The 121,896-nt window shown below is 42.2% G+C and overlaps 2 protein-coding genes across 4 annotated transcripts; one reads left to right on the top strand and one right to left on the bottom strand.

Annotated features, from left to right (window-relative positions):
* The first annotated feature begins 202 nt into the window (after positions 1-202).
* On the top strand, positions 203-71,432 carry ANKRD52 (ankyrin repeat domain 52). 3 transcript variants are annotated; one of them, XM_070740565.1, is made up of 29 exons: positions 604-728; positions 11,361-11,444; positions 16,026-16,104; positions 18,553-18,623; positions 21,122-21,322; positions 22,712-22,799; positions 29,377-29,519; positions 34,945-35,157; positions 35,299-35,377; positions 36,597-36,711; positions 37,304-37,386; positions 38,518-38,635; positions 39,519-39,587; positions 40,244-40,384; positions 41,366-41,443; positions 42,066-42,177; positions 43,489-43,560; positions 44,770-44,971; positions 45,113-45,200; positions 49,701-49,818; positions 52,765-52,984; positions 56,037-56,124; positions 59,268-59,351; positions 60,778-60,923; positions 62,612-62,694; positions 63,702-63,784; positions 66,478-66,569; positions 66,882-66,923; positions 68,740-70,424. In XM_070740565.1, exons 1-28 carry the CDS (start codon positions 702-704, stop codon positions 66,920-66,922), a joined length of 3,018 nt encoding a protein of 1,005 aa, XP_070596666.1. In that variant the 5' UTR covers positions 604-701; the 3' UTR covers position 66,923; positions 68,740-70,424. The 3 variants fall into 3 exon arrangements, with proteins under 3 accessions (XP_070596665.1, XP_070596667.1, XP_070596666.1); XM_070740564.1 differs by lacking the exon at positions 66,882-66,923 and having other exon boundaries at positions 203-728; positions 68,740-71,432; XM_070740566.1 differs by lacking the exon at positions 66,882-66,923 and having other exon boundaries at positions 430-728; positions 66,478-66,599; positions 68,740-71,432.
* Positions 71,433-87,913: 16,481 nt separating this feature from the next.
* Positions 87,914-107,030, bottom strand: SLC39A5 (solute carrier family 39 member 5). Its single transcript, XM_070740562.1, has 10 exons — positions 106,609-107,030; positions 101,855-102,077; positions 99,730-99,904; positions 98,078-98,247; positions 96,766-96,906; positions 94,856-94,928; positions 92,727-92,978; positions 91,745-91,825; positions 90,940-91,130; positions 87,914-88,341 (listed from the first exon to the last, which is right to left on the bottom strand). Exons 1-10 carry the CDS (start codon positions 107,028-107,030, stop codon positions 88,189-88,191), a joined length of 1,881 nt encoding a protein of 626 aa, XP_070596663.1. The 3' UTR covers positions 87,914-88,188.
* Between the last annotated feature and the right edge of the window lie 14,866 nt (positions 107,031-121,896).

The following is a 121,896-nucleotide window of genomic DNA, read 5'->3' as shown; positions in this document are numbered from 1 at the left end:
TCCTCACAAAGTAAACTCCAGATCTTCGCAGAAAACTGTAGTTGGGAGGGTTTTTTGGGGGGCAATATTCCGGTATGGTAATCGTTGCCACTGGCTTTTGCTTCGAATTGTTTTCAAACTTTTTCAAAACTTCCCACTCTAACCCCGGCCTCCCAATCCACAACCCTCCCGGGCTTTAACTTTTCGAGTCCCAAATCACCCCGACGTTAGCTGTTGCAGCGCCAGTTTCCCCGACGCGGCCTTTTTTATTCGCCCGGGTTGGGACCCGCAGCTGTTTGCACGAGACACGTGTGTGGCCATGCTTCCCGGAACCAGGCCTTGACTCGGCCCCGTCCCTTGGGCTTTCACGCTCCAGCCAGGAACCGCTGGTTAAGCACGCAGGCCCGGCGGGCGAAAAAAACGACCCGGGGAGCTAGAGGAGACGGGAGCAAAAGCTGCAAGAGAGAGCCCGGTTTCAGGGGCTCCCCGGCCTGGTTCCCCGGGGGCTGGGAGGAGCGGCTGGGCGGGCTTCCCCGGCAGGGGTCGCTACGTCGGCAGGGCCGGCCTGCTTTCCTTCCTCCGGTGGGCGGGCTGAGTTCCTCCCCGCCCGCCGCCCCACAAGCAGCCCGAGGGCGCCGCGGCAGCCGAAGCGCGATCGATGCCGGGAGCGCGGAGGAGAAGGCGGCGGCGCTGCTGAGACGGGGGGGCGGCCCCGCCCGGAGATGGGGATTCTCAGCATCACGGACCAGGTACGGCGGGCGCGGGGGAAGAAAGCGCCTCCGCCGGACCCTTTTCCCCGCTCCGGCCTCGTCCCTTCCCCCCTCCCTCTCTTCTGCCTCGCTTGCTGGGCCGCCGCGGCCGCTACGCCAGCCGGGGGATGCACGGCCTAGTTTGCAGAGCCGCCCACTTGGCTTTCAGCGGCAGCAAGCTTGGCTTCTTTCCTCGGCGTGCAGCGCGGGGGCCTCGAGATGGAGGGGGGGAGGGGGGGGGTTGCAAGCGAGAGTCGGCGGGGTTGGCCTGATCCCCGGCCAGATGCTACCAAGCCTCCGTATAGAAGGCCGGCGGCGGTGCCCGGGTGGAGAGCCCGGCTGTTTTCCCGCCTAAGAAGAAAAGAGTTCTTGCCGCCCTTTTCGCCGGCGCGCTTGAGCTGCGCCTGTTTTTCCCGTCCCCCCAGGCAGCCCTTTCCCACCGGCTGCCTCTTGTTTCGGGCCCTCTGTTTCTGCCCGCGGGCTCTCCCCCTCCCTGCACCCCCCTCTCTCCGCTTTCTGCAGCGCGGGGGCTTCTACCCAACCTAGGCAGGTCTTCGTCCTTAGCAGCGGCCTCCCACGAAAAGGGAAATTATTTTGCAAGCCTTGTTTAGTTAATTTCTCCTAGCATCACATTGGAGAGGAAAAAGAGGATTTGGGCCTAGTGGAGCTTTAAAGTGTATTTTGCATTACTGTAGTTCTTAAAGATACAGAATCCTTCTCAGCTCATGTATTTTGTGCCTTGCCTTTCCCTCAGGAGCTAGAGGACCGATGGTGGCATAATAAGAGGACTCTCTCCTCCAGTTTTTCCCCCTTAGCAATAACCCTCTTGTGTGTTTGTGCGTGCCCTCGTGTATCTGGCATATCCAGCAAATTTGCCTTTTTAATCCTTATTCTCCATAGCTGCATCCCTTTCCGCTTTATCCTCTGACTGCCACATTTTTTTTGAGGGGGGGGAGAGGTACTCTTAGTACTTGGTTCACATGGGGCAAGATAACCAGTAGGAGATTCAAGCATTTTTACTTGTCCTGAAATACATGTTTAAATCAGTGGATGAGGCCAAATAATTTATTTCTGGCTAAGTATCTAGTCACACTTTGGGTGAAGCTGTATTTTGATAGGTTCAGCCTCAGAGAAATCTGTTTTCCTGGCTGTTTTGGAACACTTTGGAAGATAGAACTTAACTCCTGTGGGGGGTTTTCCCCAATATGCCGCTGCCATGTTTGTGATTTTCTTGGTCCATTTCTTGTAGAATTTCCTGTCCTTTGCATCTCTCATAATCTGCATTTATTTTCATTTGAATTTTTCCTGGGAATTTATTCACATTGTTTCTTGTGCAATATCCATATATCTATAGCACTTTGGGCTGTGGTAGTAGCTGAATGTTGACCATTTACTTTCATGGTATCCTAAATGGAATTATTTGGCTTTGTTTTGTGGGTTCCTTTGAAAGTTGTAACTTGTCTATTTTTAATCTTAGTCTTAATTGTATGTAGCACAGTGTTCAGTTGCTCATCTTGCAGGGTTTAAATGAAACTTCCAAGTAGTATGATTGCATATTCACATCATATACTACTTCTCTTTCTTAATGCAGAAGACTATGATTTGATTTTAGCTTAACATGTTATATGAAGGCAGCCATTTATCCACTAAACTAAAAGTCATGTTCATCATTTACAGTGTTCTGATACTTTGTGCATAATAGAAACATTTTAATAACCAACCTAGTTTCAGGGTCTTTTTCTTTTTATTGGATGGACATTTTTGCTACAAAGTGGTTTTACTATAGTCTACTGAGTTTTAAGATATGCATTTATTAGGATTGTGATGAAGGGATTTCTTGTCCTGGTTACCAGTTGGTATAAGGTTGTTCAGAGGCAGCTCTGACTTGTTTTCCTACATTGTAATGCAAAATATTGAAATGGAATTTTAACAGAAATACACGTAGACCTCTTCATCTAGATAAAAGAAGTTCGATGTTCCAAAAAATATAGTCGAAGATACTTGTTTTGAAGTGAAATATAAATAACAATATGTGACAAATATGAGTCAGCAGTGTGGTACAAAAGAGTCATAATTTTCAGCTGCATCAGTAGAAATATAATTTGCAAAACACAGAAAATAATTTAATGCGCTCTGCACTTGTCAGGCCCAATACTGTGCTTCTGGGAATTACACTAAGAAGGATCAGAGAAGGGTAAACAACATGGTAATGAAGCACGAAACTTAAATCTGACAAAAAGAATTTGAAGGAAATAAGCATGAATTGGATTGTTGCACCGGAAGTGTCTTGCTCTGTGTTGTCATCCCAATGTGCAGGATGCAAAGTAATTGTAATAAAGCTATAACAGATTCAAGTTGAATATAATAAAACAACAGTAAAAAAAATGTTCAGGCAATATTGAGCAACATTTTCGTGAATGTATCTAAATAGAGGCTGCATCTATTGAGGTTGCTTTATATCTGCTGGACTCCTACGTATGGATGGATTCAATGGTATAAATGGTCCCTTTGAACTTTCTGATTTTAATTCTTTGGATCCTATGGCCCCAGCAGATGGAATCAATGTCTTAGTTTATATCTACCTTGTATGAGTATTGATACTATTTGTATCCTGCTTTTCCTGCCCCCAAAATCTGGAAGGCAGCAGGTTATCTATCCTACATGTAGAGTTTTAAGTATTTCCCTTACATCAGTTAGGTATAGCTCGCCCTTGACTTACAACTACAATTGAGACTAACCTTTTTGTTGCTGACAACTATGGAACAAGGCAGTTGTGAGCTGTGTCTCATTTTATGGAGGGTTTTTTTTGCCACAGTTGTTAAATGAATCACTGCAATTGTTACGGGAATCTGGCTTCCTCCATTGGCTTTTTTTGTTGGTAGCTGACTGGGAAGATTTACAAATTGGTGATCATGTGATTCCCAGACAGTGCAATTGTCTCATATGCATGCCAGGTGCCAAGCCCCAGAATTTTGATCATATGACCATGGGGATGCAACAGTCATAAGTATGAAATGTGGCTGTGACTTTTTCAGTTCTTTTGTAAGTGGTCTCTAAATGATTGGTTGTGACGAATAGTTGTATACAGAATATTTGTATATAGTATAGCGTTCCTAGGAGGCTTGTACACACAAACAGAAATATTGCTTCATCCATTTCTTTGAGCTGGAAGTCAGCAAGTGTCTCTTTAAAATATAGACTGCATTAGCCAATTAGAATTACAATAATTCTAATTTAAAGCTACATGCCAATTTTGTGAGTTAATTTTTAATTCTCAGAAAAATCCTAGGTTTCTAAATTATAATGTCATTAGATTCTCCACCCCCACCCACATGCCCTTTCTGGCTGAATGGCTTAAAACATCAGTCTAGAATTTAAAATATTTTATTCCATTAACCTGATTTATATAGATGGAGAGTTAATGTGAAGTTTTCAAGGTTCAGCATATCTGATAAAAGTTATGCATTTAATTTAGATTTTTTTTGTGTGGCCAGCACAGCCTTTACCTTAAGGACAGTGGGTATTATATCATACCAGTTGCTCCAGGAACTACATAGCCCAAGATTGTAGGGCATGATGGGATCTATTTTTTTTTTAAAAAGTGCATTCCATATGGATGACTCATCTTTCCCCTTTTATCCTCCCTCCTTTTGCCATTGTGTCTAAGGTCTTGGAGGGAAGTAAACCCGGGTTAAATGCTCCGGGTTTGCTAGTACCTTTCAGTCTTGGGAGAGCCTATTGTGAAGGAGCATGGGGCTCCACCACCAGATGCTGCCATTTGGGTTCTTTTACCTTCTGTGCATGCACAAAGTGTTCTGTGTATGCGCAGAGGGTAAAAGAAGCCAAATGGTGGTGTTTGGTTGGGTGGGCAACGCTCCCTTAGCAACCGGCTCTCCGACGACTGAAAGGCACGAGCGAACCGGGAGTATTTCACCCTTAAGTAAATCTGAGCGAATTGAAAGACTTTTCTGAAAAGAGATGCAGTAGCTGAAGGTTTTCCTCTGGAAGATGAGAGGAACAGATGGGATTAGATCTGCCTTGTACTAGGCTGTGCTGAGCGTGTAGGAGGACCAGGAGGGTATTCAGTACAGTTCTCTGTTGTATATATATATTTTCTTTTCTTTTATCTCTCTCTCTCTCTTTTGTGGAGGATTGCAGTTAGAGTAATGTCAGGAATATAAGGGAGTTATCTTGTTTGTATTCTTTGATTACATTTCTCTTTGGTGTAGGACTTGCATACAGCAAAGTATTTCTTTGTTGTTGTTGTTGTTGTTGTTGTTGTTGTTGATTTCTAAACCACCACAGTATCCTAATACAATCCTTACCAGTAATAGTGTATAAAGATAATCCATATCTATGCATAACACCGTAATGTAACAGTTTCAAAAATTAGAAATAATCTTTCCCTCTCTCCCTCTACACACACACACTGCCATTCCCCAATAAATTGTGTTTTAAAGCCACCAATTACAACTACACCTTACTTCTTGGAGGAGACTGTTTCATTAAGCCATTAGTAAAAAAAAAAAAAAAAAAAAAGCTTTTCCTGGCATATAACCCCCCCCCCCCAATCAATTATGGCCAAATGCCAAGCCATATAAGACTTTATGAGTTAAAAGCAGCTATTTAAACTGCACCCAGAAATATATTGGCAAGCAAAGTATTGTTTGTAGCATAGGTGTAATGTACTTAGGGCATCTAGTGCTACTTAATCCACATGTTGTTTTATTTTGTACCAGCTGCATTTTGAATGATCTTTAGAGGCCTCTTCATACAGTATTGCACCTTGTAGTAGTCTAAGCAGATGATAATTGGGAACATTGTATCACTGAAAGAGGGTCCTCCTATTCCATATGGGGCTACAGTTGGTACATTAACCAGAGCCAGGTGCAAATGCCCCCTTGGTCAGTACTTCCACTTCCCTTTCCATGTACTTTTGCAATAAAATATGAAGATATGTATGCTAAAAAACCCTCCTTCATAAGTCAGGAGCGGTATGGATCTAGCCCATGATAGACAAATGTTTATGATTGTTATCCAAATATAAAATTATAGACTTCCCTTTTATTTCTTAAGGATAAGCCTCAACATGTTGTAAAAGTCTTTGATCTTCTGTCCATTTATCACTGCATTCCATACTTGCAGAGATTCAAGTTAAAAAATACTGAGGTGCTGTCTTTATTAAACTTTAATAACATTAGAAACATGCTATGTAGACATATAATCTTCTATCTCTCTATATATACAAGGTTGTATGTATGTATGCTTCAGACTTATTCTGGAATGCCTTTCAACCAGACTTGGTACACATGTTACTATCTGGCGAAAAATACTGTGGGGGTAAGGCACCCTACCACCGTGGGAATGGCCTTTTGGAACAATGGTCGTGTTCTGTACACTGGCCTTTGATTGAGCGTATCATGACCTAAGTCCCACCTCGGTCTGCAATGCCCACAGACTTGCAAGGAACATCTTTGGCCTGTGTTCCCAGGTTCATCCTTCACCCCAACTGAGGCCTAGGTTCCCTCACACAGTAAGCCTATGAAGCAAAGGGAGCCTGATTAGGCCAGTAGAGAGGCCTTTGATTAAGCGCGCCATGGCCTAAGTGGACCGCCTACCTCCACCTCATGCGGTGGCCCAATCTCACAGGGAACAGCTTCGGCCTGTATTCTCAAGATTGTCCTTTGCCCCAACTGAGGCCTAGGTTCCCTCACACAGTAGGCCTATGAAGCGAAGGGAGCCTGATTAGGCCAGTACAGAGGCCTTTGATTGAGCGTGCCATGGCCTAAGCGGATCATCCACCCCCACCTCATAGCTTCGGCCTAGGTTCCCAGGATTGTCCTTATTCCCAACTCATTTTATGAAGGACAGGACCATCCCAGCCAAGGTGAAACAGGTATGGAGGCCAGAGAGGAGACCCAGCCTATGGAAGAGGCGCAACATGGGCCAACTCAGAGATTATTATTATTATTATTTATTATTTATTAGATTTGTATGCCGCCCCTCTCTGAAGACTCGGGGGGGGGGGGCTCACAACAGTAATAAAAACAAAATAGTAGTGGAACAAATCTAATTTTAAAAAAACATATAAAACCCTATCATTATTTAAAAAACCAAACAGCACATTCATACCAAACATAAAACAAAGTATAAAAAAGCCTGGGGGAAAGGTGTCTCAACTCCCCCATTCCTGGTGGTATAAGTGAGTCTTGAGTAGTTTACGAAAGACAAGGAGGGTGGGGGCAGTTCTAATCTCCGGGGAGAGTTGGTTCCAGAGGGCTGGGACCGCCACAGAGAAGGCTCTTCCCCTGGGGCCCGCCAAACGACATTGTTTAGTCAATGGGACCCGGAGAAGGCCAACTCTGTGGGACCTTATCGGTTGCTGGGATTCGTGCGGTAGCAGGCGGTTCCGAAGGTACTCTGGTCCACTGCCATGTAGGGCTTTAAAGGTCATGACCAACACTTTGAATTGTGACTGGAAACCTATCGGCAGCCAATGCAAGCCACGGAGTGTTGAAGAAACGTGGGTGAATTTTGGAAGCCCCACAATGGCTCTCGCAGCTGCGTTCTGCATGATCTGAAGTTTCCGAACACTTTTCAAAGGTAGCCCCATGTAGAGAGCGTTGCAGTAATCGAACCTCGAGGTGATGAGGGCATGAGCGACTGTGAGCAATGACTCCCTGTCCAAATAGGGCCGCAACTGGTGCACCAGGCAGATCTGGGACAATTTATGTTCCAGTCCCAGTCCCAGTTTGAGAAAATGGTAAAATGAGTGGTGGCAGAGGCAGGGGGAAGTGCTTTTAAATCCCCCAGCTATCCACACTATGATTTGACACTATAGATAATGATTGGGATAAATAAATAAACAAACAGGCAACGCTGGGTCATCAGCTAGTGAAATAAGAAAGCAGCAACATTCTGTCTGAGATGGCAATAGTATAAAAAGATGTTAAACACATTTTTAAATCTGTATGCTTCACGACAATTGAGTAATGTCTTTAGGTCAGTTTTGGGCCATTTCTGAAAATGTTGGCATTTGTTGAGATTATTTAGAAGAAGCAACTAGAATAGAATGTTTCAATACCCCAAACTAATGCATGAGATCTAGGCTGGTGATATCTCAACCACAAAATTTATAATGCTGTAAGCAGATATAATGTAACTATTCAGCTACCTTTCTGCAGTTTTTGACTATAAAACATAATAACTTTCCTTAATTGTCATTGAACAAAAAGCTTATTACCTTGCCTACATTTATTTTGAGAAAGATGTTGAATCCTCCTGGACAGAGTCTATGATGTCAATTAGATTGATGGCTCTCAACCTTTCTTCACCACCAACCCCCTTTAAATACCTTTTGTGGCCATGGAACACCAAGACTTAACTTTTAGCTTGCCATCTCCACTTTGAATTGTCCCAACTTATTTAGGGTAGGAAGAAAATTGCCACACTTCTGTATTTCCAAGAAGCAAGGGGGGAATGGAAGATAAGAGATGCTACTTTGGAACAGCCTCCCAACAGAGATCAGGCTGGCCCTTTCCTTAAATTCCTTTCAGAAGCAAGTTAAAGATTGGTTTTTATTGTTGTCCATCAGTCAGTAAATGTTGCCATCTTTTAATTTTTATCGTTCTCATTCACAGTTTTTATTTGGTTTGGTGGTGTGATGTACATTTATTTTACTCACTGTGGTGATTTTCATGTTTTTCATATGGTGTTAGCCACTGTATGGTGAGATGTAAATTAATTAAATTAATATAATAACTATTATATTAATAACTATTATATTAATAACTATTATATTAATAGTTTTAGTAGTAAACACACTGTCATACATTTCTTTGATATGCAAATATACTCATTGTGGCATAGCATTGTGTGCAATTGTTTGCTCTTTGTGTGTGAATGTAGCCATTCATTTTGTCTGTCCAACATTTCCCAGGATCAAGAATGCAGAATGGGACCTTGGAGTGACATGTCCCCAAAGTTTAGGATGAGACTACAGTTGTTGCTGAACTGTAGTTTTTAAAGTGACTGAAGAATGATGATACACAAGAATAATCATGTTAACTACAATGCAATGAGTACATATGATTTATTAATAAATTATGTATTAGTCTGTATTTGTTTAATACTTCTTCCATCACATAGTTACACTGAGACTTGTCCAGATCTTTTCCACTTGGTGTATAACCTGTTTGTATAACCAAGTGCAATTTATCAGGAAAAAAAGGGCTGGGCATCATTAGGTCAGTTTGTACCTAGGAAGAAAATGAAGTATATAGTCAGGCTGCTGCAGGCTTCCTTTTCCATCATGGAGAAAAGCCAACAATCACATGGAAGATATGGTTGTGGACATAAAACACTAATTATTCTACTGCATTTGTTCAAGTTCAGTAGCCTATAGACTGCATAGGTGTTGCGTGTGGGCTGTTGTATAGGATGGAAGACTTTGTGTTCACTGCTCACATAAGTATTCATATTCCTGGAAGGAGGCAAGTAAGCAGGTGCAAGAGGATAGAATTTGAAACTGTTGAATCTCCACTATGTTTTGCATCAGAGGTATTAAAAAGAGCTTTGAGGCATGTTATGTTACGCCACAATATTTGTTAATTTTTTTACTTAGAGTGTTGTGTAAACATCAATGTGGTGATTTAGAAACCGTGATATAACTTTATGTAATTATTTAAAATATGTCATGGAAAGTTAACAATCCATAAAAAAAAAAACCTTAAATTACAGTACATTTAAACAAACAAACAAACTGATTTGCAGGTTCATGTATCGTGGAATTGATAGGAAGTGTCCATTTTTGGATAGAAATTGGTGAAAGGAAGTCTCCATTTTTAACTAAAAGGTTTTACTGACAATTTGATCCTTTTGGCTTTCTGATTCATAAACGGGGTGGGGGAATAAGTGACCAAGTAAGGTTGGTTTGAGACCAAAATTCCTGTTGCTAAATGAGGTAGTTGTGAGTTTTGCCCCATTTTACAAACTTTCTTGACACATTTAAGTGAATCATTGCAGTTAAGTTAGTAACATGTTCGTCAAGTGAATTTGGCTTTCCTATTGACTTTGCTTGTCAGAAGGTCGCGAAGGGGAATCACATGACCCCGGGACACTGCAGCCATCATAAATACAAGTCAGTTGCCAAGCACCTAAATTTTGATCATGTGACCATGGGGATGCTACAATGGTTGTAAGTGTGAAAAAGGGTCATAAGTCAAATTTTGTCAGTGACGCTGTTTAAGCATTCACTAAACAAATGGTTATAAGTTGAGGACTACAGGACAAGAAGTACAACCAGGAGTACCGGTTCTATTTTTTTATTTTTATAATAAGGTTACATTAATAGAATCTTGCAAGACTGAAATTATTTCTCCTTTCCCTTTCTGGGATACTAGGGAGGGTTTCTTTTGAAACATTTCCCATGCTATTCCCTCTTCTATGGCTGGGACATCTTTTACCTAGAGTTGTCTAGTCTGTGGCTCTCCTTCCTGTCTCCAGCTTCATTCCTGCATACCATTATAGATCTTGATGATGCAGATCAACAGATGTAAAATCCTACCTTACATCCCATGGTCTTGGCAAGTGGCACAGGAAAGTCTATGCCAAAATGTCTGTCTGCTTCAAAGATCACCATATGACGTACAGCTTCCGTTTTCTTTTTCTTTTCTCTTTTGGCTTGAAGCAAAGATTTATTGCAGCATAATCAGCGGTGTGTTGTTTTTTGTGTGCTACAACACATTTATTCCTTCTGTACTCTTTGCAGGCAGGTATTAGAAAAGAGCAGAATACATAGTTGCCACAAATAATGGGATTGCCAAAATGATCATGAACCCTTATGTCTATAGTGGAGAGGAAAGGCCAAAAAGATCTACAATAGTTTTTTTCTTCTGCCATCATCTTAAAGAAATTTGTGCATATGCTACCACGGTCATTTTGTCTACTGTATCCTCTTCATCAAATGGTGGTACAGGTTATTGTGTGACTAGAGAATTACAAGCCGAGATGATCAGAAAAAAACTAGCAGGTTTGTTTTCCAGTTCATTTGGAAGTGGAATTTTGGTTGTAAGTTGTGATGCTATAAGTCGAGGCACCCATTTTAATGGACTCAATTTTTACAATGGTTTCTATGGCAGTTGCAAATCACACTGTTGTAAGTGCGAAGGCATTCTCCTGAATGGATAACTTTTGTGGAAACCGATCATATGAACACAGGATGCTGCAATCAGTCATAAAATGTGAGCTGGTCATAAAATGTGAGCCGGAGGCCAAGTGCCTGAAGTATGGTCATGTGACTGAAGGGGGTCAGACATTTTAGGATAACCGGAAGTGGTTTGCAGAAGGTAGAGCATCTTTTCTGAGGCTATCGTAACTCCAAATAGTCTTTAAACAATCATTCATAAGGAGTGTAGCCAGAATTCCAGTTATTTTCTGTGAGCAGCTATGACATTAAAAGTCAAAAGCTAAGGATTAAATCACATCACCCCTTCTGCCTAGGGACTTAGGATACAGTGGATTTTTTTTTTTTAAAAAAAAATCTTTGCTCAGATTTGTGGGTTTCTGCTATTAATGCTTTGGGTTTTTTTCTTCACCATTCTCAATTTAATCACTATTTTCTGTCTTTTTCAGCCTCCTCTGGTCCAAGCCATTTTTAACCGTGATATAGAGGAGGTACGGTCATTACTGAGTCAGAAGGAGAATATCAATGTGTTGGTAAGTCTTGGAATAACTTGTGGTATTTCTGCTTCTCTTGGCTGTGCATACACAATGTCGGGCTTCCAAGTAACACCCCAAATGAAAGAAAGCTCAGAATCTTGAGTTTCCTCAAAGTTCCATTTTATTGGAGATGTCATATTGGCACATCTGGGAAAAACTGAATCTGAAAGCTTCTGGTTTTCCACACCCAAAAGAAAGTTCAAGTCCCTTCCCCAATACACACATGTCCATCATATTGCTCACTCAATGCACTGTCCCAACTGGAGATACCTCCCAGGAACACCCCTCCAGGTGCAGGGTAGAGTGACCTTGACTCTCAGGAGAAAGGAATGTTATTTTGACTATCCGAGTCTACGGAGAGGGGCGGCATACAAATCCAATAAAAAAAATAAAAATAAATAATAATAATAATAATAATAATAATAATAATAATAATAATAATAATAATAATAATCTTCCCACTCACACAATTCCCCACTCCCAGTTTCCCACAGCACTAAATGTGGCAGGCCTGAAGAGCCAATGCCCAAGATGATTTCCAGGCCTGACACACAGTATATTTCCCCAAAATTGTCTTTTCCTTCTAGCTGGATATTTTATGTTGCCTTTATCCCCTAAACATCACATATTAGACATTAGATATGACATGCCCACATCTTAGAGTCTGGGTTTGGCTGGGTTTTCAGTGGGCCTTTTTCAAACTGTTTTTCATATCTTGGCATTGGTTCCAGATTTGTAAAACAATTACAATCACAAAATAATTCTAAGGTTGTTGTAGTTATAAATAGAAAAGATAGCAAAGTACTTTGTATATTCAGAATTAGTGCATAGCAGAAGGGATTGTTCATTATTGGTAAATAGCGACTTTGTTGGGAATTGGCTGCACAGTACCAGATGTATTGGTCTAGTTGTACTGAGCAGTGGGTGGTACCGGAATTAGCAGTTGTGTTTGGCATGAAGCGTGTTCTGGATTAGTCTTGTGGTCTCTGAGTGAGAACAGCTTGTGTTATAGGTTTTTAAAATTTTATTCTTGTTCATCCCTTTTCGCTTTTCATTTCATTCTGGCTCATTTAGTAGAGGCACGTATACAATACATGCCTATTCAATACATAAATCTTGCCAGACAATTTGTGCTACTTATCAGCTGCTTTGACCTCGGGACCAGAGAGTGGGCTGGAGAGTGATATTTGGAGTGCCAAAATCCATCTGTATTGCATTCACTTTGAGTAAGATTATTCTTTTAATTGGCGCTGAGTTTTCAAAACTTTTTGCATCTGTTTCTAGGGGCCCAGGTAATCCTTGATTTATGACCACAGTTGGGATTAGAATATTGGTTGCTGAGCAAAGCATAATTAAGCAAGATTCCATGTGATAAGCTTCATTCAACAACTACAACCCCAGCAATTTCCTGGTTTCTTAAGTGGGCAGAAAGGGATGCAGTGGCTCAGTGGCTAAGATGCTGAGTTTGTCAATCAGAAAGGTCGGCAGTTCAGCAGTTCAAATCCCTAGCACCGCATAACAGGGTGAGCTCCCGTTACTTGTCCCAGCTTCTGCCAACCTAGCAGTTTGAAAGAATGTAAAAAATGCAAGTAGAAAAATAGGGACCACCCTTGGTGGGAAGGTAACAGTGTTCTGTGCACCTTTGGCATTTAGTCATATTGGCCACATGGCCATGGAGACGTCTTTGGACAGCAGATTTGGGAATAGCTAGCAGATATGTGCGAGGGGAACCTTTACCTTTAAGTGGACAGAGTGAAAGAGTCACCTACCAAAGAATTTCAGCTCAAAAGCCTGCAGGGAGAATTCCAATTCTGTTACTGCAGCCTGCCAAAGGATCCCCCCCCACCCTTTTCCATGGACAAAGCAGAAATCCTTCCTGGGGCTAAAAGGGACGGAGACTTCAGTCTTCCTTCAACCCCTTCCTTTGCAGTCTTTCTTGCCTGCAAATTCCTAACAGAATTTCTGGGGAAGTCTGCAGAGAGGATTGCAAGTGGTTGTGGGGCCCTTGGCAGTCAGGCCACTCTGGTTGGCAGTCTGGTTGTCAAGCAGTAAATCTGGCTGGCAGTCTGGTTGCCAAGCACTTGTAATGCGGTCATGTAATTGTGGAGGGGACTGCAGTGAGGCTTTAAGATGGCCAGAAGTGCTTTGTGGTCCGTAAAGCAGCCTTTACAGCTGTCGTAATTTGGAATGGCCTTTAAATGACCCGTGGCAAGTTGAGGACTTTCTGTAATGAAAGCTACAGTTACTGAAGTAACTGCCAGTTGCAGACAGTCCTCTATTGGCAACCACGTTTGAGCCCAACATTCCTGTTGCTAAGCAAGGCAGTCGTTAAGTGAGTCATGCCCCATTTTATGGCTTTTTACCACCGTTATTAAGCAAATCACTACAGCTATTAAGTGAATCATGCAGTATTTAGGCAAATCTGCCTTGCCCCATTGACTTAAATTGTTAGAAGTTCCCTAGAAAGGTTGCTAATGACAACCTCAGAACCCTGGGAGACCGCAACCCTTGTAAATACATGCCAGTTGCCAAGCACTTGGAGTTTGATCACATGACATGGGATGCTACACTGGTCATAACTGTAAGAACATCCTATAAGTCATTTTTTTCAGTGCCATTGTTACATAACAGTCTTTAAGTGACTGGTTGTAAGTCAAGGACTACCTTTGGAGCATCTGTCACAAGTTCAGACAGTTAATAAGCAGCCACACGTTAATTTGAGGCCTGCCTGTACACATTTGTAATATTGCATGCTGTACAGTTGCATTCTTATTTAATGTAGTGGGATTGACTCTGATTTTCACCACTCGACTGGCTAGTTAGATGTCGATTTATATGTCAGAAAGCAGAGACTTGAGTAGAAATATTTTCTGCAGGAGGTTTTCCAGAGCTAAAGTTTCCCACTGAAAGCATTCTAATTCAGGTGAATTTGGGTCTGGAGAGTTGTATGAGATTTTGTTATTTTCTTGTCTATTGCTCAATGTTCTTTCCAATATTGCAGTAAAGGTATTTTAGAGCGTTTTAAAACTATGGTTGCATTGTTAGTTGCCTTATATTTAGTTGCCTTTGCTATGCTGAAGTGGCCAAACTGAGATTAACCATCTTGCTATTAGTACACTTGCATACATGTTTTATACTATGTGCTATTCTGATTTCTGGGAAATTTGTGTATATAGTATATAATCCAGGCACATTGACAGAATGTCACTGTGTTGCTAAGGATTTAAAAGTATACACTTGAGTAATGTGAGGCATTGTTCATTCATTCGGCTTACTCTTATTTTCTTTGAATAACACAATTAAATTTAAAGCATGATTGTGCAAAAATGTCAGTAGTTGTAGACTAATTGGCTTTTTCCAAGAAACATGTTCACAGTTACTGAGTTTTATTCACCGATGAGCTGTTGGTAAGTGTTAAGAAACCCTAGAATTTGCAGAAACAATTTGAAAACACTTTGAGACATCTACTCAATTCTCTATAGTTAATTTTTCCTTGAAATTCATCAGGAAGAAAGCATCCAAGTAAAAGGTAAGATTCATGACAAAACATCTTCTAATTAAGCTCATTGAACTTGGCTAACTTAAAATGAATAACTGGATTCAAAAGAGCCAACTATATGAATTGAAAGAAGAGGTCATGATGAACTAGAGAGGGCAGTAGAATTAATTTGTACTTTATGTCTTCACAGGAGAAAAACAAGAATAGTTGGGTATACATACAAGTAGGCCTCGACTTACAGCCATTCCGTTTAGTGACTGTTCAAAGTTACTACAGTGGAATCCATTCTGGAATGTTGATCATTAGCAGAAATGTTCAGTATTCGAAACAATTTTCCCCATAAGAAATAAAGGAAATGGATTTAATTGGTTCCCAGCCTTTATTTCTTATGAGGAAAATTGATCCCTCATTTATCACAGGTGTTCCGTTCCAGGACTACCCGCAATAAAGGATTTTTTTCTCCCCCCACCCAAGACTCCAGGAAGGATGTCTTTGTGACGTCAAAGCTCCGCCCCTGGAATTACCTATTCGGTTTCCCCACCTCTGTTGGAGCCTCCCGACCAGCCGACAGCTCCAAGGCTCTTCTGCGAAGGTGACAGCCAGGTGGTGGCGCTTCTCGGCGCTCTCCCGAACTTTTGCCAAACTTCTGGGTTCGGCGTTCGGGAGAATGCCGAGAAGTGCCCGGCTGTTTCAGAAGGTGACAGACGGGCGGCAGCACCCAGCGGAGCGTCGTTTTTGCAAATTTTTTGGGGCTTGCACGCATTAATCGGTTTTACATTGTTTCCTATGGGAAACATTGTTTCGTCTTACGAACTTTTCACCTTATGAACCGTAAGACAAGGTGTCACTCTATTTAGCTAATCAAACATTGCTGCCTTTTGGCAGATAGAGTCTATATGGAAGATAGGTTTACTTGCAAGCTATTTTTGTTACCTAGTATCTGGCATGTTAGATAAAAATAAGTTTTAAAAAAACCTCATAAAAATTGTGGAAATATACAGGTAGTCCTTGACTTAAGGCTGCAATTGGAACTGGAATATATATTTAGTAACATTGATTATTTTGTTTCCCCAAATCAGGACCAAGAGAGACGAACCCCTTTGCACGCAGCTGCATACTTAGGGGACACCTCTATCGTTGAACTCCTAATACTGTCAGGTAAGGACATGCTTATTTTATCATTGGCCAAACTGTCAGGGATTTAGTATTGGGGTGGTAATCAAGTTTCTATAGAGTCCTTTCGTTGGCTTTTAATAGGAGAGATCCAGATGTAGACTTCAGCAAAGCCTCTGGCAATCTTTTTAAAACAGGAAATATAATGCTCTGTGACTTAGATGGTCACAAAGAATGAACGAGAGAGCTCATAAAGCATTATCATGCCTTCCACCTTAAAAATGCTGTAGCTAGCAGATTGCTGTTAGTAATATTCTTATTGCTAGTCATGATTCTCAAGAAGCGGAGATTTATGGAAATGTTCTCATTCTGTTCAGTGAAGCTATTTTAAAACTTGACAGCCCTGTATACTCTTAACTCTTCCTGTGTAGGTTGCAAGGCTGAATTAGCCTTCTGGGCAGCAGAATCAACACAGATGGTTTTTGATCCATGTGCTAAATCTTTCCAAATTAACAGCCATAAAAAACACTGGCTCGTGATAACCTAAAGCAAGCGATAGTCTTTGAAGACTGCCAGCAACATTACCCACATAGGGTATTTTTCTTTAAAAAAAAATCTACATGAAAATTAGAATGAGCATTTATACTTTCAGTTTTAGACTGATTTTCTAGTTATTGATGCTTACGAGTGCAGAAAAGAGCAACAAAGATAATTAGCGGGCTGGAGGCTAAAACATTTGAAGAACGTTGCTGGAATTGTAGTTGTCTAGTCTAGAAAAAAAAAGCTAGAGGTGACATGATAGCAGTGTCCTAATGTTTGAGGGGCTGCCACAAAGAAGAGGGGGTCAACTTATTTCCCAAGGATTCAGAAGGCAAGACAATGGAGAGAAGCAACCTGGAACCAAAAGAAATTTCCTGTCAGTGAGAACAGTTAAGCAGTGGAACCTCTTGCCTTCTGAAGTTGTGAATGCTTAATCACTGGAGACTTTTAAGAAGAGGCTGCACAGACACTTGTCTGGAATTGGCTAGGGCCATAATGGCGAACCTGCTAGACCCTCTGTAGGCATATGAGCCATAGCTCCAGCTCAGTTCCACCACGCATTCATGCGCATCTGCTGCCGGACAGCTGACATTGGGGTCTCTGCTATGCATATTGGGGGGAGGGTGGCAGGGTGAATGCAGGAGATATGCACAAGGCTCGTGCTGGAGGGGTATGTGTGCCCCCGTGGCCTGCTTTTTGTCCCATGAGGCTGCAGAGAGGCCTGCTAGGCCCAAAATGGAGTGCTGGAGTGGTGGTGTGGTGTGATCCCGCCCGCGGTCTGCTTTTTGTCCCATGAGGCTGCAGAGAGGCCTGCTAGGCCCAAAATGGAGTGCTGGAGTGGTGGTGTGGTGTGATCCCGCCCGCGGTCTGCTTTTTGTCCCATGAGGCTGCAGGGAGGCCTGCTAGGCCCAAAATGGAGTGCTGGAGTGGTGGTGTAGTGTGATCCCACCCGCAATCTGCTTTTTGTCCCATGAGGCTGCAGAGAGGCCTGCTAGGCCCAAAATGGAGTGGTGGTGTGGTATGACCCTGGCCGTGGCCTGTTTTTTGTTCTGGGAGGCTTCAGGGAGGCCTGGTAGGCCCAAAATGGAGTGCTGGAGTGGTGGTGTGGTGTGACCCTGCCCGCGGCCTGCTTTTTATCCCCGGAGGCTTCAGGGAGGACTGCTAGACCCAAAATGGGGGATGGGACACACCCCTCACGGCCTGCTTTTGGTCCCAGGCAGCTGTAGGGAGGCCTGTTAGGTTCAAAACAGGGTTTGTGGGGTGCAGTGCTATCCCCTACAGTGGCCCATTTTTGGTCCCAGGAGGCTGCAGGGAGGTCTGCTAGGCCCAAAATGGAACATTGGGATGCATCACCCTACATATGGCCCTTTCTTGGTCCCAGGAGGCTTCAGAGGGCGGGGGCAGTGGGAGCAAGTGTGGTTGTGTGTGCGTGCAGGGGTTAGGGCTGGTCTTGCGTACATGCCTGGAGGTTGGGGCACGTTGGGGGGATGTTGCATGTGCATTGCATTAGCTATCACTGGAATAAAGTCTGTTCCAACTTTATTAGTCTGTAAGAGGAATTGTGTGGAAATCTATGGAAGTTAGATTCTGGAGATTACATCATTCTCATATATCATTATCTTTGAAATAAATGGTGCCAATTTAGCATAGAGAATGTTTGGCAGGTAATGGGGCAACTGTTTCAATTTTCAACCACATTTTTTAAAAGACAGGGATGCCTCTTAAATGCAGTACTCATGTTCTTTCCTTATTAATCAGTTGGCAGTTTCCTTGGGAAACAGCTGTTTGGTAAATAAGCACTGGGATTAAAAATTTAAAAATGGTCTTATTGTTAACATGAAAGTCTAAGGAATGCCTTGCTATTCAATTCGGTTGAATATAAGGTTTGTTTTCTTTTCTTAATCAATCATGCTTGAGAGAACTTGCTTCATCCCTTTTCTTTTCTTTGGATAGGTGCTAACGTCAATGGAAAGGACACTCTTTGGCTAACCCCGTTACACCGTGCTGCAGCTTCTCGTAATGAGGTAAATGTCAGACCTTTCACAGGGTGCTATAGTAGTGTTCCTCGTAAAGTGACAAAATAAATTCCAGGCACCTAACATAATAAACTGCCATGTTTAGGGCCAAATTCATTTCCCCCCGTTGTCTTTTTATTTTCCGTTGTACTAAATATTTTGAGAATCGTGTAGAACAGTAGAATTTCCTTGGACACATTGGGTAGCAACACCTTTTCCGATGGTAGAGTTGAAAGAACTGCAAAAAGGCTTGCAGGGTGTTACTAAACAGTACATTTTCCCAAGGGATAAATATGTGAGACAGGAGTATAATGGTGATTGCCTTGTAGTGGCTCGTTCCTGAGCCTTCTTGTTTACTGAGGAAACCTTGTGTCTGCATTGTCACTATATGAAGGGTAAAAGAAAATCTACTTGTTTGTTGTATATACTATTTATATATTATTTAACAAATGCATTTATGTATTGCCCAATCGCAAATTTTATGTGGCTTATACAGTTAAAAAAACAAAAAAAACCCCAAATATTAGCAATACAGTAGAACCCCCGACTTACGAGACTAATTGGTTCCGGAAGGAGGCTCGTAAGTCGGAACGCTCGTATGACGAAACATTGTTTCCCATAGGAAACAATGTAAAGTCAATTAATCCGTGCAACAACACCCGCGCCGCTTCGCAGCTGTCTCCTGAAGTCGAACGCGGAAGTTAGCGTTTGGCTTCAGGAGACAGCTGCGAAGTGGCGCGCATGTTTTAAAACGTCACAGCCGGCCTGGGGGGCTCGGGGGGAAGCCCCCGAGCCCCCCAGGCCGGCTTCGACGTTTTAAAACACCCGCGCCGCTTCGCAGCTGTCTCCTGAAGCCGAACGCGGAAGTTAGCGTTCGGCTTCAGGAGACAGCTGCGAAGCGGCACGCGTGTTTTAAAAGGTTGCAGCCGGCCTGGGGGGCTTGCCAGCACCCCAGCGAGCCCCCCAGGCCGGCTGCAACCTTTTAAAACACGCGGGATACGAGCGCCAAGGAGCTGTCTCCTGAAGCCGAACGCGGAAGTTAGCGTTGGGCTTCAGGAGACAGCTCCTTGGCGCTCGTATCCCGAATGTGAGCTCGGGAGGCGAACAAAAATGTTGCTCCCCTCCCAGCTCTTATCTCGAGTAGCTCGTAAGTAGAGCTGCTCGTATGTCGAGGTTCCACTGTACTGTGATTAAAAAAAATCATACCTTTCAAATACCCTAAAATATATTTATATATGCCGTGCTTCCCCGAAAATATGACATGTCCTGAAAATAAGGCCAAGCTTGATTTTTGGGGTGGGTGTAAATACATGCCCTCCCACAAAAATAGGCCCTAGTGAAGGGGTGTGCGTGGACAGCACAGGAGCCATCCCTTCCATTCCCTGGTCAGCTAATGGCAGCTGGGCCCCTTAATTACGATCCGTGAATCAGCTGAGCTGATCCCACGCTGCCTCTCTGTTACATTTCCTTGGAGGGCGCTCCGACTAGGTAAAGTAGGGAAGGGTATAAGAGAAGGCAGCAGCTGTCCATGGTAGTCATTTTGGGTACTATGCGTTTGGAGACTGGAAATGCAATGCACAGAGCTGAAAAACATAAGCCATTGTCAGTGGCAATCACTGCAGGCAGGAAGAGAACGCACGGAGGCCAAAGGGCAGGGTCCGGCGAGTGGGCGGGGCTATATTTGGAGTATAAGATGCACCCAAATTTTCGGCCTCTTTTAGGAGAGAAAAAAGTGTCTTATATTCCGAAAAATATGGTAACTTAGTGCAAACCTAGCTGTCAGCAACTTAATCTGAAGGTTTTGTTAATTGAGGTTTCACCCATGCCTCCAAATATGGGACTTGCATCAATTATTCTTGGAGACCCTGCCCAAATTTCAGGTTATCAGAGACTTTAGGGAGAGGTACTCTTAAGATAATTGAGTCTGTTTAAGGCTACTGTATTGCCCTAGATCAGTGGTTCTCAACCTGGGTGTCGGGGCTCCTTTGGGGGCCAAATGACCGTTTCACAGGGGTCACTTAGGACCATGGGAAAAGACAAATTTCCCATGATGTTAGGAACTAAAGCTTTTATTCTGGTGCCTTGGAACATATTTTTACAATCCGACCAATCAGGCGTTTACAGTGAGGGTGTCCCTCTGACCTTCCTGCCAATCAGCTTAAAGCTCTGTTGGCAGAATTGGCGCTACACTTATGGTTGGGGTTCACCACAACATGAGGAACTATATTAAGGGGCCGCGGCATTAGAAAGGTTGAGAACCACTGCCCTAGATGAAGTTGCTCACTGTCCTTATTTTGGAATAGTTAGATCACTCTAAATTGTAGCATATTAATCTCTTCTCAGTACCTTCCATGCTACATTCCCTATTCTCTCAGGTTCTCCAGACTTTCTTTATATTAAACTCCTGTTCATAACACAGTGCTATCTCCTCACTTGTTAGTGCCTGCTTCTTTTGTGATAGTATTTCATCCAGGCTTAAAAGCTGTCTTATGTTCTTTCCCTGGCAGAAAGCACTTAACCTCCTCCTAAAGCACTCGGCAGACATCAATGCCCGTGACAAGTATTGGCAAACACCACTGCATGTTGCTGCTGCCAACAGAGCTACCAAGTGTGCTGAGACCATCATCCCGCTTCTTAGTAATGTTAATGTGGCAGACCGCACCGGCCGCACAGCACTGCACCATGCTGTACATAGTGGGCACCTTGAGGTAAGGGATGCATTCGTCCTTCCAGAGACGTTTACGCATGACTTCTCCATGGAGTAGAAATGAGGTATAATGAAGCGATGATGGACATTTGTTTTGTTGTAAATAATATTTCCCCATAAAAAAACCAATCAGTCTTTTTTTAGCCAAACAAAGAGTTACATGCTCAAACACACATAGCAGTCTCCAGCTACTATGGTTAATGAGGGGTCCTTGGCATTCTCTGAGTTTTGTTGTTTTCTTGCAGATTTTTCATTACCCAAAATAGGTAACAGCATCAGTGCTAGGAGTAGCACTGATGATGTTACCTAGTTTGGGTAAAGAAATGTTTTCAAGCTATGGTCAGTGCAAAGCACTTAGGAGCAGTCCTTCATGGCAGTAGATTTGAAGCAAGGAAAGAAGATGAGAAGATACATATCTCTTTTTAAACTGGGTTTCAACTTTATTGCAATATTTTTATTTTATTTTACTTAATTTTATTTTAAAAATGCCCATCTCCCTCATAGAGTAACTGTGGACAGTATGTAAATAGTTCTTCCTGCCGCCTTTCTACTGCTTTTCCATGTTAGAAACGTGGATACATTGCATATGATGTGAATGAAACTTTGGCTTTTGGGATAATGTAATAGTTGAAAAGACGTCTTTGTTCTTCTAGCAGTAAAATATACTGCTCAAAAAGATAAGGGGAACACAACACATCCTAGATCTGAGAATGAAATATTCTCATTGAATGCTTTGTTCTGTACAAAGTTGAATGTATACGACAGCATGTGAAATCAATTGTCAATCAGTGTTGCTTCCTAAGTGGACAGTTTGATTTCGCAGAAGTTTGATTTACTTGGAGTTATATTGTGTTGTTTAAGTGTTCCCTTTATTTTTTTGAGCAGTGTATTTCTTCTGTCCTCGACTTTTAAGCTATATAAAATTATTGGAGAATCACAGCTTGGAAGGTTAAGTTTCTTTTTGGGTAAAGAACACATAGTGTGAAACAAACCATTGGATGCATGTGAACTTTTTCAGAATGTGCCTCAGAATGTAACTAATATACAAATAACAAACTGATGCATGATTCCTTAATTAATATGAATAATAACATAATCCATCAGCCATAGGCTATTTGTCTTCCATAGCAAAGTTTAATACAGAAATAGGTAACATCTGATTTGCAGACAAGGCAAAAGGTTTTGTTATATAAGAAGAATTGACTTCCAGGTTAGCCATATCTGGATCTCATCGTTCCATTTTCTTGTGAAGTATAGATCCTGCATTTACATAAATAAAGTGAGCTATAGCATCCAGAAGGGAAGTGGCAGGAAACACCAAGTTGGTTGCCATGTGTTTTTATTTTAGATTATTTTAGATTATTTAATGCAATGTCTATCTTCTTTCTAGATGGTAAACTTGCTCTTAAATAGAGGGGCCAATCTGAGCACATGTGACAAGAAAGAGAGACAGCCAATCCATTGGGCAGCCTTTCTGGGTAAGTCCCCCTTCCACCTTTTGCATATCTCCTCTACACCCAGGATATTTGCTTAGTAAGAACAAAGGATACCCAATAGTATTGAGCAGGAGGTAGTATGTTGCTGTTGGCATACAGCTATTTCCCCACCCATTTTGTTTATTAACATTTTTATATATTGCTATACCTCAAACAGTTAATTAACAACATTAATAAAATCCAGAAACCAGTCAAGAATCTGTAAATAATGGTGACAAGTCAAAATCTTTATGAAATGTTTCCATCTTGACAGCCTTCTTAAATGGGAGGGTGCTATCTGAATGTCTGGGGTGATGCTGTTTCAAAGGAGCTTGGCACCTGTAGACAAGTGAGTAAGGAAGTATTGTTCCATCTCCTAATTCACCTACCACAACTGGCACACCAGCTGAAGCTGGGCAAAAGCTTCTCAACTTGTGAGTCCAGAAGAATCCCCGCTCTGTTCCTTTAGGGACAGTGGAACCCCATCTAGAATTAGAACTGGACCTGGCAGAGAACAAGAATTTTAAGACCACATTTTGTCAAGACTTACACTACATCCCTGGTTTGGCCAATGAGGAGGCATATATCTAATGAATCCTAATGATACCTCACTCAAACTGATGATTTCACCCAAGGATTTCATGTAGAATCCATAAATACTAGTGCAGGGATTCTCAATCCCTGGGCTGCAACCTGGTAGCAGGCAGTGGCCCATTGGGAACAAGGCCACACGAATTTCATTTGTGCAAGCAGTGGGCATTTATTTATTTATTTATTATTTGGATTTGTATGCCGCCCCTCTCCGAAGACTCGGGGCGGCTCACAACAAGTGAAACAAATCATAAATAATCCGACTAAATTTAAAATATTTGAAAATTTAAAAAAACCCATATACTAACAGACACGCACACAAGCATACCATGTATAAATTAAACATGCCCAGGGGGAGATGTTTCAGTTCCCCCATGCCTGACGACAAAGGTGGGTTTTAAGGAGTTTACGGAAGGCAGGAAGAGTAGGGGCAGTTCTAATCTCCAGGGGGAGTTGGTTCCAGAGGGCCACAGAGAAGGCTCTTCCCCTGGGGCCCGCCAACCGACATTGTTTAGTTGACGGGACCCGGAGAAGGCCCACTCTGTGGGACCTAATCGGTCGCTGGGATTCGTGCGGCAGGAGGCGGTCTCGGAGATATTCTGGTCCAATGCCATGAAGGGCTTTAAAGGTCATAACCAACAATCAGCTCCATTTGCATGTGAGCCTGCCCACTTGCGTGAAACCATCCCTCTTTCCCCCTCCGCCGCTATCATCACCATTACCAATCCACAGAGCCGGAAAGGTTGGGGACCATTGCACTAGTGCAGGTGTCGTCAAGTGGCGGCTCCAGAGTTGCATGTGGCTCTTTCATCTCTGTCGCGACAAATGGATGAAAGAGCTGCTGCCCTGTCGCGGTGGTGGTGATGGCTGAAGCCTTAGTGTTTTCTGTGGGAAACTGGTCCAAATGGCTCTTTCAGTGTTTAAGGTTGCGGACCCCTGCACAAGTGGAGAAAGAACCAAAGACTCTGAAAACACCCAGCAGTAACCATAGGGCAGTTCTTCCTCCTCCCACATGTGTGCTGGTAGTATACAAAACTTTTTCCCCAGAAAAGGTTAATGGGAGATACATTGGTAGGAACAGAGATCTAAGGCAGAACCAAGGTATCCCACATAGACAGGAGCCCAGTGAATCTGTCTCATATCAGAACAATAGTCCCAGTTAAGTAATTCTGACTGCCACTTTGTATCTGGCACCAGAGATATAATTTATTTATTTATTTTATTTATTAATTAGATTTGTATGCCACCCCTCTCCGAAGACTCGGGGCGGCTCACAACAGTAATAAAAACAATATAGTAGTGGAACAAATCTAATATTAAAAAACATATAAAACCCTATCATTATTTAAAAAACCAAACAGCACATTCATACCAAATATAAAACAAAGTATAAAAAAGCCTGGGGGAAAGGTGTCTCAACTCCCCCATGCCTGGCTGTATAAGTGAGTCTTGGGTAGTTTACGAAATTACCTCAAAAGATTCTGTTTTACCTTTACCAAGGTGTAGAATGTCATACTAAGGTAAGAGGCAGCTGTTACTGCTATTAGATCTGCTGCTTTTTACCACATTCATCTTTTAATTCTTATCCTATTCCTAACCTTAACCCTAACCCTCAGCCCTGAAATGTTGCTTTCATTACTCTTGCCATATTCTTCTCCAATCAGTAATGAATTACATAATCCCCTCCAATTTAATTATACACAGGCATCAAGATAACATAGCAGCTGTTAAACTGCTATTTGGATCTATTAACTCCCCAGTAATATCTTTTTATACTTCAGCTGAGAAGCAAAACTTTGGGACAGGAAAAATTGTCCTTTTAAATTCTCTTTCTTCTTGTAATTTCTTATTAAAAGCAAATGCTCATGGAATTTCATATAAGCTGAAAGTGGGGCATCAAATTAAAGTATCTTTCCCTCATGAGCATATCTCCCTCTTGGGACCTTTGCTTCGTGTGCATATGTTAATGGGAAATATAGTGTGTAATACCTGTTCATCTCCTATTACTGGTTTTCTATGCTTATTCAATGAAATTATTTCGTTCTGCAGCAGTAATAGGTGGCATTAATCTTGCTCTGTTTAGCAAGATATTTATTCGATTCGTATGCCACCCATTCATCTAGAGGTGACGGTTACAGCAAGTACTATATGCTATAGAGATGCTATACTATCACAGACCTCAGCCTTTTTTTCCAGAGGTTGTTACCATAAATGTATTGCAGAAATTTGTGCTACTTGGTGTTTTCACTCTTTATGACATTCTTTTAGAATTTTGCTTTATTTAGTTCTATCTTGTTTTTTTTTTTACTATTTTATTACAGTTGGAACTATATCACATTTCCCCGAAAATAGGACATCTCCTGAAAATAAGGCCAAGCCTGATTTTTGGGGTGGATGTAAATATACGCCCTCTGCCGAAAACAAGCCTAGTGAAGGGATAGGCGTGGCTAGACCAGGAGTCAGCCTTCCCTTCCCTGGTCACCTCAAGGCTGTTAGGCGTCTTAACCAAGACCCGCTGATCAAGCAAGGGCCAGGAATTCTCTCTCACTGGATGTCTGGAGATATTTCCATTGCGCTGTTGCTAGCCCAGCTGTGCCCATAGTGCTAGGCATGAGGACAAATGAGGACCCGGATTGTGGGGGCAATAGGCTGGCTCTGTTAAAAAGTGCTATTGCTAACATGTTGTAAGCTGCCCTGAGTCTAAGGAGAAGGGCGGCATAAAAATTGAATGAATGAATGAATGAATGAATAAATAAATAAATAAAACCTTGCATCTGAGGGCCCCTCTGTTCTGCAGCTCACTTTGTGGCTATGGAGCAAGCAGCAATCATGGTTTGCGCTCCACGGATATTGCTTAGGCTCCTCCTACAATGAGGCAGAAAGTTCTGTGGCTTAGGACAGGCAATTATGGGAAGCACAAGCAAAGCACAGCTTGTCCCTTTCAAACAATCAAATGTCTGAGAGAGAAAGGGAGAAATGACAGAGGGAAGTAACAAGAATTATGGGCAACACTGTTTGAAAGAGTTTCCTCTCCTTCCTTCCTTCCTTCCTTCCTTCCTTCCTTCCTTCCTTCCTTCCTTCCTTCCTTCCTTCCTTCCTTCCTCTCTCTTTCTCTCTCTCTCTCTCTCTCACACACACATACACACACACACACACTGAAAACGGCAGGCAAATGGGTAAGGAGACTGACCCTCCCCTGTCTCCTGCTCAGTGCCAGCTCAGGGTGGTGCCCCAAGGCCTAACCCCTGCACGTTCAATGTGAGAAATGGGCTCCCTCGCAGCACCTCCTCTCTGGGCCTCACCTGCCTCGGAAGCCAGGGATCTTGCAGGCATCCCTGCTACATAAATGCTCCCCAAATGCCCTCAACTCGAGCGAGCCACGCAGCTACTCCACCCGCCTGCCCATCCATAGCACCCATGTCTGCCAAGCACCATTCGGTTCAAACCAAGTGGTGGGGAAGCTTTGGGACAATGCCCTTTAGGTGCCCGCTTGACCTGCCACTCCAAAATTGCACCCCACCACGGGACACGCATCTTACCGGAGTCTGGCAGCTCCGTTGCATCTCTTGGCTGGTCTGTGCAGGGAATCCCCTTGAACAGTAAATAAAAACTTGGGAAGCGAGAAATTAACAACTTCTTGCACTCACGAAAAGTTTTTCTTTACCGTGCAAGGTGTTTCCCTGCCAAGATAATCTGAGAGATGCAACGAAGCTACCAGACTGTGGTAAGATGTATGTTGCCTGTTCCATCCCCCGCCCACCTAGCCACCCCTATATTGTGCCCCACTACAAGAAGCACATCTTACCGGATTCTGGCAGCTCTGTTGCGTCTCTCGGCTGGTCTGTGAAGGGAGACATCTTGCACGGTAAAGAAAAAGTTTTCATGAGTGTGAGAAGTTGTTAATTGTTTGCACTCATGAGATGTTTTTCTTCACTGTGCAAGGTGTTTCCCTGAGACACAACAGAGCTGCCAGACTCCAGTAAGTTGCACGTGTTGTGGCCCACTCCACCCCATCCCCAATAATAAGGCCACAGCCATATTTCTGGGTTCAAAAGAAAATAAGATCCTGTTTTATTTTCGGGAAAACGTATAGAGACATCCCTAATAGAAAATATGTGATGATTCTCCCTATCTATTACACATACGTTGTACCTTTCTAAGACTTAAATCAAATATTTACCTTTTATAGTCTAGTTATCTTATACATAGCTTTGGTTACTAAATACATTAACAATGCAATTTGGAGGTCAATTAAAAATGTGCTTTTGAAACTCAGTGGATGAATCAACTGGTTACACAATGAAGTGTATTATTTAAAAATATTCTTTAAACAAGGATATTCTTTTTTCAGCTGTGCATTTATTTCATATATGATGAGGCTGTCAATAGCTTCTGAGTTGAGCAGTTTTCAACAATCTAAGACAGAGTAAAACCAGCACAGTTACTTCTGAAATATTACACTTACAATTCTTTGATCAAGACACCTTTTGAACTTTCACCTACCAGTATTTTGGATGGAAGTGACAGTCAGAAAGCAAGGAAACAGTAACGAAGACTGTAACAGATGTGTGTATACTTCTTGCAACAGACAAAATCTAATTTCCATGATGAATGCAGCGGACTGGAGCTAAATTAATCCTCTTGACCTTCCGGAAAACTACATTTTCTAGTTACTCAGTCTGAGTGGGAGTAGCTCTACTGACTTTGTGCAAAGTAACATTGAACTTAATAAGTATTCCTCTCTCTCTCTCTCTCTCTCTCTCTCTCTCTCACACACACACACACCTTCACATTTACACACACACACAAATGTACATACACCATATACAACTTTTAAAACAATAAAACACCAGAACTGTTAAAAAATAATAATTATAGATTATTTGAAGCTAACCTATATCTTATGTGGAATAAATGAATATATGAGGTCTCCAGCCTCATGTAGCCCAGCGACCGGTCAGAGCCCACAGAGTCAGCGTTCTCCAGTTCTCATCAGCCAAGCAATGCTGTCTGACGGGCCCTAGGGGAAGGGCCTTCTCTGTGACAGCTCCGGCCCTCTGGAATCAACTCCCTCCAGAGATTTGCACTGCCCCCACTCTCCTGGCCTTCTGGAAAGCCTTAAAAAACTCTGCCAGCACGCTGGGGCCGTTGAGCATTAACACTCTGCTCTGGCCGTTGCTATGATTGTGATGTGAATGAGTGTGGTTGAATTGTTTTAAAACTTGGGTTTTTTAGATTGTTTTATAATTGGGCTTTAGAATTGTTTTTGTATTGTTTTTTATATGCTGTGAGCCACCCTGAGTCTTCGGAGAAGGGCGGCATATAAACCCAATCAATCAATAAATAATAAATCAATCAATCAAAAGAAGATGAAATATGGATGCTGTGAACATATTAAATGCAGGATGCTAAAGTTGGACTATAATGTAAGGTTATTTCCAGAAAGGCCAATGCTGCTTAAATTCTTGTTTTGGTTAAAAGAGAGGCATTGGACTGCTGGAAAATATGTTGCTACTTTTTGGGGGGAATCTGACTCCTTCCACCATTAAATAATTTGAATATTGGTGCCATTAACACTAATTAGGTTGTAACTCCAAGTATTATTGATACTCGTTTAATGTTGATTAATAGGGTAGCAGGAATTCATGGTAAATCCGAATAGAAGGGTAGCCTGAATGCTATCTCCTATTCTATACTGCTTGAATAATTTTATAAATACTGTACTTGGCATTCAAAATTTGAACCTGGCTTCTGTTGCATTTTGTATCATGCTCCACATAAGACAAATGGGGGGAAAAGTCCTTCTTACCTAGAATCTTTCATGATAAAATAAACTCCCCGAATCTTGCAAAAAACATTATGTGATCATTTATTCATAAGATCTGAGTAACCTTTTCAGACTCTTTCTTTTTTTAGACTATCTGAAGCCCATTTGTTATAGTGTGGAAGCATTTGAATGGTTTCAGTCTTCTGCATTGTCTTTTCTTAGGGCATTTGGAAGTCTTGAAGCTACTGGTAGCCCGCGGAGCTGACATCACGTGCAAAGACAAGAAAGGTTACACACTGCTGCACACAGCAGCAGCCAGCGGCCAGATTGAAGTTGTGAAACATCTGCTGAGGCTTGGAGTTGAGGCAAGTGTGACGACAGTACTAGCTTTAGTGCACGCTGGGTGGCTTTGTACTGTGCCTATCCTCTTTTCAGGCCTGTTTTCTTCAGATGTACACGCATATAATTTCTGGCAAATTAGGCTTACTGTAATGTTATCTATATGAGTTTATATTAACCCCATGAGTCAATTTTGTATGGTGCTTGTTTTAAGTAACATTTGGTTCTTGGGTTACTACAGCTCGTTCAGTGACTAGCAATCATGCAGAACGAGGGGTGCTTATAAAGTGTCTTGGGGAATTCTGGCTGTCACGCTATCATGTGAGCATCATTTCTGGCGTTCCCTTCTAGTCTTCCGTGAACAAAAGTCAATAAGAAAGGTGGCAGGAAGTTGGAAGTTGCAGTCACATGAGCTCATGCCTGAACTATTGCAACTCAGACTCTTGTCACTAGGTAACACGGTCATATGATGATGTGCTTTGCAACTGCATCTCTTACCAGTAGCATTTTTAAAAAATTGATTTTATTTTTCTACTACAGTGGTACCTCATGATACGAACTTAATTGGTTCCAGGAGGAGGTTCGTAAGGTGAAAAGTTCGTAAGATGAAACAATGTTTCCCATAGGAATCAATGTAAAAGCCAATACAGTGGAACCTCGACATACGAGCAGCTCTACTTACGAGCTACTCGAGATAAGAGCTGGGAGGGGAGCGACATTTTTGTTCGCCTCCCGAGCTCACATTCGGGATACGAGCGCCAAGGAGCTGTCTCCTGAAGCCGAACACTAACTTCCGCTTTCGGCTTCAGGAGACAGCTCCTTGGCGCTCGTATCCCGCGTGTTTTAAAAGGTTGCAGCCGGCCTGGGGGGCTCGGGGGGGGGTGCTGGCAAGCCCCCCAGGCCGGCTGCAACCTTTTAAAACACGCGCGCCGCTTCGCAGCTGTCTCCTGAAGCCGGAACGCTAACTTCCGCGTTCGGATTCAGAAGAGAGCTGCGAAGCTGCGCGCGTGTTTTAAAACGTCACAGCCGGCCTGGGGGGCTCGGGGGGAAGCCCCCGAGCCCCCCAGGCCGGCTGCCACATTTTAAAACACCCGCGCCGCTTCGCAGCTCTCTGCTGAATCCGGAACGCTAACTTCCGCGTTCGGATTCAGCGGAGAGCTGCAGAGAGCTGCGAAGCGGCGTGGGTGTTTTAAAACGTGGCAGCCGGCCTGGGGGGCTCGGGGGCTTCAGGAGACAGCTCCTTGGCGCTCGTATCCCGCGTGTTTTAAAAGGTTGCAGCCGGCCTGGGGGGCTCGGGGGGGGTGCTGGCAAGCCCCCCAGGCCGGCTGCAACCTTTTAAAACACGCGCGCCGCTTCGCAGCTGTCTCCTGAAGCCGGAACGCTAACTTCCGCGTTCCGGATTCAGCAGAGAGCTGCGAAGCGGCGCGGGTGTTTTAAAACGTGGCAGCCGGCCTGGGGGGCTCGGGGGCTTCCCCCCGAGCCCCCCAGGCCGGCTGCCACGTTTTAAAACACGCGCGCCGCTTCGCAGCTGTCTCTGAACGCTAACTTCCGCGTTCGGCGGCAGCGGTTTTTTTTTGTTGTTGCACGGATTAATTGACTTTACATTGTTTCCTATGGGAAACAATGTTTTGTCATACGAGCGTTCCGACTTACGAGCCTCCTTCCGGAACCAATTAGTCTCGTAAGTCGGGGTTCTACTGTAATGCGTGCAAATCCTTCAGGAAAATCCCAAACTTTAGAAGGGAGGCGAACAGAGGGCAGGGAGGAGCAGCTAAAGGGGGCGGGTGGAAGAAGCAAGGCTAGGCTAAAGGGTGAGTGGGAAGGAAGAAGGGCAAGGGGGGCGCCCCTCCCTTTCCTTTCTTCAAAAGATACTCCCTTCAGTGCTTGCAAAAACGCCGTCCTCCTAGTTAATTAAGTGGAGTCTTTTTCCCCCTCCAAGCCACCCCTCCCTTTTCTTTCTTAAAAAAAAGGGGGGAAAATAGAAACCCCTTCTTCTTAGCAGCGGCGGCTTGGGTTCGTAAGGTGAAAATAGTTCGGAAGAAGAGGCAAAAAAATCTTAAACACCGGGTTCATATCTTGAAAAGTTCGTTAGAAGAGGCGTTCGTAAGATGAGGTACCACTGTATTGGATTTGTAATGCATTGTATCACTGTTATGTTGTGAGCCGCCCCGAGTCTTCGGAGAGGGGTAGCATACAAATCTAATAAATTATTATTATTATTAATTTCCAGTCTCAAATGCTGTCCTGTAGAGTTTAAAAATTGAGGATAGCTGGCAAGAGCAAATATTTTGATTTAAGTTAAGATGCAGTATACAGATTTTTATAAGTATTACGCTTTTCAGATACAGTAATGCAAATCAAGGGAGTTTTATAGTATAATCCTATATAGAACTTTGAAGCAAGATGTTATGAATTCAGCGGAACTTTCTAAAAACGAGATTTTACTTGATTTAAGCAAAACATTATCTGAAGCTTGAAGATTAAGACAGGGTTTTTTTAATGGCAGTGTTGAAGATGTAGGTTGCAGGATTAGCCATTAATGGCTCTCGGTTGTATGCAGAGTCTCTACCCAGTTCCTCCCTATGAGGGAGATTTAAAAAAATACTTGGTTCTTTTAAAATCAAGGGGGACATTGGGCAACAACCAGAAACAGTTGAATCCATCAAAGAGCTAGGTGACCACCTGACCAACTTCCTCAAGATTAGAGCACCAAAATCTGGAATGGCAGAATATTTTTTTGACAAGCATGCTCTGGGAGAAAGTGACAATGAGAACTAAAACCCACCCATGAATAGCAGCCTCTCAATGATTATTTTTGAATCCCAAAGAAACTGGAGAATTCTAGGAAGTTAAGTACCTTGTTACTTCCATAGAAATAGATAATATATCTAGCCAGGAAATTGTGCTAAATCTTGATCTCTGCATAATAACCAATTCTCTATATTATTTTATATAAGTTAGAGAAATAAGGGCAATAGTGTCTATTCATTCTTCAGACAATATACAAGAAGGGTTTTTTTTTCCATTTAGGATCCCCTTGTAATAAGAATAAAAAAGAGGAATGCTATGAAACATCTCTTGCCTCTGTGTGGATAAAGAGCTCTCCGTTTGTAGCTGAACAGCTGCTATGTCTTGGGATCATTGTATTTTCTTGTAAATCATGATCCAGACAGTTCTGTAATTTAATCTTTGACATAACTTTTGACATTTTTTTTTTAAAAATAGTAGGTTGGCTTATTGCTAAGGTAAGATGGCCTATCTTATCAACTTATCTCCCAAAAGGAGGGAAGGAAAGGTTGAATTCGCTAATCTCCATACCTGTATGCAACCTGGGCAGGAAACAATACTATGTAAATTATTTCACTTTGCACTGTGACCTTTTAATTCTCAAAAAGATAGAATAGGGTGTGAGCAGACTACTAGTTGTACCACCCAAGTAGCAGCAAGAGTGCAGTAGCACTGCTAAACTGCCAATTTAAACCAGGAAGCAAAGCTGGGATTTTAAATCCCATAAATCACATTTTTCAGTGTAGTTGTAACATTAAATGATCACTGAATGAACTGTTTTAGGTCAAGGACTACCTGTAATAGTAAAGTAAATAAGTACAGCATTTATATAGTACAGTGGTACCTTGGTTCTCAAACGCCTCGGTTTTCATACATTTTGGATTTCAAACAAAATTTTCTGTAAAAATTTGCTTCGGTATCCAAACAAAAATTCGGATACTGAACAGAAAATTTTGTTTACTATCCGAAATGTAAGATCTGAGGGGACGAGGTCAGAGGGAATGGGAGTCGGAATCCCGACACACCCCTCCTGGCCGCCCTCTTAACAGCCTCCCAGTCTCTACCTTGTAACTGCTCCAAGCTGCAGGAAGGGTAGGGCTGGCTGCAATACCGGCAGCTTCGGGGGGCTCCTTTCCTCAGCGGTTCAGTTCGGTACCTCCAGGCAGATGCACCAACTTTTTCCTTCCCGGCGGTGGCGGCTCCGGCGGCTTCCCTATGAGGAGGAGCAGCGTCAGGAACGTCATGTGATGAAGGTAAGCCGCCGGAGCTATCGCTGCCGGGAAGGAAAAAGTTGGTGCAGCTGCCTGGAGGTACCGAACTGAACCGCTGAGGAAAGGAGCCCCCCAAAACTGCCGGTATTGCAGCCAGCCCTACCCTTCCTGCAGCTTGGAGCAGTTACAAGGTAGAGACTGGGAGGCTGTTAAGAGGGCGGCCAGGAGGGGCGTGTCGGGATTCCGACTCCCATTCCCTCTCACCCCGTCCCCTCAGATCCTTATCCCATAGGAAATAGAGGAAATACTGTAGATTTAATTGGTTCCCAGCAAGTCAATGGGCTGGGAACCAATTAAATCCATTTCCATTATTTCCTATGGGATAAATTAATTCGGTTCTCAACCAAATCGGTTCTCAACCACACTTCTGGAACGGATTGTGGTCGAGAACCGAGGTACCACTGTATATATAGCCTTATAAAGCCCTATAAAGTAAGGCCGAGGTGGCGCAGCAGGTAGAGTGCTGTACTGCAGGCCACTAAAGCTGACTGTAGATCTGCAGGTCAGCGATTCAAATCTTATCAACGGCTCAAGGTTGACTCAGCCTTCCATCCTTCCGAAGTGGGTAAAATGAGGACCTGGACTGTGGGGGCAATATGCTGGCTCTGTTAAAAAGTGCTATTGCTAACATGTTGTGAGCCGCCCTGAGTCCAAGGAGAAGGGCGGCAAAATAAAGAAAGAAAGAAAGAAAGAAAGAAAGAAAGAAAGAAAGAAAGAAAGAAAGAAAGAAAGAAAGAAAGCCACCCCTAGAATACTGCATCCAGTTTTATTCACTACATTACAAAAAAGATGTTGAGACTCTAGAAAGAGTGCAGAGAAGAACAACAAAGACAATTAAGGGACTGGAGACTAAAACATGAAGCACAGTTACAGGAACTGGGCATGGCTCGTCTAGTGAAGAAAAGGATTAGGGGATTCATGATTGCTGTGTTCCAATATTTGAGGGGCTACCACACAGGGCCAAGCTATTTTCCAAAGCACCTGAAGGTCAGACAAGGAATAATCGATGGAAACTGAACAAGGAGAGATTCAACCTGGAAATAAAGAGAATTTTTCTGACAGTGAGAACAATCAACCAATGGGACAGTTGCATTCAGAAGTTGTGGGAGCTTTATCACTGGAACCTTTTAGGAAGAGATTGGACTGCCATTTGTCAGAAATGGTGTAAGGTTTCCTGCTTGAGCAGGGGGTTGGACTAGATGACCTACAAGGTCCCTTCCAACTCTGTTAATCTGTTAAGATTTCTTGGAGAGAAGACAAGCTTAAGTATAACCAGTTGGGCTGTCAGACAGCAACAGCATATGAACTCCCCCTCCCTCCTTTTTGGCCAAACCCTCTGCCCAACACGAAGTATCAGCCTATTCAAATGCTATCTTCCTGTGTTTTCTTTCAGATTGATGAACCAAATTCCTTTGGCAACACTGCACTTCACATTGCCTGTTACATGGGCCAGGATGCCGTGGCGAATGAACTGGTCAACTATGGCGCCAATGTCAATCAGCCCAATGAAAAGGGCTTTACCCCCCTGCACTTTGCTGCCGTCTCCACCAACGGAGCCCTGTGCCTGGAACTTCTTGTCAATAATGGAGCTGATGTGAACTTTCAGGTATGGCCAGATGTGCTGCACTGAATAAATAGGGCCACGGGGAACACAAACATAGTTTAAGCAAAATTCCTGGGGACTGCAGTGTAGGATTGAAAGCAAATGGACCCCCTTGTGGGCTGACTAAAGCTTTGATATTTTCAGAGTAAAGAAGGGAAGAGCCCTTTGCACATGGCTGCCATTCATGGACGGTTTACACGCTCTCAGATTCTCATACAAAATGGTAAGTTGTCAGCTATTTCCTGTTAAGGGAACCATCCTATATTTTACAGTATTGTTTTCTCAGGCTGAGATCTTACAAGATTGACACATGTAAGTTTTGGGGAGCCTGTTCAAGATTGTTTATTTGTTGACACTCATTGCCTCAAAAAAAGTTACCAGTTCCTGCAGGTATTCAAACGTAACTTGTATCTGTTACTTTCAGTATTTTTTGTTGTTGTCATTTTGAATTACAGCAACATTGATTTCCTCCAAATTAATTTTTATTGTTCTGTAAGCTAGGCACAAGGGGACATGTATGTAAAGTTATTAAACATTCACTCTCACTGGATCCTGCACTGAGCAGAGGGTTGGATTAGGTGACTTTTGTGATCACTTCCAACTCTTATGACTCAGTCAGTAGTTTTGAATTAGACCTGGGCATTTTATGGGCTGTGCACCACATCCGGCCTATGGGTAGTCCAGTCCAGCCTGTGGCGATGCGGTATTTTGTGAGAGGCGTTGACAGCATTGCGGGCAGGGCGGTGGGGGAAGGACAGCGACGGGACGGCAGCCCTCCACAGTGGATCCAGTTTCTCATGTCACCCCATGTAAAAAATAAATTGCCTAACTAACCCTTTTCTATATGGTACATTCTGATCACATGCCTTCCATTGAGGACCTGTATATTGCACAAGTCAAAAAGAGGGCTGTGAAAATATTTATTCACCCCCTAGCATTCTGGACATAAATTGTTTCAACTTCTATCTCAAAATGACGCTATACAGCACTGCACACCAGGACAACCAGACACAAGAACAGTTTTCCCCCCGAAAGCCATCACTCTGCTAAACAAATAATTCCCTCACCACTGTCAAACTACTCACTAAGGCTGCATTACTGTTACTATTAGTCTTCTCATTGTTCCTATCACCCATCTCCTCCCACTTATGACTGTATGACTAACTTGCTGCTTGTATCCTTACGATTTATATTAATATTGATTATTCCCTGATTATTTGTACCCTATGACAATCATTAAGTGTTGTACCTCATGCTTCTTGACAAATGTATCTTTTCTTTTATATACCTGAGAGCATATGCACAAAGATAAATTCCTTGTGTGTCCAATCACACTTGGCCAATAAAGAATTCCATTCCATTCCATTGCACTCTAGAGGAGTCGCCGTAGCCTTTGAACGAATTGAAGAAAAAATAATTGATGCAATCTGTTTGTTTCTCAGGCAGTGAGATTGACTGCGCTGACAAATATGGCAATACCCCCCTCCACGTTGCTGCTAGATATGGCCACGAGCTACTAATTAGTACTTTGATGACGAATGGTGCTGACACTGCAAGGTGAGGACATATTTCCTATCCAAATTAATGTTAAGGTCATAGATCTAGAATTCTGACTTGTTTCCTTCCTAACCAATTAGAATCATCAGGGCAAAATAAACCAGTTAAAATTGGCTTAAAGTAATGCTCAGCCAAATGTATATTCTGCTAGTTAGACACAACTCATTGGACTCTAGTAGAGCAGTGAGTGATTGATAGTAGAGTATACCAGCACATAGTTGAGAATGATGGTAGTTTAGAATTGATGGTATGCAAGGTATAAATAGCAATAGCACTTACTCATATATGCTGCTTCACAGGGCTTTACAACCCTCTCTAAGCAGTTTGCAGAGTCAGGATATGGTCCCTAACAATCTGGATCCTCATTTTACGAACCTTGGAAAAATGGAGAGCTGAGTCAACCTTGAGCTGGTCAGGGTCGAACTGCTGGCAGCTGGTAGAATTAGCCTATAATACTGCACTCTAAGCACTGTGCCACTACGGCTCTAAATGAAATCAATGTGCCCATGTGGGGGTGGAGATCACTTTGTTCTTGCTCTGTTTTCAACCTTGACCTTGTGTACTATCATGTTTTGATCTTTTATTCTTTCAGGCGTGGGATCCATGATATGTTCCCTCTGCACTTAGCTGTTCTCTTTGGATTCTCAGACTGTTGTCGTAAGCTACTTTCCTCAGGTAAGTTTTCTATTGGACTGGGGCTGTTGGTTCATAAGGAGATGGTTGCTTTTGTACATGTGGCTGAATTCAAAGCAAGCCAACTGTGAATGCTTAAAAAAATAGAGGAATTGTCTGATTGTTTTACCTGCTGGTTGGCAAATGTGAAGCATTTTTAGCAAGAATCTAAATTCAAAGTGTAAGCCTATGACTTCAAGGCTGCCACAGGGACTCTAACTTTGGCAAATGACCAGCAAAATCCCGAGTCAAAATTTCAACCAAATTTACAGTGTTTCATGTGATGGAAGGGATAAGTCAGTAAGCACATAGTTAATTGCATTTATTAAAATTAATAATTAAAATTAAGTATAAAGAGGCATTCAATAATATTTACTCTTTTTATCCTAGCCCGATACTATTTAACAGTCCAGCATATAATTTAAGGCCAAACATAATCCTCAGTGTAAAAAAAAAAGTTGTGTTGATTTTAATCAGTGCCAAAATAGTTTAAAGTGATTTGGTTATGTGGAGAAAATAAATGAGTATTGAATAAAAAAACCATAAACAAATAGATTGAGAGGAAGAGGAATGATGGGAAAAAATCTAGTTGGATGGAATTGATGAGATCATCATAAAAAGAGTGGTGGAAAATATAACGAACACAAGGCAACGTATGAAGTAGCCTACAAGGAGAAAGTGAGAATGGTTTGCAAGGCTAGAAAGTTATGGAGAGAGATTGGTAACAAGGTTGTGGAAGGTAGAACATTTATATTTCCTTTTCTTATCTCCTGCATATTTTCTTTAGTTTATTATACCTTTCTTTGTTTTCTGTTACATCTTTTTGTCCCCAAAGGGATTATCCCGTTTCTTCCAAAATAAAACATCCCGTGATAATAAACCCAATCGGTCTTTTGAGTGCATGGCAATAAGGCCAAGTACTTATTTCAGAGTTCAAAAAAAAATAAGACAGGGTCTTATTTTCCAGGAAACATAGTAGCATAATACATACCTATGAAGTGTGGTTTTCCTCTATAGAGAAGAGATTGGTTGATAATTTCAGTAAATTCCCGGATCATAATTTCCATGGTATCTGTGATAGATAATAAACTAATCCTATTTCCCAGTCACCCTTCACTTTCTTCCGATTCTCAGGTCAGTTGTACAGCATTGTCTCCTCACTCAGCAATGAGCATGTGCTGTCTGCGGGCTTTGATATCAATACGCCAGATAACCTCGGGAGGACCTGCCTCCATGCTGCTGCTTCCGGAGGGTGAGCAATTAATTTACTGTTGATATGGCAAGACATTCCTTGGGATTCTGAAAGAAAGATTCCCAATCTTATTCTCTTTAGATGAAGAGAAAGAACGGTTAAATTTCAAATAGTCCTTGACTTAACGGCTGGTCGCTTAGCCACTATTCAAGAGTTATGATGAACCTCCCCGGGGGTACTTATGACCCAGTTTCAAAGTTCTGGCCGCTGCACTCTCCCTCACAAATTACATGACCTCACTTCAGCCACTTGAGCACTGGCTCACATTTATGGTTGTTTGCAGCATCTCACAGAAACGTTACCAATTTTACAACATTTTCTGCAAAACCAATTTGCAGCGGACATTTGGTTCGCTCAATGACTGCTGGAAAAAAAAGGTTGTAAAATTGGGTCAATGCCATTAGGTGACCATTTTTATGACCATCAAGTAGTATCTGTAGAAGAGCATCTGTATGCGGTTGACCACTTCTGTCCAGTTGGAGAAAAAAAGTCTTGGAGAATAACCAATTCTTGGAATACTACTGTAGTCAGGTGGAGACAGTTCTCTGTGATCAAAGCAAATATTAGGCTAATCTTTATTGGCATAGAATAATATTGATTAGTACAGCATTGCCTTTTGCAGAGATAGATTGATTTTCCCATGCCACCTCATCTTCCGCTGTTACTGCATCTTGCAGTGAAAGACTAAGAAATAAGGCTGGCATCTTTCTCCATCCCCACCTTTCCCTTCTAGTTTGGACATGACTGGTACATGGAGGGCTCCTGTTGGGTTAACATTCTACGTTTGGAACTGAGACAAATTCTCAGCCTGTTATTTCATCTAGAAAAAAACCCCTACAATGTAACTCAGCGATAACTTCTTTATCCTTTGGTTTCTCTGCAGGAATGTTGAATGTCTTAACTTGCTGTTGAGCAGCGGAGCTGACTTGAGGAGGAGAGATAAGTTTGGAAGGTAAATATAGAACATAGTGTCTTTGAGACACTGGGTGAGAAAGAAATGTCTGAGCCATGTGCTGTGCCTCCTTAAGAATGAATTTAGAGGCATAAGTGGCTCTGTTAAAATGCTGCTGAGATCGAGGTGCTCACTTGCATATATTTTTCTACCTGGCTGACCCTCAATGCTGTGCTTTTGGAAGTTGAATAGTTGAATTTGGGGCAGTACTTCATTGTACATCACTTTTTAGTTTGCTGATGTAACTCAGTGGTAGCAGTTCTCGGATGCAATATCTGCTTTAAAGGTGCCAGGACTGGAATTTAATTCCCTCTTGTCTCATAGACTGAATTATGCATCTGTTAAAATGGCATTGGTAGAACGATCTTTAAAAGGTTGCTCTGAGAATAAAACTCTACAACTGCGCAGTGCTTTTTGGTATCGGCGCAGTTTTAAAAATAATGAAGAGGATTCAGACTTCTCATTCCTTCAATATATTACTTGACTAGACTTGGTTGTGTAGCTGCTTCAATCTGGCCTTGTTGTCTTCTAATCCGGGTCAGTTTGCTCCATGAACTTGCCATTGAGTGGATGAATTGATGTAACCTCCTTATATGTCACATTGTAATATTATCTGAAATTCCCTTTCTTGCTTTTTTAATATTTTTTTTATCCAGGACTCCTTTGCACTATGCAGCCGCGAATGGCAGCTATCAGTGTACGGTGACACTAGTCACTGCCGGAGCCAGTATTAATGAAGCTGACTGTAAAGGCTGCACCCCCTTACATTATGCTGCTGCTTCAGACACTTACAGGAGGTAGGAAGGGGGTGGGGAAGGAATGAGTATGCTTTAGCTGGGTATAATTCGTTTCAAATTTCTCATTGAAGAATCCTTCCATGGAATTATCTTATTTGGCTTCCTGGCATCTAAAAATAAGATTTTTTTGGGTGTGTGTGTGTGTGTGTGTGTGTTCAGCACAAAAGCTCTTTCTAAGAAACACTGAATCAAGGAATCAGAGTCTACATTCTAACTGAATTATTTAGGGTAAAGTAGGTCTTCAGTTTTCTATCTGTTGAAAGTATAATGCCTTTAGTTTCACTTGTTCATATGTCTAGAAATCTATAAGATCTAAATCAAGCTCTAAATTACTGCTGCTTAAATATACAATAAGCTTGAGGCTGTTGTGATTGGGCTTCCTGCTTTTTTGATACACTGATTCAAAGAAAGATCAGCTTTGATTTTCACAGTGTTTCTTAATGTCTATAATGTCATTTCCTTAATGCCTTTTCCCCTGTATTGCAAGGAAGGCAGAAGCCGATGATAAGCTTCTGTCTCATTGCCTGGGATTTAGTTTAATCTCATTTGGGTAACTGTTAATTTTTGGTGAGATTCATTTATGTGAAGTGTGCAGTTTAATAATCCATTAAGCTTTCTTGCCATCATAGTATATATTCTTTTTTTAACAAATTCTCATGTGATTATTATAAAATATTTTTTGTAAATAGATTCTAAAATGCAGAATTTTACTGGATAATATAGACCTGGACATTTAAGATCCATGAACCACATCCAGCCTGCAGGCAGCTGTAATCCAGCCTGCTATGGCTGGGGCAGGGCATGGGTGCAGTGGAGGGGTTGGCAGGGCGGGCCAGTGGCAGGGTGTTGACCCTCCACAACAGTCCCCATTTCTCACGAGGCCTCTTGAGACAATGAGTTGTCCATCAGTGGGATAATATGTACACACGTTCTGTGTCTGCTGTATATTGGCAAAACTAATCTGGTTTTATGCTCTTGCAGAGCTGAGACTCATTCAGGAAACAGCCATGACACTGACGAAGAGCCACTGAAAGAGTCACGACTGAAGGAGGCCATCTTGTGAGTAGCTTATCCGAACTCTCTCTGCTATCCCTTGAATAAACTTGGCCATCTCTTTTCTCCACACTACTTTTAATGCAACACAGTTGATGTTTTAAAGAACATTCATATTCCCGAGATTCCATTAAAGTAACTCGCATTGTTCAGCATTCAGCTTGTGTTAAACAGGGATAGAAAACGAACTCTTCAGATGTTCTTTTGCTTTGCCTTGCCCTAGCTTACAAAACATCCCTAAACAGATTTCTTCTCTTTTTAAAATAAATGCGTGATGGGTGCATGTACAAGCTTAATTTTTTCTTGAATGGATTTTTATTAAATTGCCCAAGTATTTGCTAAAAAACTGGAAATCATTTGCGTTTTATATATGGTGTGGTAATGATACAATAGAAAATATAGAAGTTTCTTTCCTTGAAACTTCCTATGGACTAAAGCTACTTTGTTGTTGTTGTTGTTTGTTAAGCTGTATGTTTCCCTATTACATGGCAGGAGCTACTGTATCTTCTTTACTGTGGTTTATGCGAACTGGTTTTATGAGTTACTGATTGTAACTGGATTTCCACAGAATGTTTAGAGGTTTTATATGCATCTGATGCTTGGGTACATTGAATTATATTTATTCCAGTTGTTTAGAGTTCCTACTGGATAATGGTGCTGACCCCTCTCTCCGAGACAAACAGGGATATACTGCTGTCCATTACGCAGCTGCCTATGGCAACCGACAGAACCTTGAATTGGTAAGTCTGAACTAAAGCTTGGACAATTTGACTTTAAAAATGAGAGGAAATTTCTGTGGACACTTGAGAGGGTCATAGTTTTCTCTGTTGATAACTATTATATGGTTGATTCCTTGTAGGGCATTGGGAAATGGCCAGGTTAGAAACAAGTCAGGTTGAGATACAGAAATTGGGTAGCTAAATAAACTCTCATGAGTTATACAGTAATCTCCAAAATTGTAGATAGACTCCTTTTTCTCCAGTTCTCAGGTGAAGCATTATATCTGTGCTTTAATACACACTGCTGAATATACACTACTGTGTATCTCAGTATTTAACAAAATACAATCATAAACTTAAATACACACAAAGCTGTAGAAATGGTGTTAGATTTTAGGAGAAAACCTCCTTTACTACCAGTTCTGAACAACACAGTGTATCAACAGTAGAGTCCTTCAAGTTTCTAGGTTCTATCATATCTCAAGACTTAAAATGGATACCTAACATCAAAAACATAATTAAAAAAGCACAATGAGGAATATTCTTTCTGCTCCAACTCAGAAAGCTCAAAGTGCCCAAGGAGCTGCTTATTCAGTTCTACAGAGGAATCATTGAGTCTGTCATCTGCACCTCTATAACTGTCTGGTTTGGCTCTGCAACCAAACATGACAGACACAGACTTCAACAGATACCGTGTTTTCCAAAAATAAGACCCTGTCTTATAATTTTTTTGAACCTTGAAATAAGCATTTGGCCTTATTGCCATACAGTCAAAGGCCCGATTGGGCTTATCAGGGGATGTCTTATTTGGGGGAAAACATAGTAGTTAGAACTGCAGAAAAAACAATTGCTACCAACTTGCCTTCCATTGTGGATCTGTATACTGCTATAGTCAAAAAGAGGGCTGTGAAAATATCTACAGACCCCTCACATCCTGGACATAAATTGTTTAAACTTTTACCCTAAAAATGACGCTATAGGATTCTGCACACCAGAACAAGAAGACACAAGGACACAAGGGAGAATGCTTTCATAATCAGGAATTAAACTTTAGGCACTTAGAAGCAAATTTATTGTTGTCAGAAGCTTTGTGACTTGTTCCTAAATTAAAAACATATCTCATCATTGTCTTTAATACATATTATTTTAATAATAATTAAATTTTGAGGAACATATACTGTATAATTCCTGCAGTAGGTGAAATGATATACGTTCTCTAGTCATCACAGAGGTTCTTCCTGTATGCTAAATAAATAAATGTCAGGGGTTCCAAGAGCTAGGTTGTTGAAGCATTTGTACGATTAGAATTATTCCAAATCTTTTTCATTTCAGCTCCTGGAAATGTCGTTTAACTGCCTGGACGATGTGGAAAGCACCATTCCAGTCAGCCCTTTGCACTTAGCTGTAAGTCTCATTATTATAAAGCCATATTGGGTGCAGTTGGGTCAAATGTAACTATAGTAATTAGCATGTCCAGTCAATGAAGCAGTGGAAGTGATGTGCCGGTGCCTGGAGGCTGTTGGGGCCTGGATGGGTGTCAACAAACTCAAACTCAACCCAGACAAGACGGAGTGGCTGTGGGTTTTGCCTCCCAAGGACAATTCCATCTGTCCGTCCATTACCCTGGGGGGGAAATCATTGACCCCCTCAGAGAGGGTTCCCAACTTGGGCGTCCTCCTCGATCCACAGCTCACATTAGAGAAACATCTTTCAGCTGTGGCAAGGGGGGCGTTTGCCCAGGTTCGCCTGGTGCACCAGTTGCGACCCTATTTGGACTGGGATTCACTGCTCACAGTCACTCATGCCCTCATCACCTCGAGGCTCGACTACTGTAACGCTCTCTACATGGGGCTACCTTTGAAAAGTGTTCGGAAACTTCAGATCGTGCAGAATGCAGCTGCGAGAGCAATCATGGGCTTTCCCAAATATGCCCATGTTACACCAACACTCCGCAGTCTGCATTGGTTGCCGATCAGTTTCCGGTCACAATTCAAAGTGTTGGTTATGATCTATAAAGCCCTTCATGGCACCGGACCAGATTATCTCAGGGACCACCTTCTGCTGCACGAATCCCAGCGACCAATTAGGTCCCACAGAGTGGGTCTTCTCCAGGTCCCGTCAACTAAACAATGCCGCTTGGCGGGACCCAGGGGAAGAGCCTTCTCTGTGTCGGCCCCGGCCCTCTGGAACCAGCTCTCCCCAGAGATTAGAATTGCCCCCACCCTCCTTGCCTTTCGTAAGCTAATTAAAACCCACCTCTGCCTCCAGGCATGGGGGAATTGAGATACCCTTTCCCACTAGGCCTTTACAATTTTATGCATGGTATGTCTGTATGTATGTTTGTTTTTTTATTATAATGGGTTTTAATTGTTTTTAGTATTGAATTATTATTGTACGCTGTCTTATTATTGCTGTTAACCGCCCCGAGTCTTCGGAGAGGGGCGGCATACAAATCCAATAAATAAATAAATAAATAAAATAAATTTGAAGGCCAGCGTTATATTTGCTTCCGTGAGGAAAGTGGATCTAAAGTTGTAAGTCTGCACCATTACATTACATCCCTCTTGATTTATAGCCTCCCTAAATCAGTCTGTCTGTTGATTGTGCTTTCAGGCCTACAATGGTCACTGTGAAGCCCTGAAGACGCTTGCCGAAACCCTGGTGAACCTGGATGTGCGGGACCACAAAGGGCGGACGGCTTTGTACCTTGCCACAGAGAGGGGCTCTACGGAGTGTGTGGAGGTGCTCACCAGCCATGGTGCTTCTGCTCTTGTGAAGGAGAAAAAGAAAAAGTGGACACCCCTCCATGCTGCTGGTATGAGCACGTCTTGTTTCCTGTGGAGATGCTGGGATTCTTTCAAGACAGACTCTGGGCGTCCACTGGGTCTTTAAAGAAACGACAGTTACTAAGAAGCAGGAAATCCCGTTCATTGTATTCTCGTTTTATTTCTTACAGCTGCCTATGGGAACACAGATTCCTTGCATCTTCTCATTGATAGTGGGGAGAGAGTCGACATCGCTGATGTCATGGACATCCATGGACAGTAAGTCTTCAGCTATTTTTATATACATACATACATACATACACACACACGCACATGCACACACACACATTGTATTTTTGGAGTATAAAACGCACTTTAGTTTTGGGGGAGGAAAATAGGGGAAAAAGTCCACCTACGAGGTATTCATCTGGCTAGCATCCTTAGTCTGGTCAGCTTCAGCACATTATTTTATCCCCTGGTTAGGGCACAAAAAACCCTTACATTTAAAAACCATTACGAGTAGTAATTAAAAAAGGCCTTGAAAGATTTAGGGCTGGAAAAAACATTCTTCGGAGGGAGTAGCAATGAAAAAGACTGCAAGCCGGTAATATTAATAGTGTCTTGTTAGGGCTGGGAGGGGGGGAAGCTTTGAAAATAGCTACATTCAGAGGATAAGACATACCTAAATTTTAGGGTGTGTGTGTGAAAGGTGTATCTTATACTCTGAAAAATATGGTATGCAGTGGTACCTCATGATACGAACCCCTCGTCATACGAACTTTTCAAGATACGAACCCAGGGTTCGGAATTTTTTTGCCTCTTCTTACGAACTTTTTTCACCTTACGAACCTGCCGCCGGCCGCTGGGATGCCCCACCTCCAGACTTGAGTTCCTCCCAGTTTTTCCCCACCCTGTCCTGCCCCATTCTCCCCTCTGGATCTCCATGGGTTTCCTCCGTTTTTCTGCACTCTTTCCTGCCCCATTCTCCCCTCTGGATCTCCATGGGTTTCCTCCGTTTTTCTCCACTCTTTCCTGCCCCATTCTCCCCTCTGGATCTCCATGAGTTTCCTCCGTTTTTCTCCACTCTTTCCTGCCCCATTCTCCCCTCTGGATCTCCATGAGTTTCCTCCGTTTTTCTCCACTCTTTCCTGCCCCATTCTCCCCTCTGGATCTCCATGGGTTTCCTCCGTTTTTCTCCACTCTTTCCTGCCCCATTCTCCCCTCTGGATCTCCATGAGTTTCCTCCGTTTTTCTCCACTCTTTCCTGCCCCATTCTCCCCTCTGGATCTCCATGGGTTTCCTCCGTTTTTCTGCACTCTTTCCTGCCCCATTCTCCCCTCTGGATCTCCATGGGTTTCCTCCGTTTTTCTCCACTCTTTCCTGCCCCATTCTCCCCTCTGGATCTCCATGGGTTTCCTCCGTTTTTCTCCACTCTTTCCTGCCCCATTCTCCCCTCTGGATCTCCATGAGTTTCCTCCGTTTTTCTGCACTCTTTCCTGCCCCATTCTCCCCTCTGGATCTCCATGGGTTTCCTCCGTTTTTCTCCACTCTTTCCTGCCCCATTCTCCCCTCTGGATCTCCATGGGTTTCCTCCGTTTTTCTCCACTCTTTCCTGCCCCATTCTCCCCTCTGGATCTCCATGGGTTTCCTCCGTTTTTCTGCACTCTTTCCTGCCCCATTCTCCCCTCTGGATCTCCATGGGTTTCCTCCGTTTTTCTCCACTCTTTCCTGCCCCATTCTCCCCTCTGGATCTCCATGGGTTTCCTCCGTTTTTCTCCACTCTTTCCTGCCCCATTCTCCCCTCTGGATCTCCATGAGTTTCCTCCGTTTTTCTGCACTCTTTCCTGCCCCATTCTCCCCTCTGGATCTCCATGGGTTTCCTCCGTTTTTCTCCACTCTTTCCTGCCCCATTCTCCCCTCTGGATCTCCATGGGTTTCCTCCGTTTTTCTCCACTCTTTCCTGCCCCATTCTCCCCTCTGGATCTCCATGAGTTTCCTCCGTTTTTCTGCACTCTTTCCTGCCCCATTCTCCCCTCTGGATCTCCATGGGTTTCCTCCGTTTTTCTCCACTCTTTCCTGCCCCATTCTCCCCTCTGGATCTCCATGAGTTTCCTCCGTTTTTCTGCACTCTTTCCTGCCCCATTCTCCCCTCTGGATCTCCATGAGTTTCCTCCATTTTTCTCCACTCTTTCCTGCCCCATTCTCCCCTCTGGATCTCCATGGGTTTCCTCCGTTTTTCTCCACTCTTTCCTGCCCCATTCTCCCCTCTGGATCTCCATGGGTTTCCTCCGTTTTTCTCCACTCTTTCCTGCCCCATTCTCCCCTCTGGATCTCCATGAGTTTCCTCCGTTTTTCTGCACTCTTTCCTGCCCCATTCTCCCCTCTGGATCTCCATGGGTTTCCTCCGTTTTTCTCCACTCTTTCCTGCCCCATTCTCCCCTCTGGATCTCCATGGGTTTCCTCCGTTTTTCTCCACTCTTTCCTGCCCCATTCTCCCCTCTGGATCTCCATGGGTTTCCTCCGTTTTTCTGCACTCTTTCCTGCCCCATTCTCCCCTCTGGATCTCCATGGGTTTCCTCCGTTTTTCTCCACTCTTTCCTGCCCCATTCTCCCCTCTGGATCTCCATGAGTTTCCTCCGTTTTTCTCCACTCTTTCCTGCCCCATTCTCCCCTCTGGATCTCCATGGGTTTCCTCCGTTTTTCTGCACTCTTTCCTGCCCCATTCTCCCCTCTGGATCTCCATGGGTTTCCTCCGTTTTTCTCCACTCTTTCCTGCCCCATTCTCCCCTCTGGATCTCCATGGGTTTCCTCCGTTTTTCTCCACTCTTTCCTGCCCCATTCTCCCCTCTGGATCTCCATGAGTTTCCTCCGTTTTTCTGCACTCTTTCCTGCCCCATTCTCCCCTCTGGATCTCCATGGGTTTCCTCCGTTTTTCTCCACTCTTTCCTGCCCCATTCTCCCCTCTGGATCTCCATGGGTTTCCTCCGTTTTTCTCCACTCTTTCCTGCCCCATTCTCCCCTCTGGATCTCCATGGGTTTCCTCCGTTTTTCTGCACTCTTTCCTGCCCCATTCTCCCCTCTGGATCTCCATGGGTTTCCTCCGTTTTTCTCCACTCTTTCCTGCCCCATTCTCCCCTCTGGATCTCCATGGGTTTCCTCCGTTTTTCTGCACTCTTTCCTGCCCCATTCTCCCCTCTGGATCTCCATGGGTTTCCTCCGTTTTTCTCCACTCTTTCCTGCCCCATTCTCCCCTCTGGATCTCCATGGGTTTCCCTCCCCCCACTCCGTTCGCCTCAGCTTCGTCTGCCGGCAGCTTTTTTTTTTAAAGCCTTAATGTTTTGGATTTTCCTAATCGGCTTGCACGCATTATTGGCTTTTCCATTGATTCCTATGGGAAACATTGTTTCATCTTACGAACTTTTCACCTTACGAACCTCGTCCTGGAACCAATTAAGTTCGTAAGATGAGGTATTACTGTATATATTTGGTCTATTAATCATTCCAGTGGCAAACAGGAATGGGTTTGTTTCTTACAAATTCCAGTTTACTGTTCAGATCCAAGCAGGGCTGCATGTACTGTCAGCTGGGCTCTGAATATGTCTGGGCAATAAAGGGCCGGAGAGCTATCTGAATCCCACTACAGACAAGAGAGAGTTCTTACTCATTTGGAAGTGAGCTTCTACATTAAGGAGAAGCACCTGAAATACATTTCCCCTGAAAGATTTGTTTTGCAGTTGGCAAATCTTTCTAGATCCAGCATTGAAGTTGGGGAGTCAGGAAGCATCAGTGAAAAAGTGAAGATTTTTAAAATCTGCTAGTAAATTCCCTTTCTTAGAGGGGAGACAGATGGCTTTGGTGATTTATGTGCTTATGTAACCCCAATTGTTCATTATTATGATATGCTTTTTATGGAGCAACCCTTCAAGCTATTCAAGAAATTTCATCTGGCCCAGGATACAGAGCACAGGTAGTGAGTCATGCCTCCATATTCAAACAATTTCACGATTTTCAATAATTAATTCAAAGTTTCTGAAAAGGTGTTAGACCAAAAAACTGATACAGCCTGCTCAACGCTCTGTGATCACCACCAGGCAGCTTTTGTGCATCCTCCCACGTGGACATCGGATCTCTAGAACAGTATTTCCCAACCTTGCCAACTTGAAGATATTTGGACTTCAACTCCCAGCGGATGCTGGCTGGGGAATTCTGGGAGTTGAAGTCCAAATACCTTCAAGTTGCCAAGGTTGGGAAACACTGCTCTAGAATATATTTTTCTATGTCCATGATGGGAGATTAGCAGAATTGAAGACATTAATTTATTATTAATTTATTATTAAATGTATTTGCTTAAATGAAGCTTACATTTGTTTATTTGGCTCTTTTAATAATAATAGTTTTAGTGAGTTTTCTAATTATTTTTAAATGTCCTATTTTGTTGTTTTAATCATTTTTGCAAAATCTATCTTAAACTGCATTTCTTTAAGGAGCAGATGGCAGACAAAACATTCTGAACAAATTAAAATATTTCTTTGTGACTTGGTAAAAACACTCTGTTTCCCTGGCATGATGTTTGCCAGTCCGCGGATTGATTTATTTTTTAAATATGTCTGTAATCTCATTTTTCATCCCTCAAAAGTAATCAAAGCAGATTAATGAAACAGTAATTGTCCTGTAGAAACTTCTTGGAATAAAATATTTTTTATTTTTCCTCTTATTTTAACATCTAGGGTACTCTCGGTCCATTCTGCCTTCATAAAGATAATGCTTATTTTCTCACAGGACCCCATTGATGTTGGCAATCATGAATGGCCATGTAGATTGTGTCCATCTCTTACTAGAGAAGGGATCCACAGTGGATGCAGCAGACAGAAGAGGCAGGACTGCACTGCACCGAGGGGTAAGTGGAGGGATCGCTTTATATCAAATTGATTGAACAAGATCCTGAAATAGTCTTGTAGTTTTGGATGTGGAAAATCAAGCATTTAATTGTTCCACACTTTAAACCAATTGGAGCATATTGAGTAGATCTTTGTCTATTCCTCATCTTTGAATTGTAGCACTTGCCTTTGATTCCAGAGAGTATGCTTTGAATTTGGTGTACTTTAAGGTATTTCTCATTTCCCAGCCATTTGTTCTGTGACCAAAGGTACAACATTGCTTGAAAAAACAAACTTCACAGACCATTTGTAACCTTTGCAACATCCTTCAGTCATGCAATTGCCATTATAGTCAGTGTAGCTTGTCCTGTGCCTGACCTGTAGGTTTTTCCCCCTTTATTCCCTTCTTGCAGGGTAGAAAGATTGGAGGCGTATCTCTTCTTAAAACAGATTTAAAGAGAATAAACCTCTAACCATCAAAAGAAGTGCAATCACACTGGCAGCAAAAAAAAAGGGTCAGGCAAAGGAGAAATGTGGATGGCTTTTGCCTCCCCTTTCTCTTGTAACAAAGTGAAGAGATTGGAGCAAAAGGGATTTCAAGAACATGAGTGGGTTGTATACTGCATCCATGGCTCCCAGCCTCTGCTGTGGCACAATCACATTGCTTTTGATTTGTGCAAGATTGGAAGCAGGCATTCCAAAGGGAGGGGTGGAGGTGGTTAGAAGCAAACAAGAATCAAATGTGTGAAATAACAAGAGTAATCTTGACTCCTTCCTGCCAGAAAGCATGGTTGTGATCATATGGTTTCCTACTTAGCTATTGCTTTGTTTAGTGGTGGGGTTTTCAATCCCAGTTAAGGTTGTTAGACAAGGACTATCTGTATGAGTACAGTGGTACCTCAAGATACGAACCCCTCGTCTTACGAACAACTCAAGATACGAACACGGGGTTCAGAAAAAATTTGCCTCTTCTTACGAACTTTTTTCGTGATATGAATGCCAAACCCGAACTTCCGGGTTTGGTGTTCGGAGACTGCTGGGAAGCCCCCCAGCCCGGCTGTCACCTTTTAAAACAGCCGCACGGCTTTCCAGCAGCCTCCGAACGCCAAACCCGGAAGTTCGGGTTTGGCGTTCGTATCACGAAAAAAGTTCGTAAGAAGAGGCAAATTTTTTCTGAACCGTTCGGAGGCTGCTGGGAAGCCGCGCGGCTGTTTTAAAAGGTGACAGCCGGGTGGCGGGGCTTTCCAGCAGCCTCCGAACGCCAAACGCGGAAGTTTGGGTTTGGCGTTCGGCTTCAGGAGACGGCTGGGAAGCCGCGCGGCTGTTTTAAAAGGTCACAGCCGGGCGGCAGCGGTTTTTTTGCGGGGTTTTTTTTTTGGTTGCACGGATTAATTGACTTTACATTGTTTCCTATGGGAAACAATGTTTCGTCTTACGAACCTTTCGTCTTACGAACCTCTCCCTGGAACCAATTAGGTTCGTAAGACGAGGTATGACTGTACTATAAACATGCTTGTGCTGGAAAGGAATATTTAGGACAAAAACAATTGCTATGAAGGTCGCCCAGAAAGTAATGCACCACATTTTTTTCTTCTAAAATTATTTATTGAACACAGTGAAACTCACACAAAAGAAAGAATGATATTTCTTCTATACTCCCTAATTTTCCACGCAATCTCCATCCCATTCTATCGCCTTCCTCCAGCGAGACACAAGGGCGTGTATGCCCTGTTGGTACCACTCCTTATTCTGGTCACGAAGCCATTTCGGTCTTCTAATGGCCTCACCCTCTGTGCCCAGTAACTAACCGTATTTCTGTCGACTGCAGATTGTCCATAAAATGTACAGAAACGTTTGTGAATGTTCCCAACAGTTTCTTTCTCTGCAGTGAGAAATTCCATGACGACATGCTGCTTGTAACGTACATCACTTACAGACGCCATCTGTCTGAAGAAACGCAAAATTTACACACGCACTCCTGATAATTCAAATAATGTACAGTGGTACCTCATCTTACGAACGCCTCTTCTAACGAACTTTTCAAGATACGAACCCAGTGTTTAAGATTTTTTTGCCTCTTCTTCCGAACTATTTTCACCTTAGGAACCCAAGCCGCCGCTGCTGGGATGAAGGGGTTTCTTTTCCCCCCCTTTTTTGAAGAAAGAAAAGGGAGGGGCGGCTTGGAGGGGGAAAGACTTTGCAGAGAACAGCGTGCTTGCAGAGGCACTGAAAGGGTGTCTTTTGAAGAAAGAAAAGGGAGGGGCGCCCCCCTTGCCTTCCTTCCTTCCCACTCACCCTTTAGCCTAGCCTTGCTTCTTCCACCCGCCCCCTTTAGCTGCTCCTCCCTGCCCTCTGTTCGCCTCCCTTCTAAAGTTTGGGATTTTCCTGAAGGATTTGCACGGAACCAATTAAGTTTGTATCATGAGGTACCACTGTATATCTAAAGTTTCACATTCATACCATTACTGTAGGCTGAGGAAAAAAAAATGTGGTGCATTACTTTCTGGGCGACCCCCGTAGTTTGAGCAGCATCAGTTTTAGTGTGAAAATAAAAGGTTTTATTGTTTATAGTGCAAGATTTATTGTTGTTATGACATTTTGCTTGGATTACATGACTGATTTACTTTGACCGTGTCACGAGTGCAAATTCATTGGAGAAATTAATGATGCCAAAAATGGTTAGTAAAACAAGAAGAAGGGACTAGCAAAGAGCATGCTGGCTTGATAACATCAACACTGATACAAAGATGAATTCCCCACAACTGAAAGAAGCCGTATTTGACCGGGTAGCATAGACAGCACTTACCTATAACGTCACCAAGAGCCAGATAGAGCCGAATGATTAAAACAACAACTTGGAATTATTATTGAATAAAGAGAATACTTCGAGTGCCTGCTTTGCAAGACTTATTTCCATCTGTGAGAGATACTTTTTTAAATTCATTGCTCACTGTTCTTCTTTCTAGGCTGTTACTGGCTGTGAAGACTGCCTTGCAGCACTGCTGGACCATGATGCCTTTGTATTGTGTCGGGATTTCAAGGGCCGGACCCCGATCCATTTTGCCTCGGTGTGTGGGCATTCTGAAATCCTGAGGACCTTGCTGCAGGCAGCGCTCTCTACTGACCCTCTGGACTCTGTAGTGGACTATAGTGGCTATTCACCAATGCACTGGGCTTCATACAGTGGTAAGAATGTAGAGATTCGGGCATACATTCCTTCGTTATTTGCTTATGCCAGGGAGAGACTACTATAAGATCTGTCCAGTTAAATCACCTGCTACAACACTGAGCAAAGTTTATTGCTATAATATGACGTGACAGTTGCAGCAGAAGACTGGGATGGCTAAAACTATGTAATGTCCAACAATTTTATGCGGCTGATTTACCTGAAAAGTGATTACATCTCCTGCAGATTCAGTGGGTCAATAGATTGTAGGACAGACTTTCCCTTCTCCAAGTTACCTGTCAAGATCATTTAAGTCAGTGTTTTTCAACCAGTGTGCCATGGCACACTAGTGTGCCGCGAGACATGATCAGGTGTGCCGTGAAGAAGGAAGCTCAGGTTCCGGTCTCGCAACTTTTTGCTGAGAGAGTGAGAGTGAGAAAGAAAGAAAGAGAGAGAAAGAGAGAAAGAGTGAGAGAGAGAAAGCAAGAGAGAAAGCAAGCGTGAGAGAGAAAGAAGGCAAGAGAGAGAGAGTAAAGGAGAGGAAGGGAGAGAGAGCAAGAGAGAAATGAGCAAAAAGGGGAGGAAAAAAAGAGAAATGAGAAAATGATTGAGACAGAGAATGAGAGGAAAGAGAGAGAAATAAAAGAGAGAGAGAAGTGACTCCTGATTTAAAGCATATGATAAAAAGCACCCAAAGAATAAGAGAGAAAACCCCCCAGCCCTCACCTGTTTTTGGAAATGGTTCAAGAGTGTGTATACACACACACATACAAGGGTGGGGAGGAGACAGGGATGGAAAAAGAGAGGAGAGTGTCTTAGGGTGTCATTTTGTGTCATTTTGGTTGGTGGTGTGCCCCAGGATTTTGTAAATGTAAAAAATGTGCCGCGGCTCAAAAAAGGTTGAAAATCACTGATTTAAGTTACTCGTGGCAAATGTCTTATGGCTGGAAGGTGCAGTTTCATTGAATTCCCAGCTGCTGTGTGTGTTGTATAGGGGGGTTGCCAGCAGAGTTCGTGCCCTTTTCTACCTACAGGGGGGATTTTGGTGGGCAAAATAAAGAATTGCAAAACACTCCAAAGCCTTCCAAAAATCCTACTTAAAATTTGCTCTCAGGCCCCAAAGGAATCCTGTGGGTCACATAGAGCTGATGGAATAGTGTGTCCACTCTTGTTCTAGATTGTATCTTGTTCATGCTGGCTTTAGTAGGTGAAAACTGAAGAGCCCTCCTCTTCAGCATCCTGATATTTTCAGCTGTTTTATTGCAGGAGAATTCAATGGCGGTGGATAATTGTCTTTCTGGCAAGCAGATCTGCTATCATTGATTTCTCATTGTGGATCATCTGATAAATATCTCCGGAAACTCTGGGTTCTTTGAAAACACAACATTCTTGGGAGGGAATAATATTGCTTTATTATTAGGGTCAGGAGCTTTATTTTTTGCATTAAATCATGGGATTCATGTACTGATTTTGATTAATTTGTATTTCCTTAATTCAGTTTGGGGGGGGAGATTCTTGCTCTGGAGTAATGTTCTGAAAGGTATCTTACCTTTTCTTTGATTTTTTTCTTTGTCCGGATTTGTATATCATGTTAAAGCAGAAATCATCCCTTAATATAGAAAGTGAAAAAAAGGTATACAGATGACTCCCATTCTACCCTATGTGAACAAACCCAGCAATTTTTTGGAATATGTTTTATTGCTACATTTTTAAAAATTAAAAAGAAAACCCATGCCTATCTGAACAGGCTGTTGTCTGAGCATAATGAATTTTGGGTAAAGATACAATAATAGCCACAATCATACTAGTAATCTTAATAAACATATCAATATTAATCATACAATAATAAAACAATTACTTTGTCCATCTTGTAATATTTACAATACACATTTTTATTATCTCTGAATTATTTTTAAATTCTAACCTCTGTTTTTGTTAGTTAACCATTGGTAAAATATACCCCATGTTAAAAAGTATTCTATTTCTTCTTTTTATTTTATCTTAAATGTCAGTCTATCCATCTCAGCACTTTCTAATTTTTTTTAATTACACTTTCATCTGTCAGAGTCTCACCTTTTTTCAACTGTTGTGCAAACGCTATTCTTGCTGCCCGTTACTACATGCAGAATTAAATATTTATTCCCTTTGTTATACTGTTCTGGTAGTTTCCCCAGCAGAAATATTTCTGGAACAAACCCAACAATATTGATTTCTGTATTTCAGTGTAGTTTAAATAAACCACTGGTATGGCTAAATGCTTGCAAAGAAGCCAGGACTCCCAATCAACACTAAATTTCAATTAAAATCAATTAAAATCTGAATTAGAAGCACTTCACTATAATTCTGAATTGAATAGTGTTGAATTGTGAAATTCCTGATTATTGTAATGCTTAGGTGGGAGAAGGAACAGTGCTTCATGAAAGAGTCTGTATGTTTGCGTGCATGTCTTGCATTCAAACTTTAATTCATTAAGCTGTTATTATACGCAAACACTGCCTTTGCTACAGACTGGCTCAATCAAGACTCAAAAAAAGTGTGGCTATTAACTTCCAATTTCAGCCTATGTTAAAGCTGCCTAAACATCTGAAAAGTTTAAAAACAGTTCATGGGTTTGCCTATAAAAATGCTGTAGGATTAGAAGGAAAGACTTAATGAACTCAATCTGTATAGTCTGGAGGACAGAAGGAAAAGGGGGGACATGATCGAAACATTTAAATATATTAAAGGGTTAAATAAGGTTCAGGAGGGAAGTGTTTTTAATAGGAAAGTGAACACAAGAACAAGGGGACACAATCTGAAGTTAGTTGGGGGAAAGATCAAAAGCAACATGAGAAAATATTATTTTACTGAAAGAGTAGTAGATCCTTGGAACAAACTTCCAGCAGACGTGGTAGATAAATCCACAGTAACTGAATTTAAACATGCCTGGGATAAACATATATCCATCCTAAGATAAAATACAGAAAATAGTGTAGGGGCAGACTAGATGGACCATGAGGTCTTTTTCTGCCGTCAGACTTCTATGTTTCTATGTTTCTAAGGTAATCTAATAAATTCTCTCTCTCTTTCCAGGGCATGAAGATTGTCTTGAATTGTTACTTGAACACAATCCATTTGCATACCTAGAAGGAAACCCCTTTACTCCATTGCACTGTGCAGTGTAAGTCATGGTGGACCCTGGAGATGAAGTGTGTGTTTGTGCAAATACATTGGATAATCTGGTCCAAGGAAAACGAGATGTAGATTTTGCTTTTTAAGTACAGTTTGAAACTGTCACACAAAACAGCATTTCTGCTTTGGATAACCCATATGCCAGTATATACTTCTCTTGGTACCTCACCCAATTTTTTTAATTTTTAAGGTTTTATAAAATTACAGATAACAGAATGAATTCTGCAAAGTAAAATACCAGCTTTGAATATTAGTTCTCTTTTTTATGAGTACCCCTGGGCCTCAAGTGAACTACACTGGAAGTCTTTGAAAAATAAAATAAAATACCCTATATACTCGAGTATAAGCCGAGTTTTTCAGCCCAAAAAATGGGCTGAAAAACACAACCTCGGCTTATACTCGGGTCATTGACAAAGTCACCACACGAGGGCGCCATTGCTTGAGCTAGAGCGAGGAGGCACCAGCTTTTGTCCCCTCTCGCACGCCGTAGTTCCTCTCCCTGGCTCAAGCAAAAGAGGCAGCCATTTGCTCCAACCGAGAGGGGGAAAAAGCAATGGTGAGTAACTATTCCTTGCTCTCTCTGCATTGCCCTTAGTCGGATTAAAAAGGCCCCCTGCTGTCAGATTCTCCTCCCCCTCCTTTGAAAGGATTTAAACTGTTTAAAAAATGGTATTTTGTGATAGTTGCTGTCCTTGCTTGGATAGGATCTAATAATGTGTTATGAGGCAGAGCTAGACAGGAATTCTTTTTCTATCTGTCTATCTTTCTATCTATCTATTTTTCTATCTATCTATTTTTCTATCTATCTATCTGTATCTATTTCTATCTATCTATCTATCTATCTATCATCTATCTGTATCTATTTCTATCTATCTATTTTTCTATCTTTCTATCTATCTATTTTTCTATCTATCTATTTTTCTATCTATCTATCTATCTATCTATCTATCTGTATCTATTTCTATCTATCTATCTATCTATCTATCTATCTATCTATCTATCTATCTATCTATCTATTTTTCTATCTGTCTGTCTGTCTATCTATCTTTCTATCTATATCTATCTATCTATCTATCTATCTGTATCTATTTCTATCTATCTATTTTTCTATCTTTCTTTCTATCTATCTATCTATCTATCTATCTATCTGTATCTATTTCTATCTATCTATCTATCTATCTATCTATCTATCTATCTATCTATCTATCTATCTATCTATCTATCTATTTGGTTTTCTATGCTGATAACCTCACAGCAGCTAATGCTGAAGCTCTTCTTTGGATACACTTATTAATTTGTTTGTTTGTTTGTTTATTTATTTAATTGGATTTGTATGCAATCCCTCTCCAAGGACTCAGGGTGGCTCACAGCATATATAAAAACAGAACAATAATGTAAATCCAATTAATGATGAGAAGGAATCCAGTTTTGAAGGATTTTAACTCTTAGGTTTTAGCTTTGTTCCTGATCGAGCTACTTTTTTTACTTTTTAATTTATTGTTAATATTGTTAATTTGTTTACCCTCTTTTAAATTTACAGAGCTAGTTTACTGGTTTTCTTTAAAATAAATATTCTAAAACATGTCTCAATTAATGTAATTTTATTGTTTTCCATTTTTATAAGTTACCAGTAGCCACTGCATTTTCTAACCTCGGCTTATACTCGGGTCAATACGTTTTCCCAGTTTTTGTGGCAAAAATTGGTGCCTCGGCTTATACTCGGGTCGGCTTATACTCGAGTATATACGGTAGCTATTACATGCAGCCCAGACCTGTTTCAAAAAATGCACTTGCCCCAAAAAGAAGGCAAAAGACAAGAAAACAATTTACCTCTTTTGTTTTCTAGGAAATAAGTGATTTCTTGCCTGTTAATGATAGCTCTATTGTATTTTCTGTAATTTTATATTCCGTGGAAATGCTGTCTGCATTTCCTAACCTGGGTCTCTATATGCTATTGGCTACAGGTCCAAATCTATTCCAGAAGCTAGAAATTTTAGTCCAACCACATATGGAGACTCCATATTAGGAAAAAATACAGACATTACATGTTTGTTGCTAAGTTAGAGAGTTGTTAAGTGGATTTTGGCCCATTTTACAACCTTTCCTGACACAATTGTTAAGTGAATCACTACCATTCTTAAGTGAATTTGGCATCCACATTGACTTTGCTTGTCAGAAGGTGGCAAAGGGATCACCTGATCCATGGGACACTGCAAATGTCATAAATATGAACCAATTGCCACGCATCTGAATTTTGATCACATGACCATGATGTTGAAAGAGTTGTAAGTGTGAAAAGTGAACATAAATCACTTTTTTCAGTGCTGTTGTAACTTTAGTCACCAAATGAAATGCTGTAAGTTGAGAACTACCTTGACTTCCAACCATTCTTTTAGTGATTGCTGCGCCAAAAATAGTGACACAACTAGTCCTCACACTTATGACCATTGAAGCATCCTCATAGTCACACGATCAAAATTTGGGCACTTGTTGGCATATTTTTTTTACAGTGATTGTGGCATCCCTGGGTCATGTAATTGCCATTTGCAACCTTCCCAGGTAGCTTCCCCATAAGATATGCAGTTGGGGGAAGCCAGGTTCCCTTAACAATTGCATGATTCACTTAGTAATTGCAGTGATAACAACCATGGCAGAAAATAAGATTGTAAAATGACTCAGAGCAACTGCCTTCAATAACAGTGGAAATTCTGATCCCAAATGAGGTAATTAGTTGAGGTCTACCTATATTTTGGAACCTTATTATTTTGGAATGTTTATCACTAACAAAACATTGGCATTGTTTTCTTCCCAAAACCTACAAGTTCATCAAGGAGTTGCTGAGCAGGACGGAATAGCAGATCCCTCTGGTGGATTACTCCTTAGCTTTTACTTACTTTTTTTCCACCCAAAAAGAAAGAAAACAAGTCATTAAAGTTGGTAGGGATTTTACTTGAAGGAATTGTCCAAAATTTGGAGCATCTTGACTGGTGGGAATTTTCCCTATCTATTTTGGACCTTTGAAACCCAGATTTAATAGAGAGGTGCTTAAATGCTGTTGTACTCGTTTGTCACCCTGAAATTAAATCAACTGATGCTTGCTTGCTTGATTCTCACACTTCCTTTCTTTTCCAGAATTAACAACCAGGATGGCACCGCTGAGATGCTTGTTGAAGCATTGGGTGCCAAGATTGTTAATAGCAGAGATGCCAAAGGAAGGTAAGCGATTGTTCTTCCTGTTCTTGGTGAGATTGCTCGGTATCATTGATCAGACCATCATTTGAATGAGAAATATCCCTTCAAGATATACCAAAGAGACTAAAGAAATTCAGCAGCATGAATTTTGGTGTCTTACCTCCTATAATTGATATGCTCTAGTGTCCTTATATGTGAGTGGCAGGAATTGCTAACTTTTTCCAGGCTTGGACTTGCTCACAGAATCCTGTGTGGTTGCCTTTATATACTCCCTTAATTTATTGAAATCTCACAAGTTGGAAGTCAGGGAATCATTGGGAATCCTCCAGGCATTTCATTTGCCAACCCTGGCCTTGCACTTTCAAATAGTTCTAAAAAAAACAACCCCTAATTGTTATACAAGGGACCTACATTCAAGTTTATGATCAGTTTCTTTAACATGTGTCTGTGAAGTGTATTTATTATAGGAAATACAGTGATACCTTGTCTTACAAACTTAATTGGTTCCGGGATGAGGTTCTTAAGGTGAAAAGTTTGTAAGACGAAACAATGTTTCCCATAGGAATCAATGGAAAAGCGATTAATACGTGCAAGCCCAAAATTCACCCCTTTTGCCCACACGAAGCGCCTATTTTTGCGCTGCTGGGATTCCCCTGAGGTTCCCCTCCATAGGAAACCCCACCTCCCGACTTCTGTGTTTTTGCGATGCTGCAGGGGAATCCCAGCAGGGGAATCCCAGCATCGCAAAAACAAGCGCTTCACTAGCAACAGAAGTCCGGAGGTGGGGTTTCCCATGGAGGGGAGCCTCAGGGGAATCCCAGCAGCACAAAAACGGGTGCTTCGCTGGCAATGGGAGTCCGGAGGCGGGGCATCCCAGCGGCGTTGGTGGTTTTGTAAGGTGAAAATAGTTCGTAAAAAGAGGCAAAAAAATCTTAAACCCCGGGTTTGTATCTCGAAAAGTTTGTATGATAAGGCATTTGTAAGATGAGGTATCACTGTACATGTTTACTCTCAATAGCAATGTGGTAATGTATAGTAAACAAAGTTATGTCCTGCCATTTATTCTGATTCATGTTTTTCTACCTCTTTAATCACTATTCAATTAAGTTTCCTTAAGGTGTGGCAATTGAGAGTGAGTTTTAATTTGGGTTTTGCTCTGTACTACTGGGCAAGAGTTAGAAGAGACATAGAATAATTGCTTTCAGTGGGTACTACGTGCCTTCTAAAAATAGAGTTGAGAGATCATCCAGTAAGAAACTACCGAGCTTCTAAAGAAACTGAATGATATCAAAACACATCATAGGAGTGTGTGTGTCTTTAAAATACCAAAATAAAATAAAATATGTAGAATGAAATTTTAAAAAATGAAAAAAATGCTATATAATTCACCTTTATGCATCTAAAGTTCTTTTTGAAAGCATGTCAAGTCCATCTTTCTTCTTCTTCCAAGGACCCCCCTTCACGCTGCTGCCTTTGCAGACAACATCCATGGTTTACAATTGCTTTTGCAACACCAGGCTGAGGTAGATGGAACTGACCAATTGGGGAGGACCCCTCTTATGATGGCTGTTGAAAATGGCCAGACAGCAGCAGTTGGTAAGTGGTGCAGTTCCTGTATTTATGTTTTTCTCTTTTCCCCACTCCTTCAACCATCCTATCATATCAGCTTAAGAGAACCCATAAAAATACTAGGTACATATCTCTTAAGTCTTCTCTTGGTCCAGCATGGATCCATTACTGTTTGGTTCAGTTTCCTACTAAGCTCATTTCTGATAATACATTTTGACTAATTGATTGATTGATTGATTGATTGATTGATTGATTGATTTGAATTGATTTGATTTGATTTGTATGCCGCCCCTTTCCGTAGACTCGGGGCGGCTCACAACATAATAAAACAATTCATAACAAATCTAATAATTTACAATTTAAAATTTAAAGTAGTTAAGAAAACCCCATTTTTAAGCAGACATACCTACAAACATACCATACATAAATTATATAGGCCCGGGGGAGATATCTCAATTCCCCCATGCCTGACGACAAAGGTGGGTTTTGAGGAATTTACGAAAGGCAAGGAGGGTAGGGGCAATTCTAATCTCTGGGGGGAGCTGGTTCCAGAGAGTCGGGGCCGCCACAGAGAAGGCTCTTCCCCTGGGGCCCGCCAACCGACATTGTTTAGTTGACGGGACCCGGAGAAGGCCGACTCTGTGGGACCTAACCGGTCGCTGGGATTCGTGCAGCAGAAGGCGGTCTCGGAGATATTCTGGTCCGATGCCATGAAGGGCATTATATATAGGTCATAACCAACACTTTGAATTGTGACCGGAAATTGATCGGCAACTAATGCAGACTGCGGAGTGTTGGTGTAACATGGGCATTTTTGGGAAAGCCCATGACTGCTCTCACAGCTGCATTTTGCACGATCTGAAGTTTCCGAACACTTTTCAAAGGTAGCCCCATGTACATAGCGTTACAGTAGTCGAGCCTCAAGTTGATGAGGACATGAGTGACTGTGAGCAATGAGTCCCGGTCCAAATAGGGCCGCAACTGGTGCACCAGGTGAACCTGGGCAAACGCCCCCCTCGCCACAGCTGAAAGATGTGAGCTCTATTGTGAGCTGTGGATCGAGGACGACGCCCAAGTTGCGGACCCTCTCTGAGGGGGTCAATAATATCCCCCCCAGGGTGATGGATGGACAGATGGAATTGTCCTTGGGAGGCAAAACCCACAGCCACTCCGTCTTATCCGGGTTGAGTTTGCGTCTGTTGACACCCATCCAGGCCCCAACAGCCTCCAGGCACCGGCACATCACTTAATTGTCCCAAAGGCGCTTTTTCAAGAGGCATCTGGACTGTCTGGTTTTTCTTTGACGATGTTTTCGCTTCTCATCCAGCTCATACTGTCCCATAAAAAAGATAAAAACAAAAAGAAATGTCACAAGCCAGTGCATTGGCTTTCTGTATCCTGAGTTTAACTTCAGTTACTTTGCTTTCTGGTTGATCTTTCTGCCTTGATGCTGGAATTTTGAAATGCCTTCAGTGGAGGTTGCTGATTCCTTCTGCCAAAACCCACATTATTATTTCTGAAGAGGACGGGGACATCAACCTAGTGGTATAGAAGTTACCTGCCTTGCTTTTTGGATTAAGCTGCCGTTTTCATTTTTCTCATTTGTCATTTTAATGTTGGAAGTTGGCTTCTATGACTTTGGGGTGAATGTCTTATGAGAATCTTTTAAATAAGTATAAGCACAATTTTTCATGTTGCATTTCCATAATTTTCAGAGTTCCTGCTGTACAGAGCAAAAGCGGATCTAACTGTGCTAGATGTCAACAAGAACACAGCTCTTCACCTGGCCTGCAGTAAGGTACAATATCCAAAAATTGAGACCTATAAAATTGATTTTTCTTTTGGAGTTGGGGGTGAGGTGGACTAATTTTTGTAGAATTTTAATATGTAAAATTGGAAGGTTATGATGAAAGTGATGCCAGATGTGAATAAATGACTTTATTTCCAAATAATTAGTTTATGCAATTTGATTTTTATGAAAAATTATCCAGTAGAATTAAAAATAAAAAAAAGGTTTATTAAGAATTTACAGAGTAAAAGATGTGGGAAATCTACTCACTGGCTCTTCACTCATTGCTGTGGTTATGAGCTCCGGATTTTTGCAAAGCCATGTGTAGACTTAACTTTTCTACAGAATGAATGAATATATGAATGCATTAATTAAAAAAAGAAAGAAACTACCGAAAATTATGACTTCTGATGTTTTCAGTATATAATTTACAATCTTAGATCTTATCTCATGCAAGTCTCCTCTCCCCCTCATTTAATTCATATTTTTAAAAACCTTCAAACCCATAAATCATTTTGTTTTTTCTTTCAGTAAAAATTCCATATAAGTTTTCCATTCTTTCAGAAAAGTTGCCAGAAATTTGCCCAATGAATCGTAAATTCTCAAGAAAACCCTTTTGGTGATAGATCGACTGTATTGTTGGTTTCCTGTTTTATTGCTGAACTCACACTAATAATAGAGCAAATGTAATCTTCATTTTCTCCCACTAGGAGACAGTGCAGCCTAATTTCAAATAGAAACAATCCATCAGCATACAATATTTTCCAGCTCCTATGTCATACTTTAACCCCCTCTCCCCAAACCATTGCTTGAAGTTTAGAATTTTCCTACTGGGGCTTACGTATTCCTGTTCTATGTTAATTCTGTCCTTTATATACCCAGTGTAGCCATTGTGGCAAAGCACATGCACTTGCATGAAAAGGCCATGATTAAAAAAAAAAGTGTCATATTCCTTATCAGAATTAAACTGCAGAGCTGAGTGCAATTTCAGGCTTTCTTTTATCTGTTCTTTCCAGGGTCATGAAAAGTGTGCCTTGTTGATTCTGGGGGAAACCCAAGACCTTGGCCTTATCAATGCAACAAACAGTGCTCTACAGATGTAAGTACTCACACAGCCTATGGAAACTAGCCATTATTTTCCTTCACTTTGTTTCCCATCAAATATTACTTAAAATGAGTCAACAGGAGCATGTTCTTAGTTGACTCTAATGTGGGAAGAAAACCTTTCTTTTTGCATTTGGGAAGACATTTTGACTGTCTAGCTTAAAGATCTTAATTTATTAGAGGTTGATTTGACAGGTTAGTGTCCCAAAAACATGTCCTCTTAGAAACTTCTCCTTGGCAGAGACATAGGATACTTTTGATTCTGAGACTTAACATTTGGAAAAGTAACTCTGAGATAATCAGTCATATTGAAAATTCTGTTTAATAGACTTAATCAAGTGCAGAGTCTTGCTGCTTATTGCAGGATAATGAAGGGAAATACTGTGTTTCCCTGAAAATAAACCTTAGCTTGATTTTTTTTACACATTTGCCCAATATAAGCCCTATTCCCAAAATAAGCCCTAGTTAAGACCCGCCCACTGTTGCATCTGGTTGCACTGGGTGGGGCAAGGTGCACGGGTTACCTTCAGACAGTTGCAGCCAGACCTCGCACACTCTGACACCTGCTCACCTTCCCGACCCACTTGCGTGTGCCACCCCGGGCCTCTGTTTCGCTGTCAGGAGGCCTTCAGGAAAGGCCTCTGCAGCCAAGAAACGAGCTCCAAATTGATGTGCGTAGTGCCCCCTAGCCTCCGTTTTGGCATCAGAGGCCTTCAGGAAAGGCCTCCACAGCTGATAAATGAGCTCTGGATTGATAAGTGTGGGGCTGTTGGCATCACCGCTATGAGGTGAGTAAGTGGAAGACATCGCCCCCAGAATAAGACCTGGTGCCTTTTTGGGTGGCAAATATATATAAGACTGGGTCTTATTTTTGGAGAAATACAAGTACTTCTGGATGAAATTGCAGAATTGGATTATGCCACGGAGAATTAAATGAGAATGGAGGCGTAGGGTAAATTATTTTCACCTTTGTCAACTTCATATCTCTGCAATAACAGACAAGACTTAGTGAAAGGACAAAATGTTGCTATCCCTTATTAAATGTCAGTTGTACCATCTGTAGTAGGGATGTTGGACCCACAGCTACAGGATACATGTGGTCCTCCAGCATACAAGTAATCCTTGACTTGTAACTTTTCATTCAGCAACTATTTGAAATCATCAAATTTAATCATTGCTCATCTCACTTTTCAAATGAATCTGGGCAGTTTACAGATACAAGTCATAAAACCTTATTTATAAAACCATAAAACCATACAAGTCATAAAACCATATAAAAGAGACATTGTTAAAAACAAAAACATTGAAGAACAGAATAAGAACAAATTTAAAAACAAATTAAAAGATGTAGGGAACACCCAGTGGCACTCCGCAGCAGCAAGACTGGGAGTGAAGTACAGGCCTGGGGCTTTCAGCGATCTCAGCCAGCTGCCCCCACCCCCCAGCCTCTACTTCAGCCCCAGCCCTGCTACCGCCACTAAGAAATGCCAGCTCAAGCCCCACCCCACTAGCCTTTGCTGCCTCACATTATTCTCCAAGCTATGCTTTCCATTCTTGCAATCCTTCAGAAACCTTGCTTTCCTCTTGTCTTCCAGGAACAGGAAGTGTTCCCCAACTCATGTGTCCCATTCGTTTGCATTCTCACACCACCCCCATAAATAACAGAATGGGAATAAGTTAGAAACTTATTTACTTGTTTCTATTTATTTTTTAAAAAATTATGTGGCCACCTCTTAAACAATTCTGGATGGCTCACACCTCGATCTTTAGGCTGACAAGAGTTGCAGCACAACTCCATTTATTTATTTATTATTTATGAATGGGATTTCTATGCTGCCCCTCTCTGAGGACTCGGGGCGGCATATATGTAGAGCAGTCTGAGGGCAACTGTAGATTGAGCCCCAAAGTTCACTTAGTTGTTCTGAGCCATTTTCCCCCTTCACAAATCCTTCCAGTGGCAATTTTTCTAGTTGCTACATGGTATATATAGACTTAAAACAAGATGGATTGATAATACCAGCAAGTATTGCAAGCCCTATTGGCAAAAGAAAGCTCAGGGTCATATAGGTTGGAAACTTGCAGAAGAAGCCTTCATCCTGCAGTGGATAGACAATAGCTAAGATGATGATGATAATAGGTGATGTATGGTATACAGTGGCACTTCTACTTACGAACTTAATTTGTTTTGTGACCAGGTTCTTAAGTAGAAAAGTTTGTAAGAAGATGCAATTTTTCCCATATGAATCAATGTAAAAGCAAATAATGCGTGCAATTGGGGAAACCATAGGGAGGGTGGAGGCCCTGTTTCCTCCTAGGAGATTCCTAGAGAGGCCCCATGGAGGCTTCTCCCTGCCTTTTCTGGTTACAGTTTTGGAGGCTCGGGTTTCTAAGTGGAAAATGGTTCTTGAGAAGAGGCAGAAAAATCTTGAACACCTGGTTCTTATCTAGAAATGTTCGTAAGTAGAGGCGTTCTTAGGTAGAGGTACCACTGTATTTTTTAAGGCACACAAAAGTGAGCTGGGGAGAAGGTCCTGTTAGTGCAATGGCAGTGGAGTTTGAGAATCCAAGTAAATATTAAACGTTCCTCTTTGCAAGGAGGAGAGGAGTGAAGTGAGATTGGGGTGCAGGAGTCCCCCTCTTGAATTTGGTCGATAGCATAACCATCCTTTCTCTTCCCACTGCACACAGGCCACTCCATATTGCAGCTCGAAACGGATTGGCCTCTGTTGTCCAGGCTCTGCTGAGCAGAGGTGCCACTGTGCTTGCTGTGGATGAAGAAGGTATGCATCATTCACATCTGGAAGCTCAAGGCAAGAGTTTGTTTAGTATGGGCGGGGCGGGGGTGGGGGGCAGACAGCAAAGTTTGATGCAGTAAAGATACCTGTCAAGGCGGGTAATCAAGAGTCCAGGCAGTTCAAATGAATGCATAGGTTATTATATGCTAAAACTCCACAAGAATCTTAACTATTAACAATCAAAGCAGATTGTTGGTGGCAGATAAGAGTCAATAGAATTCAAGATGGGTTGGGCGTAGATCTCTTGTGGACATGAAGGGACTCGAGACTGATAACACGTTTGACTCCCTCCCTCAGACTCACACTGGTCAACTCCTGCAATACCTATCTTAGTCTAAGGTAACTTTCCAATCTGGCACTCTGGGTGTGTTGTAACTATCACAGAAATTCCAGCCTTCACAGCCAGTGGAATTACGAGAGTTCCAGTTGTAAAGGTGGAAGTTTGGGGTAGTGATTCTTTTGTCTCAAGACAGAATACAACATTGTGAACTATTGTGTACAAGGATTCACATTCCTCAGAAATAATATTGTAGAAGTTGCCTTCTCTTCCAGCTCTTTGATTAAGGTGGATTGTGGCCCCCAGGGTGAAATATTTGTGTAATAGAGGACTATTTTGCTAATGCGTTGTACACTTGTTATTTTTTCCACTGGTGGTGGTTCTTATCTATTTTTAGTATTGTATGCCTCCCAGAATCAATATGAAGCCAGGTGGCTCAATAAAGACCTGCATATTATAAAAATGTGGATATAGAAATACAGTGATACCTCGTCTTACAAACGCCTCGTCATACAAACTTTTCAAGATACAAACCCGGGGCTTAAGATTTTTTTGCCTCTTCTTACAAACTATTTTCACCTTACAAACTCACCGCCGCTGCTGGGATGCCCCGTCTCCGTTGCCAGCAAAGCACCCGTTATTGTGCTGCTGGGATTTCCCTGAGGCTCCCCTCCATGGGAAACCCCACCTCCAGACTTCCATGTTTTTGTGATGCTGCAGGGGAATCCCAGCAGGAGAATCCCAGCAGCACAAAAACGGGTGGTTCGCTCGCAACGGAAGTCCGGAGGTGGGGTTTCCCAGCAAGGGGAGCGTCAGTGAAATTGCAGCATCACAAAAACAGAGGTCTGGAGGTGGGGTTTCGAGGACTTCGGTATTTTTGCAATACTGTACTGCGATTTCACTGATGCTCCCTTTGCTGGGAAACCCCACCTCCAGACTTCCGTTGCCAGCGAAGTGCTCGTGGTTTCCCATGGAGGGGAGCCTCTGGAGAATCCCAGCAGTGCAAAAACGGGCGCTTCGGTTGGCAAAAGAGGTGAATTTTGGGCTTGCACGCATTAATCGCTTTTCCATTGATTCCTATGGGAAACATTGTTTCATCTTACAAACTTTTCACCTTAAGAACCTCGTCCCGGAACCAATTAAGTTTGTAAGACAAGGTATCACTGTATTTTCTTACATACCCCACAAAAATGAAACTCAGTGACTGGTGTTAAGGACCAGAAGATTCCTGAGACGTTAAAAATAATTTGCACAGCACTTGATTAAACTGTGGTGTTTGTTGCCATCAGTTAGCTTGCAGATGCTCCACTTTGATTGTTTGAAAAGAGGGTGAAGCTTTAAAACTTCCAGTGTTGGACCATTCGCAACTTCTGGTGGCAAGTTGTTCCACTGATTGATTGTTCTAACTGGCAGGAAATTTCTCCTTAGTTCTGAATTGCTTCTCTCCCTGAGTAGTTTCCACCCATTGCTTCTTGTTCTACCCTCAGTTGGTTTTGGAGAACAGTTTGACTCCCTATTGTTTGTGGCAGCCCCCAAGATATTGGAACACCCAGTAAATGGATTGAATGTGATAGCATGGATGTGATTGTTCGTTTTTAATATGACTAGTTTTAAGATCATTTTTAAAGTAAGGAGAGGGGCGGCACACAAATTTAATTAATTAATTAATAATAATAATAATAATAATAATAATAATAATAATAATAATAGGCTTAGAAATGTTTTATATTGTATCTTTTTGTTTGTTGTGAGCCGCCCCGAGTCCACGAGGAAGGGCGGCATATAAGTCCAATTAATAAATAAATAAACACTGCGGTCAGTATTGTAACAACAGCATTGTTGTTGTTCTGTGAAGCTGAATTTGCTTGTCTTTTCCAGGCCATACCCCAGCCTTGGCTTGTGCCCCCAACAAAGACGTTGCTGACTGCCTGGCACTTATCCTTTCCACCATGAAGCCTTTTCCACCTAAAGACGCCATCAGCCCTTTCAGCTTCAACCTCCTCAAGAACTGCGGCATTGCTGCCAAGACAGCCGCCTGCAGCTCCCTGCCCAACGGGAACAGCTGCCCCTACACCAAGGATAGGCACAATGCCATTGGCTTAGATGGCTGTTATTCAGAATAGCTTAAACAAATGATGATGGGTGATCTAGTATCTCTTCTATTTATTTAGGAATTCTATCAATATAGGACACTTTAAAGGAGAACAAGACTGGGAATGGGCCTTCCAAAAGTTCCTAGGAACCAAAAAAAAAAGGAAGGAAAGTAAAAGGAAAAAAAACCCCTAGAGAAAGTGATCTCAGCTTCTGCATCCTACCTAAGTACTTGCTTTGACCACTAGCATTTCTTTCACTATCAAAATTAACAAAAAGAAGTGTGGGTTTTCAAACAGATTCATCCTTTTTCGTTTAAAATTACTCTGTGAAGCTTTAAAAAAAAATCTGCTTGTATTCTTCTTCCCCTTGCTGTTTGCCAAAGGGTATTGCCCGGTTCTTCTGAGTTCAATGTTTTTTTTAAGCAACCCACCTTTTTTCAGTCCCAATTCCTCAAGGCTTGATGCTTTGAGTGAAGAGCCAATTAAATTTGTTTCATGCATGGGGTTGTGGCAGCAGTCTGAAGGACCTGAATTTGATCACCTGGATCACCTTAACCGTGTCTCCCACACTTCCCCTCTGTCAGGATCGTTTTCTGGGTCCCCTCGGAGTAAAAATAATCCCGAGGGACCCAGCAGCGTAGGCAGGGAGCAGAAGCCTGAATTGCTGCTGCTGCTGTTTTTCATTTTGAATTTTGAAATGAGGACAGGGAGGTTGATCAATGAGGGACCACCAAGAAGGGCAGCAGCAGCAGCTGCTGGCGAAGTGCCACTATCATTGCTTCTTCCTGTAGGGTAACTTTTGTTTGTTTGTTGAAGTTTGTTGTGCTCGCCCTTTTTGACCCCAGTGAAAAACACTTGAACTGAGAACTACTGTACCTGGATACTCTGATACTTTTAGGCAGCTCATAGTCCCCTTGTGTGCGCCATGGATGCTGTTGCCCAGCCAATGCAGTTCCTCTTTTTTAAAAAAACCCCTTACGTATGCGCTGCCAGAATTATCCCAACCACATCAGGCACTTTAGGGATTTTTTGTTTTGGGAGGCTGTTTTTTGTTTTGTTTTTCTTGGGGGCGGGGGGGGGGTGTTGGTTATTGGGGTTGCAAAATGTTGGATCCCCAAAGAACATTTCTTTTGTGGTCCCCACTGACCCCCTCCTGTCTCTATGTTGTGCAGTGTTTCCCATTAGACAAGTCAGTGTTGCCTAAAAAAGTTATTTATAAATGAAGCAAGCATTTTATCTTTTGAAAAATAGCAAAAAGTAGGAAAAAAAGCTTTCTGCAAGGAGAACAATGCACTTCAGAATCTTACAATCCTACATTTGTATTTATAATTTTTCCAACTAGAATAACATCCAGCAGATTTCATTAGGGTGTGTATGTAGGTGTGTGTTCGTGTGTATTTGCCCATCCATCCACGGGTGGGGGGTAGTATGAGAGTGTATTTTTTTATTTTAAAATTCCTATTTATTACACATTTGAGAGTGTGCACTATTTTTCTTTTTGTACTGTAAACTCTTATCATGTGTAGAAATTAACAAAAAAAAAAGATTACCATATCACAAAGTATGTTCAAAGCCAAAGATTGAGATGTAGCAATCAGATGAAAGCTGCTGGGGCAAAACTTTATGACCTAATAATTTTTTCCATCGCTTTCCCAGTCCTGCAGAACTATGGTAGGCTTAGGACTGCGTTTAGCAGAACATGTGATTTTTCAGATTGAATTATTCCAAGGCATAGTGTGTTTGGCCCAGCAAGCTTTAAAACTAGTAACCCTGGGAAAAAACTGGTTTTTATTTTATTTCCCCCCAGGGTATCTTCTTATAGACTCTCTTTGATTGTTAAGGAGAATATATGAGCCAGCTGTAGACTTGAATTCTTTTGCATCATGGTGCATTTTACGCTTTGAATAATGTATAGGAATTTAAAACCCAGAATTTAAATGGACAGGCAAACTATACTTTCTCTTCCCTGGCCTTTTCATTATAAGATTTATGATGCAGAGTAGACACCAATGCAATTGCTAGAGTTTTATTTATTTGCATTGACTAGTTTCCCCCCAAAAATACAATAAAATAAAATAGAAGAATCAGGAAACAGCCAATTTAGAGACAGTGGCTGATGGCTAACTCTTTCAAAGAGGAAAGTTGAATCCGGAAGTGAGAAAAGATTATAAAATAATAGTGAAGACGACATACGTCCCTTCCTTTTGGCACTGTTTAAATTTACCAAAGCCAAATTCCTATAGCCAAATGATGCAGCCACTATCTTGCCCTTTGCCAACCAGTGCATTTTTAAAAGGATAATGATCACTATAGTTTTTCTTCTCTTTTTGTGAGCCTTCCTCTGCCTCCATCCCCTCACACCCAGCCTCCCTCCCCCTATGGGCCTTGTCACTTGGGTTCAATTCTTCTAAGCATTCGCTGAAATTGTTTTGTTTGTTTCCTGCATAGGGATGGATTGCAAAAAAATAAAAAATAAAATGGGGGCCTTAAAGGTAGTGAATTCTAGTCTTCAAACAAACCTAACAATGTCCTTTGACTAAGCCTTCTACAGAGACTAGGGCACTACTAGCTTAGCTGTTTCTTCTTTCTTTGATGCCCAAGGAATTTTAAGAAATCTTTTCATTTTGTAGCTGCCAGGTAATGAGCGTATTAAAAATCTCAATGCACTTGCCAAAAAAAGCACAGCGGACAGCCTGATGCAGATTGGCCATTAACATTTTCACTGCACTACGGTTGGGTTTCTTCCCTCTGCCCTCAATTACTCCACATTCTCTACCTTGAAAGAAAGTGTTAACCTTTCTACACCAAATACCTCACTGTTTGAAATAGAAATGAACAAAACTTGAATTAAAGATTCCTCTTCTCCCCTGTCCCCTCTTTTTGATGAGAAAGGTTCTTTTTGATGAGAAAGGTTCTTTTCAGCCTCCTGTCCATGGAGAGCTGAAAACCACCACCATAACAAAAAACACTTGTTTACATGTTATTAGGTACTAGCAATTTACTCCTTTCAAACTGCCTAATTTTTTTTAGCCTTCCAAGCGCAATCCTTTTCCCTCCACCCCCAGAAGAGCAAAGAGGACCTAAGTTGGGAGGGACAAAGTGAATCTGAAGCCATTCTTGATTCATTGTTTGATTTCTTTCCAAGGGCTAAATGAATAATCTTCTAAAGGCAGAAACTAAACTGAGACATTTGTAGGAAAACGGGTAGGGGAGATCCAGTGTCCCTTGCGGTGCTGAGAATGAGGAGGCCTTCAGGTATTCTGTCTCTTCCCACAGGTGCAATGGTTTAAACCGGGGTGAGGGGCCGGGGTGCTGTCCAACCTTCGCAACTTTTAAAACTTGTGGACTTCAACTCACAGAATTCCTCAGCCAATTCTGGGAGTTAAAGTCCACAGGTCTCTATTCACCCCCAGCCATGTCTTTGTGGCCTGGAAGAATGTGGATTTCTTATTGAGAAATCCCAACACAGTTTATAATAGAAAAGAGAGAGAACCCCATTTTCCTCCCCTTTACTCCTGTGTAGCTGCTTCTGTAGCAGTTTTGGGGACTGAATACAGCTTTCAGTGGTTTACAATTTCTACAAGAGGTTTTGAAGCAAGGAGGTGAAGCTTCCATGGACCACAGACCTTAGAGTGCAGAGATGCTCACTTCTAAGTTTTTATGTGGGTTCCCCCCCAAAAAAAAAGCAGGAATGAAGTTTGAAGTAAAGGAGGCAGAAGCTGAGAGACGCTCGGCTTTCTGAGATAAGTTTTAGAATAAGGGAATTTCCTAACCTAAGGGGTCCCCAGACTTGACAACTTTAAGACGTGTGGACTTCAACTCCCAGAATTCTCTGGCTGTAGAATTCTGGGAGTTGAAGTCCACACATCTTAAAGTTGCTAAGTTTGAAGACCTCTAACCTAATCCTACCGCCAGATGATTTGGGCTGACATCAATTTTATTATGTTACCTCCTCATATTAGAACTGTCATGGGCTTGCGCAGGACTTCTTTTGCTGAACTGATGAAAAATAATCAAGCAGATCGTTTTTTTCATTGCATTCTTTGCTCCCCTCCCACCAAGAAAAAGTCATTCCCTTTCTTACATTTCACCCTAAAAATGGAAGATATGACAATCAATGATCTTTTAAAGGGCTTCACCGTACTTAGCTCTAGCATCGCATATTATTATATTTCCAATATTCCATTTAACTTTTTCCTTTTCCTCTAAAAAAAATGATGACGAAGAAAAAATAAATGGAGTGGGAAACAATTCCAGCAGCGCATATCTAAATTAATATATATTTTGTTGCTTTAAAAAAACACACAAAGAAATGGAGGCAGCAGTTGGGTTGGGTGTGAAGAAATGTGGCCATCTCTATTTTACTTGCCAGTCTTGTTCTCCTTTAATGCTGTAACGTGTACATTTTGACAGCACAGCTTGACAGTTTTAAGTAATAATCCAAACGTCTGGTGGTAATAACTTGCATTATTGTGCTAAGATGAGAGTTGGTTTTCTCTGGTGCATTGTAAAAGAGGGCTGGAGGCAAACTTCCTTTTTTACTTCCTCTCTTTTCTCCCACCACTCCTTCCCTCCAGTATTCTTGCAAGCACATTTGACTTCCTGGTGTGCGGTATTTTACACAGGGTTGGGAGAAAACGGAGTTGGGGGAAGAAGAGGATCTTGGCTTACAGCTTCTTCTTCTTGTTGCCATCTTCTTGAGAAATGGCATCAGATCTATTTTAACCATGCATCCTTCTTTGCATCTTAGAAGATCCCTTTTCCTTTTCACTTGTCTCAAAGCAATCATGGGGCTTCCCTTCTTAACCAATCGAAATAAGGAAGTTTTTCTCCAACCACCTTTCTCCGAAAGCACTTGCTTTACAAAGTTTTTTTTTTCTAAAAAAAGCACTTTTGTTTAAAAGCATGAGGGTCTGATTCCCCCTTTTATAAGGATCCTATAGGAGAAAGGCCAGCAAGGGAATACGGGAACAGGAAAAGCCTATTTTCCTTTTCGTCCCTCCCCCCACTTAAAAAAAAAAATTTGTTTTTGTTTTTTGGTGTATGTTGGGTGGGAGGTGGGTGGAGAATTCTTTTTAATTTACTTCAGGGCTCTAGAGTCATGGTTCTAGGGTTCAGAGAATTAGAACAAAGGGAAGTTGTGTTTTAAAAAATAAACAGCACAAATACATTTCAGCTTGACAAGTGTATTTGCACTGCCATTATTAGATAAATGGGCCTTCCTCTGGGAGCCCAGCTGAGCCATATAACTATTGACAAACACTGAATGTAAATGTCCTTTTGGGCAAGTACTGAGAAGCGATAAATTGATCATATGATCCTAAGTGGGCACTTCAGCGAATTTAAAATAATTGATCCTGATAAAACGATGCTGTTCCTTTTTTCTAAAAATGACTTTTATTTTGTTTACTTTTCCCCAAAGGTTGCTGGAGCTTAAGAAAACTCATTTGTAGCATTGTTATTGTTCATTACCTCTCTGTTTTCTTTGTCCTCTTTCCCCCACCCTGCCCAAGGACTTCAGAATCATGGGATATAGACACCCCCCTCTAATATTTCTAAAGAGCTGTAATGTAAAAAACGAACTTACAGGATTGGAATCTGTGTCCCTGAAAGCAATTTGTAGATTAGCCCCCACAACCCTTGTATATGATCTAGTCTGGTTTCTTGGTTCGGTACAGTGGATTACCAAAGGGGCCTGATTCTGGCCAGCTTCTGAACAGACTAAATGTGCAAGAGACTTTGAATCTCCTTTAGGGCTAATGCTCACTTCTGTATTGAGAGCTAGATCCAAACATTTTGGCTTCCTTCTGATAGGAATGTGATAGTTGATCTAAGGACATGCTGGAATACCTTGCAGGTAGTCAAATTGGGATGGAAAGATTCCTCTAATGACAGGAGTTTTTAAACTCCAGCCAGTATAAGGTATTCTGGCATAGCTATGAAGCTTAATGTGAGCAATCTTTTTCTTTAAAAAAAAACAACAGTTATTAAAACAAATATCTAAGCAAGTAACCTTCCCTCCTCTCCTTGCTGAGTCTTGGAAAGTATATTTATATATCCCACATTTAACTCCCCTCTTCTCATTACTCCACATATTTTTCTCAAAAACATTTCCATGTCCAGTTGTTGTGTAATTCTGTTCTGATTAGCTATTCGCCCAATAGTGCCAAAGAGATGACAAGATTAGGAAGGTGGTGGAGAGATCTTTCATAGCATACTTGGCTTTTTCTAAATAAATTAACTTGTAAGCTCAGTTCAGCTTGGCCTTGAGCACATTTTTTATGTGCAGGGAAATGGTGGATGTGAGGGGGGGGGGGGAGAACCACCATCCGTATTGGAAATCTAAATCTGAAAACCTTGAATTATTTCATTAAAAACTTCTCTTGGTGGATATTTTTTTAATGGGTGCTTCAGTATCAAGCATGTAGCATTTGAGAAAAAAATGTGACGTCAGCATCGCTTAACTCCTACAAAGTCAATGTTAACGAAGAGATGGGAATATATAGATTATTTTTCCCCACTGAAGCAAGGAGGAATGTTAATTGCAGTTGGGATTCTGTGAACTTTGAAGCAATGATTTCATTCGAATCATGAATTTGGGGGGGGGGGGGAGCTGTTAATGTTACAAATAGGTAGAAAATATTTTGGGCTGGGTTGGGAGGGAGATAGATCTCTAAAGTCTCCGGTAAGGCATCTGTAGCAAGTTCTTAGTGTCTTTCTTTCAGTGATCTATGTGTAAATGCTGCACCGATGTATATTATGCACATAAAAACATTTCTTTGAATAAGATAGGACAGACCTCATCTCCAGTCAGGTATAAACTATTCTTCCTCTTTTGTCTGTTGGTTTTTCTCTCTGTGTTTGTGTGTGCGTGTGCGTGTGTGTGTATACCTGTATGCGATGAGCATCTTTTCAAATTCACTTTTGGTGCAAAAACAAAAGGGATGAAAAAGAAAAGAAAGAAAAATAGCCTTACTTTTAACTCCAAACCTATCGTAGTTTGTCAACTTGAATATAATAAAGCAGAATTGCATGAAAGTCTTTGAAACTAGCTGAGCCTCGTGTGCACGGTGAGTGGCAGTAAAACTTTTTTTCTAAAAAAAATCTAGTATGCAATTTCAGCCACACAGCTTTTAGAAAAATCCCTGCATTTTGGTTTTTTTTTTAAAGAATGGCGCGCGGGGTGGGGGGGTTGATTATACCAGCTTGTGCCTGCTTTGCCTTCTGAAAAACTTGGGAATATGTTCCCACTCACTCACCCTTCATACTGACCAGAAGAGAGATTTCATAAAGAACCTTACATTGCATTTTTTTTTCATGAAACCAGTTTTCCAGATGATAGTTAGACCTTAGATCGGGGGTCTCCAACCTTAGCAACTCTAAGACTTGTGGACTTTAACTCCCAGAATTCCTCAGCCGGCTTTCCTGGCTGAGGAATTCTGGGAGTTGAAGTCCACAAGTCTTAAAGTTGCCAATGTTGGAGATCCCTTCCTTAGATAACTTCTTTGGACATCAAGTGTACTGACAGTATAGATTTAACAGCATGTTTAGATAATATCATGGTGGGGAGGGGGGTCAGGGAGGAAAATAAGGACAGATATATCAGCAAGTGATTCAGATTATCTGCTTTCCAGGGAAATGTCCTAGGGTTGCATTCTGTTTGGCTTGCATAAATGATTACTACATTTTAGAGACACCTGCATTTTGCACTTCTATCAGCAGTAGGGAAAAGACCAAAAAATGACTGGAAGTGCGGAAATTACTCTAGTTCAGGGCTGTCAAACTCATAGCCCCTAGGTCAGATGTTTCACAAGTTTGACAGCCCTGCTCTAGTTGGTCTTTTGACCTGCATGGTGGATGTATAAATCTATTGTATAATTTTTGTCCCAGGCATTTGGTTGCAGCATTGTAAATCTGAGATCCCTTCTGTCAGCTTGATTATGAAGCTAAAGAGAAAGGTTAGTTTCAAGTCTTGCCTCTTTGTGGTGATATATTTGGGCTTTGTCAATGTACAGCTGTCCCCTCTAAATTTATTATTCTTAACATGCAATTGTTCATCTTTAATTTAGGAAATGCAAGTAGCCTGAATATTTGGGAGAGGGAAGGAAATAAATGGAACAAATGTTTCAGATTTGAGAAGCCTAAGTTCTTACATTCTGATAATTTATTTAGTATCTGAAATTTGCACTAATAAATTGAAGATCTCTTAGGTAAAATTGGAAATAGAGGCATTAACCAGCAGAGCACGCTTAGAGAGATGAGAAGTTGGAGATAAAAGATAAAAACCAAAGGGAAATTGGTACTGTGGGTTCTTGGAGTTTGACACAGAGATGACCTCCATATTTTATTGGGCATCTTGTAGACAACATTGAGTGGTTTGGGCTCACTTTTTAGAATCCCGCAGTGTACCAAAGTAAGCTCTTTATACTGACAAAAACGGACGCCAGTGAAGGAATTAGCTTTCAAAATGAGAAAACCAGAAAAGATCATTGTTGAAGGTAAGATTTGGAAACATAGCTTTATGGACTAAAAGTGACTAGGGCATTATTGGATTGTGTTAGTTGCCAGTTATTAATATTTTGAAAGGCATTTTTCATTGGTCCACTTGAAGATATTTATTGAAATGGCTGCTGATAATTTTGTATGCATGTCCTTACTTGAATGTTTTGGAAAAAATATTAGTGAAAGGAAGTTCCTGGAATACAGTTGCAGTTAACCTAGGTATTATGTCAGCATCTGTGGTTTGCTGACATCATAGTAGGGAATGAGTAAGACTGAGGGAAATGCATTTAAAGGCAGCCTGCCTGCATTTCTCCCAATTTCTTTCCCTGCTTCTCCTCTATCTTAAGATTACTATCAAGCTGACTTTTGATTCTTTTAGAAAGGGAGAATGTTAACCCAGGCAGCTAGATTTCAAAGTAGAAATTGAAACACATTGTATTGAAAGAATACTCTTAAAAATGTTAACCATTCCAGACGCCTTAGCTACCTGACATGAATGTAGCTTGTTTACCTTACGAGAAGAAGCACCTTACAATGTTCTTCTATCTTCCTTGTAGTGAAAAGTCTAATTTAACATTGATAGGTTACATACAAGGCCTATTTTGATAGGAAGGATTTGCACTGAATAAGGGGAAGTATGATGGTAGTTGGGTCAGGTCCTTCTCAAGTATGAACTCTAAATTGGCTCCCCCGTCTCATTTATTGTTTTGCCAAACTTCAACTTAAATCCTGTCCTTCATCTCATAAAGAAAAGCAGGCAGGCGATTTAGGAATTATTTTTATTTCCCCTTCTTTCAATTTTCTCTTGTATATCAAGATGACGGATCTTTAGAGGTTTTATTTCCTAAAGTGAGCAATGCTTGGTCATAAAGCCTTATGAAGTATGCCAGCTTAGTCCTTGTGAAAGTTGGAGGATATTGGATTTCAGATGGAGTGGGATGATGTAAGGCGTTAATTTAGCTTCTTCAAACCTAACATTGCCTTCTTTCTGTTTCTGCAATCCATACATATTACTCTAGTACCTTAAAAATTAGTTGCGGGTATGGTGATTCCATTCTTTGTATGTTTGGTTTTGAGATTTTTAATCCCACTTTTCTGGGATGAGAAAAAGCAGCTTTGGGAAAGCTGAACTAAAACAAAATAGGTGTTAATTCGTGCTAGAGTGGTTTTCTTTCTGCCCTGCTGTAACTTGATGCTATGTTGTATAGTTTCAGAGCTTTTAAAAATTGCACTAAATATGTATGTGGCAATTTCTGATTTTTCATTTAACCCCCCCCCAATCATTTCTTTTGTTATTGGAAAATGGCATAAATTATTTACTATATCTGTTATTCTTTTTGGCGTTCTAACGGATCTCGCTTCTTTTCCCACTAAAGCAGCAGTGTATCAAACCAAATGCTGAGTTATTTTTTAATCCTTGTGTTATTTTATTTTACAAATCAATCTTTCTGCCCCCCATATTAATACATTTTATTAACTGCTGTTAATCTGTTTTCATTTCTAATATTTGCAAGTGGTTTCAATGTATAGGAATTGGGCTGCAATGCAAGAATTCAGTCCTAGAGCTTTGGGCCCTCCAAGCTTCTACCAAAACGCAGATGGAGGTTTATATTTACAAGCAGAAATTGAGAAGTTGACTTTTTGTCCACCAGCCCTTGCCCACATGTTAGCTTTTTACGTGGGAAAACAGGATACAAGCAATAGCTGAGATTTTACCCTCTCCTTTTCTGGCACTAAGTTTAGACCTTCCACAAGTCCAAGAGGAACGTGTGTGTTTTTTTTCAGAAATAATGGCTAGGTAGAACCCAATTTTGTGCTGAAGAATTGTAGAAAAGTGGGAATTACCGGTCATATACCTCTGGCTAAAGGGCTTGGCCCTTCTCCCCTCAGCACTTGGGCCTTTGAGGCTGAGCTAATTTGGGCTGAGAATAGGACCACCTTCTGCTTTTCTTAAATATCCATGTTCATAGAATAAAGCACAAACAGGGTAGTGTTTTCTGTAGTAGATTAATTAGCAAAAGAAATTGGCAATAAAACTAGGCAAGTGCCCAAGCGCTTGCTTAATAAAGAAAGGAGAATTATAACCAGCCATGCAACTTTCTAGATATAAATCCTATAAATTACTACTATCCTTATAGTAGCAGTCTAAAAAAGTGATGATAAGAGCTACTATCCTCATAGTAGCAGCTCTTATCTTTTGAAACCTACGTTGCAGTGATAGTACACGTGGAAAAAGAACACCCACTTTGATGATTAGTTAAGAATGTGTTGAGGCCAATATGCCCAACTATAAATGGGGGTGGCTTGAACTCTTAGATTTTTGCACACATTTCATTCTTAGTTCTTTTCAAAGAATCTCAAAAGCAGTTGCATTCATATGTGAGAGGCAATTGTGTTATACACCCACCTTTAGACTGTTTACCTTCCAAATTAAGAAAAGACAGGGAAAATATTGTGCTGGTGCTGGCTAAGATGTGCTTAAGTATTGTTATGTTAAGAATGCAAATGCACCTCTCGAAAAAATAGCTTCATAACATTATTTTTTCCACTACTACTTATCCAAGTCCCATCTTAGCATCCGCCTGATATTCTGGATATCAGTATTCATCATCCTCACCCAGAAATTAGAGAGTTGGCGCCAGAAATTTAGGGGCACCAACATAGAGAAAAGACTATATCATCTTGTGTAAATTTCAGATCTAAGCCTCTACTTTAATTGATGTTATGATGAGGAATGTATAGAGTAGCTTGTATTTCCCGCCTCTCCCAAAAAGTTAGGGGACTCCCACATTCACAACTTCCTAAAATGTAATGCAGGGGCCCTCAAACATGGCAGCTTTAAAACGTGTGGACTTCAACTCCCAGAATTCTCCAGCCAGTTCTGGGATTTGAAGTCCACAAGTCTTAAAGTTGCCAAGTTTGAAGACGTCTGCTCTAACATGAATGTTAGAATTTTCAAACCCACTCAGGTGTGAGAAAACAGTATGTCCTGCATGTTGCTCAGAGGGAATAAGTTATATCAATGAGACCTGCAGATTGCCCTTAATTCCCCCCATCCCCCAGCAGTCTATTTTGAATCTAGGATTGGGAGATCATGTTGACAATCTAACTAGAGCGTGCCTGCCTTTGTTTTCTTGAAGTAGAACTGTGGACTGTATTATTACTGTTAGCATTCCTGTTGCATGTTTGTTTTGAATTACTTCGTTATGCCTTCTCTGCAATTTGGAAGTCATGAACTGGGGTGTAATTGGAAGCTCGGGGCGGTTTTCCTTTGAAGACCTGCAAGAGTTGCTTTCTTTTCCTCCCGTTGGGTTCATGACAGACACAACGTACGCCCCTGTAACAGCCAACCTGCTGTTTTGGGTTTTTTTACACTAGTTGTGGGCTTGTCTTATAGCAATACTTGTTGGCTGTGAGCTTGCGGGCAACTTTAAAAAGTTTACCTGTGCTTGAAATAGATTTCTTCTTTGGGAGCAGCAATAAAGGGGATAGAAGAAGGGGAGGGAGGATAAAACTGATTGCTGTGTTGAGGGTTTGTAGTCCATTCTTATAGTTTGTACTATTGGGTGTTTCGTGTTCTGTTTTATTTTTACAAAAATCGGGGGGAGGGAGGGTGCATTATAATGCTAAATAGAAGGATTTTTAAGTATTGTGATAAGATTCTTTATAAGCACTGATTTTCAGCCCCAATGGGAGCTTTCTGCTTGAAAGCTTCAATGACCTTTGATCTCTCATGTACTGTACCTTCCCCATAGTTGTCCTTGTTGCTTTTACCAGTTGTTTCCTTCTCCCTTGGTTTCTACACCCCGAGATGCACAAATGGTATGTACCTTTTAAGGGGGCGCCCTAAATGTGTTTTTTTGTTGTCTGTGTAAGATAGATGCAGCCAATATTTTGTGACAGTGTTTGTTAGGGGTGACTTAGACGATATATTCTGTCTGCATGAGCCACAAACTGTGCTCCCTGCCCCCCTTATTCTCTCTTCTCTTCCCAGCCATAGCTACAAGCAGTATGCAAGTCGGGGAGGAAAGTGTGAGGGCATTGCACACATGGTACACTTTCCTTGTTTTAGCTGGGGAGGGCAGTCTAATTTACACGTGTATTTTCCAGCCTGTCTTCTAAAGGGTTGACAAAAATACCTTAACTGTTGATGCTAGCTTTTAGCAGATTGTGGAAATAATGGTGCAATTGTTTCAGGGTGGCTTTAATCAGCAGCAGATTAGGTCAGGCATATGTGTATATATATATATATATATATATTGGTCCTTGTATAAATAATATAGAATCTTAAAATATGAATTCATTCAAACACCCCCTTTGCCTAGCTCCTTCTCGGCCGCTGAGCACTTCTCAGTTTCTTGCCTTTTCAGTCTGGGACCAAAAAACTCTTATAACGTAGCCCGTAAAAGCTGGGAGAAACACAATATGCCATCAGAGGAAATGTTGTCACATCCACTGAAAATGGGAGACGGAGCATTAAAGCAGCCTTTTCCAACTGCTGCTGGCTAGATATGCTGGATTTTAACTAGCCCATCCTTTCTGCCTGTGCTGGCTTGGGCACAGTAGAAGTTGAAGTCCGACCAGCTGAAGGCCAAAGGTGGGAAGAGGGGGTGCACTGCAGTATTTTTTGTTTTCCTGCTTAACCTGTAACTGCTGCTTATAAGTGGAAGGCTTTCGGTCTTCCATGTTGAATCATTTGGTCCAAAGGCATTCAGAGAAGAGTGTATATTCTGACATCAGGTCAGTTTAAGCATTCTGTTAGCTTTATCTGCACATTTAGGGCAAGGTTTTTAACCCTTAGTTAGCATTACCATAGTATTTTCCCTTAATTGCATGGAGGCCGGTGGGCTTCTCATTTTGGCTTCAGCGTCAGTTCTTAAGGGAACCCAGAGGGAAATTGCACCAGTTTAGAAGTTGTTTTACTAGACTTTTTTCTTCTCCTTTTTGTCTGCTACAGAAATGCAGGATGCTTGAGGAGCCCTTGGCTCTACAATAAGGATAGTTCTCTTCCTTTGATTAAGCTCTCTGTATCTGGTGTCAGAGCCATAGATTCTGACTAGAGCAGGTCAAGCATTTCCACTCAATCAGTTTGTGTGGGAAAATGGATTTGGAGAAGAGGAATGGATTTTAGCATTTCCCTTTAAAGTTGCCTGCCCTTCGTGCAAACACTTCACATTGTGTGCATGGGTATTTGCATGCCGAGTCTTAATATGTATTCATGACAGGTGGTATTAAGATTGACTAAAGTGGTAAGGTCAAATCTTACTTTATTTCTTTCCTATTTTAAATTAAGAGTTTTAGGGTCCCTCTGATAAATAAAACCAAACGTTTAATTCTGGAAAGAACTCTGGGAAGTGAGCTTCCACGACAAGAGTTTTCTGAAACAAAATCACCCTTTGTTACCTTTACCACTTTAGGTGCAGTCTGAATTAATTTAATCTGCACAGGTTTTATATTTGGGATATTTTATCTCCTACTCCTTCTCCTGCCAGGGTGGAAAAGCTCTCTAGGATGATAGAGATGCCTGTACTATATTAAAAGGAGGATGGGTGTCTTGATATGGAAGTCAGTCTATATTTCAACAGTTTGGTTGGCATATGGAGGAAGAATGGATCTACTACTTATCTAATTCTTACAGTAAAAACCTGAGCAAATCAGGGCACACAAAAACCCCTTCTTTGCTCTTTAGATGCTTCACATCTTAAAACACCAGGCAAGGATGGAAAATCTATAGCAGGGAAAACCTGTGTTTCCCACAAATCCTTTGGTAGTGAGCATTCATGTGGGAGGGGGAACGAAAGGCAGTTCTTAAACCAACACCTCATATTTACTTACTGTACCTGTTTTGTATTTGGTCTTTTGTATTTAATAGGGTAGAATGGGATTGGGAAATAATATTGTGTTTTCACCTTCAGAGCACTGAATCTACAACCTGCTGATCAAGACCAGCATGCAACCATGTTGACCTCCTCTGAGGCAGGGGCCTTAATTGGGATGGTTTAGTTAAACAGATTAGGGGTGCGTGTGTGTGTGTATGTGTGCGCGCGCGGGCATACGTACGTACGTGTGAGTGCGTGCATATGTTGTGAATGAAGATTGGATTGTTCGAATGGTAACATTTTGGGTTTGGGGGGTGAACGATGGGTGATTGGAGCAAGAATGGAAGTGCTGCCTTTGAAGCATCGCCCTTCCCCCATTGCTTGTACCTTTGGAACCATAATGATTGTGGGGAACTTTAACTTTGCCCCCTTATCTTACTAGTTTTGGAAAGCTTGGACCAATGTTTAGAAGAGATTATTTAAAAAAAGGAAAAATAGCATTCAAATCAGCTCACAGGCCTGCCTTCTTACTTGCAGACACATGATCTTCCTTCAAACACTGGTTTAAAGCACAAACTATATTTATACATACATATATATATATATACAGGTATATGCCCAAATGCTCACTCTGGGGGTTGTTCGCTTACAGGGCAGGAGTTGCCAAGGTCAGTTCACATTCCCCCAAGTCTGCTTTTAAGCCCAATTCAAACAAAGTTCTTTTGAGACTGATTGGCAATCTCCCTTTCTTATAGATCTTCTTGCCCTCACTCCCCACCACCACCACTGGAAGCAGTCCCTTCGAGTGTGTTTTTTTAAAAAACATAGTTATTCTATTTCCCTTAAAGAGTTTTATTCTTAGAAAGGCAGATCTGTCAAACCAACCATCCACTGTTCTTCCTTTTCTTCCCCACTCCGACCCCAGCCTGGTTGTTCCATGAAATGAAAACATTATGTTAAACGAGATCTTATGTAAAATCATATTGAAATAACAATGCAGTGAGGTATCACAAGCCATCCATCTCCCCCCCCCCTCTTTCTACACATCTCAGTCTTGCGCACGGTGTGGAAGCCACCTTGTATAAGCCCTTGACATGAATTCAGTGAATGGTTAACCATTTGGGGGTTTTTTTTGTCTCAGATGATATATATGCATTTTCAAAATTTCTGCATTACCTTGGGGGGGGGGGGAGGTTGGGGTAAAGGGGTTAACAGGAACTTAAAATTAAAATTAAAAAAAAAACACAAAGCATTCAGACTTGATCTATTTTCTACAAATGTATGCTGCGACCAGGTCCTGTTATTCATATTGTGGCTTTGAATCAATTACGTTGATTAAAATGCTGTTGCTTCTATTTGCCTTGGATGGTTTTTTTTCCTGTCTCCAGATAACAATATAGGTCAAAATACAAGAGGTAACAGGTGAGAATTCTTGATGACATGACTAATTATGTAATCTGAGCCAACAATACATTTCCAAACCACATATAAGTTTATAATCCTGTACAGCACTTCCCTCCTTCCACATCAATGTCCTTTTATACCAGTTGGATTGTGGCCAGACGGGGCAATTCTATTTAATCAACCTTGAGGTGCAGAAATATATATATTTAAAAATCCATCCGATGCAGTAGCTTGGTTTTGACTGTATGAAATCAAGATATTTCTATAGAAGCACAGTACCTTTGGGCTAAAAGATACCTTGAATAGGGCAAAAAGGGTTGTGAGTGGAATTTTTGCTACATGAGAAATGAATTCAATTGAAGTGATACCATATCTCAGAAAGTAATATACCAGCAAACTACTCTAACTTAAATTAACTAGAGAGCAAACACATGAGGAAATTATATGACAATCTAATGTGGCTACTGCATGCCCTTGTAGAAACAAGTCTGCGGAGAGGGGCAGCATTCAAATCAAATAAATAAATAAACAAACAAACAAACAACCTACTTGGCATTCAAATGACTGGTCAGTGTTCTGCCGGCGTATCCCAACCGTCTGTAATTACAGGGTAATTAGTCCAGAAAGACACACACCACACGATAGAAGGAAAACCAAAAGTATCAACAGAAAAGCAGAAAAAAACTCCCTTTTTAAATGTCAAAGGGATTTTCTGGTACACACAAGGCACAGGTTAAATGCAATCCAATTTCTCACCCAGTAACTGGGAAATTGAGTCCAAAGTCCAGAAAGTCCCCACACAGTCTTGAACAGGGAAACAGCAAAACCACGATCTTGACAAACTATGAATCAGATAAACTTCCACAAGGCTAAATCAGCAGGCTGCTCTTTATCTGTAGCACTAATTACAGCAGCCCCACCCAACCACAGGTGGCCTCACTTATCTCCTGTAATAATCCTTCAGTTGTTCTCTTCTATGCATCACTCAACGCATGCATGGGTCTGTCATAAGTTCTTGTTCAGAATCCAGGGATGATAAGGAAGATTGATCTCCTCGGCTGTCTGCCAAACTCCCCTCTTCCCTGTCACTCACGCTTCCTTGGTCAGAGGAGACTTCGTCGGCAGATTCTATCGGGAGCAAAAGGCCTGTGGCATGTGGATGTTTCCCTCACATCCACATTCCTTGGGGCAGGAGCTGGGCCAGAGCTAACCAAAACAGTCAGTAAAGCTGAAGTTGATGGCAGCTCAGTTTCTCAACCCCACTCTCCCAAAGGCACCAAAAGATAAACAGAGTTTGATCACTGTGTTTTAACAATTGCCTATTTCCACAGCAGTTATGGATTCCCCCCCCAAAAAAGACTACTAGCCCAGAAAGCAATCCTGCACAAATGCTGAGAGTGCCTGTTTCAGTATCCTGGGTATAACTCCAGAGCCTTTCTCTTTAGATTTACAAGGGTGGAGAATGCTGGCCCTTTTATGACTTGTGGACTTCAACCCCAGAATTCTTGAGCCACCCATGCAACTCCCAGAATTCTGGGAGTTGAAGGCCACAAACATAAAAGGGCCAGCGTTCCCCACCTCTGCTTTATAATATCACCTCCTCCCAAACTGAAGACCATTAAGAATGTTCTGGCTGTGGCTATCAGAAAAGCTCCCCCTCTCTAAAATAGGCCACTTGGATAGTCCCCCACTTGTACCTCAGCTGCTTTTCTCCATGTATTATCTTCCTGCCTTTTGCAGTTGTTTATTCCGATACTGCTGGCCCCTCCCTTGACATCTTGGAAATCTGTTTCTTTACAATTTGAGCTTTGGAAGTTTCCTGATTTAAGAGATTGAAAATCTGCTCCGTTGCCTCCAGCAACCTTGCACAGCATATTATGAAGTGTCCCCAGCAGAAACATTTTTCAGATATTAAAAATATTTAAAAGATATTTAAATAAAATTTTAAAACAGGTTTCACTTGTCCTTTTAGCAAGTGCTTTTATTGGTTGTCCTACTGGGGATTTCTTGGATTCCTTCAGAGGAGACATCAACGCAAGGTTGGTGTCTTGAGTGTCTTCTGTTTCTGCCTTTTGTAGCTGGAAAAAGTTGGCCCTTATCTAGCTTCTCTGTTCTATTTGTCCTATGCACACCCCTGCAGGAGTCCTCTCTTCCCATCACAGAAAACAAATCTCAAGCTCCTCTTGGATGCTGTCTTTGGTTGAAGTGGGTATTTGTGACTTTGAAGACCCCAATTTCTAACCTGGGATAACTGCTGCTATTGAAACTATTATTAAACCAAAATGCAATAGGATAGGAACCATGAGTACCTATTGTTGTGAGTGGTCCACAACCGGGTCAGTCACAGATTCTGAGGATGAACCGTCTTGGTACCCTAGGCCAATGTTCTTGACAGGAGTCAGAGAGTGGGAGTGAGGGAGAGTTGGAACCTGAGGAACCTCCAAAGACTGCAGAAACTTCAAGGATGGTAATGTCTGAGGAAGAGGGAGGCATTGGAGATCAGGAGCCCCTATTAGATACCCGGGTCAGAAGGTCAAGAAGCAGAGAGGAATATCTTTATGGAAAAAAGTTCAGAAAGCGAGTATGAAAGAAAGTCTAGTCAGTATAGCTCTATGAAACAGTTGATCACACCTAGTCTGTATATAAGGGAGGGTTCCTGGATAAAGAGGGCTGGAGTTTTCATCATGGTGGAGGACTCTGATCTGGAGTTCCAGAACTGCTGTGCTGAGAAACTGTTGTGGCTCCTTTAAGAGTCATGCAGAGATGCCAATGAATAAGAAAGAAAAGAAACCTGGAGATCTGTAAGGGTATGTGTAATTTACAGAACCTATCTCAAGGAAGAATGATAACTATTTCTGCCTCTCCGCTGCCAGCCGTTTGTTACCACTTACCCAATTTGAGCAGGGCCTCTGCCAACATGAACTATAAAATCTGCTCCTGTCTATATAAACCATCCTTAACTATATAAAAAAATGTTTGAATTGAATCTTTTGCTCACGGGGGCTTCTTTGTTCCGATCTGGTAGACTCAAAGCAGAACACCTGGTATCGTACAAGAACCAACGGGTTACCTAGCATAGGTACAGTTTCTTAAAATCATTTTACCTTACGTTAAAACTATACATTTAAATTACGGTAGGTCCACTCTCTCCTAAGACAACTTTGCCCCTTTTCCATTTAACAAAGTATCATGGGTTTTTTCCAACATGCTAATTTTAGTGTCAACCTGCTTTATTTTATTATGTCAAGCAGGCTGAATTAAGACAACTTTCTTGACACAAAGTTTTGACTGCCACCGTATCCATCAACACAAGGCCGGGGCAGTTGGCAAAAGAGTTTGTCACTCTTCCAAACTCTCTTTTGTTCTCCTCTCCAACTTCCTTGCATTACCCAATTACAGTAAAGGAGTTTAACAGCTGCCCTTTCAGCTACAGGAAGAAGACAGTCATAACTGACAACGGAGCCAGGAGTGCATTTCGCCTTGCAGCTGGGAATTCCTTTTGCAATGCCCTACTCATTCATGCGGACACTGATGTGTTCTTCGAAGAGAGCAATGCAGAGCATAAGGCTGCCACCACTGAGAAAGCCCAGATTCTGAAGGACGAAGTGTCTGAAGGATCTTTTTTTGCTGCTGGTAGAATGCCGCTGCAACATTTCGGGTAGCTAGAAAAAAACAACCAGCTGTTATCACCTTGGCAGCATATATACTATACAGTGTTCCCTCGATTTTCGCAGGTTCGAACTTCGCGAAAAGTCTATACCACGGTTTTTCAAAAATATTAATTAAAAAATACTTCACGGTTCCCCCCCCTATACCACGGTTTTTCCCGCCTGATGACGTCATATGTCACTGCCAAACATTCGTCCGCCTTTAATAATTTTTTTAAAATAAACTTGAAACATGGTGAGTAATATTCTAAATGGTTGCTAAGGGAATGGGAAATCGCAATTTAGGGGTTTAAAGTGTTAAGGGAAGGCTTGGGATACTGTTCATAGCCAAAAATAGTGTATTTACTTCTGCATCTCTACTTCGTGGAAATTCGACTTTCGCGGGCGGCCTCGGAACGCATCCCCCGCGAAAAGTGAGGGAAGACTGTATTACAAACTGACTGATGGGATCTTTGCCCGTAAGAAGTCAGCAACAGCAAATGTATAGTCCTATGTTAATCACATTGAAATTTTCAGCTACTTGAGTCCTTAAGCAATTCAGCACCTGATGTTTTTCCCCATGATTTTTTAATTGGAGTTTTTGAAAACAAAAACACCAAAACACCAAAACAAAAATCAATGTGCAACAAAAGCATTAAATGTAAAATATATATTTACAATTACAGTTCCATATCTTTGGCTTCAATTTTTTTCTTCGTCAATCCAGTTATAGAATTTACCCCACAGTATGGTATTATTTATCCTGTTTGTTCTGTAACTCTAAGGTAAGTTTACTCCATTTCGTGCATTCCAATATTTTCCTAATTAGTAGGTCCTCTGATGGTACATTTTCATTCTTCCAGTTTTGAGCAAAAACAAATAATAATTGGCCTTTTCATATTGACCTCTAATTATTCCCAATCGATAAGTCTCAAGTTTTAGTTCTGGTATCTCTTTTATTATTTTTTGAGTCATGATCCATTTTTTTTTTTTGTTACTGGGCATGTCCACTACATATGGTAGTATGTTCCAGGTAGTGATTTCCCCATGGAAAGTTTTCATAGGGCCACTCATGCACCAGGAACGTTTCAAGATGTTTTCTAAGGAAAACATGTAGGATAGGAGAAGGGGTGAACTTCAGGTTCTGACAGGTTCTGGAGAACTGGTGATGGAAAATTTTGTAGTTTGGAGAGCCGGCAAATACCACCTCTGGGTGGACCCAGAGTGGGGTGAGACTGGGGATTTGCAGTATGGACTGGGGTGAGAATGGGGATTTTGCAATATCTTTCCCCTGCCACACCCACCAAGACACACCATGCCCACTAAGCCGCACCCACAACTGGTAGTAAAAAAAAAATTGGATTTCACCACTGGCTTGGAGGCATGTTTCTGAAATTTATCTGCAGTTTGGATTTTAAAATCACAAGACCTAATTCCTCACAAGTGTCCTACATATCTTTTATTCTCATTTCCCATAGTCTATAAAGGGAGGAACAATAAGAAGCAAAGTGTAGGTTCTGTTAGGACAAGCACCAGATTCTCTTTTCCACCCAAAAACTTTGGTATTCCACTTCTATAGTATTTGGGAGATAGGAAGAAACATTAGTATTCCAAATAAATGGTTTAAAATCTCAGAGACAAGATGCTGAATCCAGAGGTAAACTTCAGCTCATATTTCTACTTGAATCTCCCTTGATCTAGAATAGCTACAGCAGATGGAACTAGGCAGGAATTGGAGCCAGATGTACCAAGGATTTTAAAAAATCAAATTTTGCATGTTCCCTTCCCATTGCTTGGTTGAGGCTAAAGCTTTGAAAAACATTTGAACCACCCTGAAATTTGGACATCATTTTCTCTCTCAATTTAAGTAGAGGATTGTTAGACTAAAACACCGATTTGTGCTTTCCATAAAGAAGGGTGAGGAAGGACGTCAATAAGTAAGAAGGAACATTTAACATTCTGTGGTCTCCCAAATATCATTGTGATGGTTGGATTAGACCTGTGATGGCGAACCTTTTTTGGTTTGCATGCCAAAAAGGAGATGGGGAGGGAGTGTGTGCGGGCCTACACCCATAATTCCATGCATCCCCCCATACATGTGGACATGACCTGATCCCGGCAAGTGATGGCACGCCTGTTTTTTGCTCTCCGCAGGCTTCAGAGTCTTTCTAGGAGCCTGGGGAGGGCGAAAACGGCCTTCCTCACACACACTCTGGAGGTCCTCTGAAGGTAGAAAATTTGTCAACTTCCAGTTAAAATGGAAGGCCTGGGGAGGGTGAAAGCGGCCTTCCCCACCCCTCCTGGAGGTCCTCCGGTGGCCAGAAATGGCCCATTTCAAGTTGGGACCTGAGCTTGTTGCCCACCAATATGGCTCCATGTGCCACTTGTGGCACATGTTCCTTGGGTACACCATGATACGCCATTGATTCAAGGTTCCAGATGCCCACAAAGTTCAGTGTTTGAGTTTAGGCCCTCTGGTGTCAGCCACTCTTAATTCATTGATAACATGAAGATGAACTTAGAGAAGACTCCCACATGTGCCACCACTCAAGAAAAGGTCTGGTAGAAATAAAGACTTGTACCATACAGAGAGAAATGAAACATAGTCCTTACCATATCGACCAGAGCTACGTAAAGAAAAACACCAGCTGTGGTGGCGAAGATCCAGGGAGTGACTTGGGAAGTGTTCTGACTGACAATTGTCCCTAACACCATGCCCCAGTAAGCCAGGAAAGCAGACAGCAGGTTAAACAACAGCACCCATCGGAGTGGCATGCCCGCCCGGATTAAGACAGCACAGTCTCCTGCCAAAGAGAGAGAAAGTTAAGTCTACCTCAACCCTTTTGGAAGCCAGCAATGTCTAGGCATGAACTTCCTGTGGCAGGGATGGCTACTTTTGCTTCCATGATGCTTTGGGCCAGCTTGAAAACATGCAAAAAGATCAGATGGACCTGAAGCAGGATTATCCCCTAGTATCAGGGATGGACTGCTCTACTTTCAGCCTGTTTTGGGCGATCCTCTAGCGAAGACTCTGGTCCAATGAACCGCCAAATCCTACTCCTGGCTGGCCCCACCCACCCCTCCCCTCCCAGGAGTCTCCATGCGACCCGTTTTGGATGCAAGGTAAGTGCAGGGCCCATGTAGAGGATTGGAGAAGGGGAAAAATGGGCCTCTTGGAGGTTCTACAAGGCTGGAAATGGGCCCATTTCTAGCTTCTGGAGGACCTCCAGAAAGCTAGAAATGGGACAATTTCCAGCCTCCAGAGAGCCTTCAAAGCCCAGGGAAGGCAAAAATGCCCCCACTCCAGCCATGGTACAGGAGGCTCACTAAGCCACGCCCAACCATGGCCATGGCCACCCAGCAACTGGGCAGAGAACCCATTGCTAAAAATTTTGAAGCCCACCCCTAGTTTGCTCACCCAGTTCATGGGGTAGTTCATGGCAGAGGACTGCCAATGTAGTGCTTAAGCCACTGGAGAGTCCATTCGAGAAGGCAGCCCCTAGAGAAGATGAAGAAGAAGGTAGCAAGGCAATGTAGGTCTAAAAGAACCTATGGGGTGTAGCAGTGTCGGGCTAGGAGGGAGAGGTTCTGGGTTCTAATCCACCCTCTGACATGGAAGTTCCCTGGTGACTGTGGGATGGTCACTTCCTCTCACCCCACTCTCCCTCACTCCCTCATAGGGTTATGGAGGGAGGAAATTCAGGAAGAGGGAGAGCTATATATATGCCACCTTAAACTCCTGAGAAAAGGTTCTGCAAGAAGGAGACAAACGCCTCGTCATACAAATTTTTCAAGATACAAACCCAGGGTTTAAGATTCTTTTGCCTCTTCTTACAAACTATTTTCACCTTACAAACCTACCGCCACTGCTGGGATGCCCCACCTCTGGACTTCCGTTGCCAGCGAAACACCCGTTTTTGTGCTGCTGGGATTCCCTGAGGCTCCCCTCCATGGGAAACCTCACCTCCGGATTTCTGTGTTTTTGTGATGCTGCAGGAGAATCCCAGCAGGGGAATCTCAGCAGCGCAAAAACGGGCGCTTCGCTGGCAATGGAAGTCCGGAGGTGGGGTTTCCCAGGAGGGGAGCCTCAGTGAAATCGCAGCATCGCAAAAACATGGAAATCCAGAGGTGGGGTTTCCCGTGGAGGGGAGCCTCAGGGGAATCCCAGCATCGCAAAAACGGGCGCTTCGGCTGGCAAAAGGGATGAATTTGGGGCTTGCATGCATTAATTGCTTTTCCATTGATTCCTACGGGAAACATTGTTTTGTCTTACAAACTTTTCACCTTAAAAACCTCATCCTGGAACCAATTAAGTTTGCAAGACAAGGTATCACTGTATTTGGAGATATTTGGCTTTCCTGTCACGAGAAGGGAGCAAGGTGTGCTTAGAAATCACTGACCTATTGCCAATCCATCTGTGAAGTTGTGCACTCCATCCCCAAGGATAACCATCCAAGCGATGTCAGCTATCCCAGCTTTAAGAGTCCCAGCCGGGCTGTGGGAATGACCATGGTGATGGATCTCTTCTGTTTGCTTTTCCAGGCTTGACCTGCGATCTTCTGAGTTGTGAATTTGAATGGAGCAGTCCTGGACTTCGCCATACACATTTCCAGGATCCCCTTCTGTCACTCTCAAACTCTGCAATTCAGCACCTGAAAAGTTTAGACCATATTTGAAAGGGAGGGGAGGAGCTGTTTAACTTGCCTCTTTGACATCACTTCTTAAGATCATAGATCATGTGACCAAGAGCCTAGGAAACTGTGAACATGCCAAACAATGCACATTCTCTAGAGCAGCGTTTCCCAACCGGTGTGCCGCTGGGGGGGTGGCCGCAGCGGCCGCAGGCAGTCGCGAGGAGATGTCGGCGGCGAGAGGGAGCTCTCTCTCGCTCTCTCAGCTGACTGCAAGCGGGAGCCCTGACGGTGGCGGTTGGACCTGCGGCAAGTGTCCTTTGTGGCCCGGCGGGAGGGCACTGGCGATGGGAGCGGGGGGGGTGGCCGCAGCGGCCGCAGGCAGTCACAGGGAGATGTCGGCGGCGAGAGGGAGCTCTCTCTCTCTCTCAGCTGACTGCAAGCGGGAGCCCTGACGGTGGCGGTTGGACGTGCTGCTGGCGCTGCGGGCCCGGCATATACGGTGTCCAGCAGCACGTCCAGCTGCCGCCGTCAGGGCTCCCGCTTGCAGTCAGCTGAGAGAGAGAGAGAAAGAAAGAGAGACATAGCAAGAGAGGCAGAGAAAGAGAGACAGAGCAAGAAAGAGAGGCAGAGAAAGAGAAAGAGAGATAGAGAAAGAGAGAGAGAAAGAGAGACATAGCAAGAGAGGCAGAGAGAGAGAAAGAAAGAGAGACATAGCAAGAGAAAAAGAGAGACTTAGCAAGAGAGGCAGAGAGAGAGAGAAAGAGAAAGAGAAAGAAAGAGAGACATAGCAAGAGAGACAGAGAGAGAGAAAGAGAGAGAAAGAAAGAGAGATAGCAAGAGAGGCAAAGAGAAAGAAAGAGACATATAGCAAGACAGTGAAAGAGAGAGAGAGAACAAGAGAGAGAGAGAAAAGCAAGAAAGAGATAGCAAGAGAGACAGAGAGAGAGAGCAAGGGAGAGAGAAAGACATAGAGGAAGGGAAGGAGGGAGAGAGAAAGAGAAAAAAGGAGAGGAAGAAAGAAAGAAAGGGATGGAGAGAGAGAAAGAAGGGAAGGAAGGAAAAGAGAGAAAGAGGGAGAAATAGAGCGAAAGGGAGGAAGGGAGAGGGTTTTTTTGTCCAAACTTTTCTTTAGCCTGCCCCCCCGCCCCGCCCCCCTTCAGTGTTCCCCAGGATTTTGAAAATATGAATAATGTGCCGCGGCTCAAAAAAGGTTGGGAAACACTGCTCTAGAGCAGTGGTTCTCAACCTTTCTAGTGCCACGACCCCTTAATACAGTTCCTCATGTTGTGAGCCTCAACCATACGTCTAGTGCCAATTCTCCCAACAGAGCTTTAAGCTGATTGGCAGGAAGGTCAGAGGGATACCCCCACTGTAAACGCCTGATTGGTCAGATTGTAAAAATATGTTCCAAGACACCAGAATAGAAGCTTTAGTTCCTAACATCATGGAAAATTTGTCTTTTCCCATGGTCTTACGCGGCCCCTGTAAAATGATCATTCGACCCCCAAAGGGATCCCAACCCCCAGGTTGAGAATCACTGCTCTAGAGCAAGGGTAGCAAACCCAAGGATCCAGCCCAAAGGATGCGTGGATCTGGCCTGCAGGGCTGCCCTGGAAACAGTGAAGGACAAGCCCGCAGTAGTTCTGCCAGCGAAAACAGGCTCCCGAGCTTGACAGGCTCCTGCAAACCTCTGCCAGCGAAAACAGAGCTCATTTTAGTACCGTACCAAATAAGTCTTCAGTGAAGGGTGGCATACAAGTCTAATAAAATAATAATAATAATAATAATAATAGTAATAACAGTAATAATAGTAATAATAATAATAGTAATAGTAGTAATAATAATAATAATAGTAATAATAATAATAGTAATAATAATAATAATACACAACTCACTATGCGATGTCCCCTCTGCGTCATTCTCATCCACCTTAGGAGACGATTGCTCAGATTGCTTTTCTGCACGTTTCTGTCCAGGAAAAGCAAAAGAAAATTGAAAAAGAATGTTGAGATTTGAACCCACCCCAATCATAGTTCCCTCTAAGCTGAGCAGTGAGCAATCGCTCACTTAAAAATCACCATCAACTCAGAGTTTTCCAAACCTGACCAGAAGCCGAGAGGGAAAGAGTGAGAGGGAAGGAGAGAGAGAGGAAGAGAGGAAGAGAGAGAAACAGATAGAAAAGAGGAAGGAAAAGAGAAAGAAAAAGAATGGGAGTAAGGAAGAGAGAAAGAAAATCAAAATCTAGTTTGAAACTAGCTCAACTATTTAAGTGGCATTTTGATATTGATAGAGTTGCCCTATTATGAGCTCACTGTTATAGACACACAGTACAGTATTTTATTTTGAAATTCTCTGAGGCAAAACAGGGTGGGTTTTTTATTTGTTTGTTTGTTTGTTTGTTTGTTTATTATTTCTGTGCCACTCAGTCCCGAAGGGACTGCCGCTCAGACACTATACTTTTCTGCCCACCCCCCAAAAAAATTTGAGGGAACACTGACCCCAATGATGCCAGAGGATATAGTCTTCTTGTAGTGGAGGGCAGCAGTATAGCACCAGGGCTCAAAAACTTTAGCAAGCGGTTCTCTGCCTGTTTCCTGGGTGGGCATGGCTTAGCTTCCTGCACCTTGACGGGAAGGGTTTTTTTTGCCCTCCCAGACTCCAGAGGTTTTCCTCAAGCTTCCAGGATGCTGAAAATGGCCTTCCCAGGCTTTGAAGGCCCTCTGGAGGCCAGAAATTGGCCTTCCGTTAGACCCATTTTTTTACCCTCCCTGAGCCTGCATTTACCTGCATCCAAAATGGTCTGTGTGGGGACTCCTGGGTGGAATGGGCAGGGAGTGGGATTTGAGGGTTCTCTGAACTGCACAGAATCTTAGCTAGAGGTTCTCCCGAAACTCTGCGAACCCCCAGAAGCCCACCCCGAACATGGGCATAATTCAGAGATGCCTTTTCTCATTCTAGGGGAAACCTTAAGACATTTTTGTTTATTTGACTCAGATTAGGCATATGTACATGAATGACACATGTCTTTTCCTGCCTTGAGAAGTGTTATAATCCAGAGCTACCAACATTTTTACCACCACACTGGTGGGCGTGGCTTATGCATTTCCTCTCAACATCTTCCAGTGCAAATTGGGTGCTCTAGGGTGGAGCTCCATTTTCACTACCCCACTGCATTCCTCCCTGTCTGGGCAGTAGCCCACCCCTGAATCCAGTGTACAGTGATACCTCATCTTACAAACGCCTCGTCATACAAACTTTTAGAGATACAAACCCGAGATTTAAGATTTGTTTGCCTCTTCTTACAAACTATTTTCACCTTACAAACCCACCGCTGCTGCTGGGATGCCCCGCCTCCGGACTCCCATTGCCAGCGAAGCAGCCGTTTTTGTGCTGCTGAGGCTCCCCTCCATGGGAAACCCCACCTCCAGAATTCCATGTTTTTGTGATGCTGCAGGGAAATCCCAGCAGGGGAAACCCAGCAGTGCAAAAACGGGCGCTTCGCTGGCAAAGGAAGTCTGGAGGTGGGGTTTCCCAGTGAGGGGAGCCTCACTGAAATCACAGCATTGCAAAAACACAGAGGTCCGGAGGTAGGGTTTCCCATGGAGGGGAGCGTCAGGGAAATCTCAGCAGCACAAAATTGGGCGCTTCGGCTGGCAAAAGGGGTGAATTTTGGGCTTGCACGCATTAATCGCTTTTCCATTGATTCCTATGGGAAACATTGTTTCATCTTACAAATTTTTCACCTTAAGAACCTCGTCCTGGAACCAATTAAGTTTGTAAGACAAGGTATCACTGTATTTCTTACCCTCTTTGCACGAATTTGGTTGAGGGTCCCCATGAGGTTCTCAGTGAGGAAGAGAAAGTAAATGCCTCCTAGGACACACAGACCCTTCAGAATGCCATCTTCTTCTTCCAAGGCCAGCAGACCATGGGAGCTCATCTGTGCCTGAATGAAAACAATTGTTCTGAGCAGAGATAGGAAGAATTCAGAACAGAGATTAAATCGTTTTAAAACCACCTTAAAAAAGGACTGGAAAGATCTGAGCAAAAATCCCCACATTCGTTCTTCATGTGTTGTGGTTAGCTCTGGCCCAGCTCCTGCCCCAAGGACTGTGGATGTGGGGGAGACATCCACATGCTGCAGGCTTGTTTTGCCCCCGATGGAATCTGCTGACCAAGAAGACATGAGTGACAGGGAGGAGGAGAGTGTGGCAGACAGCTCAGGAGATAAATTATCTAGCTCCTCCTTGGATTCAGAACAAGAGTTAATGATACAGCCATGCATGAGGAGAGCGATGCATAGGCAACAACAACTGAGAGATTATTATCAAAGAAAATGAGGCCACCTGTGGTTGGGTGGGGCTGTGGTAATTAGTGAGGCTGCTATAAATAGCAGCTTGTGGGTTTGGCCATTGTGGAGGATTATCTGATCGTTGTGTTTCGTAACTGCTTTACTGACTTTGACTTTTTGTGTGCTGATTTTTCCCCGCTTTGAAACTAACCCAGAGCAAAGTGTGTTTCACTTTGTGAAAGAAGAAGGACTGTGAATTACCTCACAGCTGCAAGCTAAGTATCACAGAACTGATAAGGGACTTGTACAAATTACCAGTTTGTTTGGAGACGAGTGCTCTTTGCTATACCAAAAGAGGGCTTAGTTTAAGTGACTTTTCATTATAAAGAACATTGTTTTGAATTTTCAAACGTGTGTGTGTCTGAAATTTGTACCTGTGAATTTTTGGGAGGATTCTACCAGAGAGCCCGACAGAACGTCATGGAAACATTGACAGGCATTCAACTAGTATCACTTTGACCCTATTCGCCTGGGAGCAAGTCCTGCTGAGTTTAACAATAGCATTAATGATGAGGAATCCTGTTGTCAAGAAGACAACTAAAAGGGAGGCAAACCTACAAGTCCTAAGGAGTATTCACTGAGTTGAAACATGGGAGATATACCTCATTAAAAACAACAGGATCGAACTATTGATGAGAATGATGTGAAGAGGTCAGAATCCCAACACCTTAGGTGGGTTTCCCTGTAAATGTTGAGATGGTTGGGTGGTAGCCACTTACCTCTGGACAACGCTACCCCAAATGGAAGAAAGAGGGGTGGTACATACATGTGGCCAGAGGTGCAGCAAGGCGTCCCCACACAATGTCCCCACAGCTAACGCCACCAGAAAAGTCAGGAGGAACTGGAAGATTTCTCCACTGAGTAGGGGCACCAAGATGATGGCCAGTGCTGAGGGCAAGCTGGTCAGGGTAATAGCCAAAAATCCCCAGCCCAGGCCTGTGGAAAGCACAGAGGAATAAAAAGAAACACAGCTCTAAAACAAGCAAGTTGCACATAGTGGTGGTCCTATTAGCTACGCTTCCCTGGGATGGAAAGACCAGAATACCTTCTATCTAGAGATTGCAATGAATAGTTTCTTCACAAGATAGTAACGAAGGCACAAGTAAATATATATATCTTCTTAAAATAACTCCTAGAAAATAGGCTGGAGGCAGAGGATGTTGGGATAAAAGCCAGTTTGCTGAAAGAAAAGTTGAATCAAGAAGCCATGAATAAATACTCAGGCAACTTGAGGCTTGAGTATGATTTTAGAAGACATTTTCTCTTTTGTTCAGTAAGGATTTTCTGAAGAACAATTTCAGTGACCTTGAAGGGAAGGCACGGAATATTGTTTTGCATATTTTAAATAAGTATGCAGCAGTGTGCGTTGGCAGAAGAAATGTGAAATTCTTTGCAAGATTAGAAAGAACAGTAAAAAAAAAGAAGGAAAGAACTGAAAGCTAAAAGGACGCCATGCTGAATGAGTGAGGGAGATTTGGTCCAGGGAAAGAGAGGGAGAAGAAAGAAAAGCCCAAAACTAACATGACTACTGCATTTATATAGCAGTAGATTGAACCTGCTGCAATGTTTACCCGGTGTTAAAATTGATAACATATTACCGGTACTCATTTTGTTTATTTTTCTAACAAAATATACAGCCTTGGTGAGGTTGTGTGGTCATGACATGATGACCCACACATTGTCGGACACACACATCCAATTTACAATTTGCCACATCCAGAATCTTCAGCTACACCTTTCGATAAATTAAGGGTAGAAGTGGAAGTAGGAAACCAACGGCCACCTCACCACATTCCCCAAACTACAAACAGTAACAAACACCCTCAGAAATCACATCACCAAAATCCATCGATTGCAGCACCCAAAACGAAGGCCCCAACTTGGGTGTCTTTTAAGGCTGGGCCTGGAAACACTTTCCTTCCCTCCCACCTCACACTCCCCTTTCAAGCTGTACAGGGAGGTCTCGGCCTACAACCAGAACTGAGCCCCAATGTCACAACTGTTATAAGCGAATCACTGCATTTATTAAGTTAGTGACACGGTTGGTAAAGTGAATCTGGCTTCCCAAATTGATTTGGCTTGTCAGTAAGGTTGGAAAAGGGGATCATGTGACCTTGGGATATAGCAACGGTCATAAATATGAGTCAGTTGCCAAGCATCTAAATTTTGATCACGTGATCAGGGGGACGCTGGACCAGTCCAAAGTGTGAAAAACAGTAATAAGTCACTTTTTTCAGTGCTGTTGTCATTTTGAATGAAATGTTGAAAGTTGAGGACTACCTGTAAAGTGGAGGGGGAGAGCTTTGACCACGCCTCCTCCTGTGATGTCACTAACTCCGCCTCCTGCTTCTCACCCAGGCCAACCTGACTGGAAATGCGCGTGCCAGAGTGATTTGAGAAGGGCGGAAGGTCCCTTACCGATCCAGAGGGAATTCCCGTCGGTGTCGAAAGTCACATCGTCCAAGTGCTGGATGCAAACACGGCTATCGATCTGGTAGAGCAGGGCTGGGCACAGCAGGGTGAACTGCTCTGGGGTGATTTTGGAGACAGTATTCATGCCAAAATTGACAAGCAGCTGAGACACATTGAGGCACTGGAGAGAGAAGAACAACCCCCGGAAAGCTGCTTATTGTGGAAATGAGTAATGGGATTAAAATGGGCTTGCGGGGCTCCAACCAGGACAGAACGCACTTCCATTACAATTATCCATTTTTCTGGGGGGGGGGGGAGAGTATTCCTGAGAAGAGGAAAAAAACCATTGCCCAGTGTTGTGGTTAGCTCTGGCCCAGCTCCTGCCCCAAGGACTGTGGATGTGGGGGAGACATCCACATGCTGCAGGCCTGTTTTGCCCCCGGTGGAATCTGCTGATGAAGGCTCCTCTGACCAAGAAGACATGAGTGACAGGGAGGAGGAGAGTGTGGCAGACAGCTCAGAAGGAGATCAATTATCTAGCTCCTCCTTGGATTCAGAACAAGAGTTAATGATACAGCCACGCATGCGGAGAGTGATGCATAGGCAACAACAACTGAGAGATTATTATCAAAGAAAATGAGGCCACCTATGGTTGGGTGGGGCTGTGGTAATTAGTGAGGCTGCTATAAATAGCAGCCTGTGGGTTTGGCCATTGTGGAGGATTATCTGATCCTTGTGTTTCGTGCCTGCTTTACTGACTTTAACCTTTGGTGTGCTGATGTTTCCCCGCTTTGAAACTAAACTAGGGCAAAGTGTGTTTCACTTTGTGAAAGGAGAAGGACTGTGAATTGCCTCACAGCTGCAAGCTTAGTATCACAGAACTGATAAGGGACTTGTACAAATTACCAGTTTGTTTGGAGGCAAATGCTCTTTGCTATACCAAAAGAGGGCTTGGTTTAAATCAATTTTCATTATAAAGAATATTGTTTTGAATTTTCAAACGTGTGTCTGTCTGAAATTTATACCTGTGAATTCTTGGGAGGTGTCAACCAGAGAGCCCGACAGAACACCCAGCTTGTGAGAGGAATTACAGTAACAGAAATAGGCAGCATGGGAAATGGGAATTACGTTGTGCTTTCTCTGGGAACTACAGAAAAATTCAGCATTCCTGAAAAGCTGAGGTAGGATTCTACACCAGTTGTGAAACATTGTGTTTTTTTTAATGAGAATGTGATGGTGTCTGTATGTCACTATAGGGCGCATCTTTTAATAGCTGTTTTTATAGGATGGCTTTTGAAAACAGACATTTGTTGCATTGGTTTAATAAGTCCCTTCTAGCCGTCTATTTTGGGGGATAGTTGGTAATAATAAAGTTTCTGTCAATTATTAGTTTTTGAAAATCAGATGCAGGCTGAAGGTCTTCTCTAGCAAAGGTCTCCAACCTTGGCAAATTTAAGCCTGGTGGACTTCAACTCCCAGAATTCCCCAGCCAGCTTACCTTTCCCAGAATGCTAGGAATTGAAGTTTGCCAGGCTTAAAGTTGCCAAGGTTGGAGAACCCTGACCTATAGGTTACCATCCACAGGTGTTGATCTCCGAGTGCCCCATTTCAAGCACATATATGAGTTCTTTCCAAATGGAACATGTGCCCAGTGTAAACAAAGAATCTCTACTCATTTCCTATCTTTCAGTCCATAAAATCCCATCTCCCCACTCCCACCAACACATACCCTTAAACCAGTGGTTCTCAACCTGGGGATTAGGACCCCTTTGGGGGTCGAACAACTGTTTCACAGGGGTCTCCTAAGACCATAGGAAAAGACAATTTTCCCATGGTGTTAGGAACTAAAGCTTCTATTCTGGCCCCTTGGAACATATTTTTACAATCCGACCAATCAGGTGTTTACAGTGGGGGTGTCCCTCCGACCTTCCTGCCAATCAGCTTAAAGCTCTGTTAGGAGAATTGGTGCTAGACATATGATTGGAAGTCACCAAAGCATGAGAAACTGTATTAAGGGGTTGCAGCATTAGAAAGGTTGAGAACCACTGCAACTTAAAGCATAATTGCTTCCCCGCCAGCCCAGTATAGTCAATACACTTGCTGCGGTTAGAGGCCCAACCCATCTTCTTACATCTTCATGCAGGTGATTGAAGACCGAATGATCCAAGGCAATGACTCCGTCCAGAAGGTTCAGGTTAGAAAGTCCGTGGGGAGGCATGAAAATATTTTCCTTTTTCTCCTTGTCGGATTTCTCTCGGCCTGGCCCAAAGCTGGGCTTGAGGACATGGCTGACCTCGTGGAAGGTAGGAGAAACGGGGGTATGGTGTTCAGGGTCCAGCAGAGAGAATCCTGGTCTGAAGGACACGTGAAATCATCATCAACTCAACAGGGAAAGATTTCAGTGAAATGTTAAGAAACCATTCTCATACTGCAAAACTAACTAAAACTCCCTGTGAATAATCAGAAGAAGAAAAAAGAACTAAGAGAAATAGAACTAAAACAACACAAAGCTGCAGGTTTGAAGATAATTATTTATTTATGTATTTATTTATTTATTAGATTTGCATGCCGCCCCTGTCCGCAGACTCCGGGCGGCTCACAACACAATAAAACAGTTCATAACAAATCCAATAATTTACAATTTAAAATATTTAAAAAAACCCATTATTAAGCAGACATACCTACAAACATACCATACATAAATTGTATAGGCCCAGGGGAGATATCTCAGTTCCCCCATGCCTGATGACAAAGGTGGGTTTTGAGGAGTTTACGAAAGGCAAGGAGGGTAGGGGCAGTTCTAATCTCTGGGGGGAGCTGGTTCCAGAGAGTTGGGGCCGCCACAGAGAAGGCTCTTCCCCTGGCTCTTCCGCCACAGAGAAGGCTCTTCCCCTGGGGCCTGCCAACCGACATTGTTTAGTTGACGGGACCTGGAGGAGGCCCACTCTGTGAGACCTAATCGGTCGCTGGGATTCGTGCAGCTGGGATTCGTGCAACAGCAGGCGGTCTCGGAGATATTCTGGTCCAATGCCATGAAGGGCTTTATAGGTCATAACCAACGCTTTGAATTATTATTTTCAATGTATATCTCACTTTTACTCCTGAAGTTTATCATGGTGTAATAGCTTTCCCTCCTTCTGTTTTTCCCCTCACAACAATCCTGTGGAGTAGTTTGGACTAAGAGTTAGCGAATGTCTGTGGCTGAGAGTGGGATTTCCTAGTTGAAAGCAGAATCAGTATATTGCATTCATTTCATGACATTTCTTTATTATTATTATAAATATCCAACCAACTAATATATATATGGTCCTCGCTTAGACTGCCGTACAGTAGCTTTGGCAGTTACAACGATGATGAAAATATAACCATCTCTCATTTACAGGTCATAGAGGTCTGTAAAGCTAAAGATGGATATCAACAGGCTAAAACTCAACCCTGACAAGACGGAGTGGCTGTGGGTTTTGCCTCCTAGGAGAATTCCATCTGTCCATCCATTACCCTGGGGGAGGGGGGAATTATTGACCCCCCTCAGAGAGGGTCCGCAACTTGGGCGTCCTCTTCAATCCACAGCTAACATTGGAACAACATCTTTCGGCTGTGGCGAGGGGACGTTTGCACAGGTTCGCCTGGTGCACCAGTTGTGACCCTATCTGGACAGGGAGTTGTTGCTCACAGTCGCTCATGCCCTCATCACCTCGAGGTTCGACTACTGCAACGCTCTCTACATGGGGCTACCTTTGAAGAGTGTTCGGAAACTTCAAATCGTGCAGAATGCAGCTGCGAGAGCTATCATGGGCATTCCCAGATATGCCCATGTTTCATCATCACTCTGTAGCCTGCACTGGCGGCCAATCAGTTTCCGGTCACAATTCAAAGTGTTGGTTATGACCTATAAAGCCCTATATGGCATCGGACCAGAATACCTCCGGAACCGTCTTCTGCTGCACGAATCCCAGCGGCTGATAAGGTCCCACAGAGTTGGCCTTCTCCGGGTCCCTTCGACTAAACAATGTTGTCTGGCGGGCCCCAGGGGAAGAGCCTTCTCTGTGGCAGCCCCAGCCCTCTGGAATCAACTCCCCCTGGAGATTAGAACAGCTCTCACCCTCCTTGCCTTTCATAAGTTATTCAAGACCCACCTTTCTTGTCAGGCATGGGGTAACTGAGATACCCCTGAGCACATATAGTTTATGTATGGTATGACTGTGCTGTATGGTTTTTAATGATGGGTTTTTTAAATGTTTTGTTTCTTTTTAAATATTGGATTTGTATATTTTTGTGATTGCTGTGAGCTGCTCTGAGTTTTCGGAGAGGGGCGGCATACAAATCTAATAAATTATTATTACCGGTATTACTATTATTATTATTATTATTATTATTATTATTATTATTATTATTAAAAGAACACTGAAGTAAGATCATAAGCACGTAGCAGTTTTGTTTAGTGACTGCTTTGCTTAATGACTGAGTTGCCAATTCTGGTTGTGGTTGCTAAATTTATTAATTTAAGTAGATTTCTATGCCACCCTCCTCAGCCGACTCAGGGCGGCTAAATGAGGACTCCCTCCCTCTATTTTTTCTGAATCTCTCTCCCTCCTCTCACTGTAATGTTAGCCCAAATTGTTTGAATCGTTGGCTGACAGAGAAGAGCTGCTGCTTCACTTCCTTTTTGTAGTAGGTAGTACCTGGAATGCACTACTTGACTGTAGTTTCTTCCCCAAACCCCAAAAACTTTAACCTGAGGTTAACCTTTAACCTTAATTGACCACTCCCCATTTCTAAGAGGTCTGTAAGGAATGTGCATAAGTGCACCACTGTGCCTACCATCCCTGTCCTACTGTCATGTCCTATTGTCCTCTTTTTCTCTTGCAGTAGTTGAAGCAGGCCAAAATATCTCCAGGACCGCCTTCTGCCGCACGAATACCAGCGACTGATTAGGTCCCACAGAGTTGGCCTTCTCCGGGTCCTGTCGACTAAACAATGTCGTCTGGTGGGTCCCAGGCGAAGAGCCTTCTCTGTGGCGGCCCCAACCCTCTGGAACCAGCTCCCCCCCCTGAGATTAGAACTGCCCCCCCTCTCCTTGCCTTTCGTAAACTCCTTAAAATCCACCTCTGCCATCAGGCATGGGGAAACTGAAATAACTTCCCCAGGCCTATATTGTTTATGTATGATGTGTTGTGTGCATGTTTTTAAATTATGGGTTTTTAGTTTAAATTATTAGATTTGTATTACATATTGTTTTGCTACTATTGTTGTGAGCCGCCCCGAGTCTACGGAGAGGGGCGGCATACAAATTTAATAAATAATAATAATTATTATTATTATTATTGCTAGCTCTCGACTTCTTTGAAAAGACAAGAAATGTTTCAACAGCCCCATTTCAGCAGGTTGCCTGGATCAGCAAGATCAGAACGCTGAGGCTAGCAATATGTTTGTTTTGCTTGGGCTCAGGTTCTGCGCAAGATGTTAGCTGCCGATCAAGGACATAACAACACCATGCTTTAATTAATTCATTCTTCAATGGAAATATGTGCTGGCAATTTTCCATTGTGTATAGACGGAAGTATCTTTCCCTCACACTCGGGGGGGCTAATTTGTCTCAGACCTCGCTTGGCATTTGCCCACCTGACTTGAACATGTTCTTCAGATTCTTTCCTAGAGAATAAGCAGCAGGAGACAAAAGAACCAGCATCAGCTTGATTTATCTCTGAAGTATTCTTAGCAAACAAACAAGGTCCGGATGCTTTGTTTGGAAGTACACCCAGCCTGCCCAGAAGAACAAGGCAAAGGTACCCTGAGTGCCCATGCTCACTTGGAAAGCTACCGTATTTTTCGGAGTATAAGATGCATCTTTTTCCTCCTTAAAAGAGGCTGATAATTTGGGTGCATCTTATACTTTTCCCCCCAGCTCTTACCTTGCAGGCTCTTTCATTGTTTCTCTCTGCCAATAATGTTTCCCAAACCCTAAGTCTTTGCAGGTTTTTTCCCCCCATTGCTTTAACTTGCTCGGAATAAGTTTCTTTCCAGCCCTAACCAGGTGCTAATGATGTTCCCAGCTCTTACCGGCTTGCAAGCTCTTTCATTGTTACTCTCTGCAAAGAATGTTTCCCAAACCTTGTCTTTGTAGGGGTTTTTTTTCCATTCTCTACTTGCTCCAAATGTTTCTTTCCAGCCCTAACCAGCTCTTGTCACCCTCCAAGCGCTTTCATTGTTACTCTCTGCAAAGAATGTTTTCCAAGCCCTAAGTCTTTGCAGGGTTTTTTTCCCCATTGCTTTAACTTGCTCGGAATAAGTTTCTTTCCAGCCCTAACCAGGTGCTAATGATGTTCCCAGCTCTTACTGGCTTGCAAGCTCTTTCATTGTTACTCTCTGCAAAGAATGTTTCCCAAACCTTGTCTTTGTAGGGTTTTTTTTTTCATTCTCTACTTGCTCCAAATGTTTCTTTCCAGCCCTTATCAGCTCTTGTCACCCTCCAAGCGCTTTCATTGTTACATCTCTGCAAAGAATATTTTCCAAGCCCTAAGTCTTTGCAGGGTTTTTTCCATTGCTCTATTCGCTCCAAATGTTTCTTTCCAGATGCTAATGATGTTCCCAGCTCTTACTAGCTTGCAAGCTCTTTCATTGTTATTCTCTCCAAATAAAGTTTTTTTAAAGCCCTAACCAGGGGATAAAATAATGTGCTGAAGCTGACCAGACTAAGAACACTAGACAGATGATTACCTGGTAAGCAGATTCTTTTCCCTATTTTCCTCCCTAAAAACTAAGGTGCATCTTATACTCTGGAGTGTCTTATACTCTGAAAAATACAGTATTTTATGAATGGACAAGCCTTCCACAGTGTGGCCATTTTTACCCGCTGGATGTTTCCACTCTTTAAAATGGACCCACCTGGTGGGGGTGACACTTTCCACTTGAGTTTTGGCCCCGTGCTCTGTCTTGCCAATGTGATCCAGTGCTGAGTGGGAGTGCAGATGCTTGTTCTCCTGGACCTCAAGGATGTCCAGATGGGAGACATGACCGTGTCCCAGTTCCTCGTGTTCAATCTCCACCACCTGCACCTTCCCCAGCCCCAGGCTTAGCAGGAGGCGGGTCAGGCCCTCAAAGGACAAAGTGCCGTTCTCACCATACTGCTGAAACAACTGCTGCATGTAGTAACCATGCTCTTGAGCGGCGTCTTCCAGCAGAGGCCCAGCCGTCCCGCCAGCCAGCAAGTCACTCGGCTCACCCTGGGCAAAACGGCATATGGCCTGCAGGGAGAGCCAAGCCACGCAGAATCCAGCCAGAGGGAATCTCAGAATCCGCTGGTCCATCAACGGGGGCTGCAACTGAAAGGGAAAAAAGTCTCTGAGCCCTGAGGGAGAATCGCAGTCTTAGAGCTGTGGCACTTATCCACAGATAACACCCTTGAAAATTGTTATTTATTTACTTACTTACTTACTTACTTACTTACTTACTTACTTACTTACTTACTTACTTACTTACTTACTTATTTTGTCCAATACATAATACACATTGAAGAGAATAGATATGTAGTAATATAAATAAAGAAAAGATATAAAAGTATAGGTGAACATATTTGAAAGGAAGAAAAGATAAATGAGATAAGGAGAGACAATTGGACAGAGACTGGTGAACTTATGCACACCCCCTTACTTACCTCTAAGGAACCTGGAGAGGTCAATCGTGGATAGTCTAAGGGGAAAATGTTGGGGGCTAGGGGTTGACACTACTGAGTCAGGTAATGAGTTCCACGCTTCGACAACTTGGTTGCTGAAGTCATATTTTTTACAGTCAAGTTTGGAGCGGTTAATATTAAGTTTGAATCTGTTGCGTGCTCTTGTGTTGTTGTGGTTGAAGCTGAAGTAGTCATTGACAGGTAGAATGTTGCAGCATATGATTTTGTGGGCAATACTTAGATCGTGTTTTAGGCGATGTAGTTCTAAGCTTTCTAGACCTAGGATTGATAGTCTGCTTTCGGAGGGTATTCCAAAGATACTTCACCAGAAGAGCCCTTCACTCCTCCACTCGAAACAGAATACCCTACGAGACTAGACTTTCAATCCTGGGCCTAGAAAGCCTAGAACTAAGACGCCTTAAACAAGATCTAAGTATTGCCCACAAGATCATATGCTGCAACATCCTGCCTGTCGGCGACTACTTCAGTTTCAACCACAACAACACAAGAGCACACAACAGATTTAAACTTAATATTAACTGCTCCAAACTTGACTGTAAAAATATGACTTCAGAAACCGAGTTGTCGAAGAGTGGAACTCATTACTGGACTCCATAGTGTCATCCCCAAACCCCCAACCCTTTACCCTTAGATTATCTACAGTTGACCTATCCAGATTCCTAAGAGGTAAGTAAGGGGCGAGTACAAGTGCACTAGAGTGCCTTCCGTCCCCTGTCCTATTGCTCTCCTATATCTCCTATACCTTTCTTCTATTCTTATATCTCTTCATCTATTCTTTCATTGATATGTTCATTGATAATGTTCCTATATCTTCTCTTCTCTTCTTTCTTAGATATATTTTATTATGAGTATCTCCTCTATAAACTTCATCATGTATTTTACTATGTCTATACCCACTAAAACCCTCATTGCATATTGGACAAAATCAATCAATCAATCAATCAATCAATCAATCAATCAATCAATAGATAAATAAATAAATAGATACTGGAAGAGAAACAAATCCTTATTTGCTAACATCTGTGAGGGCAGAGCAGGCGGGGGTTGCTACTTACCACCGCTACCAGTGCAATGCGCGCGCAGCTTTGGGTCGCCAGTGAGATTTTGCTTCTGCACATGTGCAGGAAGCAAAATCTTGCGAGAGGATGCACATGTGTGTGTGATTTTGGTGGACCAGTAAAGAAGCAAAAAATTGCTGAAATCTCACACGCACATGCATCCCCTCACAAAATTTTGCCTCCTGCGCATGTACATAAGCCAAATCTCGCTGGGACCTGCACATGCATCGCCAGAGATGCAGATTTGCGCAGCTCCAGTTTCGCAGATAGCAACCCAATACTGGGCCAGAGAGAGATCCTTGCTATGACTGGCTAAGAGGAGAACTTGCAAGAGGACTTACAGGATCTCATTAACTGTCCAATCATGGTCTTTTCCTGTTCATTCCTTTCAGCCTTCCTTATGTTTGTGTTTGACTAAGTCCTTATTCATTCTGCCTCTGTGGCCTCAACATTCCTCTTTTGTACTGAGTGTTCCCTTTTCAGTTCAGTTCATTTTCACTCAGTACCTGCCTATACAGTCTGGATCCAGACTTGTTTATCACATATACTTAAGTATCTTAAGTTTAAGCTCATCTGTTTGGAACCCATATCGCATCTCAGACATCAACACCCTTGAAAATGTCCAAAGATACTTCACCAGAAGAGCCCTTCACTCCTCCACTCGAAATAGAATACCCTACGAGACTAGACTTTCAATCCTGGGCCTAGAAAGTTTAGAACTAAGATGCCTTAAACAAGATCTAAGTATTGGCCACAAGATCATATGCTGCAACGTCCTGCATGTCAGCGACTACTTCAGCTTCAACCACAACAGCACAAGAGCACACAACAGATTTAAACTTAATATTAACCGCTCCAAACTTGACTGTAAAAAATATGACTTCAGTAACTGAGTTGTCAAAGCGTGAAACTCATTACCGGACTCCATAGTGTCATCCCCAATCCCCCAACACTTTACCCTTAGATTATCTACGGTTGACCTATCCAGATTCCTAAGAGGTCAGTAAGGGGCGTGTACAAGTGCACTAGAGTGCCTTCCGTCCCCTGTCCTATTGCTCTCCTATATCTCCTATTCCTTTCTTCTATTCCTATATCTCTTCTTCTATTCTTTCATTGATATGTTCTATTACTATACCTTCTTTTCTATTATTTCTTAGATATATTTTACTATGAGTATCTCCTCTATAACCTTCATCATGTATTTTACTATGTGTATATAGATACATACCCACTAAAACCCTCATTGTGTATTGGACAAAATCAATCAATCAATCAATCAATCAATCAATAAATAAATAAATAGATACTGGAAGAGAAACAAATCCTTATTTGCTAACATCTGTGAGGGCAGAGCAGGCGGGGGTTGCTACTTACCACCGCTACCAGTGCAATGCGCGCGCAGATTTGGGTCGCCAGTGAAATTTTGCTTCTGCACATGCGCAGGAAGCAAAATCTTGCGAGAGGATGCATGTGTGTGTGTGATTATGGTGATTTTTTTTGGCTTCCGCGCATGTGCAGAAGCAAAAAATTGCTGAAATCTCACACGCACACGCATCCCCTCACAAAATTTGCACATGCACAGAAGCCAAATCTCGCTGGGACCTGCACACGCCAGAGATGCGGATTTGCAAGCGCAACCCAATACTGGGCCAGAGAGAGATCCTTGCTATGACTGGCTAAGAGGAGGACTTGCAAGAGGACTTCCATCCTGTCGTCTTCTTAGCCAGATGTTTAAAAGGAGAGACCTTCTAAACATCTGTTCTTGACAGGATTCCTTGAAGGATCTCAAAAGTTTTGGGCTTGCACAACAAACAGCTCAGTTATTTCCTCATAGTTCAGATCTATGTTTGCATGTAAAGAGCCGGGGTGGCGCAGCAGGTAGAGTGCTGTACTGCATGCCACTAAAGCTGACTGCTAGATCTGCAGGTCAGTGGTTCAAATCTCACCACTGGCTCAAGGTTGACTCAGCCTTCCATCCTTCTGAGGTGGGTAAAATGAGGACCCGGATTGTGGGGGCAATATGTGGCTCTGTTAAAAAGGTGCTATTGCTAACATGTTGTAAGCCGCCCTGAGTCTAAGGAGAAAGGCGGCACAAAAATCAAACCAAGCAAGCAAACAAGCAAACAAGCAAACAAACAAACAGACAAATAAATCAATAAATCAATCAATCTTGATCATTATTTTACACATTTTCATGCTGTCACAATAAAAAATGCTCCCCAAAGGCTCGATATAGAAAATAGAGATAATTGTTGACTTATGACCATAATCGAGCCCGACATTTCTGCTGCTAAGAATTTGTTAAGTGAATTTTGCCATATTTTACAACTTTTCTTGCCGCAGTTATTAAATGGATCGCTGCAGTTATTATATTAGTAAGGCAGTTGTTAAGTGAATCAGGTTTCCCCATTGACTTTGCTTCTCAGAAGGTCACAAAACATGGACATATGACACTGCAACTGTCATAAATATGAGTCAGATGCCAAGCGTCCACATTTTGATCATGGGACCATGGAGATGTTGTATGGGTCATCAGTGTGAAAAACGTAAGTCACTTTTTTCAGTGCTGTTCTAACTTTGAATGGTCACTATATGAACCATTGCAAGTAGAGGACTACCAGTATAATGTAAAGGTTTCCCCTGTCCAGTCATTTCCCATTTTAGAGGTGGTGCTCACCTCCCTTTCCTAGCTGAGGGAGCCAGGATTGTCTGAAGACATTTCTGTGGTCATGTGTCCAGCATATAAATCCAATTAAATAAATAAATAAAAATAAATGACTGTACACCAAGGTGCATGGAAAGCTGTTACGTTCCCACTGAAGTGGTGCCAAAGGTGGGTTCCTACCAGTGCACCCCGGTGCAGTAGTGTTGTGGTTAGCTCTGGCCCTGCTCCTGCCCCAAGGACTGTGGATGTGGGGGAGACATCCACAAGCTGCAGGCCTGTTTTGCCCCCGGTGGAATCTGCTGATGAAGGCTCCTCTGACCAAGAAGACATGAGTGACATGGAGGAGGAGAGTGTGCCAGACAGCTCAGAAGGAGATCAATTATCAGAACAAGAGTTGATGATACAGCCACGCATGCGGAGAGCGATGCATAGGCAACAACAACTGAGAGATTATTATCAAAGAAAATGAGGCCACCTGTGGTTGGGTGGGGCTGTGGTAATTAGTGAGGCTGCTATAAATAGCAGCCTGTGGGTTTGGGCATTGTGGAGGATTATCTGATCATTGTGTTTCATGCCTGCTTTACTGACTTTGACCTTTTGTGTGCTGATTTCCCCCCGCTTTGAAACTAAACCAGAGCAAAGTGTGTTTCACTTTGTGAAAGAAGAAGGACTGTGAATTGCCTCACAGCTGCAAGCTAAGTATCTCAGAACTGATAAGGGACTTGTACAAATTACCAGTTTGTTTGGAGACCAGTGCTCTTTGCTATACCAAAAGAGGGCTTAGTTTAAGTGAATTTTCATTATAAAGAACATTGTTTTGAATTTTCAAACGTGTGTGTGTCTGAAATTTGTACCTGTGAATTTTTGGGAGGAGTCTGCCAGAGACACCGACAGAACAGGTAGTGGCCCACCAATTGTGCAATTTGGATGCGACAACTCCAGTGCTGTCTTTACTGGTTCATGTACAGCATCATTTTGGGGGTTTTTAACCAATTTTGGGCCTTTTTTTTTTTCTTCTGCAAAAAGCGCGCAAGGGAACATTTGCATCTGCATGATTTTTGGCGATATTTTGCATATGTGCGGAAGCAAAAATGTGGGAGGGGATGTTTACGCACGAGCATAGCAAGTGCGTGTCCATCTGAAACATTGCAATGCGCACACAGTGTACCAGTATGGAGGTAAGAGGAACCCACCCATAAGTGGCACCTATTTATTAACTAATATTTTCATGCTATTGAACTGCTAGGTGGGCAGGAGGAAGCAAGTAATGGGAAGGTGATTTGAAAGTATCCTGGTGCTAAGTATATATATATATATATATGTATATATGTGAAATATATATATATACAGTATATGTATATATGTGAAATATATATATATATGTATATATGTGAAATATATATATATATATGTATATATGTGAAATATATATATGTGGCAGTTGCAAACAAACTATATCTACAGCAGCACGAAGCTTACAGCCTCAGCCTGATGGTGAATGTGATTTTACCGAAACGTCGCATAGACATGCAAAATATTACACGGGACAAAACCCGAACTCAGAACAATCTACATTTATGTATGAAATATATGTACCACCCATCTCACAGAGTGACTCTGCATTGCTGCACTGTCCTGATTTCTCTAACTTTAAATTAAAAATCCAAGTTTCCTTGATCTGATTTTTTGGGAGGGGGGTCACTAATTCAACGGGCTTTGATTTGAACCTCTCTGCCTCTTTTTGATTAGTATAGAAAATTAATGGCTAGTTTACAGAATTCAACTTTTGAATTTTGAAAGGAGGATATTGGCAATAAATAAAGTAACTTAGATAAGAGAACAGGATAAAAATAATGTTTTGCTTCTTTTACCTAATATTTTTTAAAAAGCTACATATATTCAAAGGGGTCATATGAGCCGACCCATAATTACACTTGTTTCTGATATTTAGTCAACCTGAAGCCTGCAACTCTATGTTTCTGAAATTTGGTTTATGCATCTCAGTGGGATTCCCTTCCCAAGACCAGGTTAAGCCAAAATGAATCTACAATCACATGACAGAGTTAAAGCAGAGGTAAAGACTGATTTTTTTTTAAAGGAGACCTTTTCCTTGTGCATCAATTTCTTAGCTACAATTTTAATCAAAATAAGTAATGAGACAGTACTTTGCACAAGCCTTTACCAACTCCGTAACCCAGAGATTTCATGAGTCTTCTAACAAACAGCTACAAAGATATACAGTGGTACCTCTACTTAAGAACTTTTCTAGGTATGAACTGGGTGTTCAAGATTTTTATGCCTCTTTTTAAGAACCATTTTCTACTTAAGAACCCGAGCCCGGAAAAATTTCCCAGGAAATTTGAGAGCAGCACGAAGGCCCGGCCAGTTTCCTGCCATTTGCCCTGGGTTTCTCTCAGAGTCCCTCTTGTTCTTTTTTTAAGCCTTAAAGTTTGGGATTTTTTTTGATTCCCCTCACCTCACCTTCTTCCTTCGGCAGCGACTGTCCTCCTCCTCTTCTTCTTCCTCCTCCTCCTCCTCACACTCAAATTCCGAGCTTTTATTTCCTTCCTAATGGGTTTGCACGCATTATTTGCTTTTACATTGATTCCTATGGGAAAAATTGCTTCTACTTACAAACTTTTATACTTAAGAACCTGGTCACAGAACGAATTAAGTTCTTAAGTAGAGGCACCACTGTACAAGCAAACATAAAAACGCTGAAGCAAATATTTAAAGAATGTAATCCAATTACCTGACCCGCTCACGATGCCCAGGCTAGGTTAAAATTTGGAACTGCTGACCAGCCTTCAACCGTTTTGAATATCCAGATGAGATGCTCGTAGATAATTTCACGTCTTGGTTGGTGCCTGCTTTTTTCCAGCTGCCTTGAACACCAAGTCAAACAGCAACTCTAGAGCAAATAATAATATCTGATTTTTAAGAGGCAGAGGCAGATTTCAGACCTTTTAATTGGAGCAAATTTTGGTTTCGTCTGGGCTTGGATCTGCCTGAAGGATGGGTGGACTATATTGGAGCAGAGTAGGTGGGCCCGCCAGGCATTAGCCCCTCCTTCTGTAAAAACAACAGGTGGGAACTGGGGACATTGGAGGATTTTTGGAGCTTCCCCAGAAATGTAGAGAGATAAGTAGGAACAAATACCATATTTGAGGGGACCAGGCAGTGGCAAGGAGGGGGGAAAGAATCGAGCAATCAGTCAAAATGTAAATATGCATCTCTTTCCATGTGTACAGTTACTCCTTCAGTGTTTCCAACAAATATAGGGCTCCCTGACCACTAGGGAGAGCAGCCTTTCTTCAGCCAGTTGTTAAGTGAATTAATGCATTTGTTAAGGTTGTGGATAACCCATTGAGTTAAGTGGATACCCTATTGATTGTCAGAAGGTCAGCAAAAGCTGATCACGTGATCCCAGGACACTGCAACCCTCATAAATATCAATCACTTGCCAAGTATCTGAAGTTTGATTATGTGACCAGTGGGAGGTTGCAACAGTCGTGTAAAAAACGGTCACAAGTCACCTTTTTCAGTGCTATTGTAACTTTGAACACTCACTAAATGAACTGTTGTAAGTCAAGGACTACCTCTATGAACTTGCTGTGGAACGTATTGCTTAGAGGTGAATGTTCTAAAAGAGATTAGACGTATTGATTATGGAGAAATGTATTAACTTTTGCCAGTAATTTAAAGAAGGCTCTATTAAGTTAGAGCTTCCAGCTTCAGAGTCACTCTATCTCTGAATATTAGATGCTTGCTTTGAAAGCAAATTTATTTATTTTATTTATTTATTCTTTGTCCAATACACAATACATATGGAAGAGAATAGACATTGAGTAATGTATATAAAGATAGTATGTAAAAAAGAAGAGAAAATATATGAGAGGAAGAAAATATATATGATATATGAGATAAAGGAAAGACAATTGGACAGGGGACGTTAGGCACACCAGTGCACTTATGTACGCCCCTTACTGGCCTCTTAGGAACTTGGAGAGGTCAATCGTGGAGAGTCTAAGGGAGAAATGTTGGGGGTTGGGGGTTGAGACTATTGAGTCCGGTAATGAGTTCCACGCTTCGACAACTCGATTGTTAAAGTCATGTTTTTTACAGTCAAGTTTAGAGCGGTTAATATTAAGTTTGAATCTGTTGCGTGCTCTTGTGTTGTTGTGGTTGAAGCTGAAGTAGTCGTTGATCGGTGATGATGCATTGTAGCCTGTTGTTCCCATGTTTTACTCGCAGGCTTTCTGGAATCATCTGACTGATCGTGATTTACACTGGACCAAATGGAAATTGCTCTGATCCAGACAAGCCTGCGGTTTTTATCCCTATCCTAGGCAGTTTTTCTCAACCTCAGGAAGAACGTTGTAGCATATAATTTTAGATCGTGTTTAAGTCGACGTAGTTCTAAGCTTTCTAAGCCCAGGATTGTAAGTCTATTTTTATAGGGTATTCGGTTGCGAGTGGAGGAGTGAAGAGCTCTTCTGGTAAAGTATCTCTGGACATTTTCTAGAGTGTTTATGTCCGAAATACGGTGTGGGTTCCAGACCGATGAGTTGTGTTCAAGGATTGGTCTGGCGAAAGTTTTGTATGCTCTGGTTAGTAGTGTGAGATTGCCAGATAAAGAAAAAAGATGGGAGCTATAGTCCAAAAACATTTGGAGGGCTGCAAGTTCCTTCTGTTCTAAGGTGTCTGTTCCATAGAGTCAAACAAAAACTTTCCGAAGGGTGGGGATATTGGTTGTTTCTAGTCTTGCAAGCCACCTATTGGTTTATCTGGAGGAGTTAATGGTTCATCTGTAGCCCAGCAGGCCACTCAAAAAAATTCAGATAGCTCTGTTTGTGGCCAAACAGGATGTATTAAAGGTCAATTTTTAGTTGCAGAACTATGTTTTTATAAAAGGCTTGGAAATAGGGAACAAGCAGATTTATTTATTTTATTTGTTTGGCAACATCTGTCCCTCCCTTTGTGATATTTCTAGCATTCCAGCAACAGTGGGAATAAAAGTCTTCAATTGAAGCGATATCAAGATTTCGTTGTGAGCCTGCTGCAGGATATTATGATACTCATTTAAACATATAATGCTGCAATTAACAAAATATATGTACAACAGCTCAACGCAGAGGGATCTCCAGGTAGAACTGACTATTGTATTGAAACTTAACCATTTATCAAACACTACACTAAATTAAAATAAATATTACAGTATTTTTATATCATATTAGCCAGATTTAAATGCACATATTTTTGTGTGTAGGGAAGGTTAGAAAGCAGCTGGCAACCCCTATGCTTTTAACAATTGTCACATTGAGCGTGATTTTTTATACAGGAAAGCAACAAGTGTTGGGTACACAGAGTATCCCCGGGAAGCTTTTTGCAGGTCTCTTAGATTTAGAACACATAGGCCTTGTCCACACTACAAGGAATTATTTGTGACTGCAATGTGTTTGAATTACAGTAATACCTCATGATACGAACTTAATTGGTGCAAGGAGGAGGTTCGTAAGACGAAAGGTTCGTAAGACGAAACATTGTTTCCCATAGGAAACAATGTAAAGTCAATTAATCCGTGCAACCAACCCCCCCCCCCCCCGCAAAAAAACGGCTTTCGGCGACTGCTGGGAAGCCACGCGGCTGTTTTAAAAGGTGACAGCCGGCCTGGGGGGCTTCCCAGCACCCCCCTGAACCCGGGTTTGGGGTTCGGGGGGGTGCTGGCAAGCCCCCCAGGCCGGCTGCGACCTTTTAAAACAGCTGCGCCGCTTCCCAGCTGTCTCCTGAAGCCGAACGCGGAAGTTCGGCTTTGGCGTTCGGCTTCAGGAGACAGTTGGGAAGCGGCGCGGCTGTTTTAAAAGGTGACAGCCGGGCTGGGGGGCTTCCCAGCAACCTCCCGAACCGAACCCGGGGTTCAGAAAAATTTTGCCTCTTCTTACGAACTTTGTTCGAGTTACGAACCGGCGTTCTGGGAAGCCCCGCCGCCCGGCTGTCACCTTTTAAAACAGCCGCGCGGCTTCCCAGCAGTCTCCGAACGCCGGTTCGTAACTCGAAAAAAGTTCGTAAGAAGAGGCAAAATTTTTCTGAACCCCAGGTTCGTATCACGAGTTGTTCATAAGACGAGGGGTTCGTATCTTGAGGTACCACTGTAGTTGGGGAGGAAGATCGCTTCAAACCTTGCCCTCCTCTTTTGCCAGAAGGGACACAAAAATCTGCATGTGTAAATCACTCAGGTAACATCACAAACGAAAGTCCTATCTTCCTGGGTTCAACAAGACATCTAGTTGGCCATTTGGGAAGAAGCAGGATGCAGAAGTAACAAAGTCTGCCCTTGCAGTTTCTTTCTTAACTTCCTTATTGTAGATTTGCGAAAGAGAAATCACTCTGTCCCTTTAAGCGCACCAAAGGCTAAAACGCATGAAGAACTGTCACAGGAATTGGGTGTGTCTAGTATAATGAAAAGAAGGATTAGGGGCGACATGATAGCAGTGTTCCAATATCGAAGGGGCTGCCACAAAGAAGAAAGAGTCAAACTATTTTCAAAAGCACTGCGGAATGACTTGCCTCCAGAAGTTGTGGATGCTTAAGAACAGGGGTGGGCAATTAATTTTGCCATAGGGTCGCATGAGAAATTGGGATGGTTTTAGAGAGCCGGACTAATATAATTAACTCAGTTCTATCCAATACTGTATATTATTGGGTAGAACTGAGTTAATTATATTATAATTATAAATTATAAATTGTAATTATCTTCGGAGAGGGGCGGCATATAAATCCAATAAATAAATAAATAAATAAACAAACAAACAAACAAACAAACAAATAAATAAATAATATTACATATAGTATATAGTATATAGTACATAGTATATAATATATGGTATATAGTATAGTATATAGTATATAGTATTTAGTACATAGTACATAGTATATATGTACTAGTATATATGTACGAGTCTTCGGAGAGGGGCGGGATACAAATCTAATAAATAAATAATAATAATAATAATAATAATAATAATAATAATAATAATAATGTATATAGTACATAGTACATAGTATAGCACATAGCACATAGCACATATTATTATATATTATATATTATATCTTGAACACCCGGTTCCTATCTAGAAAAGTTGGACTGACCTCCACAGGCCGGTCACAGACAGTGGACGGGCCGCATCCGGCCCTCGGGCCGCATCTTGCCCAGGTCTGCTTAAGAAGGTTGTTAAGAAGAGATTGGACAAACACTTGTCCGAAATGGTAGAGGGTTTCCTATTTGAGCAAGGGGTTGAACTAGAAGGCTCTAAAATCTCTTCTACTTCTGTTATTCTTCCATTGCTGATCTGCTCTTGCCATTAGGAAATTGAATATAATATACGAATTAATTGAAGTCCGCCCTTGGAGGAATTGAGCATTGTTGCTTGGCAGCTGAAAATGGGAGCCAACTTTTTGAGATGCTTTCAAAAGGGCAGTTATTCGTTATTGGCCCCTTAAGCTATCGCTTTATTTTTGCAGTCACCAAATTAACATGTGATCCTGCATAACGGGCACTTGGACTGTAGTACAATGCAGAGTGGTATGACCAGATATCTATGTTGCCACTGCATCTCCAATAGCAATATAGCTTGTACAGCTTTGCTCACCCCCACCGTGACACAAGAAACTGGTACTCACTCTTGTTTCCTCTAGAACTATTAGGTACACAATTCTCCCTGGGTGCTACATAGAAACATAGAAACATAGAAGTCTGACGGCAGAAAAAGACCTCATGGCCCATCGAGTCTGCCCTTATACTATTTTCTGTATTTTATCTTAGGATGGATATATGTTTATCCCAGGCATGTTTAAATTCAGTTACTGTGGATTTATCTACCACGTCTGCTGGAAGTTTGTTCCAAGGATCTACTACTCTTTCAGTAAAATAATATTTTGTCATGTTGCTTTTGATCTTTCCCCCAACTAACTTCAGATTGTGTCCTCTTGTTCTTGTGTTCACTTTCCTATTACAAACACTTCCCTCCTGGACCTTATTTAACCCTTTAATATATTTAAATGTTTCAATCATGTCCCCCCTTTTCCTTCTGTCCTCCAGACTATACAGATTGAGTTCATTAAGTCTTTCCTGATACATTTTATGCTTAAGGCCTTCCACCATTCTTGTAGCCCGTCTTTGGACCCGTTCAATTTTGTCAATATCTTTTTGTAGGTGAGGTCTCCAGAACTGAACACAGTATTTCAAATGTGGTCTCACCAGCGCTCTATATAAGGGGATCATAATCTCCCTCTTCCTGCTTGTTATACCTCTAGCTATGCAGCCAAGCATGACTGCACTGTTCACTCATTTTGAGACTGTCAGAAAGCACTACCCCTAAATCCTTTTCTTTTGAAGTATTTGCTAACACAGAACTGCCAATACAATACTCAGATTTAGGATTCCTTTTCCCCAAGTGCATTATTTTACATTTGGAAACATTAAACTGCAGTTTCCATTGCTTTGACCATTTATCTAGTAAAGCTAAATCATTTACCATATTACAGACGTCTCCAGGAATATCAACCCTATTGCACACTTTAGAGTCATCGGCAAATAGGCAAACCTTCCCTACCAAACCTTCCCCTATGTCACTCACAAACATATTAAAAAGAATAGGACCCAGAACAGACCCTTGTGGCACACCGCTTGTAACCTGACTCTGCTCAGAATACTCGCCATTAACAATAACTCTTTGATGTCTACGCTTCAGCCAGCTGCAAATCCATTGAACTATCCAGGGATTAAGTCCAATCTTCACTAATTTATCTATCAGCTCTTTATGTGGAACCGTATCAAAGGCTTTGCTGAAGTCCAAGTAGGCAATATCCACGGCACCACCTTCATCCAACACCTTTGTGACATAGTCAAAGAAATCAATAAGATTAGTCTGACATGATTTGCCTTCAGTAAAGCCATGCTGATTTGGGTCCAATAAGTTATTGTTTTTTAGGTGCTGATTTATCCTCTTTTTGAGTAGAGTCTTCATCATCTACAACTGGAAAAGACTGACAAGAACCCTCAACGGAACAGAACAGAATAGAATTAGAATTAGAGCTGTGGTAGTCCGGTGATTAGTGTGCAATACTGCAGGCTACTTCTGCTGATCACCAGCTGTCAGCAGTTTAGCAGATCAAATCCCACCAGACTCAAGGCTGGCTCAGCCTTCCATCCTTCCGAGGTGGGTAAAAATGAGGACCCAAATTGTTGGGGGCAATATGCTGATTCTGTAAACTGCTTAGAGAGGGCTGTAAAGCACTGTGAAGCAGTCTATAAATCTAAGTGCTATTGCTATAATTAGAATTATTAGAATTAGAATTTATTGGCCACGTGTGATTAGACACACAAGGAATTTGTCTTTGATGCAAAAGTTCTCGTGTACGGATACAGCAACAGAGTCATAACAATCATAATAATGTTGTCAATAAGAGGGTAAGATGTAAAGGTTGCTGCAGGAAAGAATGAAAAATGAGGTTTGGGGGAAACAGAAGTGTCTTCTAGGGCCAAGGCTTCTGATAAAAGCTTAATGGAACATGGATCTTCTGTGAGATCCTTAGTAGGAGTTGTCAATCCTGATATGTTCAAGTTGGAACAAACCCATCTAGACATTCTATCCAATGTAGAACATCTTGTACATGGAATAGAAAACCCGGGGCCCTTGAATAGATGGTGAGCCCTCATCAATGGGTCCCAGAGAAAGAACCCTATCTACAGTTGGCAGACATGCCCATGAGAGTTACCTTAGAAGTTTCAGCCTCCAAGAATGGCAAAAGTTCTTCCTTCCAGGGCTTAAATGTTTGCCTGTCGGTCGGTCTATCTGTCTGGCAGCAGGAAAGGATAAAGGGCAGTCTGGTTCTGCCCAAATTGCTGTTCAATGACCTGGGAGTGGTAACGTGGAGGCAGGCAGTTGAAGAAAACTAGGGAGGAGCTTGGAAATCAAGAGGTTACCTGGCTCTTGATAACTACAGAGGAGATAACGAAGATATTGGGTTGCCACATTTTTTTAATCTCCATTTTTTTTCTACATTAAAGCAACCGATCATGGATTAAAATATCCTGGGCACAAAACAGAATACAAAACTTCTTCCTGCCTCAAAGGATATTGAAAGCAGGGCAACCTGATGAGGAACTAACACACCTGTAATACAGATGAAGGACAGAAGGGAAAGGGGGGGACATGATCAAAACATTTAAATATGTCAAAGGGTTAAATAAAGTTCAGGAGGGAAGTGTTTTTAATAGGAAAATGAACACAAGAACAAGAGGGCACAGTCTGAAGTTAGTTGGGGGAAAGATCAAAAGCAACATGAGAAAATATTATTTTACTGAAAGAGTAGTAGGTCCTTGGAACAAACTTCCAGCAGACGTGGTTGGTAAATCCACAGTAACTGAATGCAAACATGCTTGGGATAAACATAGATCCATCCTAAGATAAAATACAAAAAATAGTATAAGGGCAGACTAGATGGACCATGAGGTCTTTTTCTGCCGTCAGACTTCTATGTTTCTATGTTTCTAATAAACATTCAGCATTTTCACTCCTCACTTTAAGCCAAAGGCAGCTTAGTGGCAAACCACAGAGGTTTGTTAGTGGCTTTGGTCTCAGGAACAGGGAACTTGTGACTCTCCAAATGTTCCACAGGAGATCTAGCCATAGATGTCTGCGCTAGTCGCAAATAGGGCAAAATGAAAAAAACATGCATTGTAATGTCCCCAAAAA

This window comes from Erythrolamprus reginae, chromosome 2 (assembly GCF_031021105.1).
Source record: "Erythrolamprus reginae isolate rEryReg1 chromosome 2, rEryReg1.hap1, whole genome shotgun sequence".
In the NCBI taxonomy this organism is placed as follows: domain Eukaryota; kingdom Metazoa; phylum Chordata; class Lepidosauria; order Squamata; family Dipsadidae; genus Erythrolamprus; species Erythrolamprus reginae.
The sequence above is the reverse complement of the archived record's forward strand: the minus strand, read 5'-3'. Positions and strand labels throughout refer to the sequence as shown.

Bases quoted from the DNA above. Each gene is read 5' to 3' on its own strand.
- ANKRD52 (XM_070740566.1), top strand. From the start codon at position 702: ATGGGGATTCTCAGCATCACGGACCAG. The intron at 11,445-16,025 runs GTAAGTCTTGGA...TCCCCAAATCAG, and splicing joins AGGAGAATATCAATGTGTTG to GACCAAGAGAGACGAACCCC. The intron at 39,588-40,243 runs GTAAATATAGAA...TTTTTTATCCAG, and splicing joins AGGAGAGATAAGTTTGGAAG to GACTCCTTTGCACTATGCAG.
- SLC39A5 (XM_070740562.1), bottom strand. From the start codon at position 107,030: ATGGACCAGCGGATTCTGAGATTCCCTCTGGCTGGATTCTGCGTGGCT. The intron at 98,248-99,729 runs GTAAGGGACCTT...TGCTTTCCACAG, and splicing joins CGGGAATTCCCTCTGGATCG to GCCTGGGCTGGGGATTTTTG. The intron at 94,929-96,765 runs GTAAGAAATACA...TTTCCTGGACAG, and splicing joins ACCAAATTCGTGCAAAGAGG to AAACGTGCAGAAAAGCAATC.